This window comes from Pinus tabuliformis, chromosome 4_2, assembly GCF_031772625.1.
Source record: "Pinus tabuliformis cultivar Carrire ecotype Pingquan chromosome 4_2, CPIR1, whole genome shotgun sequence".
Lineage (NCBI taxonomy): Eukaryota > Viridiplantae > Streptophyta > Pinopsida > Pinales > Pinaceae > Pinus > Pinus tabuliformis.
Window position 1 is genome coordinate 538,817,438 of NC_142304.1, and position 144,179 is coordinate 538,961,616.

Here is a 144,179-nt window from a genome sequence, read left to right on the forward strand (position 1 = left end):
GATGATCTTATCCTGACTGGTAGTGATCCCAACCTTATAAACCATGTGAAGTCTAGCCTCAAAAGGAAATTTGAAATGACAGACTTAGGACACTTACACTATTTTCTCGGTCTTCAAGTCTTGCAATCCAAGGAGGGTATTTCCCTTTCCCAGTCCAAGTATGCTTGTGATATTCTACGTCATTTTCACATGGAAGACTGTAAGCCAGCCCCTTCTCCCTTTCAGTCTGGAGTCAAACTTTCAGTCTCTTGTACTTCTCCTGAAGTTGATGCTACCTTATACCGTCAACATGTAGGAAAACTCTTGTATTTAACCCATACTCGTCCTAACCTTTCCTTTGCTGTTGGCCTTGTTGCTCGTTTTATAAAAAACCCCCGTGAAAGTCATTGGAAAGCAGCTAAAAGAATACTTCGTTATGTTCGAGGTACAGTACAGTTTGGGATTCATTACAGTGCCAAAGCAGCTCCTCTATTAGTTGGTTTCAATGATTCTGATTGGGCTGGTGACCCTGATGATCGGAAGTCTACTACCGGTTATGTCTTCACTCTTGGTTCAGGACCTATTACATGGGCTTGTAAGAAACAGGCTGCCATTTCTCTTTCGTCAGCAGAAGCAGAGTATCGTGGTGCCGTGGAAGCTAGTAAGGAAGCCTTGTGGCTTCGTCAGATACTATCAGAGTTTGGCTTTGAGCAGCAGCATCCAACCACACTTTGGTGTGATAATCAAAGTGCCATTCAGCTATGCAAAGATCCAGTCCAGCATCAGCGCAGCAAACACATTGAACTACACATGCACTTCATCAGAAATCTCATTCATGACCATGTTCTTGAAGTGCAATATTGTTCAACAGATGATCAGGTTGCAGACATCTTCACAAAGGCTCTCACAGAGGCGAAGTTCACTAAACTTCGATATATGCTTGGAGTTCAGGAAGTTGTCACTAAGGGGGGATAGGCTCTAGTGCCTCCTTCCTTCTCCTATTGTGTCATATTTGTAAATCCTTCAATCCTATCCCAAGTTGTTCTTAAGGGGGGATGTTAGGATATTCCGACACATAGGAAATAGTTAAGTTCAACTTGGTCTAGTATAGAGTTAGGTATAGAGTTAGGTAAAGTGTGTTTCTTTACCATTGTACATTTTGTAACTTACAATCCGACGGTCACGATATGTAGTGATCCGACGGTTCACTCTCTCCTCGGTATTACCGACACTTGATCCGTGGCTTGACACCTGATTGGTCCATGAGTTCTATTTAAAGCGCATGGAGGGTCATTGTTCGGGTAATCCGTCTATGAGAGAAAGCTTATGTAAATTTTCATTATTTGATTAATAAATTGCCTGAAGTGGCCACGTTGGCTCAGGCCGTGGACTGTTTCCCTCTTTGAGGGTTTTAACCACGTCAAAAATACTGGTGTATTGATTTGAGATCTGGTTGTGAGCGGTGTCCTTTTGGTGTTCTTTCTGAGGAACTTACCCTGTAAATTCCTACAGAATAATGGCTAGAGAAGGTGGTGGCTTGCATTCATAAGAGGTTGGTGCCTCTTTCCAAGTATGTGCTTTCTATATTAAGGGGGTTGGTGCCTCTTGTGAGTGGGTCGTGTTATCACCTAGATTGAACCTCAGGCTGAAGGAAGGCAATGCCAGGGTAACCACAAACCACGCTTAACCAAGTAGCTAGCCCTACTAGGCCAAGAGAGGGATCTGTCCATGAGGATTCAGCCAAGATGACTAGATCAAGTAAAGGATATTAGGCTAGGTATAGTAGCACGAAAGTTTTGATTGGATTTTGAAGGGGTTTTGCCGGATCAGGAGGAGCTAGACAGTTTAGGTCTAGGGAACTAGGTCAGAATTGCAGGGTGTTCAATGGGGCAAGGTAGGCATAGGCTTTAGCACTCAAAAGCTTGATGGGGTGAGATGTTTTAGACTGGTGAGAAGATAAGAAGGGCATGTAAAAACCATGAATCCTTCCTAGATTGCATAAAACATGAAATGGTGAATGGTTTCCCAAGGCAGAGCACTGATGCAATGAATTTCACCTATCAACTTGAAAACATTAAACCAGAAGCAACGAAATGATTAAAGAATCATAAAAAACAAATTAACATATGATTATAGAAGAAGAAACTGTACTAAAACTCATACCACATGGATCGCATAAAAATAACTGCAATTCTTATTAATCTCGTGCCAAATTTCTTACAAAAGGTGTATAATGAAGGTTTGAGCATCCAGCTGAGTCCAACCCTTTACAATGAGAAATAAGAAGAAGATATAGACATGAATTCAACCTCCTCCCATCCTCAGGGGTCAAATCCCTAAGATGAGGATCTGATCTAACTAATACTGAACAAGAAACAGGAATATAGGCATTTCAACAACTTGCCTCTAAAAGTGAAAAACTAATTCATTTAAGCTCAAACTGACTTCTAAAGCAATGAATCTACCCTCTATTACTATTTATATATCATAATTGCATGCCATGTCATAATTTACAATGGTGAATCATCATCCATGAGAGAGAATCCAAGAACCTAGTCAAAAACTAGAAAAATAACCATCCTGAGCAAAATCTGCCCTATGCATAGCACCACTGGCCCAACGCGCATTGCCACTTTGAGGTCCCTTTTGGAGGCCTTCCTGGCATCCAAATTGATCCCATGATAGCTCATTGGAGAGGTATTCAAGTCTTCTTTCCAAAAATCCTAGAATTTCTACATTTGAAGCTCATTTGACCTCTCAAAATGTGATTCTCCCAAGACTTCTTCTGTGTGTCAAAAAAGTGGAAGAAAGGTCATTTTAAGTGTGTTTTTGGACCTTTTGGTGGACCAGTTCTACCCCAAAAAATTTGAAAATTTCTGGGGTGCATGTCCCCATATCTCTGAATCCAAAATGCAAACCATTTCTTCATTGGATGCCACTAGGAAAAGTGCAGCGTCGATGGCGCTGCCTGTCTAGGTAGTTTTCCTGTGTATAAAATTTCAAAATTTGGTAATTACAAAATTTCCTCCAAAGTTTCCCAAAATTGGTGAGAAGCACCATCATCAAGTGTCTTGATGAGCCAAGTAATCTTCAACAAGCATCCTAAGCCTATCCTCCTCCTTTTTCCCTTTCAAAGCCTGCCTTAGCCTAGTTTTCATTTTCTTGACCCTCATATTGCAAATATTGTTTCGGGTCCTGTAATGATAGGCCATGTGTCTGATCATTTGATTGTCTTTGTTGGCATTCTATAGCAGCTTCTCAAGGTGCAAGTTGACTCTCTCAAGCCAAGTCTATCTGTCATCTTCAATCTCTTTTTCAATGGGAGTCAAAGCGACTTGTGCCTCTTTGCCACTTTGTCGTTTCATCTTGAGAATTTCTAGCTCCATGAGGACTTGTTTGTCACTCGATTGCCTGTTTTCTTGCTCCAAATATGTGATAACATATTTGGCCCTCTCCAAATTGTCCATCAAAGCTTGTACTTGAGCTTCCCTTTCTTGTATGATGATGTCTTTGATGGTTTCTTCGTCCTGAGCCTTTAATTCAATGATTTCAACTCCATGATGAGTATAACCCTACTCCATCTCATCATGCTCAGTCAATTCAAAGTCCCTTTCCTCCTCATCATCAAGACTCTCCTTCGACATCTTGAGGGTATGGCTTCTTCTGGACAAAATGAGCCATCTTCTCAATATTCCTAAACAAGAAGGGAGATTTAACATCTGTTGGCATTATGATTCTAGTTTGGCTCTATGGTACAGGTGTTGTACTTGATGGCAACTCACTCAAGTCGCAAAATTCTGTTCAGGCTCTCAAAATGATGGAAAATAAGAGGTTCGCAGGTGCATCGTTCAAAAGGTGCGGACCCGCAGGTTCGCCGTCCAGGAAGTGCGGACATACCCGCATGTTATCCATTCATAAGGTGCGGTCCCCTAGTTCACTCACTCCAATGCAGAGAAGCATGCTCATGTGGGGTTTCTTATGTTTGGCCCTTGATATTTAGCCCGTCGTTCATGATCCTATGGTTTTGGCTCGTGGTTTAGGATCTAAATTATTTGAACCCCTATTTGGATCCCTTGTATTGGTTTTCGATGGTTTTGTCCCATGGTTTGAATAAGGGCTTGCCTATAAAAAGGAAAAGAGACCACTTGGCTACACACTCGTGAAATTTGAATATCTTAAGATCTGAAAGTTTGAGTGATTGGTTTTAAAAAGCTAGATCTAAAACAAGGAGAAAATTTAAGGCGAATCTATTGATAAGTCATGATCTCTCGGGCGCATGATCAGATCTGTGGATCTGACTGATTGTTGCACATTAGAGGATTGTTAATTTGGCCCTAATCAGAGGTTCGCAGGCGATCCACGGCGTGAGTGCGGGGGTACGCAGCGCAGGAGAAGGCATAGTGCGGGGGTACATAGCGCAGCAGAAGGCGCAGTGCGAGGTACGCAGCACAGGAGAAGGCGCAGTGCGGAGGTACGTAGGGAAACAGAAGAACAAGTCACGGAGGTACGCTGTGAGGTGGGCAGTTCAGGTGCGGATCTGAGTAGAGGTACGTAGGGCAGCAGAACGAGTGGTGCAGAGATACGCAGAGCAGTAGACCGACCGGGTGCGGATCTGCGCAGTTTAGACACAGAAGAGCTGCGGGTGTTCGCAGGCCACTATTGGTGAAGTTGCAGACCTATCTTGAAACATTTATTGGCTGTCTTTTATCTATTGCTGCAGAGTTTTGGGTTTAGATTTCTGGTATTACTTTTTTGTTTACAGCATTCTGAGAAGTTGGGTGATTCATTGGTTGATTGTATAAGGAGATTGGGTGATTTGCATGTACTTGATGATTATTTGATCTTCTTGGATCCAGTTTGAAAATTAATGAAACGTGGTCCCTAAAGAAGTAAAAGAGCAAAGGGGGTTGTAGCTCCCTTCCAGGAGAGACTGGAAAACGAGAGAGAGTTGTAGCTCTCTGCAGGTTGCAGCCTGCGTACTGGTAAAGGACTACACCAGTACAAAATCCTTGTAAAAGAAGTTTCTAATTGAAAGAAGATAGAGACATATTGCAGCAGGTGGTTTTCACCCACATTGGGTTTCCACCTTATATCTGGTGTTCTTTGGTGTGCTTATCTATTTTTCTTGTTCTTGTTCATTATTATATGACACTGACATACAAATTAATGATCAATATCTGAAGAATAAATTAAAGTATAAATCTGGAAGGCATATTGAAAAGAATTTGATAGTACTGATTCAGCCCCCCTGTTAGTATTATTTCCAACAATTGGTATCAGAGCAGGTTCTTCAGAAGAAGCTTGATCGCTTGAAGAAAGATCTTTTATCATGAGCAACTACGAGAGGGAAGCATCAATCAGGCCACCGATTTTTGATGGGACAAACTTCGTTTATTGGAAGGTAAGAGTTACTGCCTATCTTCAATCTCTTGGTACAGAAGTCTGGGATATCATAGATACAGGGTATACTTTTCCATCAGCAACTCCTAAAGATCCGGCTGAGAAGAAGAAATATGAAAAAAATGCAAAGGCGGTTAATACTCTATTAGGATGCCTATCTCAATTAGAATTTGTTAAGGTAATGCAGTTTAAATCCACAAAAGAGATATGGGACAAGATTGTTCTGAGCTATGAAGGAGATGATCAGGTAAAACGAGCAAAACTTCAAACCCTCAGAATTCAGTATGAAAATCTCAGGATGTATAATGATGAAAGTGTGGCTAACTATTTTCTTCGTGTAGATGAGATTGTTAATTGTATGAAAAATTTGGGTGAAGAAATAAAAGAGGCTGTTGTGGTTGAAAAAGTTCTAAGATCTTTGTCACCTAGGTTTGAATCTAAAGTTTCTGCAATAGAAGAAAAAGAGAATCTACAAAGCCTTAAAATGTCACAGCTGCACGGAATTCTAACTGCTTATGAAATGAGAAAAGGAGGTCCATCAGACAGGAGAGAAGCTGCCTTCAAGGCTTCAGGCAAAGGAGAGTACTATGAGTCAGGACACGTGTCAGAAGAAGAAGAAGAATCAAATTTTGTCAGAAATCTTCAGCGGGGTACTGGTCGTTTTCGAGGTAAGTTACCTTTCAAATGCTTTTCTTGTGGAAGAGTCGGTCACTATGCTACCAAATGTCCTCACAAGGATAAGATTGACAAAGGGAAGGAACCTATTAGACTACACTCATGAAGACAGTGATGGCCTATCAAATAGTGACGAAGATGAATGAGGTAATGATTATAAACTTTTAATGGCCTTTGAAGATGATGATTACATGGACGCTATAGATGTAGATGGTTTTTATGAAGAGATTTCTCGACTCAAAATATGTTTAGAAGAAAAAGATATGATCATTGATACTCTGCAATTCCAACTTGATGAAAAAGAAAAATCTCTTGAGAAGTTAGAATGTGAAATTGTTGGCCTTAGAAAAGAAATTGAGAAAACAAAGGCTCTTAATCTTAAATTTGTTAAAGGATCTGAAACTCTGGATGAGATTATCAATGTACAACGTTCTCCACTAATCAAGACAGGTTTGGGTTATAATGGAGAAACATCTCAAGCTTCCACCTCAAAGAGTTATCTTGATGCAGCAAGGAGGAATGAGCAAAAGCCCAATGGAGATCACTAAGTAAGGTAGGGACGAATTACATCAAGAACAAACAAAGACTACCAGGTAAACCAGGGGCAATCGATCTTAAGGGTGAACAAAAGCTACAACCAGCCACAGGTAAAAACTTCTCAATTTTCTTCAAGAATGGATGACAATAGAAATTACAATCATTTGGCTGGTAGATTTGATAATCACAGAAGTTTCTTCAATGGCCAATGTTTCTCTTGCCATAACTTCGGTCACAAAGCAGCTCAATGTGTTGCTTATAAGACAATCATGACTAGAGAAGCTCAAAAACAAAGAAGTATGACTGGGATTATGAAAAGGACCTATAACAACTTTTCTGCCCTTGAAAATGAAATTGAATGTTCTATTTGTAATAACTTCGGTCATGAAGATTCTGAATGCAGGAGCAGGTTTCGACAGACAAAGGAACAAGCCCCAAGCACTAGAACATGGAGAATAAAGGAACCACAAACAGAAAGATGTGGGATAGCATTTTATGCAAAAGGACAAGAAAATCTATGGTACATTGACAACGAATGTTCGAAGCATATGACATGTGATAAAGAAAAACTTGAATCATATACTGCTTTAGAAAAGGGAAAGAAAGTTTCTCTTGGAAATGATACCCCTGCAGCCATAAAAGGAAAAGGCATTGCTCAGTTGAAAGAAAAGGTCAAAGCTGGAAATGTTTTGTATGTTGATGGCTTGAAGCATAATCTACTAAGTGTTAGTCAGATGTGCGATCAAGGAACAAAGGTAATATTTCGATCAAATGGATGTAGTGTTCGTGATCTTAATACAGGAAAAACAATGATCAAAGGCAGAACAACTCCAAATAATCTATACATATTTTGAAGAAGGACAACAACAATGATATTTGAGCAAAGATGATGAACATTGGTTATGGCACCGGAGGTTGGGGCATCTAAGTTTTTCACAAATAAGGAAAGCATGCAAATACCAGGCAGTTCGTGGTCTTCCAGATATCAAAATTCCAGACAACACCATATGCAAATCATGTCAGTTTGGTAAGCAAACCAGAACTAACTTCCCTGAGAGGGAAGGATCAGCCAGCAGGCCTCTTGAACTAATCCATATAGATGTATGTGGTCCATTTAGGACAAGGTCACCTCGACGAGAAGAATACTTTATATTATTCATTGACGACTTCTCCAGGATGGTTTGGTTGGGACTTATGAAACACAAGGACGAAGCATTCGAAAAATTCAAATCTTTCAAAGTCTTGGCTAAAAACGAATCAGATCAAAAAATTAAGTGCCTCAGGTCCGACAGAGGTGGGGAGTTTACCTCAAATGAATTTTTCGATTTCTATGAAGAACATGGAATAAGAAGGGAATTCTCTACAACTAGGACTCCTCAGCAAAATGGAGTGGTGGAAAGGATGAACAGAACGCTCCAACAAATGGCTCGTGCTATGCTTGATGAGTCTGGGACTCCCGCAACCTTCTGGGGTGAAGCTGCTTTTGCTGTGGTTGTTATTCTCAACAAAACAAATGTCCGAGTGAACAACACTCAAACTCCTCATGAGCTCTGGTATGGTGAGACTCCTTCGGTAAAGCATTTCAAAATTTTTGGAAGCAAATGCTATATTAAGAATAATGATGAACAGCTTGGAAAACTTGAACCTAGAGTAGATGAAGGCATTCTCCTTGGTTATTCTCCCCATAGCAAAGCATATAAGTGTTACAATAAAAGACTTGGAAGAATTGTTGACAACATTGATGTAGTGGTTGATGAAAAAGGATACATTCCTAGGCAAGTAAATTATGAAAATATCGAAGAAGATGAAGACTACTCTCCAAATCAGATTGATGATGAAGAAGAACCTCAAGAGGCACCAGAGGAACAGATAAGGATAGAAGAGAAGACTCCATCCAGGTACGTTCAGAAGAATCATCCAGAATCTTAGATTTTGGGGCAGAAAGAGGCAGGTGTACAAACAAGAAGAACAATTGCAGAAGCCTCAAGCTATTTGGCATTACTCTCCTCCACTGAACCAAAAAATGTAAGAGAGGCATGCAAAAATGAATGTTGGGTCAAGGCAATGGATGAAGAACTTGAGCAGATCGAAAAGAACAACACTTGGGAGTTGGTTCCTAGACCAAAAGATAAGAATGTCATAGGGACAAAATGGATCTTCAAAAATAAGTTGAATGAAAATGGGGAAGTAATTAGAAACAAGGCCATACTTTTTTGTAAAGGGTATGCTCAACAAGAAGGAATAGAATTTGAAGAAACTTTTGCTCCTGTTGCTAGACTTGAGGCCATTCGAATGTTCCTTGCTCTCTCAAGCTTTCAGAAGTTCAAAGTATTTCAAATGGACGTAAAATCAGCCTTTCTGAATGGAGACTTAGAAGAAGAAGTGTACATTGAGCAACCAGATGGGTTCATCCTTGGGAATGATCCAAATCTTGTATGCAGACTAAAAAAGGCTCTCTATGGTCTTAAACAGGCTCCAAGGGCTTGGTACTACCGCTTGGACAAATATCTTCATCAACAAGGTTTTTCAAAGGGATCAGCAGATAGAAATCTTTATATAAACATTATAAATGACAAATTACTAATACTTGTTGTGTATGTAGATGATATTATCTTTGGCAGCAATGAAGAAGCTATGAGTCAAAGCTTTGCCTTGGTGATGCAGAAAGAATTCAAAATGTCTTTGCTTGGAGAACTGACTTATTTTCTTGGACTGCAAATCCAACAAAATGAAGGCGAGATCTTCTTGTCTCAAACCAAGTATCTCAAGCAGATTTTGAAGAAATATGGCATGGAAGATGCAAAACCAGTATGTACCCCCATGGTCACAGGATGTAGCCTCAGTGCAAATGATGAATCAACAGCAGTGCATCGACCAACCTACAGATCTATGATTGGAAGTCTTCTTTATTTGACAGGTACCCGACTAGACATCATGCATGCAGTGGGAATAGTTGGAAGATTTCAGGCAAATCCAAAGGAAACTCATCTTCAAGCAGTGAAGAGAATTTTCAAGTACCTTCAAGGAACTCAAAACTATGGTTTATGGTATCCTAGAGATACAGATCTCACACTTCAAGCTTATACAGATGCAGATTTGGCCAGAAGCGTGGATGATAGGAAGAGCACAAGTGGTGGTGCATTCTTTATGGGTTCCAGATTAGTATCTTGGTTCAACAAGAAATAGAGTTCGATTGCTTTATCTACAGCTGAAGCGGAATATGTGGCTGCTGCATCTTGCTGCACTCAACTCCTTTGGATGATGCAGACCTTGCAGGATTTTCAGATCACTTGTACTCCACCTATCTCCATCTTATGTGATAATACAAGTGCAATCAGCATTTCAAAGAACCCGGTCATGCATTCAATGACCAAGCATATACCGATCAAGTATCACTTTCTCAGGGAACAAGTGCTTGAACAAAAGGTCAAGTTGGAGTATGTTCCTTCTAAGGAACAAGTTGCTGATATACTCACCAAACCATTACCCAGGGAGACTTTTGAATACCTCAGACAAAAGCTGGGGGTTGTTGATGCATCATCCTGTTGTTGAATCTCATCTGTTTCAGAGATTGTTGGTTGTACGCATGTTTCATATGGGGTATACGTGTACATTTTCTGGGTTGCGGATTGGTTGAATATCGAATGGCACAGGTTCAAGGGGAGCATATAATGCATTGTTGGCATTATGGTAGAAGATCTTGGAGGAAGTACAGAAGAAGATCATGGATGCTGATCTGAATAGTGCTGCAATATGTCTCTATCTCTTTCATGGTCAATTATGGTGTTTGGTGGATTATGGTTCTTCTTGAAGAAATTTCTTTCCTTTTGCAGATCTGGTTTATAGTTAGGGGGAGCACGTTCTCAGAGGGAGCATAACCCTTTTCCCTTGATGTCAAAGGGGAAGAATGACGTTGAGGATCTTGAGGTTGCCATCAAGTCCAAAGGGGGAGATTTTTGGCATTATGATTCAGGTTTGGCTCTATGGTATAGATGTTGTACTTGATGGGAACTCACTCAAGTCGCAAAATTCTGTTCAGGCTCTCAAAATGATGGAAAATAAGAGGTTCGCACGTGCATCGTTCAAAAGATGCAGACCCGCAGGTTCGCTGTCTAGGAAGTGCGGACATACCCACAGGTTATCCGTTCATAAGGTGCGGTCCCCCAGTTCACTCACTCTAATGCAGAGAAGCGCGCTCACGTGGGGTTTCTTATGTTTGGCCCTTGGTATTTAGCCCGTCGTTCATGATCCTATGGTTTTGGCCCGTGGTTTAGGATTTAAATTATTTGAACCCCTATTTGGATCCCTTGTATTGGTTTTCGATGGTTTTGTCCCATGGTTTGAATAAGGGCTTGCCTATAAAAAGGAAAAGAGATCACTTGGCTACACACTCGTGAAATTTGAATATCTTAAGATCTGAAAGTTTGGGTGATTGGTTTTAAAAAGCTAGATCTAAATCAAGGAGAAAATTTAAGGCGAATCTATTGATAAGTCGTGATCTCTCGGGTGCATGATCAGATCTGTGGATCTGACTGATTGTTGCACATTGGAGGATTGTTAATTTGGCCCTAATCAGAGGTTCTCAAGCGATCCACGGTGTGAGTGCGGGGGTACGCAGCGCAGGAGAAGGCACAGTGCGGGGGTATGCAGTGCAGCAGAAGGCGCAGTGCGAGGTACGCAGCGCAGGAGAAGACACGGTGCAGAGGTACGCAGGGAAACAGAAGAACAAGTCGCGGAGGTACGCTGTCAGGCGGGCAGTTCAGGTGCGAATCTGAGTAGAGGTATGTAGAGCAGCAGAACGAGTGGTGTAGAGATACGCAGAGCAGTAGACCGGCCGGGTGCGGATCTGCGCAGTTTAGACAGAAGAGCTACGGGTATTCGCAGGCCACTATTGGTGAAGTTGCGGACCTATCTTGAAACATTTGTTGGCTGTCTTTTATCTATTGTTGCAGAGTTCTGGGTTTATATTTCTGGTATTACTTTTCTGTTTACAGCATTCTGAGAAGTTGGGTGATTCATTGGTTGATGGTATAAGGAGATTGGGTGATTTGCACGTACTTGATGATTATTTGATCTTCTTGGATCCAGTTTGAAAATTGATGAAACGTGGTCCCTAAAGAAGTAAAAGAGAAAAGGGGGTTGTAGCTCCCTTCCAGGAGAGACTGGAAAACAAGAGAGAGTTGTAGCTATCTGCAGGTTGCAGCCTGCGTACTGGTAAAGGACTGCACCAGTACAAAATCATTGTAAAAGAAGTTTCTAATTGAAAGAAGATAGAGACATATTGCAGCAGGTGGTTTTCACCCACATTGGTTTTCCACCTTATATCTGGTGTTCTTTGGTGTGCTTATCTATTTTTCTTGTTCTTGTTCATTATTATATGGCACTGACATACAAATTAATGATCAATATCTGAAGAATAAATTAAAGTATAAATCTGGAAGGCATATTGAAAAGAATTTGATAATACTGATTCACCCCCCCTCTCAGTATTATTTCCAACAACATCCTCACCCTGGTAAAATGCATGAGGATCCTGATGTGATAAGTGTATAGCCTGGAGCATCTTCCCTCACAAGTGAAGTACTTCATGATGATTTTCATCATGGGGACATATTTGGCTTCGAGAAATCTGAAAGGAAAAAGCCTCTTCACATCATTTCTGTACTGGGGTTTGATATAAGGCTCATAGTAGTGTTCATCTAGGTCCTAGGCCTTGTACCACTTCTCTCCTACTTTTGGAATCTGGGTGGCATCTGAAATGATGGAGGGTGAGACTGTAATTGCTACACCAGCAATAGTTACCTTGTTGCACTGAATATGGGCTACAAAAAGTTTAGTGAGCTCTGGGTGGTATTGAACTCTCTCTACCTGCTCACAGAACTCATAGTAGCCAAGATATCTGAAACATGTGACAGCCAACTGAGAGGCCTCCAATTCCCTAAGGTTTTATGGCTCTTCTCTGATAATCCTGCCTCCCTTGTGTGGTTTTCTCTGTTGCCTAGCTCTGTCTGCTGAGGTGTCACTACTTGTGTTTGCCTCCTCCTCATAGTCTTGGTCCTCTTGGTCCATGTTTGCAAGGTTGAGGTTGTATGAAGGGAATGAGTGAAAGTGTTTTTAGGAATGAGGGGATGGGAGATGAGCTTGTGGCTAGGAAATGAATGAAGGAGTAGGAAATGAGAGGGAGGGCTTGTTTTGAGAAATTTCCCTTGGGGAAGAGGGATAAAAGGGATGGGGAAATATGGAATAGGGATAAAGGGACAAAGGGATAAGGGATAGGGAAATAGGGATAGGGTTTAGAGTTGTAGTGAGTGATAGGAGGAACAATGATAGTTTAGGGTTTTAGGCATCACTAGGGAAATTTAGGGTTTCATATTTAACATGGAAAATGATGCTTAGGATGTTTTATTTGCAAACCAAAACTGAAGTGAGGGATGTCAACTTACTTGCAATGATGGAAAGAGGGAACAATTTGAGGTTTGTTGGAAGTTTTGAGGCTTTTCTAGCCTTCCTCCTCAATGCGCAGTGCCGATGCCTAGACACACAGCGCCACCCTAGAAGCGCAACGCCAATGTAAAATTGCACTGGGGAGATTTTCCAGATGTGCAGCGCCGGCCTCAACGTGCAATGCCAAGCATTCAATGTGCAATGCCAACCTGTCTGCCTCAGAAGCACAACGTCGCTTTGTACAAGCGCAACGCCAACCTTTCTTCACCCAAAAATCACTCAAGCTTGCCTCTTCTTCTCACTTTTTTGACTCCTTGCTTGTCAATGAGAATAATGAACTTGGAAATGAAATGTGGGAGCTTAAATAGGAGTATATTTTGATTTTTCATTTGAAAAACCCACTTTCTAATGTTTCTTGTCCTTCTTGAAAACTCTGTTTTAATGCCTTTTTCTTCTTTGTGTCTTTGCAGGTGGATAAATGCTCAACTTGAACTTATTTTTGTAGTGTTTCTTTATCTTGTAGCAAGGAGAGATGCTCTAGTGTAGTTGGGATCAGTTATTACATATAGTTACTTAAAATTACATATGAAATACAAATAAACTCAAAATTCTCTGTTTTCACCTCATAAAACATGTTTTTGAGGTGAAAATTACATTAGGTTAAAAGATAATTATTCAATGGCTATGACCTATAAGCCATCATGCTTGACTTATTCATCATCCTCATACCTTTCTGACCTTTTTTTATATGTTAAAATCAAGCTCTTGGCCTTGGAAATGAAACCTTAAGACCTAATGAAAACATGCCCTATGACCTAATGAAAGCATGATTGCAAATTGACCATGAAACCATAACTGAAGACAACCTGAAGAAGGGTCAGCAAGTATACTCTATGAGAGAAGAATTTAGATTTTCAGAAGAGAAGACAACCATCAGTGGATCAGTTTGGCATGACCTAATGGAATGATGCAAAATTTTCAATATGGGACCCCTAAAATGACAATGCAAAGAGAAAATTTTGATCCCTGATGGAAGTATGCAGATACTGACACTAACATTGGCCTTATTGGGGATGGCAACTCCTTGGAGGTGTCAAGAACACCATAGACCAAGTGCCTCATCCATTGGGCAATACGGTTAAAATAAAAAGTCAAAAATTACTCAATACAAACTGAAAACTGACTCACAACTAAACTGACTCTAAACTTTACTTAGAAACCAAATCAACCAAACTTGACACTAATCATTCAAACTTTATAGCCTTCACTTCAGGCCTCAAGCTCAGATGACAGTGTACTTGAAAACTTGTAAGTAAAATCAAACTGGTATATACAATGAAGGTGAAGTAGCTTCAGGGAACAACCTCAAAAGTAGTGCTTCAGGAGCCTACCATTCACTGGCCCTCCTGAACAATCCTAACCATCCATTTCCTTCAACAAAAATGCATTCTATCCCAAATAAGCTAAGATTTTATATGGTCCTTTCCATAAATGGTCAAACTTACCATGCTTTCCTTTTTCCTCATTCTTTGCATCCCACTGCAACACTACATCTTCCAGCGGAAATTTTTCTGCTTTAGTTTTGTGGTCATAAATCTTCTTTGTCTTCTCTTGCAACTGGAAAGTGTTTTGGGAAACCTCTTCCCTTGTTTGCTGAAGGTGAATCATTTGATTAATTTTGCGCTGAATATCATCCTCTTCGCTGCTAGCTTCCTGTAATAATCTCATGATTGGGACTGAAGTGATGTAGGAAATACTGTATCAGTACCATAAACCAACTCAAAAGGTGACATACCTATGGATTTCTTGCTACTCACTCTATTGGCCCACATGGCATTAACAAGCGTCCAATGCCAATTCTTCTTGTTTGCCTCCAACATTTTCTTGATAATGTTCACCAAGGATTTATTTGATGATTCGGCCAATCCATTGCCTTGTGGGTAGTATGCCATGGAATGACCCAATGCAATATTGTACTTATTGCAAAACTCAACCATCTTCTTGGACTTAAATGATGTTGCATTATCTGTTATAATCTTGTGAGGGCACCCAAAATAAGACAAGATATTAGATTCTAAAAATTGGATAATTATCGTGTTTGTGGCTTGCCTTGTTAGAATGGCCTCAATCCACTTGGTGAAGTAATTGGTAGCTGTCAAAATCCATTTGTGTTGTGTTGATGATGTAGGATGGATTTCCCCTATGAAATCAAGTCCCCGCTGCTGGAAAGGTGCATTTACTTCAACTGGCTTCAAAATAAGAGGAAGAAACTTCTGCTTTCCTTGAAAAACTTGGCATTCATGGCAGCCCATCATTGCCTTATACAATCTAAAATCAAAGTCGGCCAATAATATCCTTCTCTCAACACTTTGTTAGTTGTTGTTTTCCAAAGAAAATGACTGCCACAGTCACCTCTATGAAAATTATTCATTACCTGTTGAGCTTCATCTTCAACCAAACAATTAAGAAGAACTCCTCCTAGATCTTTCCAATAGAGAGCACTATTTAAAATGCAGAATTTTGCAGATGTGAGTTTAAGTGATCTACCTTTACTTCTTGACATTCCAAGAGGTGGCGAAAGATACCGAAGAACATAAACTATATCAGAATACCAAGGTGATTTGAGAAACATTTCTAATACCTGAATGAGTGAGCCACCATCATTGTCCTCTGACATCGCTGCAATAAGATTTATGTCTAGAGCATGCAGATTTGATTCAAACATCAGTTTTGCGAAGCCTTGTCCTTTGATCAGTTAGGTAGGCTTAATCTCAAAATCGTACTCCAACATTGCTACTATCCACTTACCTCTTCTTCCCTCCAGATCGGTTTGCATCAAAACATCCTTGACTGCTGCATTAGGAACATATGATATAATATGTGAATGTAGAATGTATACTCTGAAATATTTCAATGCTTTTATAAGATCTAGTGCTTGTTTTTCAATGATATTGTACCGCAGGGTAGCATCTTGAATAGTCCTACTAAAAAAAGCAATGGGTTTCTATACCTGATCTCTCTTTGGCATCAACACCACAACCATGGTGTGCTCGGATGCAAATGAAAAGATAATAAAATCATGAGTATAATCAGGACTAATCAAGACTGGGGCTGTGGTTAAAGAAAAATTTACCAAATTGAATGATTTCATGGCATCCTTGGTCCATTTCACAGTGTTGTCATCCTTCAACATATTAGTTATTTCATGTAAATGCTCAGTAAAATTTGGTATAAATCTGCATAAGAAATTCATCTTACCATTGAAAGCTTGAATCTCCTTTTTGTTGCGTGGGAGGTCTATATGCTGAATTTCCTCCAACCTTGAAGGATCAATGCGAATACCATCTTTAGAAATGATATGACCAAGGAGTTTACCCTCGTCCATGGCAAAAAGACTCTTCTTTAGGTTGAGAGAAATCTTGAACTTCCTACATTTCTGAAAGACAATCCTTAAGTGGTGCAAATGCTCATCATCAGAACCAGAAAATACCATCAAATCATCTAAATAAACTACTAAGAAAACATCCTTCTCATTAGAAAAAGCTATGTCCATCGCCCACTGAAAAGTGGCTCCGACATTCTTCAATCCAAATGGCATTTTGGTATATTGAAAAGTTCCCCAAGGTGTTGTGAAGGTAGTTTTGTCTTGGTCTTTTTCATGCACCAAGATCTGATTATAGCCTGAGTAACCATCAAGTAGTGACATTCGTGATGCTCCAACTACTCTTTGCAAAATATGGTCCATCTTAGGAAGTGGGTAATTATCTTTCAAGGATACCTTATGGAGGTTCTGGAAATCTATGCACAATCTTATTTCTCTGTCTTCTTTCATACCGGGACCAAATTTGAAATCTAATTAGAAAATCTAATTGGAACAATGATGCTAGCTTTAAACCAATCAAAAAATCTAATTGGAAATATGTTGGCACTTAGAATGAACCTCAAGGCTGAGAAGAGGCAATTCCGAGGTAACCACAGACCAAGCTTTTGATCTGGCATCTAGCCCTTCTAGACCAGAGAGGGCTCTCTCTTTTCCAAAAAAATGTGGCTGCAATAAGTGAATCTTAGGGTAGCTATGAAGTACAGGGATTTGATTGAAAGTTGAGGGTCGAAAACAATGAGAGAAGGGACCATTGGGCTATGGAATCGAGGCTAGTTTCTGCTGGCAAACTTGGGGCAAAATAAGTGCAATGTTCAGCCAGATAAAAGATGTAAATGAGAGAAGGAAAGAGGAGAAAGCCCGCTTCCCTACAGGCATCAATCAAGGGATGGATCTACAGTGGCAATGTTAGAAGAAAAAGAAACATCGGGTTACTCAATAGAGCATCTAACAGAGGATGGATTCTGCAAAGATAACCACTACATTTAACAACAAAATCATTGTGATAGGAGCATCTTGCATGGATGGATTCCTACCACTTCTCTTAGATAATGCTGTAACAAGAATTAGCAAAAAAAAAAAAAAAGTATGTAAGTGATTTTACAAGGAACACATGCTGGACATTAAACACTGTGATGGATCCCAAATCTAAGGGGCAGAAAATGCTCCATTTAAAAAAAAATATTCAGAAGAATCTTTACACCGTCCAAAGCAGCTTCCCTATGCTGCAAAAATTGAACCTTTCACACTCTAAAATTCATAAAATATATACAATTATCTCATCCATTTACTAAGGGAGTTGAGCTCAACCATCTCCCTAAAGATAGAAATAGTTACATTAAATTTGGACCGAATTTCTAAAAATAGGGGCTAAATATGAAATCGTATCTCTTGAACCATAACACCTGTTACAAAACGGAAAGAGGTTTTTGTAGATAAGCTCATGTTTGAGAAAAACCTCTCTCAAATTTTGGAAATTAATTTCCAGTTGCTCGGAATCTATGCCACAAAATAATCTCTAAAACAGGAAATCATTAAATATTTAAATCTATAAAAATAGGCTGTAAAGATCTAGTCAAATATTCCAATTCACGACACCTGTGAATAAACTGAAAGAGGTTTTTGTTATATGGATCATTTTTAACAAAAATGTCCTTGGGTTTCTCAAAATTACTTTCCATATGTTGTAAAATGGCACCGCACTACAATGACTAAAAGCTCATGTTTGAGAAAAACCTCTCTCAAATTTTGGAAATTAATTTCTAGATGCTCGGAATCTGTGCCACAAAATAATCTCTAAAATAGGGAATCATTAAATATTTAAATCTATAAAAATAGGCTGTAAAGAGCTAGTCAAATATTCCAATTCATGACACCTGTGAATAAACTGAAAGAGGTTTTTGTTATATGGCTCATTTTTGACAAAAATCTCCTTGGGTTTCTCAAAATTACTTTCCATATGTTGTAAAATGGCGCCACACTACAATGACTAAAACAATAAAACAAATGCAAAATTTGTTTAATGTAGGCTTCAAATATCATTGCATATCTCCCACATAGTAACACCTGTGCATGAACTGAAAGAGGTTTTTCTTTCTTGGTATGTGATTGAAAAAAACCTCTTTTACTTTTGTAAAATTAATGTCCACTACTTCAGAAACTAATTTTGTAGTGAACTTGTCCCTGTGTGCAGTGAATGACATCAAAACATACATAACGAAGTATCAATCATTTATTTCGATCATATATTCTGATCCGGGAGCTGGTTTTGGGAGTGTGATATACTGTTGGAAATATTTTTCTAAGATTCTTCTGATGAACATGCTTATGACATTTTTTCACTGAAGATCATGTGCAAAAAATCTCTGAAAACCAGACATAGTAAGAGCCCATTTTGATCCCTGGTGACAAGCTGCGAAGACTGGAACTAACATTGGCCTTATTGGGGATGGAAGCTCCTTGGAGGTGTCAAGAACACCATAGACCAAGTGCCTAGCTGATTGGGCCAATACGGTCAAAAACTTACAACCAAACTGAACATTGAAAATCACACACTGCAAACTGTAAACTAGATGCTGAAGGATGTTTGTCCAACAAGCTTATTACACACTTATCCTACACTAATCTATTGCAAAATCACTGAATCAAGTGATACTAAAGTGCCAAATCAACCAATCAAGCAATTGTTGTAATGATGCAGTTGTTTGATGGTGTTTGAACTAGAACATAATTGGAAATTCTACCAGCAATATATACACATAGTACCTCTGGCTTTGTAAAAGGAAATCTGGTTTTTCATTCAACTAAATAAAATATTCCATATATGCTTCTATAGGATCATAAAAACCAGATTCTATCTGTTGCCCCAACTCATTAACATATGCTCTAGTCTAGAGATTGTCACATGCTTGTTATAAATCAAAACATCCTTCAATCCAACCATCCAAGGGCAACCTTACCTTTTCTTCTTTGGGAGGAGGGAGAGTTTCTAAGAACTATTTATGATCTTGAAAATCATATGATTCAATTTGAACATCCAATAGTTCAATTTCATTTTCTAATCTTTCAGCAACTAAACCAAGAAAATAATTTTTACCTTCAGGTGTGAGTCAGCTGGATTTCAAACAACGAAATACTGATGTTGAGAAACTCTGATCAATCTGAAATTTTGCTAACTCATTCCTTAAAGTTAGTAATATTTCCCTAGATAAAGGATTTTCCACATACCCTGTCATTGGTGATTACCATCAATGCTTTGAAATCTGGATTCTTTGGCAGTGAAGTCGCTCTAAACTTTGAAGCTCAGGATCTTGAACAATGGAGTCACCAGGTGAATGATTTCAGCCTTCATATGTGTCTGACTGTTGTCCACCATCAGCAATCAGATCTGCAACTTGAACGATATTTCCCGGAGAAGATCTGTCACCTCGTACCCAACAATGGCGCCAATATGTTAGCAATTAGAAGGAACCTTAAGGCTAAGAAGAGGCAATTCTGAGGTAATCACAGACCAAGCTTTCGATCTGGCATTTAGCCTTGCCAGACTAGAGAGGGCTCTCTCTTTGCCAAAAAAATGTGGCTACAATAAGTGAGTCTTAGGCTAGCTATGAAGTATGGGGATTTGATTGAAAGTTGAGGGTTGTAAACAACAAGAGAAGGGACCATTGGGCTATGGAATCAAGGTTAGTTTCTGCTGGAAAACTTGGGGCAAAATAAGTGCAATGTTTAACCAAATAAAAGATGCAAATGAGAGAAGGAAAGTGGAGAAAGCCTATTTCCCTACAAGCATCAATCAAGGGATGGATCTACAGTGGCAGCGTTAGAAGAAAAAGAAACACCGGGTTACTCAATAGAGCATCTAACATAGGATGGATTCTGCAAAGATAATCACTACATTTAACAACAAAATCATTGTGATAGGAGCACCTTGCATGGATGGATTCCTACCACTTCTCTTAGATAATGCTGTAACAAGAATTAGCAAAAAAAAAACAAAGTATGTAAGTGATTTTACAAGGAACACATGTTGGACATTAAACACTGTGATGGATCCCAAATCTAAAGGGCAAAAAATGCTCCATTCCCTAAAGATAGAATTAGTGACATTAAATTTGGACCGAATTTCTGAAAGTAGGGGTCAAAGATGAACTCATATCTCTTGAAACATAACACCTCTTACAAACTGAAAGAGTTTTTTGTAGATAAGGTCATTTTTCAGAAAAACCGCTCTCAAATTTTGGAAATTCATTTTCAGTTGCTCAAAATCTGTGCCACAAAATAATCTCTAAAATAGGAAATCATTAAATATTTAAATCTGTAAAAATAGGCTATAAAGATCTAGTCAAATATTCCAATTCACGACACCTGTGAATAAAATGAAAGAGGTTTTTGTTATATGGCTTGTGGTTGACAAAAAAATCCTTTGGTTTCTCAAAATTACTTTCCATTTGTTGTAAAATGGCATCGCACTACAATGACTAAAATAGTAAAACAAATGCAAAATTTGTTTTGTTTTAATGTAGGCTTCAAATATCACTGCATATCTCCCACATAGTAACACCTGTGCATAAACGGAAGGAGGTTTTTGTTACTTGGTATGTGATTGACAAAAACCTCTTTCACTTTTGTAAAATTCATGTCCATTACTTTAGAAACTGATTTTTTAGTAAACTTGTCCCTGTGTGCAGCAAATGACCTCAAAACATGCATAACCAAGAATCAATCATTCATTTCGATCATATCTTTTGATCTGGGAGCTAGTTTTGGGAGTGTGATATACCATTCGAAATATTTTTCCAACATGCTTCTGATGAACATGCTTATGACATGTTTTTCACTGAATATCATGTGCAAAATCTCTCTAAAAATAAGACATAATAAGAGCCCATTTTGATGCCTGGTGATAGACTACGAAGACTGGAACTAACAGGTCCTACATAAAAATTGATGCAGTTAAGTAGGTGCTTAATTTAAATCATAATAAAAAATAGATTGGTGGTTTTTTCCCTTTGTGCTTCCAAGTAAAAATATCTATGTCAATATGTGTATGTTTCTCATGTGTTGGATTGTATGTACATGTGAATGCCTTATCTTTCTGATCATCTATATTGTGTATGAAAGCTCTCACATTTAATTGACCATAGTGGAAATAATTAAAGACTTAAACTGAAAATTGAAAGAAATTCACTATTATTGATTAACCCCCCCCTCAGTAATTCCTTATTCCAACAGTTTTGTGCTTTGATACTTATATTTTTTTTATAAACTAAATGATTTATTAGTTCCATACTTTTATTTCCTAAAGGAATTAAAAGAATTGGTTTTGTCATCTTTTATTGAGTTTAACATTAATAAGATGATGTCAATTAAGTTCAACTTATTTTTCCCTACCTCACCAGGGACTAGAGCACTCGTCTCGTAGTTAGAGTTCATTGCCTCTCAATTATTTTGTCATGTTTTTTAAATTTTAACCAACGTTTTGGGAAAATGTTGAATATTTCTATTTTCTCGTTAATTCAAAAATATTTTTCTAATTTTCAATTGGATGAGCGAGTTTTTATGGGAGATAATTTCCCTGGTGGAGGGTGATTTATTTTCGGTATTTTTCAGTTCCTGACAAATCATCTTAAAATCAAGAAAAAACTAATTTTCAGTGGCCATTTCGTTGGTGAGTATTACGAGAAAATTTGGCCTAAGAATATAGTCTACTTCTAACCCAATAGATTAGAGAATGATATATTCAAATTTGTGTGTGATTGTGAACAAGATCAAAGAGTCAAACCCCAATCCCTTCCTACACATACAAATACATTCAACACTTGTACATGATAATATGAAGAACAAAAGTTGAAACATAGTATCTTCACAGGTTGGTGGAGTATTTTGAGTCTAATGCAGAGGAAGCGTGATTACACTTGAATATCTCATTCCACCTACAATAAATAAATACCCTACGCACAACACCACCAAACAAGAAAACTATGCCCTGTCTACAGAGGCCCTATAAGCTTAAAATTAACTTATGAAAGAATAGAACATATTCAAAACATGGATATAGGAAAGGAACATGTATCTATTAATCCAAAATGAAAGTACATCAAATGTATACCTTTTAGCAAGTGGGACCTCCTTTCAAATCAACAACATGGCCTTCTCCTCTAGGTGTAATAATCTCAATCACATGAGCATAATATCTCAAGTACCTATCATGACCCTTTAGAATCACTGGTATAAAAGGGCTTAGAGGTTTTTGTCAGAGGATGAACCAGGACATTTTGGATGAAGAGAAGTTAGGAAGCTTATCTAATAATTCACCCAGGACAACTCGAATCCATGATCCTCTAATTTGATAACATAGGGAAAGAAATACTCTAGAAGCTCATCCATTATCGTTGGGATAGATTAGCGAAATGAAGGAGGTTTTTGCTAGAATAACAAGGGTTCCTAATGAAGACAAGATTCTTCACCTTGATCAGAATTCTATCCTAGCAACAGTGCATAAAAATAACTAAAAAAAGGGCCAAGCGCTAACAAAAAGGTCATCATTATGAACTATCATGAACATTGACTCTAAGGAGGAAACGATGAGTTCTATGATATTGAAATTTACACAATGCTTTGAGCAGGTCCTTAACGTAAATGGGGGAGTGGTGTTTCATCAGTGAATTCTCTAGCACCTACATTGATACTAACACTATTACATGTACTGCTAGTGCATTTTCCTCTTATTTCATTTTAAACTTTTTTATCATCTTAAAATTTTATATATGTAACTGTGTGGGAGAACAGGTGCATGGCATCATGAATTTGTGTGGAATGAAGGATGTGTAAGAGAGGTGGTATGTGTAGAGGTAAGGAAGTTTTGAGAAGCACCTCCACATCTACATGGGGATTGTACAAGAATATGTGAGTACATGCAATTTATTAACTTTAATCACTTCCCTGTTTTGTTTGATATATGCAAAGAAACTACATATAACAAGTTTGAAGGATATGGGGTGTTATCACTCAGAAATTTCTCAAGGTTAAAGAAAGATATTCCCGAGGTAACCACAAACCAACTTTTAGGCTTAGGCTCTAGCCAACCTAAGTCCAAAGAGGGCTCTCTCTATATGATTTAGCTTTCTTTGATGGGATCTTAGGCTAGTTATGAAAGTTTAGTGGGGTTTTGATTTCTATTGAAGATTGGGTGGTGGAATTCTTGGAGCAGATGGATAGAGCTAGGTCTTCAAGCCATTGGGATATGGAGTTAAAAAATGGATAGCATAACTCGACCAGATCATTAAAGGGAATGTTCACAGGGCAGGCTAGCAAAGAAAATTGAAAATCTTTAGGCTTAATGGGTGAAGTGATTCTAACCAGGGTGAAAGGGCACTTAAGAATCCTTGGATCAGGATCAAAATGAAGAACAGAGGGTGATCATGAGAAAAAGGCAATTAAGAATCCTTTTCTATGGATCAGAGGAGAAACTACAGAAGCTAATGAGCAGTTAAGAATTCCCTAGCTAAGATAGTTTAGGAGAAAACATTCAAAATGTAAAACAGTCAAGACAGAGTGCATTTAAGTAATTTCTAAAATATCATTCCTAGATATAAATTTATATTTTAGAGATGCAAATAAGATTATGTAAAAAACAAAAGACAACATTGAACATGAGAGAACACTTATTTGTATTTCGCTTTACACAAGAATCCTGTAAAATATCTGACCTTTATTCCTTGATCCAGCAAGCCAATATAGTCACTGATACAATAAAACTCTAATTTGAGAGAAACATTCTATAGAAATGTCTTGGAATCCACCCCAAAATACTTCAAATGAAGAAGTATTTATACAAATTCTAAACTGAAATATCTTGAAAAAATATCAAGATTGGTTTTACAAATATCTCAAACTGTTTTACATTAATAGAACTTAAATAAAGGACACTCAAAACTAATGAATCTATTTGGAACTATATTTATGGATTGAGGGTGACAAATAAGAGAAATTCAAATTTGATAGCAATTCTTAATTGATGATGAGGCATCCAAGTCACTAACTGCATCCTTTCTTTGTGCATTCTACCCCAACAATTCTGCAAAATTAGGGTCCATGGATACCCTTGTATATCTCAATCCGAGATAGATATGTAAAAAGTGAAAGAGGTTATTGTCAATAAGTATGTTTTTGAGATAATCCTCTCTCAGTCATCCAAAATTCATCTCTATCTGTTCAAAATATTCTCTGCAGAAGGATATCAAAAACAAGACTCTGCATTGTCTGAAAAATAGGCTGTGAAGACATGCCCTTATCTCACATTTGGTAATATCTGTGTAAAAAGTGAGATAGTTTTTTGTAGAGTAGCATTTTAGGAACACAAACCGCCTCCAGTTTCTCAAAATTCATCTTGGATTGGCCGAAATAGTTTCTGAAAAACTATGACTTAAACAGGAAATTTCTAAAGAATGTACCATTTCTGCTCTTATTTCATCTTTTAACCCTAAATTTCTTTTAATTGTTTTTCACTTTTACTTTGGATAAAATTCATTGTTACTGGTGAAAGTGTTTTCATCTCTGTTTTACCCTTGCTGCCTCCATGTTTACTTTTGTTGTTTACTTTTACCACTTTGTTTTTTCATCTATCTTCACTTTGACATGAATCGGTATGCTTTGTAATTGTCTTCCATGCTGTTTGTCTTCATGCTAGCTACTTTACCCGACTTGGTTTTCAATCTGATACTCTTTAACCTTGATACACTTTGACTATTATTTACTGTGTCCTTTAACCTTCACAGTATATTTTAGGTTTTTACTGTCTATTTCAACAGTAAATCATTTAATTCCATGTTTCCTCTTCTTGTCTTTTAACTGTATGTTTTATTTTTCATCTCTATTTGAATAGATTTGATAATAATCTCGGAGTAAACAGGTCTTATGACTAGTATTAAGATTGTTTATCCAATGTTGCGGTCTTTTGATCGCCTGTAAAATAAAACAAACTGTTAGGAAAACATTGGGTTGACAGGGAGGGTCATTAATGGCTTTATCGAGCTTTATAGGTCTATGGAGTGAGTCCAAAGTGCTTTCGGGAGGTAAACCATGCTTGAATTGGTTAGCAGAGGATTCAGGTCACGCAGAAGGGTTACACAGTGTTTTACTGCAAAAACAGGAAAAAATGAGCAAAACTGGGGTTTTCATGTTTAAACGGGTAAAGGTTTGATTTTTTTGAATTTTGGCACAAAGTGAACAGTAGACGGTTTTTTCATTTAGCGAGAGGGCAGTAAGTGATTTATTTCACACCACTTCTATGGGCTTGGTGGTATTCGGGAGGGGTTGCCTGATTCCATTCATTGAATGACATGTAGCATCGGGGACCAGGCGGAAAACCGCTTTTTCGGGTGGGTAAAGGGCTAACATCGGGCGCGGCCAATATGATTACAGGCTATTGGATGTGGGAGGGGGACGATCGATGATGATCGGGAGGTGAAGTTGCGTGGGGGTAAATGACGAGAATTAATGGGGGGCCTGGGGATTTAATTTCGGTGGTTTCAGGATTAGTTTAAGGACTAATCCAGGGTTAAGGGATCGGGCCAGTCTGTAATGAGGGATTAAGGACTGAGGGCAGGGTTTTAGTGTATTTAGTGGGATATGGGGTAGTAATATAGTTTATAAATAAATTAAGTGGTGGAGTTAATTTATATAAGGGAGTTAAATATATATAGGGAGATGGGTTTTTCAGGATTTTTATATATTTAATTAAAAAAATTAATATGGGGTGAGATGAGCGGAAGGGGTATTTGTACTTCGGTATGCAAAATCTTATGCGTGTTCCATGCACTTAGTACTTTAGGATAAATGTATTTGGTGGGTTTTTCACATAAAACATGTTTATAAAGGGGTTTTCCTAGGCAAGAGAACTTAACCTTAGGAAAGGAAGTTTCGTGAGGGGAATGAATGATTTATAAGGGAATTTAACACCTTTCCTCCTTAAGTCATCAAGCTGAGGGTCCGGTCCCACCAGAAGTCAGAGAAATGCTTTGAGCCTCTTTGACTTAAATAACTATAGGTATTAATATTTTTATTGTGAAAGGGAAGTTAGTGAGTGTCATAGGGGTTAAAATGAATGAGGGGATGTTAAATAAATCACATTGTGAACCATTGCCTTTTCTTTGTCCTCTACTTATGCATATTGGAAAGATTCATTTAAAACAATGACATAAATGCTTTTATGTAATCACATGATATTTCTGCAACCTTTCTACTACTTACCCACTTACTCATCCTACCATTTTTTCCACTTTATTTGGGTGCACCTAGGCTAGAAAACACTTATCCATTTTCTTTTGAAGCATGAAACTATCTAATTCTAATCTTATATCATACAAGGGCTTAGATTAAATTGATGAGATCCTTTTATTTACTCTACCTATTTAATGATCTGCCAAGATTAAACAGTTTGGTCAGATTTTATTCTCTAACTATCAACATGAAATTTAAAGCATGACATAATCAAGATTAAATAGTTTGATTACCATGGATTGGCACGAATAACAAGTTTCACACAATCATTATTATGCATAAAAGTAAATAGTAGTGGCATTTTGAATTGCACACTTTCATGGTCTTTTGTTTTTGGGGTTCATATTTTTCACTTTTTTGGACCTTTTCTTATTCCTTTTTGTCCTTTGATTTTTCTTTTACGATATACCCTCTTTTCATTTTTTGATTTTTCAATATGGAAAGAATTTGTAGAAAGCAAAGGTACGTACATATTACAGAGCTTAACCTTAGTCATTCAAAATTATGACTCCTTTTGGTATAGGAACCTAACAGTGGCTCCACTTGGGGATGGAATTTCCTTGTGAAATGTCAAGAACACCATCGACTAGTAGCCTGATCCATTGGGCTAATCCCACACATGTATATGCTCTGTTGTATAATATGCTCTGTTGTATAATATTTGTGACTAAAACTTTTGAACTGAAAATACACCATTTTCTGCAAACTGAAATATGTTCTAACAAAAAGTTGCTGCTGAAAACTGAATTTATTCAAACTGAAATCCTACCTACTTACTCTAATCATCTATCCAATTGCTGGTTAGGTAAAATGAAACAGCCAATGCAACCATCCAAGCATCATGTACATTGGTGAATTGTGTTGCTTGGGCTTGTTTTTTATTAAAATTGAGATTCTAAATCCAGTTGTAACCTTGTCAACTAATGAGAAGATAAGGAAATACTTGATTCCCTTTGTAGACTCTAAAAACTATACAAAAGGATCTTCCAAAATATATACACTATTGTTCAACCAATTTAAGAAACTGTACAATTGTTCTAGATGGCCTCCATGCCATGAAACTGAAATATCACTTTTATCTTTAACACCCTGCAAACTTTCAGATGAGCTTTGTGATGATATTTCTACTCATTGAAATGTTTGACTTATGAAACCTTTATCATTTTGATCCTGAATCTCATAGTCGGTTAATGGAGAAAAATTCTGATTTCATTCATTATCCAACACATCAGTTATGGGATCATGAAAAACTTGGAAGGATTGCTGCAACTTATTGCATATAGGTTTGAATGGAAATTCATAGGTATCTACAAGATGCTCATCCTTTTCTTTAGAGATTTTATACCACATTTCCTTTAAAAACTGAAATGATTCAAAACAAAGAGGCAAAGAAGCTTCACTTATTTCCAAATTTTCTGCACTTTCTTCTTCACTTTCATAGTTGATATAGATAAAATGATCATTGTTTTCAAGCTATTGAAACTGAATTTCCTTCTTCCCCAAACTAGCTTCTGATTGCTTTGTAAAGTTAGTTTGGATTTGAAGGACATAATTATCATCATACTGATCATATTTGGGCTAATCATCAAAATAAGTAATGTCATCAAACATACACATTATATCAGGAGATTTCTCCTCCACATATTGCTTTATGAATCTATCTTCTAATATATGGTAGTTGGAATTAGTAGGAATTTGTTCATGATTCTCAATCTCCTCTTGTTGTGGAATAAATGTGTCATGGTGATTTTGAACAAAAAATTCATCTTTCATGGCGATCTTCTGCATCCTTTCGTCTGTTTTCTTCATCAAAATGTTGAGTTTTTCCTCTGCAGTGTTTTTTCCTGTACTTCTTCTTTCAACTTTTCTCTTCTAATTTGCAGATTAACTTATACATCTACTACCATGTTTTTCATCTGTTCTAGTGTTGAGGGGTTTCTTTCTCTTAGTTGAAATTCTATCTCTGGATCAAATGCTCTTGGGTAATGAAAAAGAGTTGAATCAGGGGGAGGTCTTATATTTGATGGCATTGAATAATAGGCTTGATTAAATCTATCTGAAAATTGTTGTATTGTTTCATTTGGCTGTCTTTTTAACTGATTATATTCTTCTATGATTACAAGAAGATTGACTTTGATTATCCATCTATCAAGGAAAATTTTGACAAACTGTTGGAAATTTGAGATGCTTGCAATAGGTAAATTTTTGAACCAACTCTTTACTCTACTTTGCAAAGAAAGAGCAAAAAGCTTGATAATAACATCATCTTCATCAATTTCAAATAAGTCTAGATAATTCTCAAAACCTTGAATATGTTTTTGAGCAGTGATACCATTCTCTCCATCAAACCTAGGGAGATACTTGTAATAATTGTTAGGGAAAGCATGGAGTGTAGGAGGTAAGATGAGTGGCTTATATCTATCAGGAACTTTATAAGGTACAGGAATATGTACAAGGATTGTATGATTAGTCTTGATTGTTTGATGCTCCTCAATTGGAAAATGATCTTTATAAGAGTTAGAAGAATGCTGCTCAAATGTGTAAGGAGACTTTATATCTACAATTTTCAAAGGGAAATAATAAAAAATTAATCTAAAATCTTCTCTAAAATACAATATACATTGAAAAACTTTATTGATGAGAAAGAACATAATGTCTTGGATAACAATCCAAGTTAAAAGCCTGATCTTTTCATATTGTTCTTTCAGGTTCATTCCTCCAGTGGAGTCTTGATTTTGAAATTGATTTGGAGTCACCAGGTGGATGATTTTAACCTTTGTGTGTTTGATCACTATCCACCATCATAGATCAGATCTAAACTTGTAAAATATTTCTGAAGAAAATGTTAGTCTTCCCCAGTGTGGTCGCCACTATGTTATCACTCAGAAATTTCTCAAGGTTAAAGAAAGAGATTCCCGAGGTAACCACAAACCAACTTTTAGGCTTAGGCTCTAGCCAACCTAAGTCCAGAGAGGACTCTCTCTATATGATTTAGCTTTTTTTGATGGATATTAGGCTAGTTATGAAAGTTCAACGAGGTTTTGATTTGTGTTGAAGATTGGGTAGTGGAATTCTTGGAGCAGATGGATAGAGCTAGGTCTCCAAGCGATTGGGATATGGAGTCAACAAATGGATAGCATAACTGGACCATATCATTAAAGGGAATGTTCACAGGGCATGCTAGCAAAGAAAAATGAAAATCTTTAGGCCTAATGGGTGAAGTGATTCTAACCAGCGTAAAAGGGCACTTAAGAATCCTTGGACCGGGATCAGAATGAAGAACAGAGGGTGATCATGAACAAAGGGAAATTAAGAATCCTTTGCTATAGATTAGCAGAGAAACTACGGAAGCTAAGGAGTAGTTAAGAATTCCCTAGCTAAGATAGTTTAGGAGAAAACATTCATAATGTAAAACAGTCAAGACAGAGTGCATTTAAGTAATTTATGAAATATCATTCCTGGCTATACATTTAGATTTTAGAGATACAAATAAGATTATGGAAAAAACAAAAGACAACATTGAACATGAGAGAATGCTTATTTGTATATCTGTTTACACAATAATCCTGTAAAATATATGTCATTTATTCCTTGATCTAGCAAGCCAATCCAGTCATTGATACAATAGAACTCTGATTTGAGAGAAAAAGTTTATAGAAATGTCTTGGAATCCACCCCAAAATATTTCAATGAAGAAGTATTTATACAAATTCTAAACTGAAATATCTTGAAAAGAATATCAAGATTGGTTTTACAAATATCTCAAAATATTCTACATTAATAGAACTTAAATAAAGGACACTCAAAACTGATGAATCTATTTGGTACTATATTTATGGATTGAGGGTGAAAAAGAATATAAAGTCAAATTTGATAGAAATTCTTAATTGATGATGAGGCATCCAAGTCACTAACTGCATCATTTCTTTGTGCATTCTACCCCAACAATTCTACAAAATTAAGGTCCATTGATACCCTTGTATATCTCAATCTAAGATAGATATGTAAAAAGTGAAAGGTTTTATTGTACATAAGTATGTGTTTGAGATAAACCTATCTCAGTTTCCAAAAATTTATCTCCAACTGTTCACAATATTCTCTGCAAAAAGATGTCAAAAACAGGACTTTACACATTCCGAAAGATAGGCTGTGAAGACATGCACTTATCTCACTTTTGGTAATACCCGTGTAAAAAGTGAGATATGTTTTTGTATACTAGCCTTTTAAGAACACAAACCTCCTCCATTTTCTCAAAATTCATCTTGGATTGGCCGAAATAGGTTATCAAAAACTATGACTTAAACGGGAAATTTCTGAAGAATGTACCATTTCTGCTATGGTTTCATCTTTTAACCTTAAATTTCTCTTAACTGTTTTTCAATTTTACTTTGGATGAACTTCATTTTTGCTGGTGAAAGTTTTTTCATCTCTGTTTTACCCTTATTGCCTCCATGTTCACTTTTAATGTTTACTTTTACTGCTCTGTTTTTTCATTTATCTTCACTTTGACATGAATCTATATGCTTTGTAACTCTCTTCCCTGTTGTTTTTCTTCATGCTAGCTGCTTTACCTGACTTGGTCTTCAATATGATACTCTTTAACCCTGATACACTTTGACTATTCTTTACTGTGTCCTTTTACCTTCACTGTATATTTTAGGTTTTTACTATCTATTTCAATAGTAAATAATTTAATTCCATGTTTCCTCTGCTTGTCTTTTAACTGTATGTTTTATTTTCCATCTTTGTTTGAATAGATTTGATAACAATCTTGGAGTAAACAGGTCTTATGACTAGTATTAAGACTATTTATCCAAGGCTACAGTCTTTTGATCGCCTGTAAAATAAAACAAACTGTTAGGAAAACATTGGGTTGACAGGGAGGGTCATTAATGGCTTTATTGAGCTTTATAGCTCTATGGAGTGAGTCCAAAGTGCTTTCGGGAGGTAAACCATGCTTGAATTGGTTAGCAGAGGCTTCAGGTGGCGCAGAAGGGTTACACAGGGTTTTACTACACAAATAGGCGAAAACGAGCAAAATTGGGGTTTTCGTGTTTAAACGGGTAAAGGTTTGATTTTTTTGAATTTTGGAAAGTGAACAGTAGATGGTTTTGTCATTTAGCAAGAGGGCAGTAAGTGGTTTATTTTGCACTGCTTTTGTGGGCTTGGTGGTATTCGGGAGGGCTCGCTCAATTCCATTCAATGAATGACACGTAGCATCAGGGGCCGGGCGGAAAACCACTTTTTCGAGTGGGTAAAGGGCAAACATCAGGTGTGACCGATATGATTACGGGCCATTGGATGTGGGTGGGGGATGATCAATGGTGGTCGAGAGGTGAAGCTGCGCGGGGTAAATAATGGGAATTAATGGGGGGCCTAGGGATTTAATTGCGGTGGTTTCAGGATTAGTTTAAGGACTAATCCAGGGTTAGGGGATCGGGCCAGTCTGTAATGAGGGATTAGGGACTGAGGGCGGGGTTTTAATGTATTTAGTGGGATATGGGGTAGTAATATAGTTTATAAATAAACTAAGGGGTGGGGTTAATTTATATAAGGGAGTTAAACATATACAGGCAAATGGGTTTTTTATATATTTAATTAAAAAAATTAATATTGGGTGAGATGAGCAGAAGGGGTGTTTGTACTTAGGTATGCGAAATATTATGCGCATTCCATACACTTAGTACTTTAGGATAAATGTATTTGGTGGTTTTTGCACATAAAGCATGTTTATAAAGGATTTTCCTACGCAAGAGAACTTAACCTTAGGAAAAGAAGTTTTGTGAGGGGAATGAATGATTTATAAGGGAGTTTAACACCTTTTCTCCTTAAGCCATCAAGCCGAGGGTCAGGTCCCACCACAAGTCAAAGAAATTCTCTGAGCCTCTTTGACTTAAAGAACTTTAGGTATTAATATTTTTATTGTGAAAGGGAAGTTAGTGAGTGTCATAGGGGTTATAATGAATGAGGGGATGTTAAATAAATCGCATTGTGAACCATTTCCTTTGCTTTGTCCTCTACTTATGCATATTGGAAAGATTCATTTAAAACAATGACATAAGTGCTTTTATGTAATCACATGATATTTGTGCAACCTTTCTACTACTTACCCACTTACTCATCCCACCATTTTTTCTTCACTTTATTTGGGTGCACTTAGGCTAACAAACCCTTATCCATTTTATTTTAAAGCAGGAAGCTATCTAATTCCAACCTTATATCATCCAAGGGCTCAGATTAAACTGATGAGCTCTTTTTATTTACTCTACTTATCTAATGATTTTCCAAGATTAAAAAGTTTGGTTAGATTTTATTCTCTAACTATCAACATGAAATTTAAAGCATGGAATAATCAAGATTAAATAGTTTGATTACCATGGATAGTGGCATGAATAAAAGGCTGCACACAACCATTATTATGCATAAAAGTAAATAGTAGTGGCATTTTGACTTGCACACTTTCATGGTCTTTTTTTTTGGGGGTTCATATTTTTCACTTTTTTGGACCCTTTCTTATTCCTTTTTGTCCTTTGATTTTCCTTTTAGGACATACCCTCTTTTCATTTTTTGATTTTTCAATATGGAAAACATTTGTAGAAAGCAAAGGTATGTACATATTACAAGGCTTAACCTTAGCCATTCAAAATTATGTCTCCTATTGGTATAGGAACCTAACATGGGGTAAGCTTTAGAGTGACAATATTTTTAAAGGATGAAGTAATTGTGAGAATTGTTCAAGAGATGTTGAGAATGCAACTTATTTTTGAATGAAAGTTTTGAAAAGATATCAAATACTTTATGTATGAGGGTTATACCAAACCTAAAGGGTGGAATTTAAGCCCCTACATGAACTTGAGATCATTGTATGGAAAGAGAAGAATGATGGTGCTTTCATTTGTGATTTTCTGCATCTCCACATACATTTGTGAATTAAATACTTATAATGCAATATTGAAGAAGTGTCTTTTTTGTGTGGAAGAATAGTTGTGTGGAGAATGGAACATAAACATTTCTCAATGATGTTCCATCTCTTTTCATAAATGTCCACATAAATCTCTCTATACAACACTACATATTAATCAAATAATAAATAGTGTTTTTGGCTTATTAAATATTAGGACATGGAAAGTTTAAGGGTGGGATATTAATGGTGCATTAAGTGTGATTCCAAATTTGTGAATTATGTTCATGCCACTAAAATAAGGGTGGGCGATCAATTGTTCATGCTACGATGTCATAGTGAGCACATTTGATTTGATATCAGGATTCAAATGAGCTTTGGTGAAATTTCTTTGTGGGTGGATTTTAGTGCAGAGGAACAATGAAAGTTTCTTCTACACCTTTCCACTCCTTATAACTTTAAACGATTAAAAATATAACATCTTTCGAACTTCATAGAAAAAAGAACTACAAAAGTTTGGGGCATGAAATGTTTTGGTTATGTGTATATATTTGGTTTTCATTGCAGATTTGGTGATGCTCATTCCCTTGATCAATAATGTTGGGAAAGTTGTTTCCTTCTAATTTCATTTCTAGGTTAGAAAATTGCTACACTAGTCACTCATCTATCACTAGATTTTCAAAAGTGTAACATTGACTGCCTATCTATTGCTATGGTGTCTCAATGTCTCAATAATATTCCCATTTGGTACAATGGCTGGAATCACATGAATGCCAAAATATAGACTATTTCTTTTTGAACTTCATATTTTAATTCTTTTCAAAACTTTAGTTTCAGGTTCTATAGTCATCAATCTCAACATGCACATAAGCCTTAATAGGCATATGAACATAATTTAGGCATAGACATTCATTTGTTCAATTTCCTCAGTCTAGTGTCTCATCTAGTCACATTTATTTACCATTTTATTCCAATGATCTTCACCTTGCGTCCACTGTTGGTGTCCAGGTATGAACAATTTATTCACCTCTTTTTCCTACATTAATGTATCAATTCGAGTGTGTATTCTTTTCAAGGAAACACACAAAGTATATGCAGGGGTAGGGTTACAATCTGTCATCGACCAAGGGTTCATGATTACCAAATAAAAGCATTACTAAAACATAAATAGAAACTCAACTATAGAACTTAAAAAGGTATTCACAACGATCTAAAGAATCTGTAACAACAATCAAGAAATAAACACAACAATAAAAAATACACACATAACAAGGAAACACGTAGCACCTGATAAGAAGAGTGGGCCCAGCTCTCTAATTAGGGCTACGTTACTCACAACGAAAGATAGATCAACAAAAAGGGTTGTATTTTGTTAATCTGAACAATGTTGTTACAATACAATGCAGGGACTGACTAACGCCTGATATAGGAATGGCCCATCTTTTATACAATACAAAGGGGAATAACATCTCTCCCCAAAACCTAGCAACTATATGCCCAAAGATATACACCAGTTCAACACAGCACTAGCGCTGAGAGAGCAAGAATAGGAATGATCCAAAACGGGTTGAGAAAATATGTAAATTAGTTATGTTGTTTCGTCGTGGTAGATCAGTTGCTATGAATTGTAGAACTACTGCGATATGCCGTGTGGTCAACACCTGCGCTCCATAATCTGCGGTCATAATATGTTTTAGTGGTTCGTATAGGTAAAACCCTCATGACTCTACTTCATTAATTAAATATCCCAAGAGACAATAAAGGGGAATTACCTCATAGTTTTACATAGTAAATGTATGCGAATGAATACAAAAAGGGACGAAAAGAGGAGTGGAAATGCAAGGAAAAGATAGTCCAATTTGGTGCCCAACATCTCCCCCCAACTAGCCTTCTGCATGCCCTCGTGCAGATCTCTGTCTCCACAAGTCTGGATTGGATAGAATGTGTGCTTCATGAAGTCGGGCTAGATCGTATTCCTTGGCCATTTTTGTTCCTGGAACCTTAAACCCCTCTTAGAGAAGAAATTCCTTCCACCAATCATTTGGTACATTATATGCTAAGGTGTAGTTCTCTACTGGAAACCAAAGGACAGGGTTCTGAAATCGAATTCCCATCCACTGGACTCCACATGTTTGGATGCATGCCATGTATCTTGGCACTCAGCTGATTTCTCATGCAAAATTTGGTGCTCCAAACAGTTCTTTGTTCTGAACAGATGTGGGTGACATCATCCACCTTTTCTGACAACTATCCAGGGCCTTAGCTTGAAATGTGACCAATTGTTTGACACCGAGATCGATGCACCACTCTTGTGTCCCCAGCATCCTTTCCTTATTTCCCATAATTTCTAAAAATGTAGTGTGCTTATTGTACATAGTCACTGATCTCTCGGGTTCTCCTCTTACCATAAAAGGCTTCGTGGCCTGATTTGACTCGAACGTGTCAGAAGACTTCTGCCAGCTTATCTGATTGAAAGTGTAAGAGGTAAGGGCCCTTAAATGAATGTCCCCCGCATATGGAACCAGATTAAATTCTCTCTCAACACACAGGAGATACCCATGCATGTAAAGCTCACACATCAAATGCTGAGTTGGCACATCATGGGTTCTCAATATCCGGAGGAACTGTACACCGTCCTCAATCTCGTGACTAATTTTTTTCTGGATGCTTTCCAAATAGAAGAAAAGAAAACGTTCATGAAAAAAATTAATAACTGGAAGCGGGAGGGCGACATGCCATCACCTACTGTGCTAAATGAAGCATTTGCTCTTTGTCAGTTTTCAACACTGCCACTTGCCTTTCCAGCCGCTCCACCTTGAGTTGCTGCTTTGCATGCCTTAATCACATTATATCAATGCACTCCACATATTAAAAGATAGTGGTGGATGCTTGTTCACGAGCTCCAGTATTGTAGTAAGAATGCTGCAACTCCTGGGCTACCAACTTTACTTTTATCAACCCAGTAGTTCATAACAAACTTGGAAGCGTCGGTACTATATGCACAAGTACTAGTTCTCACTGCAGGTTGTCACTTGGTCAGCTGGCACGAGATCACTAGGAGCTCAAGACAAATTCTATAGATTTCAGAAGAAGCTCTATGTGTGATGAAAGGAAAGAAAGATTACTCTACAGATGCTATGCTAACTACAGAAAGGAGAAAGACTGGAATGTAAAGCAGAACCTAGTAAACCCTAATTAACAAGCTAATTCTACTTTTGCTAAAAACATTATAAAAACCATGAAAGGAATTCCATTATCTATTCAAGGAAGTAAACAACATCTAGCCATGCTATTTCTGGAAGTAAATAAGCAAAAAACAAATTTTTGGATTTTTATGGGTTTTTATGTGAATTTAACATGTATATAATTTATTGTGTGCGTGTGTGGCAGCAAACATGTGGCGTTAGAGGGTGTTTTTGGAGCTTGGGAGGACGTAAGATGGTGTGGATGGGTCCTAGGAGGTCTTAGGTGGCCTTCTAGAGGCTTTTCCCACACTCAGCCTTCAAAAGAAAGCCTACAGGAAAAACTACAGGAGGACACAGGAAAACTACAGGAGGAAAACAGGGAAACTATAGGAGGCCTACAGGAGGAGGCCGAGAGAAATTTTCACTGTTTTGAGGGTGTGAGAGTGGATGGAAGAGGTGTATGAAGGTTGGAATGAGGTGTTATGATGCCTAAGATCTACCATGAATCACTAGGAGAGAGAAAGATGATTGGGTTTTCTCAAGGAGAGAGGAAGAAGTTCTATGGAAAATGAAGGAAACTAGGGCAGAATTGAGGTGAGGTTTGGGAGACCTATAGGGCATGGATCAGATGGAGGGTGTGATTTCTGGTAAGCTGGCCTACTGCTGGAAGAGATCTGCTACATAGAAACTGACAATCAACCAAGAAAATCAGGCAACCAATGGAAGGAGTGCATACTAAGAAAAATAGAGTTTTGCATTAAAATGACCTAAACTAAGATGTATAGAAGGAAATTTTGGGAAATGCTGTAAGAAAGGAAAGCATGAAAAAGGACTATTGCAAATCAAGAAGTGAAAATGATAACTAAGATCTAAATCAAAGAAAAACTAGACTATCAACATACTAGAGAGCTGCTTGTACTCTGAGCTGAATGAAGGGGAATTCGAAGTGAGGAGCAATAAATGAGGGAGATTCCCTCCTATAAGTCCTCTCCTCTGTCTACTTTGAGTTCTTGCTGCAATTTGACCACTGGATCCTTAACTTTGACCTTGAAATCCATCAATAATTTGCATTAAATACATGTTAGACCACATGGCATAATAACTAACTCAACTCACCCTATAAACATAAATATAACCAGAAAATCATACAATAAGCTAAGAGAATGGTTTATTTCACTAGGTTAGGAGGTAAAATGAGCCCATATAATTACCCATTTATGAGGCTCATCATCACCCCCCTACTGGAAGTGTTGCTCATCCTCTTAGCAACCTAGTTAATCTCTTGGTCTTTCATGGCCCTAGTGGCCTCCCTAGCATTCCAGGCTTCTGATGTGGTCTCTTCATTTTCACCATAAAATCCTACCTTTCTATCTATGTCCTTCAATCGCTCCTCTTTTTCTTCTCTTCTGCCTTCCAACATGCCTAATATGAGTGGAGGACTCAGTTTTAGGCCAATCCAGTTGACCTTCAACCTTTGCATGGAGTGCTTGTACATTGGCAATCTTTTCAATGCCTCCCTCAGCCTCATGCGGGAATGGTATTCTCTAATCTACAAGCTGTGGGGTAGGGTGTTCCATATTCTCATGCATGTATGCACACAGTCATCCCCAGGTAGCCTAAGCATATCTTCAAAGTGTGCAATGGCTTGTTCCTAATTAGCTAAATATTTAGGGGCGATATGAGGGTCATTGGTAAGAAGGTTGTGTGTGTTGATGAGTGCCATAGGATCTGATGGCTTAGCTCTTATCATCAATGGTTCATTTTGCTCTTTTATTAACAATATTTTCATTTTTTGCTGCCCTCAATTCTTCATGGTTCATCCATGATGCCATGGCCATTAATTTCAGATCCCCTAGCTTGGAATTGGGGTCCCACACGTTTAGGTCTATGAAGGCCATGTTGTGTAGATAGAACTCTACCATATTTGCTTTGTCCTCGAAGGTGCTTTGGTCACACAAATCCATGAACTTCCTGTAGTCTTGGAAAGGCATTATGCCTCTTTGTGCCAAAGTTTTTATTTGGAATTGAAGCCATTGATCTCTCAGATAGAGGCCATAAGGTTTGGCTGGTGTTTTGCATTGTAATGCTTCTATGGATAAGCTGGCCATGTATGCCAAATGAGTCTCTTTTTCCTGCAGCTACCTCCTTAGTAATTCATTTTCATTCTCAAGGTGGCTTCTTGTAATGGCTTCTTTGTCTCTGAGAGCACTCAATTCTCTGCCCATTTCCTTGAGTTTTTCTTCCATGTGGCCAATATCCTAAACTCCTTTGGACTTGGCTATCTGCATCCACCTATGTGTTCTTACTCTCTCCTTTTACAATTCAAAAAATAGTGGAGTTGCAAATTTCTATGGGATTATCTTACCTCCCTCAAGTAGTCTATAATAGGAGTCAAGATTAGGTTGGGGGTTAGGTTCTTGTAGCTCTTGTGCTTCCTCTTTCACTTCTGGTTGTCCTCCTATCTTTTTCTCAAGTTTTTGTGTCTCCTGTAGTTTGGACAATGTCCCCTGTAGGACTGTTTTAGGGTCTTGTAGAATGGCCTTCCCCTTCCATGTAGTTGATCTTGTAGTCCTCCTTTCATAGGTTATGGGTGTCTTGGAAGGAGATTCTTTCACCTGGGTAGATGGTGAATCTTCAATGTTAATGGGAGTTTTTGATGAGGGCTAAGGTTTTCCTATTTTAATTCTGGTACTTTTCCTTTCCCTAAAATACATGGAGGTTTTTCTTTTCCTCTTCTGATTTTGCTTGATTGGTGTGCCTAGGGCAGTGAAGGCAACTGCTGCTTCTCTTTCCAAAGTTTCAGGGGACTCTTCTCTTTGCTTTGCCCTCTCTACCTCCTTTTCTTCCTCTTCTGTCTCTTTTTCCTCCTCCTGCTCTGTCTCTTTTTCTACCTCCTGATCTGTCTCTTCAACTCTTCCCTCCTCTATTCCTTTTCTTTCTTCCTTCCTCTCTTACTCTGCTATGTCACCATTGGCTTCATCTTCTCCTCCTTGCTATTCTCCCTCCTCACTGACAGCAGGACTGACATCATAGGTTAATGCCTTGATGTCATCCTCAGATGTCATATTTCTGAAAACTTCCCATGCTATAGAGATTGTAAGGGTATGGAGTGCTTCCTCTACTAGGATTTTGATTAGGCCATGGTGAGCTAGCTGCTATGAATTTCCGTCTTGTACCTTGGTGCTGGAGTATCCATGCCATATCTCAATTCTTGGAGGATTCTGAAATGATATCCATAAATAATGTTGTACCTCCCCTCACAATAAATGTATTTGATTACTTGGAAGCTAACCTCATCCCAAGGATATGGTATACTAGCCCTCCTAATTCCATTTTTTTCTTCAACAAGGGTTTCATTATCTTGGAAAAATTTCTTCTTGGCAGCCTGGCCAATTGGTTTCTCATCTTTACTCCAAGGCAACCCAAGAGGAAGGGTAGTGACCCTACTGATGAATTCAAGGGTTATTTCAATGGAGAGGCCTCTACTGGTTACAATAGCATGATTTATTGTGTGAGGGACCAGAGAGAGAAAATTCATGGACAATTTCATCATCAAACCCTCTAAACTTCTCCAAGAAATTCATCCAGTTTGCCTTTGTAAATATTTACACCACTTGAAGATGTGCATGGAGTCTAGTGGAGTTAGTGGGCTCTTTTCTCAGAAACTACCCTATCATATTGCCTGTACTCTGTTATAGACATTTTTGTGCCCTACAACTCCAAGCATGAAATGTCCATAAACCAAGGGCTCCTAATTCCCTAAAAGTGTTGTTCTAACCCCTAAAGGAACAAGGTCAACAGATTACAGCTTCTCCCAGAAGTTCTCCATGAAAAACTACTCAAAATTGGTCAAAACAAGATCATTGCAGCTGCTCCACTGGCTAGGTGCATTGCATCTCACCCAAATGCACTGTGAGGGTGCGTTGCATTTCAAAACTCCCTTCTGTGGGGTGCGATGGGCGAGAAATGACAAATGGTAGTGTCATTCCGCGAGGTGGAGAGGCAATGGAAGCTTCCAGAATCTTCTCCTGTGACACTTGCCTCACTGAATTCGACCAAGGATGAGTAAGAGGCCCTCAGTCTCCAAGTGGAAGCAAGAACTGACAGAGAGAAGACACTAATCAAATCACAAGCTGACTCATCCTCCTTACAGATATCTATATATGGATCCCTCATCCCAGAGATCCAGAGGCTGGAATTTTGCATATTGTAAGGAATTGCTGTTGGTTTCTAGAGACAAACATCAGATTGTTGGGTGATCTATGCTTTGTTTGAGGTGAAGAGGGGCTTCTTTGCTGGGAGGTTGATGCTGGGTCAGAACCACTGGTTGTAACTCCTCCTGGATCTTTTCTTGTTTATCAATGAAAGCTATTTGAGTTCTCCTCCATGCTTTTGTATCATTGATGCTTGTTACATTTGTATGGTCAATTTAAATCTGATCCTAAGTTGTTTATGAATATAGATCCATGTCTTTGTATAGTGCTATGCTTCTGTGATCTTGCAGGTACTTTGTGAAGCTGGGCATGCTAGGAAGCAGGTAGCTGGAGACTATCAAAGAAGAGAGGGATCAGATCAAAGGATTAGTGCAAGACACAGGTTGGTTCTTTCTATTCCTCTCTATCTATAATTCATAAAGGAAATACAAAAGTAGCTTTTCTCTGTTTGTTTCTAAGGTAGCTGTCACACCTTAGTGGGATAGAGCAGTTCTAAATAGACACTTTTCCCTGTAACAAAATGGCGACTCCGCTGGGGAGATAATTAGTTTGTTTGTTTATCATTCTTTGTTGTTTGTTTCATAAACTTATAAGTAGCATTCGAACTGCATTTGCCATAACAAATGCAAAGTAGATAACTGCTGCTTCAATCCATTCACTGGATCTGTTTATGATTTAAACAGCTGATTCACAAACTATCTGATTGCCCTTGTGATAGCTCTTAGATCCTCCTTAGATCTACCCCTGATTGTTGCATTACTGATTGCTTTTTACTCGGCCAAAAACCAAGGACTAAACTGCAAACTGTGACCCGGAACCCGGACAGTCTCGTTTCTGGCCCAGCGCAAGTACTGTTCAGAGATTCTGAATTTCAGCACACTTCCCGAAGGGACAACCTGCGCTGCATTTCAGATTCTCTGTGTTACAGGTGCGCTGATCAGACTAGCTCTGTGCAGCTGTGGTTCCTGTGCTTCATTCTTTCCAATTCTATCCCTGAATTTTGCTGCCTATGATCAGTATATGTCTGTTTGAAACCTCTTTTCCTTGCTATTATTCTGCCTCCTTTGTACAAAAGAACTGTAGATGTTTTTGTGTGTTTGTTGAGTCGTTTACAGTTTTCCTTTGCAAAAGTAGCATAGTCGTACTGTTGTCCTTTGATTTGAATCTGTCGCAAGTGTCGATTTCGATCATAGGAGAAAGTTTGATTGTTGTTGATGGTCGATTATCCTGTTACTATTGCCTTTGGTCTGAATTTGTAATTTTCTAGTGTCAAGAACGAGTGTTCATTTCAAAATCGTAAGGTGTCGTAATCATCTCTGTTTTTGATTTCGAAAAAGAGCTTGTTTATATTTGTCGCTTGAAAAGAAATTCAGATTTGTACATCAACTTTCTTTTTAGCATCAATACTAAGAAAGTCGAAAACAAATACATGCATGTGCATTTGCATATAGACAGTTTGTTTGGCTTGATTTAGGAAAGTGCATTTACAGTGTGCTCTTTGCTCTTTGTGAAAAGATTCTGTCTTTCTTTTCCCTAGTAGCTAGGATTTTCATTGCACAAAAGAGATAAAAAGTTTGTTTATCATCTTTAGATTTCATTTTAGGAATTACATCTACATCTCGTGGTGAACCCGAAAGGAAAACTTCATAAACAAGATCAACTTAAAATAAATTCAATGAATCTAACAACGCTTATGAACTTAACACACAACATTTAGAGGTCTAGGCTAGAGACGTATTCCGGCGTCGTAAAGCCTGGTAACTGTTGTCCTCACTGATGGTTGGGTGATTCCTCCACTTTGAGACGATAAGTGCCAGTACGAACTCATGCTCCCACGTACCATCGAGTATATTTTGGGAGACCCCTATAGGCTTAAATCCTTTATCCATAGGAAGCCGTGTCTGCCACCCTATCGATCGTAATGCACTGAACACAGCATTCGGGAAGATTGACTGCCGTACCGTAAAAAGTATTCTACAGTTTTGTGATTGGTTTGGTACTCCCTCTACCTAGATCTCCAGAGCAGTCCCTTTTGTTCCTTTTCAGACTCCTTAATGGAAAAGGTCCATCTGAGCACTTGTCACTTCAGGCTCATTAAAAATCGAAGGCGACTAGAGTCATCTTTTGTTTTTTCTCGACTCTTAAAAACTAAAAAAACAAGTTGTGTCAAAGCGTCTAAAAATTTATTTTAAATAGAATATTCATTACCCCTTTCCTACGTTGACCTTGGGTTGAGAAAATGGAGTCCACCAACCAAGGAATTCCCCTTGGAGGAAATCCTAGTCCCTTCTCCTCTTGGGGAGATGTTTGTGCACCCCATATGGCCACATTGTCCCTTCCAGGACTGACAATTGGTTTGCCTGTATGGCTCTTCTCAACCTCTGTCGTTCAGAACACCACTATTCCTGAACAATCGAATCAGCAATTAGACGAGTCCAGAGTTACCCACCAACCTTCTACTTCCTCTAATTCTTCCTCTCCTCCTTCCTCTTCGCTTGATGGGGCTAGTAAAGCCAAAAGTCAAGTTCCTAAGGAGAAGAAGGAAAAGAAGAAGAAAGAGAAGAAGAAGAAGGAGCCAAAAGCGAATGGGGGAAAACAAGTGTCGTCTAATGAAAATCCACACACTGCACCGACCAGGCCTAAATCGCCATGCGTCATTTGCAAAGGAGACCACTTTCACAGAGATTGTCCTTGCATCCCTCGGATCTTAAGGGACTGGTCTCCTCGTTTGCACAACCCAGTGTCGTCAACCTCTGATGATCATGTTGAAAACACACCGTCAACTAGTGAAAGTGAAGCCCCAGGACAAAAAGGAAAATATAGATTTCCTTGTAAACTGTGCGAAGGCGATCATGCTATCCACCGTTGTCCCTTCTTAGACGAAGCTAAAAGAGTTTTGGATGATCGTCCGATTTCACCGTTACGACTTCCTCCTAGATATAAAAACTCTTGCCGAGTCCGTCACTAGTTGAAAATCTGGCTGACCCGCTCAGGTGGTCGGCCGAAGCATCTGTCATTGAAGATGAACCATCTGAATCCATACCAGACGAAAGTCAAAAGGTCAAGGTGGCAGTTGACCCGGTCTTGCCTTTAGAGGTTCCATCTTCAGATGATACAATCACTGAAGAGAACAAGGATGACACCGTCCAAATTCTTTTCATAAGCACAAACTCCAATGAACATGGGGGCAATTTATCCATTCCTTTACCGCAGGAAGGAAGTTCGTCAGAGTCGTACCCGGCTGTCTATTCGGTCCCACCTCTAAGCAACCTAGTTGTCTCCTTCGACTGGAATCAACTAGGCAGACCCTGTTTACCAGCTAGTGTACCATTCTGAATTATTGTTCAAATATATAGAATGGTTATAGCTGGTACCATCATAGATGAGGGGGCTTCTGTGAGTATCCTTTCCTCAACTGCTTGGAAAGCGCTTGGTTCACCACCACTTTTGCCTGAGATGAGAAATCTAACAGGCTTTGATAAAGGAACCAGTCGACTGTTAGGGATCCTTCCCGATGTGCCCATAACATTGAGAGGGAAAATCATTCACATGAATGTAATGGTAGTTCAAGGACCCCTGGATTACATTCTACTCCTTGGACGAGACTATATTTATTGCATGGGAGCAATTGTCTCCTCACTCTTTAGAGTAATGTGTTTTCTGCACGAAGGAAGAATGATCAAGCTCGTGGACCAGCTTTCATTTCCTGGATCATACAGAGAAAATAGTCATATACCATCCCTGAATGGTCTTTTCACGCAAGAAATGTCTCAATCTCCAGTCCGTCCTCCCGATGAGCGTGAGTGATTCGGAGGGACATGACTAAAACCCAGGGGGCATGCAGCCTGGCCTGCTTTGGCAGGAAAACTTCGGGTATAGGGTAGGTTTCCACGAGAGAATATGACCTCCGTACTCCCGTCCGTGATTGGAAGGGGGAGTTGGACTGGAACAAGATTCTCTTGTCAAAGTTATCTGAGTTGGAGAGCACCGCCGCTCACCTTTATTTATCTCGGTAGACATCGCCGAAGAAGTGTTTTGTTTGCGCTGTGAATAGAACAATCTTTGGGTAACCTGTAAGAGGTAGGCCTCTCTCGGTAAAACAAATGTTTTAACGGACTAAAGAAGGGGTAACCTTGAAACTCTGTTTTATACCTGGGGGCATGCAAACCTTTTGGAATGCAAGCGAAGAGCGACTATTTATTTTTTAAAATTTTTAGGACCTCTAACCCTTTAAACTCATAGGATTGGTTGTTTCCTAACTTGCATAAAGAAAGGATGTGGGGAAAATCTCTAAAAGTTGTCGTTTTTATATGAGACATTCTTATCACAAGACTGGATTAATCGAGCAGTTTTAGCACATAGTTCAAGCTCGTTAAAAAATAAACATAAGACATGAGCAAATGTTTCCACCCGCGTTTAAGCTCATTAAAAAATGAACTATTCCCCGGTAAATAACCATCGTGAATGTAGTACTTCAGCCATTAAAGCCTTGGTCATGTTTGCACCGTCACCTCCACTTTTCATTGGCCGATCATTCACCTCCATTTGATTGTTTACCCATTTTGAGGAACAGTTGCGAAGAGTGATTTCACTAGCCATCCTTGTGACACTGCCGTGATTGGAAAATTCCAAACCTTACCTGGAATCAGCTGCTACCCGTTTTATCACTCGTTCCTCAAAAGACGAGTCTCCTTTAAGCTCTTTTCAACTGACTCGTAAAATATCAAAATATTGCCGAGCCATTGGCCTCTCCAGCTCGTTAAAGGGACAGGAAGTGCTATCCCTCCTCTAGATTTTAATCTTTTTGGACCTGAGGGATTATTACACAAAAAGATCGAGCGCTTGTTTTGTTTGGCTCGTTAAAACTATCAAAAATTAATCCCTTCTGTATTGTTTTATATTTTTTTGGACTTAAGGGATTAGATGACGAAAAAGGAATTTTGGAGTTACCTTTACGTTCCTTTTCAGACTCTCTAAAATTGAAAAGGACCGAGTTATCTTTGTCGTTAAACTCGTTAAAAAGATTAATAGCGACAAACTTGTCTTTAGACGAGAACGAGTTTCACTATCGCTAGGCTCGTTAAAACATAGCGATGGGTTTGCCCGAAGGGCAAATTATAGAACAAGCATATGTTATCCTCCTCAAGCTTGACAAAAATAAAGAGGTACTGGTCAACAATGACTGGGGAAAAATTGGGAAGAAAACTCAAAGAAACTTTGTTGGTAGCAAGTCGCTCTTGAACATGACACTTCCACTCCGTGTCCGAGTCGGGTTGGGTTGTTTCATTCACCAGTCACATCACCATGGTCACGCCATACCATCCACATTTGGGGTTAATGCTACCAATCCATCACATCAGTGTCGCCGATATGTTCAAGAGAAGTCATCCAGAGGAGTCACCTGTGTCTCACCCACTACCATACATTATACTCCATTCTTTCATGACCACCACCTTGAACCTTATATCACCAGATCGTTTTCACCTCCATCAAAATCATTTACCTCTGTTCCGTGTCATTGATGTGGGATTCATTAAGGCCCTCCTGTGACGGATCACTTCTTGTCAACATCAGCTCATTATCCAAGAAGTTGATCTAGGAACACCCCATTCAGTACTTTGAAGCTTGCATGCCTCAATGGTAAGTTTCTCACTTCCTACGACAGGTTTACATCAATGGCCTTCGACCGAAAGATTTTCCGTGGTGTTCGACACCAAGTCCTTTATTCACACCACGCGAATTTTACTGCAGTACCTTGAGGGTCATTATCATTATCGGTGATTCCTCTCGCGCTTGTTAACAGTTTACGTCATTGACTAGTAATCAAGCGATGTCTTTCCATGTTCGACTTCAAAACATTTCTCACATGGATCGACTTGTACTTCGAGTGAAGATCGGACGAGATTGAAGACCCCGGATCTAGTTTCATCCACCCGGGCTGCGATATATATTCAGGGAAATAAAGATATTAAATGTACAACATTGCAGCACAGATAATCATCCTACCAAAATGATGATGGCTCTATCAGAATCATCAGTCTACTCTCAGACGGTTGTCTGTCCTATGTACATGAAAATGAATTTATAAAGCTGAGCATGGGAATGCCCACCTCAGCTAGATCATGAAAATATTATGAAGATAATGTATTGTATTGTATCTTATTACAAGTCTCCTCCCAGCATTGAAAGAACTTCGGATCCTCATAATAAAGCATTTCACCTGACACCAAAAGGTTAACGGCCTCATACTTTAGGGGGCAACTGTTATAGACATTTTTGTGCCCTACAACTCCAAGCATGAAATGTCCATAAACCAAGGGCTCCTAAGTCCCTGAAAGTGTTGTTCTAACCCCTAAAGGAACAAGGTCAACAGATTACAGCTTCTCCCAGAAGTTCTCCATGAAAAACTACTCAAAATTGATCAAAACAGGATCATTGCAACTGCTCCACTGGCTAGGTGCATTGCATCTCACTCAAATGCACTGTGAGGGTGCATTGCATTTCAAAACTCCCTTCTGTGGGGTGTGATGGGCGAGAAATGACAAATGGCAGTGTCATTCCGTGAGGTGGAGAGGCAATGGAAGCTTCCAGAATCTTCTCCTGTGACAGTTGCCTCACTGAATTTGACCAAGGATGAGTAAGAGGCCCTCAGTCTCCAAGTGGAAGCAAGAACTGACAGAGAGAAGACACTAATCAAATCACAAGATGACTCATCCTCCTTACAGATATCTATATATGGATCCCTCATCCTAGAGATCCAGAGGCTGGAATTTTGCATATTGTAAGGAATTGCTGTTGGTTTCTAGAGACAAACATCAGATTGTTGGGTGATCTATGCTTTGTTTGAGGTGAAGAGGGGCTTCTTTGCTAGGAGGTTGATGCTGGGTCGGAACCACTGGTTGTAACTCCTTCTGGATCTTTTCTTGTTTATCAATAAAAGCTATTTGAGTTCTCCTCCATGCTTTTGTATCATTGATGCTTGTTACATTTGTATGGTCAATTTAAATCTGATCCTAAGTTGTTTATGAATATAGATCCATGTCTTTGTATAGTGCTATGCTTCTGTGATCTTGTAGGTACTTTGTGAAGCTGGGCATGCTAGGAAGCAGGTAGCTGGAGACTATCAAATAAGAGAGGGATCGGATCAAAGGATTAGCGCAAGACACAGGTTGGTTCTTTCTATTCCTCTATATCTATAATTCATAAAGGAAATACAAAAGTAGCTTTTCTCTGTTTGTTTCTAAGGTAGCTGTCACACCTTAGTGGGATAGAGCAGTTCTAAATAGACACTTTTCCCTGTAACATACTCCTTTTGACAAACCAGACATGGAGGTGGAGACAAAGAATTTTGAGTGAAATAGGAAAATAGAGGGGAGTTTTTTTTTTAAATACAAATTTTTTTTTAATGTTTTTCTATCCTCTCAAAGACTCATTTAATCTTCAATTTTAACCTAACTCTCTCATATTTTTATATTCAAAAAAGGGCATTCATGAACCCTACCTCTTCAGATTGAAATTTGTGCGAAAAATTTCGTTTCCTTCCTTCAAAATGGCTCACTACCCCTCTTATAGAAGTCCGCTGTCCCTCCTATAGATTTCCTGTAGGTGCTCCTATAGAAAATTCCGAGAGAAAAAATATGGAGGAAATTGATGGAGGATGATGGATACGAGGCTGTGGGGGCACAAGAAGATTGTTGTGTGGCTGAGTTACAAGGAGAAACTGAAGAAAAGGTGGTGAGAATGCGCGGGGAGGAGTGCTCACTACGTTTTATGGCTGTTTTCGGTTATGAGTACTAAGCTGGCAAGGTGTACGTTGACCAGATTAGGACTGTTGGTCCCCACCTACTTGATCATCATGAACCCCCTCGTAATCATTACCTCATCACTGCATCGAAGTTAACTCTTCCTCCCACTACCTATCCTTCCCATGTTTTGCTTGAGTTGACTGTGCACACGTGTGGGTGGTATCTCGGTTAAGATGAGTCAACTAAATGAAGGTGGCCAAGTTAACTAGCCACCTTTCCCTCTTTCGATTTCAACAATCTTTTTGCCTTCGTATGATTCCTAATTACAAAAATGCAGATAAAGGAGTGACTTAGCTACTTACCTATAATCCAAGTATTTGCTGCCATCGACTGTGAGGTGTTGTGGCTTTCTCTGCTGAATGCCTTCATTTTCCTTCATGCATGATGTCTCTGCTTGTTGATGGGTTGTTTTGTTTGTTTTAGGTTCTTCTTTTGCTGGAGTTGAGCTGCATGTGCCTTTTCAACCTTTAGATGTCTTGTCCCTTGTTGCTGGTATTGGACTTCTATAGGATCAGCTGCTACAGGAATTCCTACGGGAGCTCCTGTAGCTGTTTCTCCCCTTGAAACTCCAACTATTTCCCTGTGCTTGGAGCTTGAGAATGATGCTAGAGGTGGAGAAAAATGATGGAGGGATAGTAAGTAAGCTTCAAGTAAAGTTAATGGTGTCCTTTCCTCTTTTTTGTTTTTTTCCAAAACTGAAAAACTATTTTTCTGTGTTTTTTTCTTGGAAAGGAAAAAAATGATAATGATGCTTAGAGTGTGATGCAGGCTTGGAAATGATGGCAAGGAGGTTTGAATATGGTAAGAGGGATTATAGGTTCCTCATGAAGTTTTTCTTGTCCCTCAAACTACCTCCTGTAGACACTTTTGGCTCTCTGTAATTCCTACAGGAGCCTCCTGTAGTAAACACAGTTTTGGAAGAAGAGGTACAGTGGGGTGAAAGAGATGCCCAAAATGATGGAGGAAGGTGTGGAGAAGGTGAGATGGATGCCAGTATGAATGTCAGGGTCCCCTTGGCACCTTCTCCTACTCCCTGTAGTCCTCTTGCAAACCTGTAATGCAATAAAAATTCATTTTTCCTCCTCCTTTTTTTTTTTTGAAAACATCTAGGGTGCCTCAGAGAGGTTTTCACCTTTATTGCCTAACCTGGGTGCCTTCAAGGGAGGTTTTCACCCAAGGATCTTATTTTTTCCCCTTTTTCTTGACATCACCGGGCCACCTCAGAAGAGGTTTTCAACCCAATGATGGGACTCAAGCGCCTCATGGAGGTTTTCACTCGAGTCCTTATTTTTTCTTTTACTTTTTTCTTCAGTGAGTGGGTGAAGTGGAAGCTAAGACATGCTCCACTACCATCACTGTTTTATTCAAATCTTCAATAAAATCTTGCTTGGAGAGGGGTTTCTTGTAGACTTTCAACCTATGTTCATTGACAAGAATTGGGATGGCTTCATCATCAATGGTTCTGATCAAAACTGAACCATAGTCATTGTATTTCTCCACAGTGTAGGGTCCCAGCCATCTTGTCCTCAACTTTCCTTTGAAATCTTTGTATCTTGAATCATAGAGTAGTGTCCAATCTCCCTCTTGGAATTTCTTCTCCCTGATATTTATGTCATTCCATATCTTTCTCTGAAGCTGAAATACCTCTGTATCGAGAACGGCTTGCAATATATATTCATCCAATCCATTGAACTGAAGTAATCTCTCCTTTTGTGCATGATTGAGGTCTAGGTCCAGCTGAACTACCAACCTTAGGGTATTGAATTCAAACTCTATTGACAGTAAAGCCTTCTTCCCATAGACCAGTTCATAGGATGTGAACCCAGTGGTGGTCTTCCATGTTGTGTTGTAGGCCTAAGTGGCCTCAACTAATCTATCCACCCAGTATTTTCTACTGCTACTCACTACTTTGGTTAGGATCCCTTCCAATGCTTTGTCAGTGACCTCCACTTGCCCATTGGCTTGTGGATGGTAAGGGGTGGAAGTCTTGTGCTTGATCTTATGATGTGTGAGCAGGTCTTCAATCAGGTTGGAAGTGAACTAATTCCCTTGGTCTGTGACCAACTCTCTGGGATACCCAAACTTGTAGAATATGTTTTCCCTCAAAAACTCAGCTACTTTTTCGTCTGTCGCTGCTCTAATTGCTTTTGTCTCTGCCCACTTTGTCAAGTAGTCGGTGCACACAATGATGTACTGCTTCTGCTTTGAAGGGGGGTTGATAGGCCCCACAAAGTCCATGCCCCACTTCTCAAATGGCTCAAAGGTCACTTGAGGTTGCATGGGCATTTCATCCTTTGGAGTGGGTTTCCCCATCCTCTGACACCGATCACACTGGCTCGTGTATCTCCTCACATCATAATGAAGAGTGGGCCAGTAGTAGCTTGCTTGCAATATCTTGAAGGTGGTTCTTTTTGCTACAAAATGACCTCCACAAGGCCTGTCATGACAGGTCAGGAGGATGTCAAAGACTTCCTCCTCCCTGACACATCTTCTCAAGATCTGATCTGGGCCAAGTTTGAAGAGATTGCCTCCAATCCAGGTGAAAGGGGCACTTTTCCTTACTATCTTGCTCTTCTATTTTGAGGATAGGTGTGGTGGGAACTGTGCTAAAACCAAGTATTTTGCTATATCAGCAAACCATGGAGAGAGTACTGATATAGAAAATAAGTGTTCATCTGGCATTTGGTCATCCACCATTCCTTCTTCACCTGCAGGAAAATTTACTCTAGACAAAAAGTCAACAACAACATTCTCTTTACCAGGCTTATCAATAATGGTCAGATCAAACTGTTGCAGTAAAAGCAACCATCTAATAATGCGAGCATTTACATCTGGTTTGTTCATTAAATATCTAATTGCAGCATGATCAGTTTGTACAAAGGTTTTATAGCCTATGATATAACGTTTGAATTTGTTTAAGGAATGCATGACAGCTAGGAGTTCCTTCTCGATCATTGTATAGTTTAACTTTGCCTTTGAAAAGTTTTTATTTATAAAGTATATGGCATAAGGTAACTTTTCATAAATTTGTCCTAAGTTTGCTCCTGTTGCTTTGTTCGAGGCATCTATGTGAAAGTGAAAGGGTAGGGCCCAGTTTGGGCCTCTGAGAATTGGGGCAGTCACTAGATTTCTCTTCAAGGTATCTAGGGCTTCTTGACAATTTTTCGACTATACGAACTCAACATCTTTGCCTAGGAGGCCAAATAAAGGGGAGGCTAACTTGCTCAAGTCTTTAATGAATCTCCTGTAATATCCAGCTAAGCCTAGGAAGCTTTTGACATCTCTCACCTTTTGAGGAGGTGGGACCCTTTGGATGATGGCAATTTTGTTGGGGTCCACCTGCAGTGCTTGTTGAGATATTGCATGACCTAGCACGCTCCCTTCAGTCATAAAAAATTCACATTTTCCTAGACTAAGCGACAGGTTCTTCTCAATACACTTATCTAGAACTTTTCGTAGGTTAGATAAAGCTTCCTGAAAGTTAAAGCCATAAGGAGTAAAATCATCCATGTATATTTCTACTGCATCATGAACCAGTTCAGAAAATATACTGAATACCGCTCTTTAGAAAGTGGCTAGAGCATTGCACAAACCAAAAGGAAGGACCCAATATGCAAAGGTACCCCAAGGACAAGTGAAAGTGTTCTTATCTTGGTCTTCCAAGCTGATTTGAATCTGATTGTACCCACTAAACCCATCTAGGAAGGAGAAAAACTTTTTCCCTGCCAGACCGTCTAACACTTGATCTATGACAGGTAAAGGAAAATGGTCCTTGTCAGTGGCTTTGTTCATTTCCCGATAGTCGACACAGATTATCCACTTACCATTTTTCTTTGGCACTAGCACCAAGGGAGAGACCCATTCATTGTCAAAGATGGGATATATGAATCCTACATCAAGCAATTTCTGCAGTTCTTCCTTAACAATATCTTTAAGTGTTGGGTTCATACTCCTTCGAGGCTGCCTGACTGGCTTGCAATCTTCCTTGATGTATAGATGATGAGTACATACTGAAAGGTGCACTTCCTTCATCTCCTTATAACTCCAGGCGAAGGCATCTAGATGTTTTCTTAGTATGTTGCATAGCTCCTCCTAGGAAATAGATAGGGATGGATGGATTTTCAATGTTCTTTCTGGGCCGAACTCTATATTTTTAAGATGGAGAGAAGTGGGATCGGCCACACAGAGATTAGTTGAGGGGTTGTTCTAGATTTCTCTTACTATGTCTTCTAATGGTGATACACTGGGAGGTGGATTCTGAATCAAATTTTCAATCATATCATCCTCATCTTGCAGGTTTCCCCCCATGGCGATTTCTAATGTACAAAGTGATGTAGAATAAACTTCATCCTCATCCTCCTCCTCCAACCAGAGAGGTAGAGCATGTTCTAGCAAGGGTTTGGCAGGAGGATATATGGTTAACTGCTTGGACATGTGCCCATTGTTTATGGTCATCTTCCTAGCTCGGCAGTTGATGTAGGCATCGGTTGTAGCCAACCAGGGTATTCCTAGAATGACATGATACCTAGTGAGCTTTGCCTTTGGCCAAAGAACTAAGAAATTAGCAGGGTACTCCCAAGAATCAATGGATACCATCACATCTTCCACAATCCCCTCAGGGGTCACTATGGAGCGGTCTGCTAGCTGCAGCACTATCGTGGTCTTCCTCAAGGAGCCCTGGAGGTTAAGTTTGAGCATTGTATCCTTTGTCATCACATTAATGGCAGCTCCCATATCAATCAAGGTATGTGGGACCATTGTGCCATTGATGTGGACATCAAGTACTGGGCTTCCAGGGTCCAGATACTTTGGATAAATTATCTGCCCCAACGTCAGGTCGGACAATTGTCATATAACATTGATGGTTGGGGAATTTCTCTTGCGCCTTCCTGGATGCCTAAAGAACTTCTCTTTTATCAACCTATTGTATATAAGCACATCTTTTATGGCTTGGAGAAGTGGTATCTTCACACATAAATGTTTCGATTCTCCCAGGAGCTCAATCTCTTCTGGGGTAGGCTGGATTGTCATGGATAGTCTCTCAAGAAAGGGTGGATTTTCTTTAGGTTCACTTTCCTTGTTATCTTCCTCAACCTCCTTGGGTGGAGACTGGCTATCTGGGAGAACTTTCCTGGATCACAAGTTAATTTCTTGAATCTCCACAACATAAGTTGGGCATGATGGTTCCCCACTATACACTTGTTGAGCCTATCTATTGTTCGAGTTCGGATTTGGCTGGGTAGACATTTCGGGTTGCCTTGATGGAACATAAGGTAACGATTGTGGTTGGGCAGGTGGTGGAGGTAGAAGAGCAAGAAGAGAGTTGTATTGGGGCCTCCACCCCTGATGAGATGCATTCCACTGAGGTTGTGACTGAGCATAGGATTGAAATGAATGGGTGGCTGGTTGGGCATGATATTGAGATGCGAAGGACCAAGGAGGAGGCGTGGACCAGGAAGGATGGGCAAGGGGACCCCAAGAAGGTATGGAGGTGACTTGTTTGGGGTTGTAGTATGCCTGAGATGTCCCTTGCATCCCCTGCTGGTATGGTCTAGGTCCATGTGGCCTCCTTTGGTTTATGTAATAGATCTATTCAGTGACTCCTTCAGCCCCTTGGTATACAATTTTAAGTCTGGGCAAGGAAGGGCACTTATCTGTAGAATGATCTTCTTCACAGACTAAAAAAAACTCTATAGAGATCAATGGGCATTCATTCCTAGGATGCCTTTTGGTACATCTAGGGCAAAAAATGGCCAAATCCCTCTCTGCTTCCTCTTGTTTTCTTTTGATATGTAAGGTATCCATTTGCATGGAAAGAGTCTAAAACATCTCACTCTTGAAGTCTTCCAACATGTCTCCAATTTCACCTTTTTATGGATGAATTGGAAGAATAGGTACTGGCTATGGGTTGACTCCCCCTACCTTTCTTTCTAGCTGCCCTAGAATGGTTTCTAAAAATAGTCTTTATGTCCTCATAGGATAGTTGGTAGATGTCTCCCCCGGCCAATAGATGGAGGATGTCTAAAAGGTCTTCCCAAATTCCCTGGAGCAAGACCAACTTCAAAGACTCAGGGTCAAGTGTACACCTGGCCCTTTTGTAACTAAGTTGGAACCTCTCTTCATAGTCTTCTAGGGACTCATCACTTCCTATGGTCATTTGGAAGATTTCTTCTTTAGTATTTTATACTTATTTTTAAAGGCCTGCTGCATCTGAGCCTAAGTTGTGATGCTATTGCCAAGTAATCCCATGAACCAGCCCAATGATGCATCCTTGAGAGTAGAAGGGAACAGTCTCAACTTTTTCTCATCTTTTGCATAGTCATAAGTTCGACAGATGACAACAAACTCGAACAAGAAGGTGTTAGTATCTTCTGTAGGTAGACCATGGAAGTGAGGTAGGTCTAAAGGAATTATATTCTTCATTTTGGTGTCCCCATTGGTTTCTGAATGGGGAAGGTACCCTCTATTCTCTCTCTATTTCCCCTAGAATTTCTGTTTTCAGCCATTAGCTCCAGAGGAATGTTTTCTTCTTCTTCTAATTCCCCTATAGGTTATTCAAATATGTTTGGTTTTTCACCTAAGGGTTCTTCTTGATTGCAGCCACCGAAGAAGAGAGAAGGTTGGCTGTGTGAAGTAATGGGGGTGTTGGGCAAAAATTTTCCTAAGTTATCTCTATTACTATGAGGCATGAAAGGAAATATTTTTGGTTGGTTTTATGTTTATTTTTCCCCACACAGAAAGCACCTGCAAAAACTAAAATTGTTAACTGAACAAAACAAATTGCAACTAACTGAATGAAGATTTTCAGAATTGAAAAGGAAAGCAAGGAAATGCATAACTGAAAGGAAAGAAATGACTAGTCTACTTTTGCCAAAATAAACTATTAGCATAATGTTGCAATAGGAAATAGAAGAAAGCAGTAATCACAGAATAATCTAACGCTTCCTCGGAAACGACGCCAAAAAGTGGTGAGTGCCAGTATTGCAGCAAGAATGCTGCAATTTCCAGGCTGCCAACTTTATTTTTATCAACCCAGTAGTTCGTAACAAACTTGGAAGCGTCGGTGCTATATGCATAAGTACTAGTTCTCATTGCAGGTTGTCACTTGGTCAGTGGGCGCGAGATCACTAGGAGCTCAAGCCAACTTCTATAGATTTTAGAAGAAGCTCTATGTGTGATGAAAGGAAAGAAATATTACTCTACAAATGCTATGCTAACTACAGAAAGGAGAAATACTGGAATGTAAAGCAGAACCTAGTAAACCTTAATTAACAAGCTAATTCTACTTTTGCCAAAAACATTATGAAAACCATGAAAGGAACGCCATTACCTACTCAAGGAAGTAAACAACATATAACCATGCTATTTCTGGAAGTAAATAAGTAGAAAACATATTTTTAGATTTTTATGGGTTTTTATGTGAATTTAACATGTATCTAATTTATTGTGTGTGAGTGTGGTAGCGAACAGGTGGTGTTAGAGGGTGGTTTTGGAGCTTTAGAGGATGTAGGATGGTGTGGATGGGTCCTAGGAGGTCTTAGGTGGCCTTCTAGAGGATTTTCCCACACTCAGCCTTCAAAAGAAAGCCTACAAGAAAAACTACAGGAGGACACAGGAAAACTACAGGAGGAAAACAGGGAAACTACAAGAGGCCTACAGGAGGAGGCCGAGAGAAATTTTCGCTATTTTGAGGGTGTGAGAGTGGGTGTAAAAGGTGGATGAAGGTTTGAATGAGGTGTTAGGGTGCCTAAGATCTACCATGAATCACCAGGAGAGAGAAAGCTAATTGGGTTTGCTCAAGGAGAGAGGAAGAAGTTCTATGGAAAATGAAGGAAACTAGGGCAGAATTGAGGTGAGGTTTGGGAGACCTATAGGGCATGGATCAGATGGAGGGTGTGATTTTTGGTAAGCTGGCCTACTGTTGGAAGAGATCTGCTACATAGAAACTGACAGTCAACCAAGAAAATCAAGCAACCAATGGAAGGAGTGCATACTAAGAAAAATAGAGTTTTGCATTAAAATGACCTAAACTAAGATGTATAGAAGGAAATGCTGGGAAATGCTGTAAGAAAGGAAAACATGCAAAAGGAATATTGCAAATCAGGAAGTGAACATGATAAATAAGATCTAAATCAAAGAGAAACCAGACTATCAACCTACTAGAGAGCTGCAAACACTAGAAGTCCTAGGAATGAGGAAAATCTGTGCTTTTGATGCAACAAGAGAGTATTTGCCTCAAATCATGGTCCCAGAGGGAGGAAGAGAGGCCAATGCACAGTTGCTAGCCTTTTGAATCTTCTCTGATCACTACTTAACCTACTACAAAAAAGCATAAATGGAAGAAAACTACTAAATCATCAAAAGCAACCTATTCTTAACCATAAGAGGAATATACCTAACAGCAAACTAATCTATAAACTGAAGTAAAGCATACAAATACAAGTAAATAGAAGCTTGGATACTTGGATTGGGCCCTAACCCAAGAGCTTCAGCCCTCTGAGGTAACTCAATGCTAGCTCAAAAATTGTTCCATCTTCATTATCAAAAAATAACAAGATTACATAAAACTATTATAAAATAGTAAGCTCGAAATTTAAGCAGAGTTTACAAAAGAAAAAAAAAGTCAACCCTAGTGAGGCCCTAGGCCTCTCTACTTATACATCTGAAGCTACCAACAACTTCCTTAAAATCAGGGAGGCCTGGCTCCCAAAAATTGAGATAACTAACAATCATCTTCCACTTGCTCGACTGCCTTCTATTGCATGATTTGGCTGCTTGTACTCCGAGCTAAATGAAGGGGAATTCAAAGTGAGGATCAATAAATGAGGGGAATTCACTCCTATAAGTCCTCTCCTCTATATACTTCGAGTTTTTGCTACAGTTTGACCACTAGATCCTTGACTTTGATATCGAAATCCATCAATAATCTGCATTAAATACATGTTAGACCACATGGCATGATAACTAACTCAACTCACCCTGTAAGCATAAATATAAGCAGAAAAGCATACAATAAGCTAAGAGAATGGTTGATTTGACTAGGTTAAGAGGTAAAATGAGCCCACATAATTACCCATTTATGAGGCTCATCATTCATTCTTGGGCTCTCTTCACTTCGTTCTGATATCGCACCACGATGGATTTCCAAGTTTGTACTTCAGCCGTCAAAGAAAACTCACGGCCTTCAAACAAATACTCGATAGGGTTTGTCTGAGTGGCAACAGAGGTTGTTTCCACTTCATCTACCTGTGTCTCTGCTTCGGCCATTGTGGCTTTGGGCTTCTTATCCCGCCGCTTATATTTCTTCACCTGTTTCTTCAACCGGTGCACCTGCCTTCTCAGCCTCTTGACCTCTGTTTTGAGCTGCATTGTTTCTTTGAATTGCAGCCGATATTTCTGCTTAATAGGAAGCCTCCATTGCTCACACAACTCTATCCATTCTTGTTTGACCACCACCTCATCTGGTACTGCAGCCGGTTCGACAAGTGGTGGTTTACTTGAGGGAGTATCCACAAGGTTAATCGACGAGGCTGCTTTGCTTGGTATCTCTTCTTGGGGAGCAACCACTTCCTTATTTTCTCCTGCCTCGTCTTGCTATGAAGGTATCTCAATAGGTGGCGGGCTCACTTGATGGATGTCCATCGGTGGTTTAGCCAAAATTTCCCTTCCAGGTTCCCCCTTTTCAAAAACACCTACCTCTTCCTCCATTCTAGGTTCTTGGGAAAGGTCTTTGTGGAGGTCTGTGCCCAACAAACATTTGGTAGCTGGTTCCTTATTCGACCCATCAAACTTCAAAATTGGCAGAATGGAAACATCCTCCTCTACGTGTCAGGAATAGTGAGACACCCTCGCCCCTTTTGGAATGGAGAAGTAAGAGGAAAATTGAAAGAATTTTCCTACCTAATCTATCTCGGTCCTAGTTGTGGCCTCAGGCTCTTTCCCTCTCTCTGTAGTGTCTCTGCTCTGGGTTGAAACCCCTGCCTATGAAGTCCACTATTCTAAGGTTGATGCTAGTTCTTATGGAGCAGCGTCAGTCTGAGCATCTAATTCCTCTGTAATCTCCAGGGTCGGACAAGTTGATGGTGGTTCTTGTGTAACACCACCTTCTTTATCCAATAGTTCTTAAATAGACGATGCTAGCACTAGTTCTTCTAGCATGGCATTGATAAAAATGGATTCTTGCATCATCACATCAATTCCATCCATTATACCCATAGCCTCTCCTTTTGTTGGCCCCACAGTTCTTTTAGCTTCGGGCCCCTCTCATCCCAGTTCATCTTCCTCCATTGGTTCTACAGTCAAGGGTGGTTTTTGTGGGACACCCCCAGCCACAATATTAACGAATTCCTCCACCTCAGCCTGATGTGGTCCCTCTTTGCTTATTACATTGTTGCTGATTTGCTCCACTGGCTCCATGGTCGAGGCTAGTTCTTGAGAGACAACCTCGGTCGTGCTGTTGGTGACCCTTTCTATATCGGCCCCTTGCTACAACACTTCTTCTTCCATTGGTTCTACGGTTGAGGCTGGTCTTTGTGGAGCAGCCTCAACTATCCTTTTTGGTTCACGCTCCTGGTTCTATTCCAGCCCTTTGGGTTCCATCTCCATCTCCTCTGGTTCTTGATCTATGTATTCATCCTCTGCTCTGGTTCCTTCCTCCATCGCTTTCGTCTCTTCTTCTCTAGTGGCTCTAGTAGCTGCTATCTCTTCCTCTATAGAATCTTGGAATGTTTCCCACGGGATTTGAAGTCAACTGATTGCATGCATGACTAATATCCGGACCAACCCATGGTTGGTAATGACTGCCGCCACTTGTCGCAAATGCCAAGTAGAGTGCGCCATCAGCTGGAGACTTTTTAATAGGAAGAAATGAATATTCAATGAGAAGGCTTCCGACTGTTGGAACCGGAGGTGAGCCAACAACCTGAAATGATATTTAAACACAGTGGTATACCTCCCCTCACATGTTATGTATCTCATTACAAAACCTACTACCTCACCCCATGGGTGTGGTAATGAATTTCAGTCATACCCCTGGCCTTTCTGAACAACATTTTCTCTGGCTTGCAAGAATGCTTTGGGGAACTCCAGGAGGGCGCTTCTTCGTGAAAACCATTTTTTCCCCTGCTGGGGTAGCCCATTGACCTCTACAATGGTTTCTTCTATAACATGGATTTCTATCCCCCGGACCCGAGATCTCCCTTCCTCTAAATTGAGTGCAAATTCAATCACAATCGCCTTGTTAAACCCCTACAACCTGTCGAAATCGATGTTCTGCCCTGCATTTTCAAAAACCTGCCATACTTCTTGATTGTTTCAGACCATTTTCGTGTCCTCCGACTCATGTCGCATAGCCAACCCACCCATCACTGTAGGAACTGGATCAACACGATGGATACAGTCAGTTGGTAGGGGGAGAGTAACAGCAACCCAACTGATGATGGCAATAATGATAGCATGGTGGCCGTGGGGTAAAAGAATCATAATAATGCCTGGTACACCTCAAAAAACACAACAAATAATGGCAGGGTATGGAAGTACAGGTGAATGATTATGGTGATTGAATACAACACACTGGGGAAATGACAGGTAAAGTTTTTGGTGTACAATTTCAAATTCCAATGCGTATGAATCATGATTACAAAATTGCACAATTTTTGGTTTCTGTATGCATTGGATTTGGTAATGATGTGATATGATTACGATTTTAGGTACGCCATTGTTTATTTGTGACGAGACCCCCCGACTTAAATGCGGCTGTCCACGGCACATACTAGTCTCTTCATTGGAATATTTTAATTAAATCCATGACAGTCAATGAAGGCATACCTGGCGACCTACCTGGCAGTGGCGTAACAACAAAAATAACCGGTGGAGTAACGAAAATGGCGGAGTAACAACGCTGACGGAGTAACAACAATGGCAGAGTAACAACAACTACGAAGTAACAACACCGACAGAGTAACAACATCGACGGAGTAACATCAATGGTAGAGTAACAACAACGACGGAGTAACAACACCGATTGAGTAACACCAACAGCGGAGTAACAACATTGATGGAGTAACAACAAAGGCAAAGTAACAACACCAGCGGAGTAACAACAATGGCGGAGTAACAACACCGACAGAGTAACAACAACAAAACAGTAACAACACCGATGGAGTAACAACAACGGCGGAGTAACAACGCTGGCGAAGTAATAGCAATGGTGGAGTAACAACATTGATGGAGTAACAATAATGGCTTAGTAACAACATCGGTGAAGTAACAACAACGACAGAGTAACAACACCTATGGAGTAACAACCACGGTGGAATAACAGCACCGGCGGAGTAACAACAATGGCAGAGTAACAACACCGATGGAGTAACAACAACGGTGGAGTAACAACAATGACTATTACTTGAAAAATTTCTCAGTTTCTCCTTGTCATAATTCGGTTCTTATTCCTGCAAAAAGACAAACAAGTAAGTAGTAACAACATATATATATATATATATATATATATATATATATATATATATATATATATATCTATATATATATATATATATATAGATATATATATATATATATATATATATATATCTATATCTATATATATATATATATATAATAGAAGGCAGAGGGAGTATTCTCTACACCAACAACCATCAAACCTAGATGTATGAGAAAGATGTTGGATGAAGGCATATTTAAAAGTTGGACGGTGGTATAACTTCAGACGGTGTCCATTCACTAGGAAGGAAGTACGATTTTCATCTACTGTAACCAATCTGACTGTTCCATTGTCGAATACAACGTCCACTTCATAGGGTCCCATCCAACGAGTGTGAAGCTTTCCTTTAAAATCTTTGAATCGAGAGTCATAGAGTAATGCCCAGTCTCTTGTATGAAACACCTTATTCTTGATAAATTTATCATGCCATTTCGTTCTCTACTGTTGGATAGCAGTGGTTCTCTGGATAGCTACTAAACGAATTTTGTCTAACTCATTGAGTTGTTCCAACTGGTGTTTTTGGGCCTCTGATAAGTCTAATCCTACTTCCAAAGCTGTTTTAAGTGTATTGATCTTGAATTCTACTGGAAATAAGGGGATTTCCCATAGACTAGCTCAAATGGTGAAAACCTAATTGTATTCCACCATGTCATCCTATACGCCCAAAGAGCTTCTGGAAGTTTCTGTGACCAATCTCGGCAATGAATTGCTACAGTTTTTGTCAAGATATTTTCCAATACCTTGTTTGTGCTTTCTACCTGTCCATTTGCTTGGGGATGGTAAGGAGTTATCATTTTGTATTTAATCCCATATTTCTGCATAAGCCTCTCTATCATGTGGGATGTGAACTGTGCTCCTCCATCTGAAACAATTTCTCTCGAGGTACCATATTGGGCAAAAATCTCTTCAAAAAGGAAATCTGCTAGCACTTGTTTTGTTGCTTTTGCAACCACTCTGGCTTCCACCCACTTAGTCACATAATTAGCACAGACCAGGATGTGAACCTTCTGGTGGGAAGGTGGGTTGATAGGTCCAACGAAATCGATGGCCCACTTCTCAAAAGGTTCAAGGACTATCTAGGGCTGTAATGGCATTTCAACTGATTTCCTAGGTTGTCCCATCCATTGACAACCATCACTTCTTCGGACATAATCTCTAGCATCACGAAAGATAGAAGGCCATTAGTATCCCATTTGCAGCACCTTATGGCCTATTCTTTTATTTTCAAAATGTCGTCCAAAAGGTCCACCATGGGCAGCCTTCAATATATCATAGATATCATCCTTTGATACACAACACCGAATCTATTGATCAACCCCTGTATGAAAGAGGTATCCTGCCATCCATGAATATCGAGTATTATGATGAATAATTATCCATTGATCCTTATATGACAAATGACAAGGTACCTTCCCTATAGTAAGATAGTTAGCAATATCTGCATACTACGGAGTGTTAGTGAAAATTGCAAAGAGATATTCATCTGGAAAGCTATCTTCGATAGATGTACCTTCGACATTATTTTCTAACCTAGACAGAAAATCAGCAACCGCATTGTCCTTCCCTAGTTTATATACTATGGTAATGTCAAATTCTTGAAGTAGCAAAGGAAATCTTGTAATACGACCAGGAGTAATGGGTTTATTCATCAGATACCTGATGGTTGTATGATCAATGTGTACAAAGGTGGGGTAACCAGTGATTTAGTGCCAGAGCTTGTTGATGGCGTAGATGACAGCAAGGAATTATTTTTCAGTCACTGTGTAGTTTAACTCAGCAGGAGCCAAGTTCTTACTAACATAGTAAACTGCATATGGTACCTTATCCACTTTATGCCCCAAAACTGCCCCAACTGTTGTCTGGGAAGCATCAACATGAATATGGAATGGTAATGCTCAATCTGGCCCTCTTAGGATCGGAACACTACAGACCAATTCCTTGATCTTCACAAAGGCTGCATCACAATCATCTGCCCACACAAAGTCTGCATCTTTTGTCAATAATTGAAAAAGAGAGTGTGTTGTTTTAGCAAAATTTTCTATAAAGCACCTGCAATAACCAGCACAACCGATAAAGCTACGTACCTGAGTGGCTATTTTGGGTATTAGAAAATGTTGTATTACCTTTATCTTAACTCGATCTATCCAGATTCTTGTAGCCGAAAGCAAGTGTCCCAGGACTATTCCTTCGTTCATCATCATATGGCATTTTTCTGTACTTAAAGAGACATGCATCTGCTTACATCTTTGAAGAAATTTTTCTAACTTCCCCAATGTTTGTTTGAATGAATCTCCATATGCCATGAAATCGTCCACATAAATCTCGACACTATCATCCATCAAATCAGAGAAAATCCCTAAAATTACCCTCTGGAATGTTGCAGGTGCATTACAGAGACCAAATGGGAGGACTCTGTATGCGAACGTTCCCCAAGGGCATGTAAATGTGCTCTTATCCTGATCTTTAGGAGCTATCTGGATCTGGTTGTACCCGCTAAATCCATCCAACAAGGAAAAAAACTTCTTCCTAGCTAATGTATCCAAGACTTGGTCAATGAATGGTAACGAAAAATGGTCTTTCTGAGTTTCCTTATTTAATTCTCTGTAGTCCACACATATTCGCCATTTACCATTTTTCTTAGGGACTAGTACCAATGGAGAAACCCATTGGCTATCTGAAATGGGGTAGATAAATCCCACATCCAATAGCTTTTGGAGCTCTTCTTTAACAATGTTTTTTAGAGTAGGGTTCATTCTTCTCTGGGGTTGCCTCACAGGACAACAATCCTCCTTAATGTATATGTGATGGGTGCATAGATTAGTAGGAATCCCCTTCATACTTGAGTAGTCCCAAGCAAAGGCTTCTTTGTGTTTTTGAAGAACATCCAAGAGTTGTTTCTTCTGGGACTCCAACAGATCTAGATTGAAATTTAGGGAATTTCCTGGTTCTATTTCCACAGAAATACTATCATGGGGCACAATTGTAGGCAGCTCATCAAATCTATCTACTGTTTCAATACTTTCTTAAGTCTCATAGCTCAAGATGGACTCCAGGATTTGCTGATTTAAATCTGAAACAGAACAGGGATCACTGATAAAGGTAGTAATTGTGTCATCTTCCATTTCGGTTTTCAGCTGGAGGGCCTGTCCAATAGTAAGAACTGTTCTTAACTCCTCATTTTCTGATTCAGACTCTTTCTTGTATAAAGATTTCTTGCGGACTTTTGATTTTGCTAATGGGTTAGGTTCTTTGAGAGGATATAATACTATATTCTTAGTATTTTTTCCATTTGAAATAATCATATGTCGAGACCGACACCCAATATAAGCATTTGTGGTTGCCAGCCAGGGTCTTCCTAGAATCAGGGGATGGCCTCCAGCTGGAGACTACATTTGGAGTACTAGGAAGTCCACAGGGTAGTGCCATGAATCGACCAAAATTGTGATATCTTCTAACTTCCCTACTAGTTTCACTGTAGATTGATCTACCAGTTCTCACACTGTAGGTGTGTGTTTCAAGTTACGAAGATCTAATGCACGCATAGTTTCAACAATGTTGACATTTATGGTAGCACCCATATCTACTAGTACATTTGGAATTTCTACCCCATTAAATTGCACAATTAAAATTGGGTTCCCGGGATTCCCATACTTTACAGTCATGGACCTTCCTATCATCAAATCTGATAACTTCCCCATTACATGAATGGTGAGTGGGTCTCTTGATTTCTTTCTAGGCTTCTTAGCACAATATTCCCTAAGAGTTTTTGCATATATAGGAACATCCCTCATAGCTTGCAACAGGGGAATCTTGACAAATAAATTTTGTAACTCCCCTAACAGGTCAAACTCAACTTGAGGGGTTGGTTTACTCAAAGCCAACCTTTCTGGATAGGGCGGTTCAGCTTGGTGTTTTTGAGTAACTGGCGGTTGAGGAGGTGTATGATTTTTGTTGACTTGGTTTGGTTCCTCTTCAACCATTTCTGGTTCCTTTTCCTCACTATCAATTTGTTCAATGATAACTTGTGAGGGTTGAGCATCTACTATCCACCCAGATCATAAATTCATCTCATAGAATTCTGTGGCAGAGATGCTATATGAAGGTAGGTTGAGGGTGTCAGCTTGCTGAGCCCCTTTATTGTTAGGATTCGGATTGGGTTGGATGGGAAGTTGGGGACGAATAGGTTGATTACCAGGAGGCACATTAGAGGGTAACTGAAGTTGCTGTTGTGGCATTGACTGGGGAAATTGACTAGGAGGAGAAGGTCCCTGCCAGTTCGGAGCCCATGAGGAACTCGAACTAGCTTGAGGAGCCCACTGCTGCCAAGGTGGGAACTGGTATTGGGGCCACATGGGCAGATAAGGCATGGACTGGGGACCCATATTAAAATTTATAAAATATTGAGATGGATCCGAAAACATACCTTGATTTCCCATTGACGGCCGAGGTTGCCATGGATTTTTAGGTCCCATAAAGTACAACTGCTCCATCTCTTCGCCTGTCCCTTGAAAAACTGCTTTTAGTCCTGGCAAGGATGGGCATGAACTTGTCACATGATTTAACTCACAGATTGCACACTCCTCTACAGAGTTTAATGGACATTCCCTCTATGGGTGTTTCTTCCTACATGTTGGGCAAAATACAACCATAGTTCTTTCCAATTCTAGTTGTTTCTACTTTACCTACAACGTGTCTATTTGTTAAGACAAGGTACTCAGGATATTAGTCCTCAGGCTATCAAACACATTCCCAATTTCTACTTTTGTAACACCTCCACCAGATACTTTTGTTGATCGAATCCCTTGTTTATTCCTTGCAACTCCCCTTGAGCACTGGATGCACAAGTCGCAGATGGTGTCAAAGTTCTCCTTTGACATATATCCCTTTCCAACTATGTTTAACAATTCCAAAGAGTCCTCTCGAAAGGCCCGGAGAAGGATAATTTTCAAAATTTCCTTATCCAGGTTAGTGTGACCTAATCTCTGCAATGTGTATTTAAAGCGTTCCACATAGTCTTCCATATTTTCATCGCCTTTCTGTGTAAATTTGAAAAGTTATTCTTTAATATCCCTTGATTTACATTAGTCCTAGTACATCTCCAAGAAAGAAGTTCTCATCTCCTCCCATGTGGTGATAGACCTTCCCCGAAGACCCATAAACCATCGCAGGGCTGTCCATTTTAGTGTAGCAAGGAATATTTTCAATTTTTGAGCATCCGTTATATAATCATATCCTCGACACATAATGTCAAATTCAAACAAAAAAATGCCGGGGACTTCTGAAGTCATCCCATGGAAATTGGGTAAAGTTGTTAAAGGAATGGGCTTTGTTGGTGCACCAGTCCCAAGATCCCCAATTGGGAAGTCAATAGTAGAGGTTGTAGGTGCCATGAATATCCTCCAATACTCACTGGGGATTTAAACAGGCTCCACCAAAAGGGCTTTTCTCATAGGGATTTGAGTTGTCTTAACAACGCTCCTTCTATCCTTTGGTGATAGAAGTGTCTCTACAATTTCTTCCTCCCTGTCACAGTGGCTTGACCCTTCAGATCTCCTCTCTAGAACTTCTTCCTCCCTACTAGGATGGACCGTCTCCTTGGATTCTTTACTTGAAACTTCTTCTTCTTCTGTTACGAGCAATGGTATCCATTTATCAAGTGTATTGTTGCTTATCTCTTCGGCTGCTGGAAGGGCCTGTTGTGTTGAATCAACAGGGGCTGTTGTGGGCAGAACTAGTTGATCTATAGATTTTCCCTCAGATCTTGTCCGTGCACCTGGCCTCACGACTGCGCGAGAAGACACCTCTGATTCAGCTTTTGCAATGATTTGCTGGATATAAGTATTCATTCCCAAATCCTATCCTCCCTTCTTCGGGGCTCTCCCTCTACCACTTTTATTTGGTTCTCTGTTCATACAAGTTGGTGTGACGAAAGATGTTGCTATCAAACCACAATGCTCAAGGCCTCGTGTAGGGTGTCAAAATACCATTCCATCCCCAAGACAAGAGATCACATTGAAAAGAGAACAATTAATGGAAAAAGAAAAGAAGACAGGAACCTAGGGTTCAGGACTTGGAGCAAGGCGTCAAAGGAATCCTCCCTCCCCGGGACAAGAAACATAATCAAGAAAAATAACACACACACACAAGAAAACCTAACACTTCACAACCTGAAATAGTGCGTCAGAGGACCCCTCCCTCCCCAGGGCGAGAGATTAGGTTTCTCAAAACCAAAACAACAAAAATGCTAGGGAAATCTAAGCTCAGGGCCTGGAGTAAGGCGTCAAAGGATTCCTGCCTCCCCAGGGTAGGAGATCGGCCCTAATAAAATAGGAAAACAATAAAAGCATAAAGCAAATGAAATACCTATGCTCAGGGCCTGGAGCAGAGTGGGAAATATTGTTCTCTCCCCAAGACGAGAGATTGACCCTCTGGTTGATACAAACTGTGCCTTGCACCTTGTTAGCCTCCCCGACAACGGTGCCAAAATGTTGGTATCCAGGTATGAACAATTTATTCACCCTTTTTTCCTACATTAATGTACCAATCCAGGTGCGTATTCTTTTCAAGGAAACACGCAAGGTATATGCAAGGGCAAGGTTACAATATGTCATCGACCAAGGGTTCGTGATTACCAAATCAAAGAATTGCTGAAACAAAAATAGAAACCCAATTGTAGAACTTAAAAAGGTATTCACAACGATCTAAATAATCTGTAACAGCAATCAAGAAATAAACACAGTAATAAACAATACACACATAACAAGGAAACACACAACACCTTATTATAAGAGCAGACCCAGTTCTCTAATAAGGGCTAAATTACCCACAACGAAAGATAGATCAGAAAAAGGGGTTGCAATTTATTAATCTGAACAACTCTGTTACTGTTATGAAACCAACTCAAGAAAAGATAGAAAAGATAGATCAACGCCTTAGAATTCAGCCTCTTCGAGGGGGAAACCTCCTTTACATTACATAAATGAACAATTATTGGATGATACAAATGACAAAACGTCCTTTCTATATATAGGAGTCTAAGGAGTCACAATATAATCCAGCCGACCTAACAATAATAATATAAAGCCACAAAAATAACAATAGAGGGATTCTATGGGGCACAGAAATAACAATATGGGGGTAATAGGGGCACAACAATATAAATAAGGGGTATAACTACAATAGTAATGGGGTAATCACTAGTATTATAGGGACCCAACATGCCCCTCTCCTTCAAAAAAGTGTTGTCCTCAACGCTTGAGTAGTTCTGGATACTTCTGCATAAAATTCTCATCCTCCCATGTGGAATCTTCAGCGGATAAGTTCTTCCACTTGATAAGATACTCTGAAATTGATCGATTTCGTAGCTGTCGAGTTCTTGTTTATGTGACTGCTTCTGGTTCCAATATAATTTTTCCTTCCTCATCAAGTTCTGGCAATATTGTTTGAATTGGGAGCTTGTTGCCTATAACCTTCTTTAAACATGAAACATGGAAAACTGGGTGCAATCGAGAAGCTGCAGGAAGCTCCAATTTGTATGCCATAGTACCAATCTTTTGCAACACCTTGTATGGACCATAATACTTTGGTGATAATTTATTATCCTTCTTAGCTTGCTTTAGGGACATTTGCTTATATGGTTGTAGCCGTAGGAATACCCAATCACCTACATCAAAACTTCTTTCACTGCGATGTTGATCTGCCTGTTGTTTCATTCTATTTTGTGCCAACACGAGGTTATCCTTTAAGAGTTGGAGGACTTGTTGTTGATGTTCGATGTGATGTTCCACTGCTTGAACCTTAGAATTTTCTCTTAAATATGATGTGATGGATGGTGGTTGATACCCATAAAGTGCCATAAATGGGGTCATTTTTGTTGCTGTATGGAAGGAAGTGTTATACCACCATTCAGCCAGAGGCAACCATTTGACCCATTGTGTTTGTTTATCAGATACAAAGCAATGAAGATATCCTTCCAAACATTTGTTTACTATCTCAATTTGCCCATCAGATTGAGGATGATAAGATGAGCTATGAGCTAACTGAGTACCAAGACAAGAAAATAAATCTGTCCAAAAATTTCCAGTGAAAATGGGATCTCTGTCACTTACAATAATCTTTGGGTTTCCATGTAGCTTTTGAACTGTTTCCATAAATGCAGTAGAAACTGTACTGGCTTTAAATGGATGTGATAATGCACAAAAGTGTGCATACTTGGTAAGTCTGTCAACTACCACCATGATGACACTCTTTCCCTCAGACTTGGGTAAACCTGTGATAAAATCCATTGAAACCTCCTCCCAACGTTGGCTTGGAATGGATAAAGGTTGTAATAGACCCGGTGTCTTAATTGTTTCAACTTTATTTTGTTGGAAAACCAAACATTCCACCACAAACTTTTGAATATCTGATTTAAGGCCATCCCAAAAAAATTCCTTCTTAACCCTGTGGTAAGTTTTTAAAAATCTTGAGTGCCCTCCTAAGGGAGAAGTGTGCAATTCCATAAGAATCTTTTGTTTTAGCTGGGAATTCTTACAGAGGTATAAGCGATCTTTGTACCATAACGAATCATTTTTCCAGCTAAATGTATCAGAGGTACTGGAATCTTGTTGTAGCTTTCGAATAAGTGCCCACACTTCTTCGTCATTCTTCCATTCCTCCCTTGCTTCGTTTATCCAATCTGGTTGGATAATAGAAATGGCACACAACAATGCTTCCACATCCTCATCCTTTCTTGAGAGTGCATCTGCCACCACATTTTGCTTCCCTTTTTTGTAGATGATTTCAAAGTCATAACCCAACATCTTTGTGACCCACTTTTGTTGCTCTTTAGAGGATAATCTTTGTTCTAAAAAGTATTTAAGGCTATCATGATCCGTTTTTACCTTGAAGTGTCTTCCCATTAGGTAGGGTCGCCATTTCTTAAGTGCATGGAGTATTGCCAACATTTCCTTCTCATAAATAGCTTTGCTTAAAAACTTTCCCTTGATTGGACGACTTTCAAAAGCAATGGGTTTTTCATCTTGCATTAGAAAAACACCAATTCCATTTCCTGAAGCATCACATTCCACAATAAAGGTTTTTGTGAAGTCCGGTGTAGCTAAGACCGGTGCTTGGCACATTGCCTCTTTAAGATGTTCAAAGGCCTTTGTTGCTTCCGGAGTCCATGAAAATGAATCTTTCTTCAATAATGTTGTTAGAGGTGCTGCTATTCTCCCATAATTCTTAACAAACTTGCGATAATACCCTGTCAACCCAAGAAATCCTCGCAGATGCTTTATGGATGTGGGGATTTTCCATTCCTTAATGGCTTTAATTTTGCTAGGGTCTACCTTAACTCCTTCATGAGATACAATATGACCCAAATATTCCACCTCCTGGACTCCAAAGAAACATTTGGATCTTTTTGCATATAATTGTTTCTCCTCCAATAGTTGTAGCACCCTGTCAACATGTTCAACATGATCCTTCCAAGACTTGCTATAGATTAGTATATCATCAAAAAATACTAACACAAATTTTCTAAGGAATGGTTTGAAAATTGAATTCATCAAACCTTGAAATGTTGAAGGTGCATTGGTAAGGCCAAAAGGCATGACCAAAAATTCATAATGACCCTCATGAGTTCTAAATGCCATTTTTGGAATGTCTTCAATCTTCATAATGATTTGATGATATCCCGAACGAAGATCCAACTTGGTGAAGTAAATTGATCCATGCAATTCATCCAGTAATTCATCAATGACAGGAATGGGGAACTTATCTTTAATAGTGAGCTTGTTGAGCTCCCTATAATCCGGACACATACGCCATGATCCATCCTTCTTTTGCACCAATAATACTGGAGCTGAGAAAGAACTTTGACTCAGTTGAATTATACCAGCCTCTAGCATTTCTGCAACCATACGTTCAATTTCACTTTTTTGGACATAGGGATATCTGTACGGCCTGATGTTTGGAGGAACACTTCCTGGAATCAGATGAATAGCATGATCATGATCACGCATAGGTGGGGGACCTTTGGGAGTCTCAAATACCTTGGAATGATTTTCCAGGACTTTTTGGAGATCTGGAGAAATAGATGATTCCAATGTGGAAACATCTAGCGAACATAATTGTGCAATTACACCTCTTTGCTCCTTTTTTAGAATCTTTGTCATGCCATTAGAGCTGATTATCTTTCCTGGTTTGTTAACTTTCGGTATGTTCTATGCTAGAGCAATTTATTTAAATTTTCACAGTTAGCAATCACATCAGCATTATGATAAACTACAGATAGAACATAAATATAAAACGCAGAAGACAAGCCAAGACAAGAGGACACAAGATATGGCGCGAGCCAGGGACAAACCCCACAATGTGTGGGGAAACCCTTTGATCAAATCTTCTTTTATCTTCAAAATTCAGCAGAGAGAGAGAGAGAGTACATTTGCAACAGAAGTCAACACTTTGACTTTATCTAGATCTAAGCATAGATCATCTCCTATAACGATGAGATCAGTTGAAGACATTTTGCTTCAACTGATACCTATCATCACGCTGCATCTCGTCCTTATATTGCCCCATGTTGTTGTCCAGGTCCATGATCTTTCTCAGACTAATGTGCATCATTATCATGCTGCTGCCCCTACTAATGTATCATACTACTGCCCATGCACATGATCTCATAGTGCTGCCCACCATGCTGTTGCCTCTGCCTTCTAGTTGCTTCATCATGCTGCAACAATGCATCATCATGCTACTCATGATCTCATACATCACGATGTCCATGATCTACATCACACTGCCCATACATCATTGTGTCATCTAATTGGCAAACAAAATGAGAAATCTGGGCCACTTCAATGAAATGCAAAATTGTTTTATCTTCTAGGCTACATGTGAATACAATATTGTCTCCTATTGAAAGCTTGCTACTAACTCTGTGATTTGGAAACTTGTTATGGGACTTGTTTTATCTCTGGTATTGTGGTCAAGGAGGAATAGTAAGCTACTACAGTGACATATTTTGACGATGTTGGACAAGTGATATCTTCGGCCTGTTCAAGTGCTTCCACAATATCATTTCTTGGCTCCTTGCACAATGATACATTTCGCCTCTTGTAGGGTGATAACACAGTGATACACTCGACCTTTTTCTTAACAGTAAAGAGACTGTTCTTGACAAAGCTATTACAACAGTAACATCCAGCCTACACAGTACTATTGACATATTTGGCAGTGGATAGATAGATACAACAATAGATATATGTGACAGTCACCTTGAAAGTTACCTTGCAGTCTTTGCTATATGATGAGTTGCCTCTACGAAAAGTTCTGGGCATAAGAAATAAGTGCCTTATGAAACAGCGTATCATGTTGAACTGTGTGTATGACTCTTCATAACTGTATAAACCCTTTATTAACAGTGTGTTAATAAGTCTTTATCAAAACTGCGGCTCACCTTAGTTATGTGGCACCCTTGCACTTAACTGCGGCCTTTCCTTTCCATCACTGCGGCTTTCTACGGCTTGATTGTGGCTCTCTCCATATCACAGCAGCTGTGGTTATCCTTGGCTTCTTATGTCACTATGGCTACCATGTGGACAGCGGCTAAGTGCTCCAGCTGTGCGTGTATAGACTACGTTCCACATATGATTGCGGCTCTTCATAGCTGCGTTGCTTTTGACATGCGTTCTTCTGCGTATACATGACATCGTTGAGTTTCCACAACCGTTATACTGTGTATACATAACAGCGTTGACCATGGCTGCATTATTCTGCGTATACATGACATCGTATGAATGTTTCCGTCATTTCACATAGGGTCTTACTACGGCTTCATAAACTGTGTATAAAAGTTTCCATGGACAGCGTATAAGGTCCAGCGTATAAGGTTTGTTTTCATCCTCATAAGCCTGCGGCTGGCTAGGGCATTACAACAATTAGGGCATCAAAGCAGTTAGGGCACCATAGGCCAGCGTAATCCATAGTGTATCTCCTTCTCCAAAAACCCAAGACGTGGAGAGGAGATCACTTGAAGTGAGTTGCCAAATGACTTCAAATCCTCTTCTATTTATACTAACTTGTAGGGGTTGAATAGACACATCGGTTGGGCTTCTAGAGCCTACATAAGTGCTGGTCGGCTTGATAATAATTACATAAACAAAATAAATTCATATCTCCATAAATACTTATCGGAATCGGATGATCTTTGGATCAATCCTACACCTCTCGACGAGAGGGATCCAATAAAAATATCAGCTGCCATAAATAAGCTGACCCACATGGAGTTTGGCCCTAGTTGCCAATTTAACACTCCCTCTCAACTAGGGAGAACTCCATCCACTGATCCATATGTACGACTGTACTATCTCTGCCATTAGTGCCTTGCACTACTCTGCCTAGCTCTGCTGGCTCTACTCAGCTCTGCTGGCTTTGCTCTACTCTGCTCAGCTCTGCTGGCTTGGCTCTGCTCTGCTCAGCGCTGCTGGCTCTGCTGGCTCTGCTCTGCTCAGCTCTACTCCGCTGAACTATGAAGAAGAAGAATTGATCGAGAATGAGTCATATCATTCTCCACTGACCTGAAGTCAGTCTCAGAGTGCATACCACTAGTCCCAGACCAGTCTCAACTGACCCGAAATCAGCTTCATAGTAAGTACCACCAGTATCGCAGTCTCAGAGAGTGTACCACTGATCCCAGACCAGTCTCAACCGACCCGAAGTCAGTGTCATAGTATGTACCACTCTCACTGGTCCCAGACCAGTACTGCACTGACACGAAGTCAGTCTCGGAGTATGTACCACTGGTCCCAGACCAGTCTCAGCTGACCCGAAGTCAACGTCATAGCATGTACAACTCCTACCACTGGTCCCAGACCAGTATCATTGATCCCAGATCAATGGAGGACATCCTAGCGTAGGGAGTACGGTAGATACAACGACGCGTCCATCGGTACTACTATGGTCCCTAACTTCATTTCCCTGCTCATTGATCAGATGAGAGGTACTTCCCATGAGTCCCAGACTGCATGGGTAGGATGCCTTGACAGGAGAACTTAATCAATCCTGTCCTCACAGGAGAACACATCAATCCTGCTACAATCGCCATGGAGAACACATCAATCCAGGCTGCCATGGAGAACACATCAATCCAGGCCTCACAGGAGAACACATCAATCCAGGCTGCCATGGAGAATACATCAATCCAGGCCTCACAGGAGAACACATCAATCCTGCTACAATCGCCATGGAGAACACATCAATCCTGCTACAATCACCATGGAGAACACATCAATCCAGGCCTCACAGGAGAACTAATCATCCCGCTACACAAGAGAGCGAATCATATTTTCCCACAAGAGAGTGAATCATCTTGTCCCACAAGAGAGCGAATCATCTTGTTTCAGTGCGCACCACCAGGGGAGGGTGAGTCACCCTGTGGTCGTATGTTGCTCCAATAGAACTGTAAGCCCCCCAAAGCTCCTAGAGCTCAATGTATGCAGCATGCAGGACCCTTTTACAAAGGTCTCTCGATGACTCCAAGTCGTTCGGGAAAATCACAAATTTGATCTTTCCTCAGGGCTTTGTCCTGTACATCATCTCAGTGTGATGGAGCCTCCTTGATCATCGACTTACCATATCCCAGATAAGGTAGTATTTGATGTCTATCTGCTGGAGAAATTGTCGAATATGAGATTCCTCAATAATTGAATCCCACCTCTAGTTGTCACAGAGAATCACAGTGGTATTCATCATGTGTACAAACAGCTCACTGAAGAGTTTCAACAACCAGACTGCCTCACAGAAGGCCATGCTATTAGCAATGTATTCTGCTCAGAGTCACCGACTTCTGCTTCCTGCTCATCCAGGATATTGAGGCAGATTCCAAAGAGAAACAACACTGGGAAGTGCTCTAGTGATCCTCCATACTGCCTGCCCACTCATCATTCGAATAATCATGTGGTTTCATATTTCCGGCAGTGTATCTCAATTCATGAGAGATTGTGCCCTAAAGATATCTTAGAAGATTCTTGGCACCAATCTAGTGAGGCTCAACCAAATATGAGATCACCATGCTAACTGCAACACAGATGTCCGGACGGAGGTTCTCCAAGAACATCAACGCAAATGAGTTTATGAAACTTAGAGGCATTTCCCAAATCTGGTCCGACATCATTACCATATAACTTCTGAAAGTTAAGATCCTTGAGGCAGTCACAAGCTTGCATCTTATCTTCCCACATTCAGAATCCAACTCCCTCTGTCTCCTATAAATGAGAGGGTCTGCACCTATCATACATAGGTGCCGATACGAAAGGTTTATCATCCACAACCTTCGAGTAATGGTTTGGATCGGTTTCACTCCTAGTGAATCTCAGCTGCATTAGACAGCTATCAATCCTCTCATATTATGCCTGAGGTGTTTTTCTTCAAGCTATAGAGGGCTTTCTTCCACCTGTATACATGAGATTCCTTGATCATGATTCTCAAACTCCTCGGGTTGTTCCAAACCTGTGAACCTGCTGCATGAGGGGAATGGTACCCTTATAATATTTTCCTTTGGTACATTTCAGACACGTACCTTCATGCTTCCTTTTGAATTCAGGCATCCTAGTCACCATTTGACTCACAGACCTCTAGAGTTGAGTCAATGGACATGGTCCCCAGTGGACTTCCTACAACTTGATACAACCCTGAACTCAAAAACATCTTTAAAAGATCTATTTTCAAACACGTACCTTTCCATCAATAAGTGCCACCCTGCAACCTTTGACTTCCATTTCCGAGATGGACATCAGGTTCGATCATGTACATAAAAGAGATTTTGGGGTTCCTTGCTTTCGTGGAAGAGTCGACCATTTCCTTGATGACCTGCATTATCAGTCATTCTTTTGATAATTGAAGATGTCCCAGGAATGATTGTTATCTTCATCAAGAGATGTGTCTCATCCATTCGGACACTCCTTGGCATAACGGCCGAACTTATTTCAACAAGGCATCGGCCTTTCCTTCCACCCTTAGATCCGAACTTCCCAATGAAGTGATCTTAAGATGGACCATCATAATCTTCCGCTGCGCCATTCTGATAACATTCTCTGCTTTGAATTCACCCTAGGTGAATTATGAGGAACCCATTGATCCTTCTGTCTTGTCCCAACTGTCTTCGGTGATTGCTCTTTCACTCTTGCTTGGGCATTGTCTTCACCTCAGCTCTGATACCATGTTAACTTTCGGTATGTTCTATGCTAGAGCAATTTATTTAAATTTTCACAGTTAGCAATCACATCAGCATTATGATAAACTACAGATAGAACATAAATATAAAACGCAGAAGACAAGCCAAGACAAGAGGACACAAGATATGGCACGAACCAGGGACAAGCCCCACAATGTGTGGGGAAACCCTTTGATCAAATCTTCTTTTATCTTCAAAATTCAGCAGAGAGAGAGAGAGAGTACATTTGCAACAGAAGTCAACACTTTGACTTTATCTAGATCTAAGCATAGATCATCTCCTATAACGATGAGATCAGTTGAAGACATTCTGCTTCAACTGATACCTATCATCGCGCTGCATCTCGTCCTTATATTGCCCCATGCTGCTGTCCAGGTCCATGATCTTTCTCAGACTAATGTGCATCATTATCATGCTGCTGCCCCTGCTAATGTATCATACTACTGCCCATGCACATGATCTCATAGTGCTGCCCACCATGCTGTTGCCTCTGCCTTCTAGTTGCTTCATCATGCTGCAACAATGCATCATCATGCTGCTCATGATCTCATACATCACGATGTCCATGATCTACATCACACTGCCCATACATCATTGTGTCATCTAATTGGAAAACACAATGAGAAATCTGGGCCACTTCAATGAAATGCAAAATTGTTTTATCTTCTAGGCTACATGTGAATACAATATTGTCTCCTATTGAAAGCTTGCTACTAACTCTGTGATTTGGAAACTTGTTATGGGACTTGTTTTATCTCTGGTATTGTGGTCAAGGAGGAATAGTAAGCTACTACAGTGACATATTTCGACGCTATTGGACAAGTGATATCTTCGGCCTGTTCAAGTGCTTCCACAATATCATTTCTTGGCTCCTTGCACAATGATACATTTCGCCTCTTGTAGGGTGATAACACAGTGATACACTCGACCTTTTTCTTAACAGTAAAGAGACTGTTCTTGACAAAGCTATTACAACAGTAACATCCAGCCTACACAGTACTATTGACATATTTGGCAGTGGATAGATAGATACAACAATAGATATATGTGACAGTCACCTTGAAAGTTACCTTGCAGTCTTTGCTATATGATGAGTTGCCTCTACGAAAAGTTCTGGGCATAAGAAATAAGTGCCTTATGAAACAGCGTATCATGTTGAACTGCGTGTATGACTCTTCATAACTATATAAACCCTTTATTAACAGCGTGTTAATAAGTCTTTATCAAAATTGCGACTCACCTTAGTTAAGTGGCACCCTTGCACTTAACTGTGGCCTTTCCTTTCCATCATTGTGGCTTTCTGCGACTTGATTGTGGCTCTCTCCATATCACAGCAGCTGTGGTTACCCTTTATGACAACGGCTTCTTATATCACTATGGCTACCATGTGGATAGCAGCTAAGTGCTCCAGCTGTGCGTGTATAGACTACGTTCCACATATGACTGCGGCTCTTCGTAGCTGCGTTGCTTTTGACATGCGTTCTTCTACGTATACATGACATCGTTGAGTTTCCACGACCGTTATACTGCGTATACATAACAGCGTTGACCATGGCTGCATTATTCTGCGTATACATGACATCGTATGAATGTTTCCGTCATTTCACATAGGGTCTTACTACGGCTTCATAAACTGTGTATAAAAGTTTCCATGGACAGCGTATAAGGTTTGTTTTCATCCTCATAAGCCTGCGGCTGGCTAGGGCATTACAGCAATTAGGGCATCAAAGCAGTTAGGGCACCATAGGCCAGCGTAATCCATAGTGTATCTCCTTCTCCAAAAACCCAAGACGTGGAGAGGAGATCACTTGAAGTGAGTTTCCAAATGACTTCAAATCCTCTTCTATTTATACTAACTTGTAGGGGTTGAATAGACACGTCGGTTGGGCTTCTAGAGCCTACATAAGTGCTGGTCGGCTTGATAATAATTACATAAACAAAATAAATTCATATCTCCATAAATACTTATCGGAATCGGATGATCTTTGGATCAATCCTACACCTCTCGACGAGAGGGATCCAATAAAAATATCAGCTGCCATAAATAAGCTGACCCACGTGGAGTTTGGCCCTAGTTGCCAATTTAACATGGTTTCCCTGCAATACCCCTTAATTCAACTTCCTTTCCTTCCGTAGAAAATTTGATGAAAAGTTCTTGAAAATTAAAAGCTATTGTACCCAAGGATTGTAGCCATTGGACTCCTAGTACAACATCAGCACCTCCCATTGGAATGGAAAGCTTTGGGCTAGTCAATACATATTCTCCCATGGATAGCTTGATATTATGGCACTTTCCCGAGCAATTTATTGTTCCTCCATTTGCAATCATCACTTGACACTCTGGTGCTGGATATAGGAAGAAATTCAATTCTTTTGCTACCCTACAATGAATAAAATTGTGGGTGCTTCCTGAATCAATCAACACTATCACCTTTTTCTTCTTGATTTGTCCTTCTATCTTGATGGTTTGAGGAGTGGTAATTCCCACCAATGCATTACAAGATATGGTCAGATTTATTTGTTCTTCATCTAGGATTTGTTCCTGGAGTATATCCTCTTCTTTTGACCTTTCTTGCTCCTTTTCTTCTTCCTCTTCACAATCTATGTAGAATAATTTCTTCTCAACACACTTATGACCTTTTGTGTATTTGCTATCACAATTGTAACAAAGACCTTTTGCTCTTTTTTCTTCCAATTGTTGTGGTGTCAACCTTGTAGGTTGTGGAAGACTAGGGGCAACAACACTTCCGTCTTTATAGTTGTGAATGGTATGCTTCCTAGTTGCCATAATTTTGCTTTCCATTTTTCTTGCTAACCTGAATGCCTTCTCTAATGAATCAGGTTCCCAAAGGTGAACATCATGTTGGATATTATCCTTTAAAGACCTTATGAACACATCAATCCTATGCTCCTTTGGAATATCTTTTACCCTTATGTTCAATTTTTGGAACTCCTCAATGTGCTCCATTATTAAACCCTTTTGTTTGAGACTTATCAATTGGCAAAAAAAAGTGTTGCTTTTTGTATCCTCATAATGTGCTATCAATTATTCCGTAAAAATTGCCCAAGTGATAAATTGTTTATGAGAACAAAGACATTGATACCATACAAACTGATTTGGTTCCAAATATACAGTTGCCATACGTATCTTTTGTGCGTTTTGCACATTATTGAGATCGAAGAATTGCTCCATCTGTAATATCCATGTGGCAGGATCCTTGCCATCAAACTTTCTCATATCGATTTTTGGAATATGGTGATTCTTAGATCCAACATTAGCGTCTATGGAATCATGATTAACATTTCTTTTGTTCTCATCATGAGTTTCCTTTACTACCTTTTCACCATTAGTAAGTATTTCTTGTAGAAAATTTGTCAAATCTGTCTTCAAATCTGCCATGCCTGTCTTCAAATTTTTGTTCAAATCTATCTTCAAATTGCCCATCTTAGCTTCCATGCCATTCATCTTATCTTCCACGCCATTTATCTTATCTTCTGTTAACTTTTGTGAGCGTGACATTTGTTGCACTTGTTCTTGTAATTTTGATATATCATGTAGCATTTATTCCTCTTCTTCATGAGTCATGCTAGAGCTTTCAGGTTCCTTACTAGGTGTTTGAATTTTCTTTCCTCGGGGCATCAGTTACCGATAATAATTCTCTACTATTCCCTTTGAATTCCTTCAAAATAAATTTTCAAACCAAGCTTAAGCAAAAATTTTAAAAAAATCTACACACCTTTTTGTAGGAGCTTGATATTGCCTCTGATGTATCTCTGTACTTCCCAATCATCCAGTTCTGAATTTGTGACCTGTAGTAGCTCTCTGTGTCCTCTTTCCAATTCCACCAATCTGATCCAAATTGGATTCTCCAAGAAAGAGTTATGCACAATCTCCCAAGATGACCTGATTATAGACCTTTCCAGAAGATCAAACTTGTATGAAGTGCCACGTGTACAATTTTCGATATTTGGTTCTGAAAAAGATATACAAGAAACTAAAGTCCGTCCTCTCTCTGTAACTTCTTATGAAATTTTAATCTGATTCCCAGAGAGAAAGTTATGACGATTTTCCCCAGGTCACCTATTTTGGATGTAATTCAGGAGTCTACAAAAAGACCAACTTCCTCAGATCATATCTCCGTACATATAATGCAAAAAGCTCTGAAATTTGGACCCAAGGTTCAACGTGATTTCTTCTCAAATGGGTTGTTTTTGCAACTTCTGAAACAACACAAAAAAAAAGTTATAGCGAAAATTCCACGATGACCTGTTTGGAGCAGCGAAACCCTAGAATCCAAAGCTCCGATACCAAATGTTATGAAACCAGCTCAAGAAAAGATAGAAAAGATATATCAACGCCTTAGAATTTAGCCTCTTCAAGGGGGCAACCTCCTTTACATTACATAAATTAACAATTATTGGATGATACAAATGACAAAACCTCCTTTTTATATATAGGAGTCTAAGGAGTCACAATATAATCCAGCCGACCTAACAATAATAATATAAAGCCACAAAAATAACAATAGAGGGATTCTATGGGGCACAAAAATAACAATATGGGGGTAATAGGGGCACAACAATATAAATAAGGGGTATAACTACAATAGTAATGGGGTAATCACTAGTATTATAGGGACCCAACAGTTACAATACAATGCATGGTCTGACTAACCCGTGATACAGGAATTAGTCATCTTTTATATAGTACAAAGGGGAATAACATCTCTCCCCAAAACCTGGCAACTATATGCCCAAAGATATACATTAGTTCAACACCACACTAGTGCTAAGAGAGCAAGAATAGGAATGATCCAAAAAGGGTTGAGAACAACTGCAAATCAATTATGATGCTTCGTCATGGTCGATCAGCTGCCTTGAATTGTGGAACTACTGTGATATGTCGTGCGGTCAACACCCGCACTCCACAATCTGTGGTCATAACATTTTTTAGTGGTTCACATAGGTAAAACCCTAATGAATTTACTTCATTAATTAAATATCCCAAGAGACAATAAAGGGGAATTACCTCATAGTTTTACATAGTAAATGTATGCAAATGAATAGAAAAAGGGATGAAAAGAGGAGTGGAAATGCAAGGAAAAGATAGGCCAATTTGGTGCCCAACATCCACCATAGCATAAAGGATTTCATGACGTAAAAGACAAGGATGACATAAGAAAAGCTTAATTGCAATCTTTTTGCATTTTCATTTAAATAGTTAGATGTATTTGATTGTTAGCTCTAAACGATTATTGTCAGCTTTGTTTTGATTTCATAATAAAATACTTACTGAAAATAATTATCGTTATTAACAAGAAACATTGATACATTTTTGCAGAGTGAAAAAGTGTGAAGGGATATTTTTTAAGCCCCTCACCACTCTCTCATTTCTTCGTCCCACCTCCACACTTTGCATAATGTATCAACTTTATGGATATTTGATCATCGTCTTCCATACCATCCATTTCTCTGAAAATGGGTCCAATCTCATTTACGTTTAGCACCCCACTCCCCCGCCTACATAAGGGGTCTACAATTGTGTCATTTCTAGCATCATTGACCAGAGCATAAGCATAACAATGCCAGTCTGAGTTCAGAGCACTCACTAATGGAATTGTTACTATTAAAAGGAACTACAAATCTTCAATAATGAAAATAATAAAAGATGTCTCTACTCTCGTTTCCCTTTGCTAGGGGGTTCCAGGGCTTATTGAAGTTTGGGGCATGTAATTTTCAGTTTGGTACAATGTCCAATTCTCAAAGCCATTTTTGGTGGCTCTGAGTTCGAAGGTGTCGAAGAATCACAATGAAATATTTTTTTTGCATCTTTGTACTATACATAACTTTAAATGATTAAAACATATAATATCTTTCAAACTTTATAGTAAAAATAAGTACACAAATTTGGGGCATGAAAAGTTTGGGTTACGTATAGATCAAGTGAAAAATAAGGGCAAACAAATGCATGTGAGAAAGAAGTGTTTTTCGGGAGAATAGGTACATGAAACAAACAACATAAAATTTCATATTGAGCACATTTTATTTGATATCAGGATTCAAATGAGCTCTGGAGAAATTTCTTTGTGGGTGGCTTTTAGTGTGTAGGAACAATGAAAATTTCTTCTAAACCTTTGGACTCCTTATAACTTTAAATGATTAAACATATAACATCTTTCGAACTTTATAGAAAAAGGAACTACAAAAGTTTGGGGCATGAAAAGTTTTGGTTATGTGTATATATTTGTTTTTCGTTGCAGATTTGGTGATGCTCATTCCCTTGATCAATACTAATGGGAAAGTTGTTTCCTTCTAATTTCGTTTACAAGTTAGAAAATTGTTACACCAGTCGCTCATCTATCACTAGGTTTTCAGAAGTGCAACATTGATTGCATATCTATTGCTATGGTGTCTCAATGTCTCAATAATATTCCCATTTGGTACAATGGCTGGAATCACATGAATGCCAAAATGCAGACTATTTCTTTTTCAACGTCATATTTAAATTCTTTTCAAAACTTTAGTTTCAAGTTCTACCGTCATCAATCTCAACATGCACATAAACCTTAATAGGCATATGAACATAATTTAGGCATACACATTCATTTGTTCAATTTCCTCAGTCTGGCGTCTCCTCTAGTCACATTTATTTACCATTTTATTCCAATGATCTTCACCTTGCGTCCACCATAGAACAAAGGATTTCACGACGTAAAAGACAAGGATGACATAAGAAAAGCTTAATTGCAATCTTTTTGCATTTTCATTTAAATAGTTAGATGTATTTGATCGTTAGCTATAAATGATTATTGTCAGTTTTGTTTTGATTTCATAATAAAATACTTAATAAAAATAATTATCATTATCAACAGGAAACATTGATACATTTTTCTAGAGTGAAAAAGTGTGAAGGGATATTTTTTAAGCCCCTCACCACTCTCTCGTTTCTTCGTCCACACCTCCACACTTTTCATAATGTATCAACTTTATGGGTATTTGATCATCATCTTACATACCCCCTCGCCTACATAAGGGGTCTGCAATTGTGTCATTTCTAGCATCATTGACCAGAGCATAAGCATAATAATGTCAGTCTTAGTGTCAGAGCACTCACTAATGGAATTGTTGCTAGTAAAAATAACTACAAATATTTAATAATGAAAATAATAAAATATGTCTCTACTCTCGTTTCCCTTCGCTAGGCGGTTTCAGGGCTTATTGAAGTTTGGGGCATGTAATTTTCGGTTTGGTACAATGTCCAATTCTCAAAGCCATGTTTGGTGGCTCTGAGTTTGAAGGTGCCGAAGAATCACAATGAAATATTTTTTTTGCATCTCCACACTCTACATAAATTTAAATGATTAAAACATATAACATCTTTCAAAATTTATGTAAAAATAAGTACAAATTTTTGGGGCATGAAAAGTTTGGGTTACATATAGATCAGGTGCAAAATAAGGGCAAACAAATGCATGTGAGAAAGAAGTGTTTTTTCTGGAGAATAGGTACATGAAACAAACAACATAAAATTTCATAGTGAGCACATTTTATTTGATATCAGCATTCAAATGAGCTCTGGTGAAATTTCTTTGTGGGTGGCTTTTAGTGTGGAGGAACAACGAAAGTTTCTTCTACACCTTTGCACTCCTTATAACTTTAAACGATTAAGCATATAACATATTTCGAATTTTATAGTAAAAAGACCTACAAAAGTTTGGGGCATGAAAAGTTTTGGTTATGTGTATATATTTGGTTTTCATTGCAAATTTGGTGATGCTCATTCCCTTGATCAATACTGATGGGAAAGTTGTTTCCTTATATTTTTGTTTCTAGGTTAGAAAATTGTTACACTAGTCGCTCATCTATCACTAGATTTTCAAAAGTGCAACATTGGCTACCTATCTATTGCTATGGTGTCTCAATGTCTCAATAACAATCCCATATCACATGAATGCCAAAATATAGACTATTCCCTTTTCGACTTCATATTTTAGTTCTTTTCAAAACTTTAGTTTCAAGTTCTACAATCATCAATCTCAACATGCACATAAACCTTAATAGGCATATGAACATAATTTAGGCATACACATTCATTTGTTCAAATTCCTCAGTCTGGCGTCTCATCTAGTCACTTTTATTTACCATTTTATTGCAATGATATTCACCCTACATCCACCATAGAACAAAGGATTTCACGACGTAAAAGACAAGGATGACATAAGAAAATCTTAATTGCAATCTTTTTGCATTTTCATTCAAATAGTTAGATGTATTTGATCGTTAGCTCTAAATGATTATTGTCGGTTTTGTTTTGATTTTGATAATAAAATACTTACTGAAAATATTTATCATTATCGACAGGAAACATTGATACATTTTTGCAGAGTGAAAAAGTGTGAAGGGATATTTTTTAATCCCTTCACCACTCTCTCATTTCTTTGTCCACACCTCCACATTTTGCATAATGTATCAACTTTATGGATCTTTGATCATCGTATTCCATACCCCCCACCTACGTAAATAGTTTGTAATTGTGTAATTTCTAGCATCATTGACCATAGCATAAGCATAACAATGTGAGTCTGAGTGTTAGAGCACTCACTAATGGAATTGTTACTAATAAAAAGAACTACAAATCTTCAATAATGAAAATAATAAAAGATGTCTCTACTATTGTTTCCCTTCGCTAGGGGGTTCCATGGCTTATTGAAGTTTGCGCATGTAATTTTCGGTTTGGTACAATGTCCAATTCTCAAAGCCATGTTTGGTGGCTCTGAGTTCAAAGGTGCCGAAGAATCACAATGAAATATTTTTTTTGCATCTTTGTACTCTACATAACTTTAAATGATTAAAACATATAACATCTTTCAAACTTTATAGTAAAAATAAGTACAAAATTTTGGGGCATGAAAAGTTTGGGTTACGTATATATCAGGTGAAAAATAAGGGCAAACAAATACATGTGAGGAAGAAGTGTTTTTCAGGAGAATAGGTACATGAAACAAACAACATAAAATTTCATAGTGACCTCATTTTATTTTATATAAGGATTCAAATGAGCTCTGGCGAAATTTATTTTTTGGTGGCTTTTAGTGTTGAGGAACAATGAAAGTTTTTTCTACACCTTTGCACTCCTTATAACTTTAAATGATTAAACATATAACATCTTTCGCACTTTATAGTAAAAAGAGCTAAAAAAGTTTGGGGCATGAAAAGTTTTGGCTATGTGTATATATTTGGTTTTCGTTGCAGATTTGGTGATGCTCATTCCCTTGATCAATACTGATGGGAAAGTTGTTTCCTTCTAATTTCGTTTCTAGGTTAGAAAATTGTTACACTAGTCACTCATCTGTCACTAGATTTTCAAAAGTGAAACATTGACTGCCTATCTATTGCTATGGCGTCTCAATGTTTCAATTATATTCCCATTTGGTACCATGGTTGGAATCACATGAATGCCAAAATATAGACTATTTCTTTTTCAACTTCATCTTTTAATTCTTTTCAAAACTTTAATTTCAAGTTCTACAGTCATCAATCTCAGCATGCACATAAACCTTAATAGGCATATGAACATAATTTAGGCATACACATTCATTTGTTCAATTTCCTTAGTCTGGCATCTCATCTAGTCACATTTATTTACCATTTTATTCCAATGATCTTCACCCTGCGTCCACCATAGAACAAAGGATTTCACGACGTAAAAGACAAGGATGACATAAGAAAAGCTTAATTGCAATCTTTTTGCGTTTAAATAGTTAGATGTATTTGATCGTTAGCTCTAAACGATTATTGTTGGCTTTGTTTTGATTTCATAATAAAATACTTACTAAAAATAATTATCGTTATCGACAGGAAACATTGATACATTTTTCCAGAGTGAAAAAGTGTGAAGGGATATTTTTTAAGCCCCTCACCACTCTCTCGTTTCTTCGTCCACACCTCCACACTTTTCATAATGTATCAACTTTTCTTCGTCCCGCCTACATAAGGGGTCTGCAATTGTGTCATTTCTAGCATCATTGACCAGAGCATAAGCATAACAATGCTAGTCTTAGTGTCAGAGCACTCACTAATGGAATTGTTGCTAGTAAAAAGAACTACAAATCTTTAATAATGAAAATAATAAAATATGTCTCTACTCTCATTTCCCTTCGCTAGGCAGTTCCAGGGCTTATTGAAGTTTGGGGCATGTAATTTTAGGTTTGGTACAATGTCCAATTCTCAAAGCCATGTTTGGTGGCTCTGAGTTTGAAGGTGCCGAAGAATCACAATGAAATATTTGTTTTGTATCTCCATACTCCACATAACTTTAAATGATTAAAACATATAACATCTTTCAAACTTTATTGTAAAAATAAGTACAAATTTTTGGGGCATGAAAAGTTTGGGTTATGTATAGATCAGGTGCAAAATAAGGGCAAACAAATGCATGTGAGAAAGAAGTGTTTTTTTCGGGAGAATAGATACATGAAACAAAAAACATAAAATTTCATAGTGAGCACATTTTATTTGATATTAGGATTCAAATGAGCTCTGGTGAAATTTCTTTGTGGGTGGCTTTTAGTGTGGGGGGACAATGAAAGTTTCTTCTACACCTTTGCACTCGTTATAACTTTAAATGATTAAACATATAACATCTTTCAAAATTTATAGAAAAAAGAACTACAAAAGTTAGAGAATGCTACACGTGTTACTGAAGTCTTTTATTTCATAGAAACTGTTCATTTGTGCACAAATAATTTTGATTCAAGAACAAGAACAATTATGCAACCAGTGAAAAAGATTCCTCTAAATCCCAAGGCATTTAGATGGATATTCAAGCTATCGAAACCTAATAAAAGCTTAAATTTATCAGAAGTAGATAGTTTCCTAAAGTCACATGTAGGTGAGGCTAACATTATAGGATAATTCATTTCCCCGACTTCACAGGTTCCTTCTGATCTTTCTGTCCTTGAAATTTCTTTATTTAAACAACCATTTATAGTCTTGTTTTGGTTTTGTGCTCACATGATGGGTCAAGAAACTGTAACGAATGTTCCAAAATGAATTCTCTATATGCTTTATCACTCATAAAAAAAAATAAAAAAATTCTAAATTCAAATGGGTTGATATCATTTCCAATGAATTAGCTTTTTAGTTAGTCAAATTTTCCAAGAGAAATAGATTCTTCATGATGGTGTATCTGATAACAACACTCGTTTCCAACAATGTCTTTCATAGCTTTCCCTATAATCCTAAATTCAATGTCAACCAAGAACTAATTAAATTTTGGTATCCCATATTGTGGAAGCACAAAGCTTCTTTAAATTATTTTCTAGTTCAAGATGTTTTTGTAAAGCAAGTCAATTACATGATAACTAGACAAGATCCCCGACAAATATCTATACAATCCCAAGTTTTCCAATGGGGAAAATATATGCATGAAGAGAAATAAATTAATATCTTAATTCAAATTTATGTGTTTGAAGTTAAGATATTGTTTCTGCCAAAACTTGTTATAGATAGGTATTTTGTTGTTGAAGTTTGCAGGCAATATTGTAGTAACTTATTATATTTGAAAGAAAAAATAAAATAAAATTGATTTATTTATTGTTTATTATTGGAGAAATCATAGTGAAGAACATGTCTCATGTTGCAGATCCTGTAGAGACTTAGATTATTGTAACTTAAGTGAAGTTGAAACTATTAAATCCTTTGATACACAAGTTCTATTTAGCGTACACCTAGAAACTATTAGGTACAGGAAATTGTTTCCATGAGTTAGAGAGAAAAGTGAGGAGAGTCAAAATGCACCTAAAAAAAATCAATGGAAGGTAATAGATACTAAATAAATTTTGGAATCATCAAGAATCAACACAAAAGGTAAATACCAAGGAAGATGCACAAATTGTGTACAACAATTTATACCTTCCACAATTGATACTGGTTTGAGTTCATTTTTGAGTCAAGAAAAGAGAAAATGTACAACAAGTGAAAATTTGGTTCACAGTGGGCTATTAGGTGGCAAAGATGATGAAGAGCCTTCCCATACATTCACTCCAAAAATAATGCATATGACCGAATCAACCAAATCTAGAAGTGCCATCAAAATAGGAAGCATTGAACAAGCTATGGATGAAAAAGTTGAAAGCATTGTACCACCTGATTGGGTTAGTGATTTTTTAGTAGAAAATAAGATAATAATGGAGAAAACTGTTGAATAAGTCACTACTTTCAATTATTGTACCGTCACATTGCAAAATGCAAACTATGATAGGGGCGATAAAAAATTGAAAATTAAAAAAGTAAATGTTTGTAACAAAAAGGTTATTGATCAAGCATAAACGTTGATCAGTTTGAGGTTGGAACCACAGGGCTCATAAAATCACATCAAGATAATAGTGATGTACTTGCACAATTTTTTAGCCAACAAGAAGCAAAAAACCTGAGACTGAAAGCAAGAATAAAAGAGCTAGAAAATGCTCTAAATTTGGGTCCTCTTTTATGAATACACTGGAAATACAAGCACCACCATTCGAAATTTCTACCTTCGAGACATCACATAGATTTGATAAACCATTTAATCTCCTTAATGTGGTGAAAACATATATTATCAGTAATATATTTGAAATATTGAAAATTATTGAACATGCATGGAAAGAAGCTTCTGATTTGTGATATTTAGTACAAAGAACTAAGTCATTTGTTGAGTACATTGAATGTGATCTCGATAGATATATGCATTTCATAAATAATGACTTACGTGTGTTTAGTCAGAAGCTTGATTTACATGCTAATCTAGAGAGGAAAAGGAAAGGATTGTTGGATTCTAATTCAATGAAGAAAATCAAAGATGCTTGGTATTAGAGAATCAAAATACTAGAGAACATTATTTCTAAATGTGAAAATATAGAGTATAAGAGATGACTTCTATGTCAAGGCCGTGTACGAGATCTAAAAGGTACACACATCACATGTTACTCTAGATTAATTTCGAGACACATGATGATAGTTGAATTGGATAAGCTAAAATAGTCAAAGTCAATAGAATTTGATATTATAATTGATTTACCAGGGAGAAAATTAGAAAATGGCTAATTACTTTTGTTAATGTTAATGAACAAAACTATGCTTTTGTTGTGCAATTGCAAGAAAAATCTAATGAAATTGAGAAGGATATATTCAATCAAGGTGTCAAATAGGGGATTACATTCACTCTATGAAAAATTACATTGAGGAAAATCTAAATAAATTACTTGAAGAAATCGTGAATCCGTAAAATAGTTGAAATTCAAACAATCATGATTTCTTCTTTCACATATTGTGAGTGTTCTTAGATCTTGGAACATTCATTCTCCTATTTTTTAATGATTAATTATTCAGGTTTGTTAGATATGTTATCATGAATTGAGCCAATTGTTGCATGTAATTTCTTTATTTTTCTTCTAGGTACTTTTTTCATATTGCAGTCCAAGAGAGCTCAATCCCACTCCCCATTGGTACACATGCATTTATTTTTGCGATTAAGTATAAATATTTTTATAAGTGCTTTAGGAATCAAACATTATTCTCTGCACCAAAAACGTTTGAAGTGGTTTAATATCTAAATGTAAGTTAAGTTACATAATTCCTTCCATTTGCACATGCCTTCATTTTTCTAGATAGCTTTGTTTCAGAGTTAAATTATCATTTATTATGTGTATTTAATTTATTATAGAACAATTGTTTCTGTTTTTTGAAAAGAAGGGGAAGAAATTTAACGAGAGAAAATGTGAGAACTCCATATTAATATGTCATTGAGCTCGCATATTAGAAAACTCTCGTTAACGATATAAGCAAACTCTAGGAAAAAAATATTGATCATCATAAATCAAGAGTTGTGATGATTGTATTCAATTCTGGTTGCAATTCCGATTACTCTATTCCGATTTTCAATATGTTTATAAGTTTTGTTAAAATCCCTAAGAAATGTTTTGCATGATATCTTTTATAGGTTTGAACTAAGTGGCCTTATATAAACACATTAATTGAACACGAGTTTTGGAGGATCTAATTTGATCTTTTATACTATATCCAATGTTTTGTAATTGAACAGAATGGAGATGAATTATGAGGTAATGGTTTGAAAAACATCTTGTATAGGCATAAATTCTCTAACATTGTCCAAAAGCATTAATTTAACATAAGTTTTGGAGCATATTCTTTGCACTTTTATATTATATATAATGTTATGTAATTGATGATGAAGAAAATGAACATTCAATACTAGTTTAGGATCTCATATATTTGTTCCATTTGTAGTATTAATTTTAATCGTGGATATGATGATTGGAATTTGAATCTGGATACAATTCTGGTTATTGTAATTGTGTTTGTTATTGCTGAAGACTTATCAAACAAAAAGGTTGATTACTCTATCCTAATTCTAAGACTGTTCACCAATTTTGTGGAGAATTCTGAGATAATGTTTTACATAAATTTTTGAGGATATGCTTTGAGATTTTATATTATATCTAATGTTCTTTTATTGATCATAAAGAAAATGAATGTTCAACAACAGTTTTGGCTGTCAAAAATATGTTACATCTTCATCGTTTATTTTAATCACAGCTATCATAATTATCATTTGAATTAGGGTACAATTCGTGTTACTGTAGTTATTTTGGTTATTGTTGAAGACTTTTCCAGCACAAAAACTAATTATTCTTTTCTAATTCTATTTTTTTTAATCAATTTTGTGATGTGCTCTAACATAATTTTTTTGCATAATTTTTTGAGGATATGCTTTGTTCTTTTACCTATGTACATTGTTTAATTTCACAAAAATTTTAGCCACAACATGAATTTCTTTGGCATAGTAATTGGCTCAGCACATTCTTATGCACCTTATATTTTTCTTTTAGCTACAAATATTTAGTTTTTCATGTTCGCACACATTTTGATCCCCATAGAATTCTTCGATACATCTATTTTCTGCAAAGTAGTTATGGCGTATATGCACACATTTCTCACTTCCAGACACATTATGCCCTTCGCAAGTTTGTTTCACACATTCTGATCCGTATAACACTTTTACAAAACTTAATAATAAATTGATCATCTCCATATTGGTTCTAGCTTCTACAAGTCTATTAAACTTACATTTTTCCCTTCGCATATGCAATATGCATTACTAATAGATATGTTTTAGCTCACACACATCTTGGTTTGAATATCTTTAATTCATATATGCCTTAGCTTCACACATGTGTTATTTCATATATCACTTAGTTGACAAATGATTGTAATAATATTTTCATCTTGTAATCAGTAGGAGACTCTAGGAAGTTCGTTCAATAATCAAAGACATTTGTCTAAAATATTTACTTGAATTACATAAAAGACATTGGCACACATTTTACTAAGCTGGATCTTGGGGGAAGGCCCCCAAGATCTAAAATATTGAAATGGATCTTGTGGGGGAGGCCCCCAAGATTTGAAGAATTGCAATGTTAGAAAGAAAATGACAGAACAAACTGTAAATAAAACCACAAAGAAACTTTTTATTAAACTGATAATAACTATAAAGGCTACATTGTGGCGGACCATCTGTCCTTTTACAAAATGCGACTTGTTACTTATAGTATTTTTCAGTTATAATGCCACGGGTCAATTCCATGGGTGAATGAATACCATGGGTGGATGTCACAATACCATGGATAAATTCCATAGGTGGATGAATACCATGGGTTGATGCCATTTTCCATTCGGATCATTTACCCTCCCCACAAACTTTAACTCATGGATGTGTTATCATTTTGTAGATATTTTTGCGCAGATCCCTTACTTTAACAATGTTAGTGCTAGTAATATTTTTTCAAGCAAAGGAACTTACAACATAGGTCCATAGACATTAACAAATGATCAACACTATTATTGTTCATATTCTTTATATGTAAGTGTAATTGGAAATCTAAATATAGTTATCCGTAGACATTTTTTTCTCCACACACTTGTTGCAATCTATATTCCATGTTTCTTTGTCCATGTTTCTATCTGAGTAGTTAGAGTAGTATAGAGAGAAGCTAACCTCCAATTCCCTTCCACACAAGTGGATTTGAAAATGATTCTAATCCATGTGAGTACGTGGGGAAAGCCATAATTAATTTTTTTAAAATTAGGTGTGGAGCCCTGTGCACTACACTCAATATCTGTCACTACAGGTTCCCGCACTAGTCAATAAACAATCCATTGAAAAACTTTAAAGTAGGGAAAGTTCTATCATTTTGATTATTGAAACCTTGTATTTATATATTTTAGTTTTTAAAATTTGAGAAATTTTATATATTTAAACCCTTTGTTTTAATTACCTTAAATTTGTTATGCAGAGTGCAAAAATGTACACAAATATTTCATTATGCTTCTTTCATACTCCGCACAATGAAAGATTATTCTACACCTTTGCACTATACACAATGAAAGCTAAACACTAATTATTTCTATATACATCAAAATCTAATGTACGCCAAATTATTATTTTATATAGCTACACTTCAAATTAGTAATTCAATGAACATTCATTCACACCAAGCGAATTACCACACTAATTTTTTATATTGTAATATACTTAGAAAATTGCAAATAATTTGTATTATACATATTTTAATCGTACAAAATATGTGTTTTATTTTTTAATGTGAAAGATCAGATTTTTTTAGTGTGCGGACTAATGAAGGTGCTAAAAACAGTTAAGTGCGAGAACCTTTACGTCATTCCTTTCGCATCTCTGCACGCATTTCCCCTTCACACAAATTGACATTGTACAACATTTCTTCTATACATATCCATTGCATATTTTATTTTCTTGGGTTAGTAATATGTATTTCATTTCGTTATTTTCATAAACATGGATCAATGTTAGCAAAGTGGTCTACTTTTTCTCTCTTTTTCTATGCATGTCCCTAAGGCATCAATTTTCACGATATTTTGGCACAGCAAAATGTCACATAAAATTAACCACTATTTGGTTGTATGCATTAAGATATATTAAAAATTAATTAAGGCTTAGTTATATGACTACAAAAAGCTAGATTGGCCATAAATGTAAATGTACTTCTTAAATGTATATAGAGATAATACAAGGGATGTGATAGTGCAAGTAGTACTTAATCAACAAATAATCAGGACATCATTAAAGTGCTTAAAAAAATTATATTGATTGTTATCGTCAAATAGAACATGCCAACATCGACATAGTGGTGGATACTAGCTCAACCATCAAGTCATTCCATGGTAGAGCTAACTAACCTCGTCTCCACATGATATTTCTTTGTGGTTATATTGACATCCTATACGCTGACTGTCATGATGACAAATAATTCATATTTATTTTAGTTCATAAATTTCCACCACTTAATACATGTATATTGATGATATTGAAGCAGTAGAAAAGTGCAAAGTAAATTAACGAAATGGTTTTCAAATTTCAAGGTTTATTTCCACTACTTCCTGTAAACGCGAGCTTTGGGATTTTGAATTGCTATTTATTTATAGTGTCTTGTGTAACATATTTCACATGAAAAATAGTAACAATTGGTGATTATATAACATACCGATAAATCCATAGTTAAACAACATTGAGAACATTATTGGTTGAGTGAGCCTTTTTAATTACAAAGAGGAAATGACTAGCAAAGGAAGAAAAGAAGCTATTTGCAATGATACGATTAACTCAATCGCTCTTATCCATGGGATCTTTCTGTGGTCGACCACATATATGGAGGATGTGAACTCACCAATGGAGGAGAAGAGTAGAAATAATATTTGGAGTAGATAATTGACGAATGTGGCATGTGTTCAAGAAGTCTTTGATTTCAGACAAATCACTTATTTATACAAAAATAATTTTAATTCAAGAACAAGAACAATTATGCTAGTAGAAAATAAGTGCTTAATATTATCCAAAGTAGATATTTTCCTAAATTCAGAACCAAGTGGGGTTAACATTATTCGAAAATTCATTTCCCTGACTTCTTAAGTTCCTTCCCATATTTCTCTCCTAAATATTTCCTTATTTACACAATTAAATAGGGAATTGTGTTGGCTCTTTACCCATCTGGTGGGCTAAGGAAATACATCGAATGTTAAAAAATCCATTCTCTTTTTTCTTTATCACTCATAAAAATATATTGTATATTTGATTGAGCTAATCTGATTTCCAATGAATTAGATTTTTAGTTAGTTAATTTGTCCAACAACAATAAATTATTTATGATGCCATGTCTTTGATGACTTATCCTATTAACCTAAATTGAATCCCAATGAAGATCCAATCAATTCTTGTATCCCATAACGTCGAAGTATAAATTTTCTTTAAATGTTTGTCTAATACAATAATTCATTGTAAAGAAGATCATTTACATGATAACTGGAAAAGAGCCACATCAGATATTTATGCAAGGCCAATCTTTATGTTGAAGCCTCAAAATTCGCTGTGACAACATGGGGGATAACCACCTGGCCTGGACCTTGAAAGAAGCACCTTTTCCGTTTGGTATAGTGGCTCCGACTGGGGATAATGGGACCAATTTCCCAGAGAGGATTGATTTGATAATGTTGATGGGATGACATAGGATGTAACAGGAAATGGTTCAGCTAAGTGTAATCTGATCTAACTACTAAACACATTCATATATCTTAATCTAACATTATCTAACTAAAATATACATGAGAATAAAATAAGATATTAAATCTGCAATGATGTCTTACAACAATTGGTAATAAAGATCATTCAAATACCAAAAGAAATGAAATCATTTAATGATAATTGTTTTGGATAAATAGTTAGACAAAACAATTGAAAGAAATATATCACATATAAAAATCGTTCATGTAGTCAAAACGGATTCAGATCTAACATCATACAAAAGTGTAATAATGCAGAACTATAATTCTAACATTTCATACATAAAACAATTGAGAGAAGAAGTATTGTTTAATACATAAATAAAACCTAATGATATGATAAAAGTATCGTATATGATAAGTATTGCTCATGTGCTTTAGCAATATTGACCCAGTTTCATTCAATCCAACACATTCTAAGAGTACAAAAGTGCATGTCAGTAAAGCATGCTATATTTTTAAAGAAAAATAGATCCTGCTCCATTCATTTTATCAAAACCTTCTCAAAAGTATAGAAGTGTAATGTATTGAAAAGTGTTTTTGATAAAAAAAATTGGACCCCTCTCTAAATTCATGAGAGGGGTTTGAATACTAAAATACTTGCCTCAAAATAGATTATTAAAAAAATAGTTGAGGAGGTTTCAAACAACCTTCCTTAGAACAAGCAAAAATAAAACAAAAAATAAAATTAAACTAGTGAATAACTCCTCTGAACTTGAACTAAGTTAATCTATTAACTTGATCTCTGAGGTCACAAATATCAATCATTGGCTTGAGCTGAGGTGGTTGGCTGATTGTAGATTTCAACTGCCTAAGAAATATGGCATCTGTCAATGCTGGCACCATATTTTGTGTAGAGGTTGTTAAACATTGCAAAGTCATCCACTGGCTGTGTGGTTTTACTATAAACTGCGAGTATGTTTCCCAATTACCTCTTCCTTTTCCTACGCTACCTATTTCCATTGCTGTTATAGTTGTTTGACATTTGGTAGAAACCCTGGTACACACTCCTTAACAAGGTTGACCCCATGGAGGTTTTCGTTTACAGCTTCTATTATGCTGCTTGTTGCTCCAACTGCTATCATTGTCACCCTTTTTGCCTGTTTCAACTGAGAATTCCAATTCGTACACAGAATATCTTTGTGGGACTCTTCCAATTTTGGTAGGTCAACCTTTCTTCCATCCTCCGATTCTTGCCAAGTGATAAATTCAAAAACATTTTTGTGGATTTCTTCATACTCAAATATCCTATCAATTACTTGGTTCATTAATTTATCACTGGTCTCGCAGTATATTTGTGAGATTTTTTCACAAAATATTTCTTCTTGCTGCATTAATATGGAATTGAGGTTGACTACATCTTTGATGAATTCGTCAATTTGCGAGTTGTCTCTGAAATTTATCCATCATGGCTTACATTTGCGAATCCTTTTCTAATAAGTTGGCCTAATGTTGTACCCTAATCTTCTCGAATTCCCTTTGGAGCTAGGCTACTTGTAATTCTTCTTGCTGATTAGTTTTTTCTTGTGCTAATTGTTGTTCAAGCAGCAAAATTTTCTATTCCTTTTCCTTCAGCAGCATTCAAACTTTCATCGCCTTATCGATGGTTATTGTGGCATAAGATCCTATGAACTACGATAGCTTTATGAGATTCTCTAATGGGTCGACAGGCATGTCCTTCCACACAACATCCATTCGTAATTTTCTAGAGGCGTAACAATAGTAGTGTCCAGTTTCCTTTTCTTCCTTTGTCTTTTAAATACAACCTTATGAGGAGGACTGTAGAATATATCTAATGGATGTATCTCCTCAATTCTTAGGAAAATTTCAGAGGTAGGAATAACAGGAATAATCTCAATATCTTGAGTACCTATAGCTCCTTCCCCTATTGTTTTTGGATTTTCTTTATGCTGGGTTTCCAGTTCAGATGTTTTCTCCAAATTTGTGTCTGTATGGAGCTTCTTATTGAATTTCTCCCATTCTTGCTCCAGGTCAATGGCTGGAGCTTTACCTGACTGAGTTGAAGTAGAAGCAACCTTTGCCTCCTTCTTTGCCAAGGCATGTTTGGCCATTTCCTCTATACTCCCAGTTGTGTCTTTCTGAGATTCTTTATTTGTGTTTCCTCCTCCTTTTTGAGATTGTCTTTTTGAGTGCTCTGACTCATGAGTCAACTTTTCTTGGGTTTCTTCTTCAGAATTTTCTTTGGAACTTCCCGCCAAGCTTACTCTAGGAGTTGGCTCTCTTATTGGTTCAATTTGCAATAGGTCTAATGGGACCTTTAACAGTCTCTTATTCCTGTATACATGGAAAGCATTAATATATTATGTGGTCAACTGTAATGATGCCATATGTAGAACTTGTGAAAATGTTTCTGCTTGTTGGAAGAGGTCATTAAAGGCATCCTCTTCATGGGTGAACTATTTGACTTTTACCATAATAGTAAATTCCTTAGCAACGTGATTTAGGTCGTATTGCCTTCCTGGAATTGTAGCCAATTTCAGAGACATAATAATCTCTGCTTCCTTTACTACATGTCCATAAGCGTGTAGTGTTAAAGAACCACATTGTAATGGGAATGTTGGCCAAATGGATTTCTTCTATTCTTTCAGTCCTCTGGTTAAACTACCTTCCCCTGCTTTCTGGTAGGCTATTTATCTAGCCAATAGTTTGTTGGAGACATAATATGAGAGGACATGTAGAGAAGAAATGCTCCCAAAAACTCTAATCTAGGTGAATGTCTCTTCCTTGAACCATTTGACTACTAGCAAGATATCTACTTCGGCCTCTTAGAAAACCTAGGGGTTGTTCTATCAAAAATTTCTTTATGAATAGGCTACATAACACCTTGACAGATCATATAAAAATGGGGGTGGAATTGAGATTCCCACAAAATTTTATGGTATATATGGATGGGAAGCGATTTATGTACAATCCACTTCCATCCCATATTTGGAAACTAAGAACAAAAGAAAATTACATCCATAACAAAAGCCCTCATAAATAAAGGGGGGGAAATCTTTGAAGAAACACTTCTCTTCTTTCTATATTGCATAATGGCCCTTGCTAAATTGTCTGATAAAATCTAACCCCAGTTCATAATTGTTGCATTAACCACTACATCTATTAACGGGAGCCACTCGATAGAATATTTGGTGCTATCAGGTCTACCGAATAACCTACACATCATTGTTGCTATGAAACTATGACGGGGAGAGATGGATGTTATTAAGTACATACTAGTTTTATCCCATTTGAGTTTGCCTCTGCTTGATCTCTAGGTTTGTGTAATGTCCAATGGTTCCTCATTCTCTTTGGTGAAAATGCTCAAGGAACTCTTTGTTATAGAGATTTTGAGGCTCTGGTAGTTGGTACATTAGGCGTAGATTGTCTGGTGAGAAAGACCCCATGACCTATTGCCTTTTATTCTTGAAAGTTCTGTCTAAGATGTCTACCTCATTAATTACCCATTTTACCATATTCGTGTATGGTATTATCTTTGGTCTCGCAGCTATTCGATGTAAGAATGAACATACTATCTCAAAATAGGAGGCATCAGATGACTCTTGAGCATCAATCGTGGCATTTTTTACCAGTGGCCTGGGCTTCTCTTCTTCTAACAGGTTATGCATGACTTCCCATGTTGCGGTTCCTCCATCCTTGCTTCATGTGGTATTGGATAGAAGCGGTACCATGTCTGATTTCTCAGATGTAGATGCCTTTCCCTTCTTCGCCATTCTTTCTAACGATGTTTTTTGTGGAGGTTTCCTGAAATGGAGCAATGGAAGTTATCATATAAACACAAAGCAAGAATGACAATGAGAATTAAATGATACAGTTAACTTGGAAAGGTGACAATAAAGGAGCTTTTATTCAAAATGCAGATGAAAAAATATCAAATCATGTCGAGCCAGTCTTAACATAAATACCATTAAACTTATTAAATATTTACTAAGATATTTTATTATTTCCTTTATTACTCATTTAAACTACCACATCACAAATGGGAAGGGGAAGAATTTAAGGTGGCGAGTTTAAAGTGCGAAATGATGATTATGTGATTGCGATAAGATTATCGCAATACCACAAATCGCACTATCACATTTTCGGTTGTACGCTCTTTCGTAGTTGTTTATAATTCTACGAGATGTGAGGTGAGTGGCATACTTTTCATTGTTTAGAGCATACTCCAGCTAAATGAATAATTATTGTGTAAAGTGCCTTTTTCACTAAGCGTCACACTTAACTTATAGTTTAAAACATTTGTTTTTATCAGGTCCAGGTTCTATCACACTTCAGAAACTCTTGCAGTTCACAAGATTGGCTTTTAAGTAAAGTGTCATGATGCGATAAGTATTGGCTTTCTCTACCACAATATCACAGTTCGCATATTACAACAGGCTTTATGAGTTGTGTCTTTTGTGAAAGCCGATATGTGATTGCGATAGGCGCTTCATTTTACAAGAAATGCCTTAAGTCTTAGCTTTAAATGGAAAGTTTAATGATATCCTAAGTTTATTACGGTGATCCCTTCCATCACAATTCGCAGATCCTAGTTATTGATTAACCTTTGACACACTTGGTCCAATGATATGTGATAAAAGCGAGAATTGCTAGTCTTAAAGGGATTTGACTTGATACCTTAATTTATTTCTAAAAATTTAAAAAGAAAGTGCTTAAGTGCTAAGTTTTTCTTGGAGGATTTTTTATAAAGGGTCCCCATTTATTAATAGAATATTAACTATTAAATCAATAAATGGGGGGGTTGTTGAACAACACAACACTTTTCTACGGGGAAAAGTGATGCATTAAGATAGTCAATATAATATGGTTATTCCAAATTATGTATTTAAAGGTACGCCACTGCTGTAACAAAAAATTGCTCTAAATATATATTTTATCATTGAAGTCCATAGGCAATACTGTAATTGGCTAGTTATATTTGAACAAAAAAAACAATACTTGATGCCTTTTTCATTTATTGCTCAACAAGTCACTATGAAGAATGTGGTTTATTTTGTAGAGCTTGAAAATTATTTGGATACTTTTAACTTAAGAGAATTTGAAGCTGATCAAGGCTTTGATCTAGAGGGCTTATTTACGATACACCTAGGTATTGTAAAATATAGAAACTTGTTTACAAGATTTATAAAGGAAAGTGAAGAGACTTAGAGTTCTCCAACTAAAAATCAAGAACTGATAATGAATACTGAAATAATTTCTAAAGAAGCTAGCATTAATAAGGAACCAAAATATAATCTAAGAGGTGTAAATCCTACACAAAAATCTCCAATATCCACACCCAATACTAGTGCGACTTCATCCTCCAATAAAAGGAAGAGAAATACTACTACAATAGGAAAACTATCTCTTAGTGACCTATTAGATGGTGGAGATGACACATATCCTCCTTGGATATTCACTCCAAGGAGATCACATTTGGTTTAGAGAAAGCATTGAACAAACTCTAAACGTGGAAGTTGAGAGCACCGTACCACCTAATTGGGTTAGTTCTTGTGTAGAAGAAAATCAGAAAATAATGGAGCAAATTGCAAAAGAAGTCATTATTTTTAATGGGCACCCTATCACATTGAAGAATGCAAATTATGACAAGGGAAGTAAAAAATTGAGAATTGAAAAAGTAAAATTTCATAATAAAAAGGTTATTTATCAAGAACAAATGGATATTGATGTGTCTAGAATTGGAGCCATGAAGCTCATGATATTTCATCAATCTACTAGTGAGGCAATTGGACATTTTATTGGTGAACATGAAACAAAGAACCTGAGCTTGAAAAGAAAAAGAAAAAAGAGAGAGAATAAAAGAGCTAGAAGACACTTTAAATGCATATAAATTTGGGTCCTTTATTAATGACTCCATTGGCAATATGGGAACCACCATTGTGAATAAAAACCCAAGCTACATTGCATAGATCTACTAAAGTTGTCAATATCCTTAATGCAATGAAATCATACATCATCAATAAAATATTTCAAAGATTGAAAACTATTGATCCTTCATGGAAAGTAGCTTTCAATTTACTATGTTTGACACATCAAATTTAGTCATTTCTCAATTTGGTTAAGAGTAATCTTAATCTAGAGAAGAAAATTGTTGACAATGAGTGACTTAATTTTAATTAGAGGCTTGAATTACTCTCTTTCCTAGAGAAAGAAAACAAAGGACTCCCAGATGCTAATAGATTGAAGCAAGTAGAAGCTATATGCTCTAACAGAATCACGAAACTAGAGAATATCATTTCTAAATACACCTAGGTATTGTAAAATATAGAAAATTGTTTACAATAGTTATAGAGGAAACTCAAGAGACTTAGAGTGATCGAACTAAAAATCAAGAACTTATAATGGATATTGAAATAATTTCTAAAGAAGCTAGCATTAATAGGGAACCAAAATATAAGCTAAGAGGTGTAAATCTTACACAACAATCTCCAATATCCACACCCAATACTAGTGCGACTTCATCCTCCAATAAAAGGAAGAGAAATACTACTACAATAGGAAAAATATATCTTAGTGACCTATTAGATGGCAGAGATGACACATATCCTCCTTGGAGATTCACTCCAACGAGATCACATACGGTTCAGATAGCCAAATCCAAAAGTCCCTCCCGAAAGAGAAAGCATTGAATAAATTATAAATGTGGAAGTTGTGAGCACCATACCACCTAATTGGGTTAGTTCTTGTGTAGTAGAAAATCATAAAATTATGGAGAAAATTGCAGAAGAAGTCATTATTTTTAATGGGCACCCTATCACATTGAAGAATGCAAATTATGACAAGGGAAGTAAAAAATTGAGAACTGAAAAAGTAAAAGTTTATAATAAAAAGGTTATTTATCAAGAACAAATGGATATTGATGTGTCTAGAATTGGAGCCATGATGCTCATGATATTTCATCAATCTACTGGTGAGGAAATTGCACATTTTATTGGTGAACATGAAAGAAAGAACCTGAGCCTTAAAAAAATAAAATAAAATAAATGAATATAAATAAATATAAACAAATAAATAAATAAATAAAAATAAAAATAAAAAAGGGAATAAAAGAGCTAGAAGACACTTTAAAAACATCTAAATTTGGGTCCTTTATTACTGACTCCATTAGCAATATTGGAACCACCATTGTGAATAAAAACCCATGCTACATTGCATATATCTACCAATGTTGTCAATATCCTTAGTGCAATGAAATCATATATCATCAATAACATATTTCAAAGATTGAAAACTATTGATCCTTCATGGAAAGTAGCTTTCAATTTACTATGTTTGACACATGAAATTTAGTCATTTCTCAATTTGGTTAAGAGTAATATTAAGCTAGAGAAGAAATTTTTTGACAATGAGTGACTTAATTTTAATTAGAGGCTTGAATTACTCTCTTTTCTAGAGAAAAAAAACAAAGGACTCCTCGATGTTAATCGATTGAAGCAAGTAGAAGCTATATGCTCTAACAGAATCACGAAACTAGAGAATATCATTTCTAAATACACCTAGGTATTGTAAAATATAGAAACTTGTTTACAAGAGTTATAGAGGAAAGTGAAGAGACTTAGAGTGCTCCAACTAAAAATCAAGAACTGATAATGGATACCGAAATAATTTCTAAATAAGCTAGCGTTAATAGGGAACCAAAATATAAGCTAAGAGGTGTAAATCCTACACAACAATCTCCAATATCCACACCCAATACTAGTGCGACTTCATCCTCCAATAAAAGGAAGAGAAATACTACTACAATAGGAAAACTATCTCTTAGTGACCTATTAGATGGAAGAGATGATACATATCCTCCTTGGAGATTCACTCCAATGAGATCTCATACGGTTCAGATAGCCAAATCCAAAAGTCCCTCCCAAAAGAGAAAGCATTGAACAAATTTTAAACGTGGAAGTTGTGAGCACCGTACCACCTAATTGGGTTAGTTCTTGTGTAGCAGAAAATCATAAAATTATGGAGAAAATTGCAGAAGAAGTCATTATTTTTAATGGGCACCCTATCACATTGAAGAATGCAAATTATGAAAAGGGGAGTAAAAAATTGAGAACTAAAAAGGTAAAAGTTTATCATAAAAAGGTTATTTATCAAGAATAAATGGATATTTATGTGTCTAGAATTGGAGCCATGAGGCTCATGATATTTCATCAATCTACTGGTGAGGCAATTGCACATTTTATTGGTGAACATGAAACAAAGAACCTGAGCCTGAAAAAAAAGGGAGAGAATAAAAGATCTAGAAGACACTTTAAATGCATCTAAATTTGGGTCCTTTATTAATGACTCCATTGGCAATATGGGAACCACCATTGTGAATAAAAACCCATGCTATATCGCATATATCTACTAAATTTGTCAATATCCTTAATGCAATGAAATCATATGTCATCAATAACATATTTAAAATATTGAAAACTATTGATCCTTCATGGAAAGTAGCTTTCAATTTACTATGTTTGACACATCAAATTTAGTCATTTCTCAATTTGGTTAAGAGTAATCTTAATCTAGAGAAGAAATTTGTTGACAATGAGTGACTTAATTTTAATTAGAGGCTTGAATTACTCTCTTTTCTAGAGAAAGAAAACAAATGACTCCCATATGCTAATCGATTGAAGCAAATAGAAGCTACATGCTCTAACAGAATCACGAAACTAGAGAATATCATTTCTGAATGTGAAAGCATATACATTAGAAGAGCTGATACCTTTCTCAAGGAAGTAAAGATTGTTCAGGACCTAAATGGTCCATGCATCATACACAATTATGAATTAATTTCAAGAGACACACTAATAGCTGAAGTAGACAAGCTAAAATAATCAAAGGAAATGGAGTTTGATGACATAATTGATTTTGCTGCAGAATAATTAGAAAATGGATAATTACTTTTGTTAGTATCAATGAACATAAGTCTATCTTGGCTGCACAATTGCAAGAAGAGGCTAGAAAATTTGGAAAGAGATATTCAATGAAAATGTCAAAATGGAGATTACAATCGCTCCTATCAAATATTTCATTAAAACTATGGTGGACAAATTTCTTGAAGAAATCATGAACTTAATAGAAAGCTAATGGATAGACAATCAAAGTGTACGCTTTAACATACTGTGATTTCTCTCAAATCCCTTAACAGTCATTTTTCTATTCAGTAATATTAAATTATTTAACTTTGTTGGTTGAGTTATCATGACCTAAGCTAATTCCTATATACAATTTCTTGTTTTTCCTTATAGATGCATTTTTCATATTATGGTTCATGGGATCTCAATCCCAGTCCCCATTAGGAAAAATGCACTTACATTTATAATTAAATATCATGATTTTCAATTTTTGTTTGTTTGGTTCTAACTCTATTCACTAATTTTGTGAAGAATCTTGACATAATGTTTTGAATATGATCATATATATATCTAAACTATAGCTATGGTGATTGGAATTTCAATCTACATACAATTATTGTTACTGTAACTGTATTTCTTACTTTATCAATACTTCTCAAGCACAAAGAATGATTATTGTGTTCTGATTCTGAGTCTATTCCAATTTTGTGATAATGTTTTGTATAAGTTTTCGAATATATGCTTTGAGACTTTGTATTATATCTAATGTTATGTTACTAATTAAATGAAAATGTACATTTGACAGCGTTTTTGGATCTTAGACATACATCTCTTGAGAATATAATGCTAACATGATAAATATGTTATGTGTTTTAATCTCTTGAAGTTCAAAAGGTGTTGTATGTTCAGTATTGTGTTAATTTCATTGTGTGAGTATGAAAGTGTGAGGGAAGCTTTCATTCTGCTTCCTCCGCACTCCTGCACTCTGCACAATCAAATCCACCTCTATTGTACATGATGCTAATTTGAAATATTGTGTGTCAACGTTTCTATTGTCAAGTTAATTTGTACTTTGGTCAAGCTTGAAATTCATATATTTGAAATTGGGTTTTTTATTTAAAAAATGTAGATGATTTTTCTCGCATATATTATTATTATATTAATACATTCAATCCTCACGGGGGCTTCAATCAATGAACCTATGACATAGCATGTGTGTTCATAGCATATTAAATAATATTCTTAATTTGACGACATATTGGAAAATACCTCTAAAAATCACTTTATTTAACCCCCTACAATTACAAACCCAATACACCTTCCCAATTTAAAAAAACCATACTTTCATTAAATGTTGTAGGTATCCATTTTTTCATTAACATTTTTTATATCTCTTTATATTTTTTCATTAACTTTGAACTCCATTTTTTATACACAACATATAAAAACCCTTTACCCCTTAATATATGCTCAATATATTATGTCATTTTTTTCCTAAATATATATACTCTAATATGAACACACATGGTATAGTATTTCTCTCCTAGTGAAGCTGTTGTGTCAATCCTAGGCCTATCTAGTTCTTTGCAAATATTTCCCATGAATCAATATCATAATTGTTTTTCGACTTTTAGAAACATTAGGAATGTATTCTCTAAGAAAATCATTTCCTCAACTTTGCAACAGATAAAGCATTTCCTTTATATAAAATACTTGTGCCATGGTGTTGTTTCTTTGACAAACACCCTCCAAAATTTTTCCTACACTCAATTCTTGGTCAGTTGATGCTTTTGACCTCCCTTCTTGGATTGGAAGTGTCAAATTCATTTGTTCACACATTCTTAGTTTATAACAAGTGCATGAGCGTATCATTTTATGCAAGATTGAACAAGCATAGAACAGTCCATCAAGATTGTGCTTGTACGATGTCCAATCCATGTAGACATTCAATGCAGACTGACATCAACAGCTTCTCACTTCTAGCTGCATTTATACTTCTATTTAAGTGAGTTGTGAAAAAAATTTCATTACGCACCTTTGTTTTCGCAAGTGTCATTTTCATGTTTATGGTTGTCACTTTCACTTTCAATCCCTTTAATTAGTGTCTTTTTCATGTTATCTTCACCCTAGAATGTGTTGTTTTCACCATTGTTCTCATATTACAAGCTTCGCTCACACTTTTATTTTCATATAGAAAGTGTCTTCTTTTGGCATGTGAATTATAACTTATTCTGTAAATTGGAGTTTTTGTGTGTTTCAAGGGAAATATTTGTGATAGTGAATCATTATTATCATATAGACATGTCATGTTCTCATTTCCAATGTTTCACATATTGTCACAAAAGTGTTGTAATTATCATCACAAAGTGTGTCTTTAGTGGTGCAGTTGGAATGGGTGTTGCAATGTTGTTGCGTTGAGGAAAGTATGTTGTTCATGTTTTTTGAGTGTCCCGTGTTGTGTCATCAAGTAAGCTAAGTGTGTGATCATGTTCAATTCTTTATTTTATTCAACTTCCTCTTGCTAATCCAACACTTAATTAATATTGAAAAACTCTTGACCAAGCCACTCCAGCCCCCCTAAACTACACACTGCGAGGTCTCAGTCCTTAAGCAGTAACCTTGTCTCTTGGCACTCCACAATTCACGGTCTTTGCCTCTTAGAACTGCACATTTCATAACCTCAGTGCTCAAGCCCAAACCCTAAGTCCCAGAACTGAACAATCTATCTCTTTAGCTAAGTCATCACTGTGCATTATACATTTGCAGTCCTCAAGCCTTAGTCTTGAGCTCATGAACTACACAATTGTGTAATCACCTCGACTCCTATCCTTATTGTATTGTGCATTTCATAATTTCAATGCTAAATCCCTAGCCTTGGCCTCTAAAACCGCACAATCATGTCCTCCATCCAGGCTTGAACTATGCATTATGCAGTCTTAGACCTCAAGCCTAGCCCTTGAGCTCCTGACTATGCAATCACTTGGCCTCCTCTACCTTCCAGAACTATGTAGTTGGTTGAAACAATGCAAAACCCCTCAATGATATGGATTTGATCATTATATTTTTTTTTAACCATCTTGATGCATTCAGAGTGGAAAAAGTGGAGGAATCATCTCATGGGAGTGTTTTTACCGGCGGGACTCAGTTTGGTGAAACATGATTTGAAACCTTTTGGGAGCATTTTGAGGCATCAAATGATGTTTTTTGGGGGTAAAACATTGTTTCTCTGGTGTAGCACAATTTCATATTGTTCTACACATAGAGATATTTCCAACAGCACAAGAAGCATGTCAATAAGATTTTATATGCAAAATTTATGCCACTTAGAAGTTGACCTTCCTGTTTTCACACCTATAGTTCGGGAGGATGCCATGTCAGCCCCCATTATTCATGGAAAATGGGCTTTCCACATGATTATGACGTAAAATAATCTAGAAGAGTGTATATTGTAACTCTAGTTAAGAATTGATGTAGTCAATATTAACTACTAGTAGGTTATTGAGCTATGTTATAACTGGGCCACTTGGAGGAAGATGCATTTCATTATTTCGAGAACATTTTGTTCCATAGTTAAGAAAATATAGCCAAGAGATATAGGAGGTAAAGAGAAAAGAGAGTATTTTTGCAATGTAGCATCCCACGAGCCATAAACATTACTTCTTTGTACCTACAGCCATATTTACAAACAGAGAAAGAGAGCGAAGAGGCCTCACCTTATAGATAGGTTTTCTCCTAAAAGGGTTTCCCAAAGAGCATATTTTGTGTCTTATGTGTGAGTGTGATATTATTTTATCATTCTCTACTTTTTTGCATAGTTTCCATTCACATGCTTGCACTAATTACAATAAAATCTAAAGATCTAGGAAATAAATAAAACTGTAATAATGTAGAATCTCAAAAATTTTAAATATAATATTATAAATCTGTTGTGATGAATAGTCTAGTGGAATATCCACAGAAGTTTATGGATCATCCAACCCCCTTGAACTATGCACTGCATAGTCTCAATCCTCAAACAACAACCTTGTTTCTTGGCACTACGCAAAGTGTAGTCTCTGCTTCCCAGAAATGCACACTTTGCAACCTCAGTGCCCAAGACCAGCCCCTGAGTCCAAGAACTACACAATATTTCTCCCCAACCAAGCCGTAAATGTACATTGTGCATTCTCAATCCTCAAGCCTTAGTCTTAAGATCCTGAGCTACACAACTACACAATCACCTGGCCTCATATCCCCTCCAGTACTGTATATTTCGTAATTTGAGTGCTCAAGCCCAGGCCTTAACCTTCAAAACTACGCAATCATGCCCTCCAGCTAGACCTGAACTATGCATTACGTAATATCAGACCTCAAGCCCAGCCCTTGAGCTCTTGTGCTGTGCAACTTCACAGACACCTAGCCTCCTCTTCTTTCCAAAACTATGCATTTGGTTGAAATAGTGAAAAAACCATCAACATGGCTCACTAACTCCCAAGACTACGCAATATGCTTGCCCAATCCAGCTTGAACTACACATTACATAGTATTTGGAGTTAGTGAGCCAATTTGAGGGTTTTTGCACTTTTTTAGCCAACTCCAAAGTTCTGGAAGGAAGAGGAGGCAAGGTGACTGCAGAGTTGCATAGTTCAAGAGCTCAAGGGTTGGGCTTGAGGTCTGATACTACACAATGCATAGTTCAGGTCTAGATGGAGGACATGACTACACAGTCACAGAGCCTCTAACTCAGCTTGCCACCCAAATCTGACCTAGTAAGTGGATCATCATACAACATTTGATTCTAGGGGTTTATCAGACTTATATCATCTCGTGATGATTGGATTCCAGATGCAGGTACTCTATCATGTTATGGCAAGATGATGAAGAAGGAGATGGAGAAGGATGACATGATAGAAGACACATGAGGAGCTGAGGTAATATGATCATTAGGAAAGAAGACGAAGGAACAATAGACTATAAGAAAATATGGAAGATCGATACCACATTGAATACTCCTTATCTTGAAGTCATAAGTAGGAGGAAGAAGAAGAACATGCCCCATCTTTTCAAGAAGAAACAAAGAAAGAAGAAACAAAACGTGACTTGACATTTCCATGTCATCATGCAGTCCATGTTATCAGTGTCATTTCATGTCATGTCATGAGCCATAATGTGCCACATTGTTCATGATTATGTAATTCTATATTGGAAAATGTAATGTGAAGTGGAAGTCCAAGAGTCATCTTTGTAATGTGAAGAGTCATGTAGGAAGTCGAAAAGTCATGAGAAGTCATACAATCATGAGGGTAGTCCAAGAGTCATAAGGGAGGTGAAGGATCACCATATTCATTATATATACACCCTCATTGTACATAGAAAGGAATTTTCACCTTGGCTTCTCCCATAAGACATTAGAGAGAATGATAATACTTTTGGGGAGCAAGTTGTGGCTCCAATGCTCCATTATTGGAGCTAGTGATGCTCGTTGTATTCATGTGTCTTGGGGATTTTACTTAATACTTGAAGCCTAATGGCCGACATGTTTTCCTACATGGATTGTGAATATTTATAAGACTTTTAAGTGAATATTTATGATTCATGTTTGATTTCACCTGTATTAAAGTAGTTGAACTATTTCGGTTATTTTAGTGATTATATAATTAAAGACATGTTGCAATGGTTATAACAATTGTCGCATCTATGTGGTCTATATTGCTTGATGTTAGGTGATCCTCTTTTGATTATGTGTGCTTCAACTAGTGTGGTGCTACTACCTCTCTCTTAGAGGCTCACCTTTCCTCCCCTTGTAGTAGAAGGACCTTGATACACCTGCAACCGAACATTCTCCAGGCACACTTACTTGCTTTTCGTAAAGGGTCATACACGCTTCTTTCTCTCTTTCTTACTGCTAAATCCATGCAATATATATAAGAATATATTGAAACTAGGCCAATATTCCGGATGGGGCTCATATTCCAAACTGTGTGAGGTATAATGGGACTTCACATCAAGGAGACCCCCTTTGCTGATGGATTTCCAGCACCATCAAAAAATGGCCCTAGAAGGAGGGCCATATGACAAGTTGTGCCCATTGAGTCTGTTTTGAACCTCTTATCTAAAATGGCTCTGTTGGGTTGTGTTATATTATTTCCACGACTAGCCCATGTAGTTAACTGGGGGTCAGAAGAGGGGCGGATCCCCCCGTTTGTTGTATAGCGGGGGTTCACAAGGGGTTTGAGGGGTGCAGCTAACCCCACTCTATGGGGTTCAGGGCAGCGTCCCAGAAAATTTTGGTTTTGGACCCTATGTTAGGGTAGGTGGAACCACCTATGGTTTTGTGCACGATTTTCACACATGTTTTTGGACACGATGGTTTTCGGTCCATGGTTTTGGACGTGATAGTTTTAATTCCATGGTTTTAGACATGATGGTTTTTGATCCATGGTTTTGGACACGATGGTTTTCTGTCCATGGTATTGGATGCTTCAGCATGTATAAATATCTATTGTAACATTGAAAGGAACATAATGAAAAATCAAGTTGGTAGTCCTGGTTTTGGGATCCACGGGAAAATCTCTATGTATATGTTTTTTTATGTGTTATGCTCTCGTATTTTTTATTTTCTATGTTTTAGAATTCGTATGCAGGTAATTTCTGTACAGGGCTAAAACCTACATTTCGTATCAAAGCCAAGTTTTGGCTTCAAGGGGACACCTTTGTTGCTGAGGGGTTTCACTCAGGCCTGTGGTAGACCCTGTTTAGTGGGAGATCTGTGAGATCAATTCTGTTGGTGAAAGAAGTTGGCGAGTAGTGGAAAGATAGAGATCGAGAAATTTAATGGTCAAAGTTTTGAGTTGTGGAAACTCACAATGGAGGATCTGTTGGCGGTAAAGATCAATGGATCACGGTAGATTCGGGTACTAAACCAATGGGAGTGTCCGAGGAAGCATGGAAGAAGTTGGATCAGAAGGAAAAGAGCACAATACGATTGTGTGTCTCAGATTCAGTATTGCTAAATGTATCAGGGGAAGCTACGATGAAGGCTTTGTGGGACAAGTTATGGATTTTGTACCAATCTAAGTCTCTAGTGAATAAACTATTCCTAAGGAAAAAGCTGTATAACCTGAGGATGAAAGATGGAGACTCGGTGACAGAACATCTAAACGCATTTAATACTGTGGTAAGTTAGTCATTATCTATTGATATTAAAATTTCAGATGAAGATAAGTGCATCAATTTGTTGTGTTCTCTACCAGATTCGTGGGATAGTCTGGTTATTGCAATAGGCAGTAATGCAACTGCCTTGAAGTTTGATGAAATAGTCTCATCCTCGCTAACGGAGGAGATGAGATGGAAAAATACAGAGAGCCAGAATGGTGATGCCTTGTCTGTATGAGGACATCCTAGAATAGAAACAAAAATAAATCATCGAGTGGGAGATCTAAATCTCTAGGAAAACCTGTAAAGGTGGTGTGCTGGAAATGCAGAAAGGAAGGGCACTACAAAAGGGACTGTAAATCTAAAGCTCCTAATAAATGAAAGGGACCTGATGATGCTCCTTCTGTAGAGGCGAAAACCACCTCAGATGAAAGTGGGGATGTGTACTTGGCTTCTTCAAGTACACATGTAGATCACGAGGCATGGTTGATTGACTCAGGTGCATCCTTTCACTTCACTCCCCATAGAGACTAGTTTTGCGAGTATGAGAAATATGATGGTGGTGATGTCTTCTTGGGGGATGACAGGAAGGCTAGAATCATTGGTCGTGGAAAAGTAAAGTTGAAGTTGCAAGGTGGAAGGGTTAGAACACTTCCGGGTGTTCTGCATATTCCCGCATTAGCCAAAAATTTGATTTATATAAGCAAGCTGGATGATGTAGGTGTAAAAATAGTGTTCGAGAAGGATACTTGCAAAATGGTTTGGGGAGCACTAGTATTGATGCGGGGAGTTTGGATTGGAACTCTGTACAAGCTGAAAGGTAGCACTGTTATTGATGGGTACAATAGTTCCATGGTTCCTAAAAGTGGACCAGAAAATATAGTGGTCTCTGGAGAGAAGACCATGTTGTGGCATCAAAGGCTTGGAAATATTGGAGAGAAGGGCCTTCGAATACTTCATGGTAAAGGTATGGTAGAAGGTATGAGTAATAGCTCTCTAGATTTTTATTTCTGTGAAAATTATGTATATGGGAAGCAGAATCGAGTGAGTTTCCCCTCTGGTAGTAAGAGGGCAAAACAAATATTAGAGCTTGTGCACAGTGATGTGTTTGGACCTGTGAAAGTTCCATCACTGGGTAAGTCTATGTACTAGGTATCATTTATACATGACTTCTCAAGGAATACATGGATATATTTCCTTAATAAGAAATCTAAAGTCTTTGACAGGTTTAAAGAATTTAAGGCTCTCGTGGAAAATAAGACAGAGAAGAAGATAAAGGTGCTGAGGACAAATAATGGTGGAGAGTTTTGCAACAAGGAATTTGAAGGATTCTGTAAGAAGTGTGGTATAGCATGGCATAAGACTACTCCATATACACCTCAGCAAAATGGAGTTGTAGAAAGAATGAACAAGACGTTGATGGAAAGGGAAAGAAGCATGCTTAGTGGTGTTGGGTCAGGATAGGAATTCTGGGCAGAGGCGATGGATACTGCATGTTACCTGGTCAACAGGTCATCTTCATCAGCGTTGGAGGATAAGACTCCACAAGAGGTATGGACTAGTAAGAAATCCTCTCTTTCACATCTAAGAGTATTTGGATGTGATGCATATGTACATGTTCCAAAGGAGAAACGAACCAAGTTGGATAGTAAATCTAAAAAGTGCATCTTTATTGGGCATAAGGATGGTTTAAAGGGTTATAAGCTTTGCAACCCAGTATCAAGGAAGGTTGTGTACAGTCGAAATGTGGTGTTTAGAGAGGTAAAAGATGATATTAAACATGAAGTCAAACCAAAGGAACCTGAGAAGATAGATTTTGAGCTTAAGGAGGAAGAATCAGACTCTACAATAGAGGAGGAATTAGAAGGTGAAGAGCCAAAAACTCCAGTGTGTGAGAAGATCAGTTCGAGAAAGAAGGCAGCCAGAAAGGTATAGTCCATCTACTTTTTGTTCAAAATTTTCTTTATCTATTACTGATGATGATCCCAGAACTGTGAAGGAAGCAATAGATTCAGAGGATGGAAAACTCTGGAAAGAGGCCATGGTTGATGAAATGGCATCTTTGCACAAAAATGAGACATGGGATCTGGTGGAGTTGCCTCCTGGAAGGAAACCCATTGGCAACAAATGGGTGTTCAAGAAGAAGACAAATGCAGAAGGAAAGGTGGAGAAATGCAAAGCTCAGTTGGTAACAAAAGTTATTCCCAGGTGCCGGGAATTGATTTTGGTGATATTTTTTCTCCTGTTGCCAAGGTAGCTTCTATTAGACTATTGTTATCTATTGCTGCTACTTTTGATTATGAGGTAGAACATATGGATGTGAAGACAACATTTCTTCACGGGGATCTGGAAGAGGAGATCTACATGAAGCAACCTGAAGGCTTTGTGGTGAAGGTAAGAAAGAACTAGTATGCAAGTTAAAGAAGTCTCTGTATGGGTTAAAACAGTCACCAAGGATGTGGTATCAGAAATTTTATACATTTATACAAGGACTTGGCTTCACCAGAAGCAAAGAAGATCACTATGTGTATTTTAAATTAATTGGTGAATGTGTTATTTATCTGGTCTTGTATGTGGATGATATGTTGCTGGTTGGAAATGACAAAGAAATTATCAAGGATTTGAAGACCCAATTGTCCTCCAAAATCGACATGAAAGATCTTGGTGCTGCAAACTATATTTTGGGCATGGAAATTAAAAGAGATCAAGCAACGAGGAAGCTTTGTTTAAACCAGAGGAAGTATGTCGAGACAATACTACAGAGGTTTAATATGCAGGATAGTAAATCGTTGAAGGTTCCTATTCCTGTAGGTGTGAGGTTATCTGCTGAACAATGTCCAAAGACACAAGAAGAGGAAGAGGACATGTCCTGTGTTTCATATGCAAGTGCAGTCGGTAGCGTGATGTATGCAATGGTATGCACTAGACCAGACATTGCACATGCAGTGGGAGTATTGAGCAGGTTTATGTCAAAACCAGGGAAAGAGCACTGGACAATAGTGAAGAAGGTTTTCAGGTATTTGCGTGGCACTAGTGATTATGATTTGTGCTACCAAGGAAGACCAGGATTGGATAGAGTATTGGATATTCATGGATTTTTTGATGCTGACTGGGCTGGATATCTGGATCAGAGAAGATCTACAAGTGGGTATGTGTTTAACCTATTTGGAGGTGTAGCCAGTTGGTTGAGTAAAAAACAATCTGTAGTGGCACTATCAATTACAGAGGCAGAATACATGGTAGCCACTCATGCAAGCAAGGAAGCAGTTTGGTTACAGAGGTTGTGTTCAAGTATGGGGTTAGTACAGGGAGCTATAAGGATAGACTGTGATAGCCAAAGTGCAATTTTCTTGGCAAAGAACCCTGCATATCATTCAAAGACAAAGCACATTGATGTTTAGTATCACTTTGTGAGGGATATAATAGAAGAAAAAAAGGTGTTGCTGGTAAAGGTGGACACTTTGAAGAATACTGCAGATGCATTGACAAAATCTGTGAGCTCTAAGAACTTCTCTTGGTGTAGAGAAACAATGGGCTTTGCAGGGCTTGATAAATGACTAAGCTCTCTTGTGGCCCCCTGTGGAAAGAAAACAACAAGTGGGAGAATGTTGGGTTGTTTTATATTATTTCCATGACTAGCACACGTAGTTAACCGGGGGTTAGAAGGGGGGCGGAGCTCCCCGTTTGTTGCATAGGGGGGTCACAAGGGGTTTGAGGGGTGCATCTATCCCCACTCTATGGGGTCCAGGGAAATGCCCTGGAAAATTTTGGTTTTGGACCCTATGTTAGGTTGGGTGGACCCACCTATGGTTCTGTGCATGATTTTCGCACATGTTTTTCGACGCGATGGTCTTGGTACATGGTTTTCGGTCCATGGTTTTGGACGTGATGGTTTTCAGTCCATGGTTTTGGACACGATGGTTTTCGGTCCATGATATTGGATGCTTCAGCATGTATCAATATGTATTGTAACATTGAAAGGAACATAATGAAAAATCAAGCTAGTAGTCCTGGTTTTGGGATCCAGGGAAAGATCTCTGTGTATATGTGTTTTTATGTGTTATGCTCTCGCACTATTTATTTTCTATGTTTTAGAATTCGTATGCAGGTAATTTCTATACAGGGTTAAAACCTACAGGCTCATCCTTAAATCATACTCCTAGGCTTCATTTAACATTTTATAGGTATGATTAATGAGATATTTATAAAAGAATCAATCAAATTAGAATGGAGCCTAATGAATTAGTTGAGGATTTATCAAATCATTTCCTTCACCTTTTTTATCAATTTCTCGAAGAAGATATGGATTGAGATTTCTTGAAACAAAAGTTTGAGTGTTTGGTTCACATCTCTCTGCATGGTTGTTGGGTGTCGGTTTTTACCTATTTTCTGCACATTCTTTCCCCTATTTTGACCTTTCTGTCCTCTAAGCCTATGCCCTTATACGACCAAACTCTACGTTTTCTTACCTTTTTAATCCATTTTACTGTCACGTTACTTTGTTGTATTTTACCGAATAATACGAGGCTTTATTCCTTTTTGTGGCTCACTGGGAGAGCATTGAAGGAGTATTTTGGGAAGTTCATCTTTTTCAGGTATTGGCTCGCGCAAATGAATCTATGAAGCAGACAGGCAGCAAGGATTAAATGCAGGAAAGCGTACAACGGTTTGTTGTTACACCCTGAGTGTTGTTACAAACCGCTGCTATATACTAGGTGTTGTTACAACTTGCTGCTGTTACAGATTGTTGTTACACACTGGATGTTGTTACAGGTTGTTGTTACACATCAGATGTTGTTACACCTCGCATGGATCCACCGTCACATCAACAGTGCTGTTGTCAGTTATGCCGCATCATCCCGAACCACCATTTGCTCAATGTTGTTGCACCTAAGCTGGAAATGTGGGTACTATTCCACATAATAGTTGTCAGCAGTAGGATTGTTTATTTTTGAAGAAAAAAGACTCAAGAAGTTGAAACTGATGTATATTTATTTAGTAATAAGTTGTAACTTCTTTATTTTTTATCAACATGAGAATCTCTCCTTCTTTATTTTTTATCAGCATGAGAATCGAGAGATTCTCATGACTGATTTGCTTTCTAATTTTTGGGTTGTAATAATTATAAAGCATTAGACTTCTTATGTATTAGCAGAGGGCATATCAAAGAGTATTGTTACTCTATTCCTGTAATCCTGAACTTATTCAATATCAATCGGCACGGTGATGTTGTTACATTCCAACTAATTCATTAATCACTTTTTGTTTTCTTCCGGCACCCTGCTGAGAAGGAAGGGCCCTTATCTTTGGCAGGGATTGCAGTGATTAGGTAGTTTAAATTTTAGTTTAGTTGATTGATTTATGGTTTCTCTCTGTTTCTATACAAATCGTGGATTGCATTCATTGTTGTTTATATTTATCTTATGCTCTTGCACATAGTTAAACAACAAAGTAGTAGTAACCATATGGAATATATGTTAGTTCTTGTGTGGCGCACCTTTACTTCAATATATGCGAGTTATGATTTAATTATGTAGATTGTTTTTGTATCTACACGCATGGTTTGATTCAACAATTTAGATCAGTGACATCTTTTACAGCTTTTCTGCACTTTCTTATGCTTGGCTGGAGTGTATCGGCATAGATAATGTGAACTCCATTGAAATAGCAAGACCTACCCTGGGTTGACAATTAATGTTGTAGTCTGAGTCAATTAAGGTTGATTAAAACAACACTACAATTTGGCGTCATTGCCGGGGATGGAAATTTGATGATACAATCAGCCAAGTTTTTTGTTTGATATAGAGTGCTCTTAGTCCATAGTTGTTGGATGGTAAGACGAGAGGTAAGAACCCGCACATCGCTCTAACATACCTGGGCAGGCTCACCATTGTGATCACTAGGACACTTAGGAAATTTGATGCTTTGATTAGTGTGTCTTCAGCTCTTCGGTCATTGGGTAGTAAGACGAGAAGTAAGAACCTGTGCATCGATCTAACATACCTAGGCGGGCTCACCACTGTCGAAGAGTGAGGCACTTCGACTGTGATTTAATACACATAAGGGTCCATGTGTGCATTTGTAGGACTTATAGAGAAACTGAAATCACCCCCACTCTAATAAGTCACGGGAATGACGGGTCGTAAAAAGGAAACGAAGGGTGAAGATTTGGGAAGGAAGACATTTATCCAAGAATTAATCTCCAAGGCAGAAAAGGAATAGTCCATCTCTCAAAGGAATGCAAGGAAAATAGGGTTGCAGAAGGCTGTTACTCCCATAGCAAAAGTAGAAACCTCCAATCCCTCCATCTCGGGACTATATTGTTCTAAGGCTAACACTCATACCCCCAAGATCAAGGATTTGATTTATGAGAAATAAGGGGAAGTTAGTAGCCAGAATTTGAGGATCGAGGGTCAAGGGGAAACTGAGGGGGAACATTGGACACCTGAGGTGGAAAAGCACCTATTGATTTATCAATATCCGGATACAGGTAGTGAGGTGAAACGGCCAACCCCAGTGGTATCTGAAGCTTTAATCACGCCTATAGGGCCGTCACAAACACAACTCGAAGAACGTCTGCTACGGGAAGGGTTAGAAGAATTCATCATGAGAGACAACAATTATAGCAATGCTAGAACATGCACCACTACCACCACCTTTGAGTTCCCAATCGGGAATATTAGAGGTGAAGCTCCTATGAAAAACATTCCTCTATCATCCTTACCATCCTTTCAGGGGATGATTGTGGAAGATCCAGATACATTTCTATTAGAGTTTGATGTCGTATGTAGAAGTTATGATTATACAGCAGATGCTGAGAAGCTAAAGCTATTTCCTGCTATTTTAAAAGGAGCATCCTTGAGATGGTTCAAGGGATTAGGTCCCGCTTCCATTCGACGTGGAATGATATGAAGGATACGTTCTTGTCAAAGTACCAGGACTATTGTAGGACCAGGGACTTAAGGGAAGAGATATTTAGAATGACATAGAAGGAGGAAGAAAACCTAGAAGATTATTTGGAACAGTTCCACTATAATCTGTAGAGGTCTAAACATAGTGATATAGACCCAGAAATCTTGAAGAATATATTCATCAGAGGAATGAGGGATGACTCCCTTGACACCCTAAACCTATTAGGAAAACGGGATATTCACAGGAGCCATTCGCTGAAATTATAAAGCTCTGCCTACGATGCTCTCGAGGATCGTCTAAGGAAGAAGTACAATTTGAGATGCTTCTATTCGCATACAAAAATCTGCAGGCAGAGGAGTAACTAGAGTGAAGATCAGAAATTTGTTCGAAAATTTCAAGGCTGATATCCCTAGTACTCTCTCGGCCCAAATAACAACAACATAGATTAAAAATACACAAGCAGAAGCTAATACACCCCTAGCTGTGTTCCGTCCGACTTGTCGAAAGAAACATCCTCACAGGGAATGCGAATTCAATAGCATCATCCTGTGTAACATCTATGAGCTGGAGCATTCGATAGAGAAGTGTTTGAAGCTTCCTAGACTAAAGGGAGTACTCAGAGAATCAAGCGAGGAGGTGCAATCCTCTTACTTCATCACACCAAGGATGCCATGACAACCGCAACCTCCAAGTATGTATCAAGACTTTTCCTCTTTCAATTCATGGGACAATGTATATAATAATCAACCATATCCATGGCAATATTCTGCGCTTTCTTCAGCTCAATTCCCTTCACCCTGGAACCAATGGTCTCCATCTCCTCCTATTCAATATCCTCAATCCCAACCATACCTTTAGAACCAGAATTGGAGAGGAAATGCCTAGAATTCAGCTCTTCCTGCACCACCTATGCAGAAACAGCTGCAGTTACCTCCTTTGAAAGCCCCTACTCCTCCACCACCTATGCGACCCTAAATACCTATGCAACCTAACCCAAACTCAAAAAATAAAGTAGCTCAGGGCATGGAGGCTCCTACAACCTTACAGATCTACTTTATTACCCCCATGGAACTTAACGAAATACAATTATGATTGGGCATGGTAATTAAGCCTAGTAACTTCACTATCATTACAGAGGAGGACTGTGAACCATCCAAAGGAGAAGCTGGGGGCTCTGAGGTGGCTACTTCATCTATAACAACTAATACAGAGGAAGTTGTTACATCTGTAATAACTGACCCGTGAAGAATTGTTACATCTGTAACAACTAATTTGGGGAAGGCTGATACACCTGTAACAAAAGATTCAATTGTTGTTATGCAGGACCCCCCATACCCTTAGAGACTAGCCGAACCTAGGATGACTTCATAGCCTGAATCTAATTTCCTTAGGGAGTTGCAAAATTTGTATGTACGAATTCCTTTGCTGCAAGCCCTTAAAGAAGTACCCATCTATGCCAAGACAGTGAGAGATTTGTGCATCAAGAAGCCTGGGAGGAAGCCTAAAGACCCTACCACCATACATGTGATGGGAAAGTTATCCAAATTAATGTCTGCTCAGCCTCTCCTTACTAAGTACCATGATCTAGGAAATCCCATAGTCACCGTCTACATTAATGATCAGCCCATAGCCAATGCATTGATTGATCTTGGGGCTGCCATTAATGTAATGAGGAAAGATCTCATTATCGCTCTTGGGCTACCGGGACTCAAACACACTCCTACTATGTTGGAATTGGCAGACAGGTCCCATGTTAAACCCGAGGGAATGTTAGAAGATGTAGTGATTACAATAGCTTCCTCGAGATACCTGACTGATTTCCTTATCCTACAACCCAAATTCAATTTGGGGGGGGGGCATCCTTTGATCTTAGCAAGACCTTGGCTGGCCACTATAGACACATTCATAGGTTGCAAGATGGGATCCATGGGGATCTCAAATGTCCAGGAAACCTAGAACCATAATCTTTATCCCCCAAAACCAAATGTGGATGTGCACGACCCTTGGTGGGATGAGTTTGAGTGTGAGTCAAATCTTTCCCTACCACTCCTCACTCTGGGGAAAACCCGGTATTTTAAAGATGAGACAGAATATGATGTTATTAATGGTTTTATTAGTAATTTACTTTTTGTTTCTTCTGTTAACAATGAAAACGAGGAGGAAGAGGTGGAAGATATATATTTTTAACAAATGAAAACTACTCCAAATACTGCTAGCAACCCAATAGAGATTGAATCTCGAATTTTTTTAATGTTAATCCCAATTTGATTGCTAAACATAATCAATGGGTGTTACAGTTGTTACAGAAATATAAAAAGGAATTTGCATGGGATTATATGGATATGAAAGTGATCCACGCTAACCTATGCACTCACTCTATTCATTTGAAGGATGCCTGCAAACCAATCAGATAGCCATAGTGCCGCATGAATCCTACACTAAAGGAAGTGGTGAAAGAAGAACTACAAAAACTCCTGAGTGATAATTTTGATTATCCAATATCTAACAGTCAGTGGGCGTCACCACTTGTCATCGTTCCTAAAAAGAATTCAAGTGGAGAGTCTGTGTTGGTTATAGAGAACTCAACAAGGCCACTCAAAAGTACCATTTTCCATTACCATTTATGGATCAGGTCCTTGATACTCTCTCTGGAAAGAAATAATTTTCATTTTTGGATGGATTTAGTGGCTACAAGTAGATACAGATTGCCCCGGAAGACCAGGATAAAATGACCTTTACCTGTTCTTGGGGAACCTACGCATACAAAGTGCTACCTTTTGGGCTCTATAATGCACCACCAGCCTTTCAAAGGAAGATACTGGGAATTTTTTCTGACTTATTGAATGACTATCTAGAGATCTTCATGGACAATTTCACACCCTATGGAGATGCTTTTGAAACAACATTAGTCAATCTGGAAAAAGTGCTAGAGTCGTGTGTACAGACTAATGTTGCCTTGAGCACTCAGAAATGTCATATGATGATGACTGAAGGGATCGTGATGGGAAATTACATTTTTGTTGATGGAATCAAGGTAGACCCTTCAAAAATAAAGGTAATTCTAAGAATTCCAACCCTCGAAATGCGAAAAGAGGTATGTTGTTTCTCAGTGAATCCAGTGTATTACAGAAGATTTATAGAAAAAATTTCAAAAATTGCATCGCCATTATTTTCCTTGCTCATGAAGGATGTTGATTTCTTGTGGACAGGGAAGTGTGAGCAGACCTTCTTAAAGCTGAAATGTTGTGTATCAGCAACTCTGATCTTGTGAGGACCTAATTGGGAACTGTTGTTTCACATAGCTATGGATGAATTGAATATTGTTGTAGGTGTTGTTTTGGGCCAATTGGAGGATAAGAAACCTTACGCTATTTACTACATAAGTAAAAATATAACTCCAGCTAAGCTCAACTACACAGTGACCAAGAAGGAGTTCTTAGTAGTTGTGCATGCCATCAATAAATTCTGGCATTACATCACCGGATATCAAGTATTTATACACACTGACCACTCTGCCATTAATTTTTTAATGAATAAGCCAATTACAAATGGTAGGATTACACACTGGTTATTGTTGTTACAAGAATTTGATATCACTATTGTAGATAAGCCTGGAAAAGACAATGTAGTAGCTGACTTTCTTTCTAGGCTAACTATTGATGATAGTTGCACTCCTACTTAAGATGCTTTCCATGATGAATATCTTTTTGCTATTTCTATTTAGTCACCTTGGTATGCAGATATAGCCAATTATCTTGCTGTAGGGAAGTTTCCCTAGTATTTATCCTCCAAGGAGAAAAAGAAAAGCATACAACAAAGTGCTACATATACCTGGATAGATGGGAACCTCTATCACACTGGACCTGATTTCCAGATCAGACGTTGTGTTAGAGAGGACGAGGTCTTTGATATCCTCAAAGCCTACCATGAGGAACCTTGCAGAGGACACTTCGTAGACAAACGGACAGGATACAAAGTCCTTTCAATAGGATACTACTAGCCGACAATATTTCAGGATGCCAAGAAGTTTGTGAAGGGTTGTGACAGTTGTCAAAGGATGGGCCAACCACTGCAATCAGATGAGATGCCATTACAACCCCAGATCATCATAGAACCTTTTGAGAAGTGGGCTCTAGATTTTGTAGGACCGATCAATCCTTCATTTAAACATAGATCAAACATCTTGGTATGTACTGACTATGTCACGAAATGGGTTGAGGCGAAGGCACTAACCTGAGCCACGGAGCAAACTGTCTTAGACTTTTTGTTTGAATACATCTTCATCTGGTTTGGCATACCCAGAGAGATAGTCACAGACGAAGGACCATAATTCACATCTCATAATATCCGAGAGTTGGTTGAAAAATACAAAATCCATCACAGAATCACAACGCCTTACCATCCATAGGCGAATGGCCAGGTAGAAAGTACTAATAAAGTCATTGAGGGAATCCTTACTAAGACTGTGGCTAGTCATCGGAGAAATTGGGCTGACAAACTTGTAGAAGTGTTATGGGCATATAGGACTACATGGAGGAACACCACTGCATTCTCACCATATGAACTTGTGTATTGGAAGAACCATTTATTCCCCATTGAATTTGAAATTAAAACACTAAGGACAACATTGCAGGTCAATTTGGATTTGGCTACAACACAAAGGTAGAGATTGAACCAGCTTAATGAATTGGAGGAGAAATGGTTGGCTGCTATCTAGCAAATAGAGATTATCCAGCAGCATAGAGCTAAGTCGCACAACAAATTTATAAAGAAGAAGCAGTTCCAGGAAGGAGATTGGGCTCTCTTATACGACTCAAGGTTTAAAGAATTCAAGGGTAAGCTCTGCACTATATGTCTAGGCCCTTATGAGGTAGATGCAGTCTTTGACAATGGGACTGTAAATTTGGTAACCATTGACAATGCAAGGACATAATTACTTGCAAATAGGCACCATCTTTGGTTGTATCACAAACCTACCTCGAAGGATTCATTTGTCAACATTTTCACAAATTTAGATCCACAGATTATGGGAACGGGGGAAAGCCCCCCTATGCTGAAATTTTTTTAATTTTTCCAATAAGTGTAGTAGCTAAAAACCACTTGATGGCGGCTGTTACACTGTCCAAAAATAGTAATAAAAACAACAACAACAACAACAACAACAACAATAATAAAAATAATCTGGCTATGAATACCTTTCTCAAGCGTAGACAAACACTTTTGTAGTAGTTGAAAACCACCTAGTGGTGGCTGTTACACTCTCTGTAACATCATTTGTTATTCCAAAGTATATCATGCGATAAGTGTTGTTACACTATATTTTGTTCTTTATCTTTTTGAAGATATTAAATTAATATACATCATTCATCTTGGCTGTTACACCTATAACAACTGACACTTTTCAGGAATAAAACGAGATATTCTATTTTTATAAATAGCAAAAACATCATCGTGAGCCTTGTCATCAGATTTAAGTTCACACGTCTCGCTACCTGAGGATGATTCAACATCATGCCACCCATTACTTCATTCCATGTCACCCAGGTATGTCATCAAAAAGGTAATAATGAATTCATTTTATTTTGTAATTATGGCAACTTAACATGACTATTGACAGCTAAGGATGGCTATCATAATTAAGCTGGGGGGGGAACAAATCACATCGCAACATGACCGTCACATGATTTGTAATTATTTGAAAAATCCAGCAATTAAGGCATGTGACCCAGTAGTTATCGTTATTTAATGTCGAATCATACCAAAAAGGGTAAGGGCACCATTGACGAGACCTCCCCATGACTCACCATTAAGGAAAAATTCATTAAGCAATACAAACTATGCGTGCCAAATCTTAATCCAAAATCTTCACGTGCGCCACCCTCCCACCCTACCATTTACCCCTACTGGAAGCATTGAATCCCCACTCAAAGTGTTCAAAGATTAGGAAGGTAGCAGTACAGGCTGAAATAGTTATAGTGTGTGCTAGAGGGAAGGATTACCATGTGAAACAACACTGAATTGCATAGGCAAAGGGAGGAGCAACAATACTCCATAAGCCAAGGTCCACAAAAGCCCTGGAAGGTTGCCCTGAAGCATGCCAAGTTTTCAAAGATGTAGGCTGGTTCGAATTCTTCCAGAGATTAGAAGGATCAAACAATGGTGTGGCCATGGAATTTGCAAAGAACCTGGAAAGAAACCAGACGGAAGTCAGAGGATTGAAATTGGAGATCGTGGAAGAATTTATCGCTAGAGTAACGGGATTTCTAGCAGAAGGGAAGAGATGGTTTACTAGGAAGGTTAATGACCCCTCTATAAAAGGGGATTTTCTTCAGGAAAGCGAATTGTTGGTTAAGAAAGGCAGGGGAATTGATAGGCTATCACTCCCCCATCCATGGGAGGATGTTTCTCTCCTCCTCATTAAGTACATTACTTGTGAGGGAAGGGCAACAGTTGTGTTTAATTACGATTTCCCATTGCTGAACCATCTTTGCCATCAGCAGCTGATCAACCTTCCTTATTTATTGCTAGGCAATATTAGGGACATGGTTGCGGCTGTGAAAATGGCTGCACATCCAGAAACGTGTGTTACGAACCATGGCCTCATTAAACTCATTGTGCTAGATGCCTTGAGCTGATAGGGGAAGAATTGGGAAGAATTCATGCGAAAAAGGCCCAGGACCACTTGCAAAAGGCAAATAGAGATGGTTGGGGAAACTCCAAAAGTGACAAAAGAGAAACCCCAGTCCTTCACGGTGAGGGTCAGCAAGAAGTTGATTGATAAACCGATTGGTGACAGAAAGTGGAATTAGAGAATAAGGGTTAGCAGGTGCCCAAAGTCCACATCCATGTCGAGAAAGGATGAAGAAGCAGTTGAGCAGAAGGACGAGGAGCAAGCTTAGCCAAAAAAACCTCCTTCACCTGGTAAGAGCGAAACCTAGTCTTTGCTGTCAAAAATTGACATTTTAGAAAAAGAAATTAAAGAATTGAGGGAATAGCTAGCAGTAGGAAAGGCAGAGCCAAGAGCCCCAGGGCTGGATACTTTGGCAGAGGCCATGGACAGGGCCAGAAGGGGAGAAATCCCGGGCACTCTGTGCATAGCCTGTGCTGAGAAGTTGGTGGAAGCCGGATTTAAAGTCTATGCAGCAGACACTACCTCGAGGGGATTCAAACTAAAAACTGGGAAGCTGTTAGACCAGAACCTTTTGAGGACATTGCTAATACACAAGAACCAGCAACCGAGATAGAACAATCCACAGGGAGTGGTCAAGCAATGGATACATAGGAACCCTTGGCTGATACTGTTGTTTCACCAGGAACAACAATGGAGGAGGAAATCAACCAAGAGGAGGAAGAGAAAGATAATATCCATGAGCCGATGGTCACTGTTGTTGTTACACAAGAACGAGCAATAGAGACTGAAGCTAGTTTGAAGGAAAATGATGAACAAAAGCTTGTGGATATTACTACTACCACACAAGAACCAATAGTAAAAATGGAAGCTGACTAGGAAAATAAAGAAACTGTGATAAAACCCACTGATGAAGCTATTGTTACACAAGAACCAACAGTCGAGGTGGGGCAGTTTCACCCCTAGGAGGTTGCTACACCTTTAATTGATGATGCATGTGGGGGAATGTCGGGTCCTGTTGAAGGATGGCATTCTGAGAAATTGTTGATATTGGCAGAGCTGCAAAAATGGAAGCAGTTGGCACTCTCTCTATAGGAGGTAGTGATTCCACTCAAGACGCACAAGAGAATAATAGACTCCTTGAGAGAAAAAATGGTTAAAAGAAGAGTGGGAAAGAGAAGAGGAGGCATGAAGGCATAAATAAATTATGAAGAAAAAGGATGAACAACTGCATCAGCTGCATTGGGAGGTCTCCTACCTGGAGTTTGATAAGACCAAACTCCATGACCTTTCTCTAAACCTACTAGCATGCAGGCAACCATCCTCGTCATACCCTGTGTTCCTGTGGGAACGTTATTACTTATTCCATTTAAGGTAAGTTTGTGAGAATAGGTCCTATATGGGTTCTTTAACCCCCACTTTCTTGGAAATTTTTTGTTCTTGTGATTTTGATGATCAGAATTTGTTGTGCGAGCTGTTCTTGCACAATATGATGTGCAAACGTGTGAGCACAAGGATGATGGCAAGTGTCATTTCTTTCATGGGAGACTTGCAGGTGCGGGCATTACTCTCATTTATGAGGAATCAGATTGAGTGGCAACTGGCCAAGAAAACAATAGAGACCAATGAGGAAAATATAGCATTGTGGGTCAGGGCTCAACCAGGAATGACTTATGAACTCTGGCGAGAGTTCAGTCAGTTCTTGAGCAATCTGGAAATCAGTGATCAATCGGCCATTTACAGAAGGAGAATCGTGTGGGTCTACCTTAACTTGTTTGAAAACATGAAGAGCCAAGTCCTAGTCAGATGTCTCAAGTGCATTGAGGCTTGTAGTGAGGAATTGTAGGAAGGATACCCCTTTGAGTACAAGAACTTTGTGGCTACTGTTAGATGGGTGCCAGAATATGCTCAGATTGTGTTGACACTGGGGACATTCTGGATTGGCCTCAAGTTCAAATTCCCTTTGATCTAGTTGCCACTAGAGGAATATCAACCCGATTATCGGTTATCTGATTATGAAGAGGAATCTTGGGCACATGAGTTAATGGTTGATCAAGGATTCAGAGCTTCGGGCGATGATACTGCTGGTGCCTACAATTTCGTAGATTTCCACCCAAGGCATAGTAGAAGGAACTGAGATTCTGCATGGGGACATGCAGTTGCTTCAATTGGGGGGAGATGTTGAGTTTGGGTTTTTACCTATTTTCTGCACATTCTTTCCCCTGTTTTGACCTTTTTGTCCTCCAAGCTTGTGCCCTTATATGACCAAGCTCTCTGTTTTCTTACCTTTTTAATCCATTTTACTGTCATGTTACTTTGCTATATTTTATCAAATAGTACGAGGCTTTATTCCTTTTTGTGACTAACTAGGAGAGCATTGAAGGAGTATTTTTGGAAGTTCATCTTTTTTAGGTGTTGGCTCATGTGAATGAAGCTATGAAGCAGACAAGAAGCAAGGATTAACTATAGGAAAGGGTAGAACGGTTAGCTGTTACACCCTGAGTGTTGTTACAGACCGCTGCTATATACTAGGTGTTGTTACAGGTTGCTGTTGTTACAGATTGTTGTTACACATTAGATGATGTTACAGGTTGTTGTTACACATCGGATGCTTTGATACCTCACGTGGATCCACCATCACATCAACAATGCTATCGTCAGTTATGTCGCATCATCCCAAACCAACATTTGCCCAATAGCAGATGACATATAGAAGAGTACCGTCACTCTATTCCTATAATATTGAACTTATTCAATATCAATTGGAACGGTGATGTTGTTACTTTCCAATTGATTCATTAATCAATTTTTGTGTTCTTCCTGTGCCCTACTTCAGAGGAAGGGCCCTCTTCTTTGGTAGGGATTGCAGTGATTAGGTAGTGTACATTTCAGTTTAGTTTATTGATTTATGGTTTCTCGTTGTTGCTGTACAAATCGTGGATTGTATTTGTTGTTGTTTCTATTTATCTTATGTTGTTGCACACAGTTAAACAATAGAGTAATAGTAACCAGCTGGAATAGATGTTAGTTCTTGTGTGGCGCACCTTTACTTCAATAGCTGCGCGTTGTGATTTAATTCTGTAGAGTGTTTTTGTATCTACACACATGGTTTGATTCAACAATTTAGATTAGCGACATCTTTTATAGCTTATTTGCACTTTCTTATGCTTGGCTGGAGTGTGTCAGCATAGACAATGCGAACTCCATTGAAAAAGCAAGACCTACCCTGGGTTGACAATTAATGTTGCAATCTGATTCAATTAACATTGATTAAAACAACACTACAATGGTGAATCTAAACCTCCTGACGTTTCTACTTCCCCAACTCTTTTAAATCATGAGACCTCTAATTTCAAAGGAGGAATCTACAATTCCTTTTGTTCCTTATCCTCCTCCCATTTTAGTGCCAATGTGGGTGCCTCCTTGTGATCATAATAAAGTTGGGAGATCTACTAATCAAATTCCTAATCCATTTCTTATTCTTCTTCTACTTTTCATGACTCATATTCAATGAAGAAAATCCAAAAATGGCTCATGAAGCCCATGGTGAAGACTAACTCCTCCATTCTGCAAGATGATGTTATTATTCATAACTATAATCTCCAATGTGATCTGGATTCTTTTTATCCTCTATCATCTACATGCCATGACTCTTTGTACCATCATCAACCCAGTCAACCAGCTCCACCAACTATTTTTTCACACTCTCTTGATTTTCAAGTTGCTGGTTCAAATTTTGATCAGATACAAGGCAGTCACATTACATAGGTAGAGAAGTAGGAAGGTGAATATTCCTTTTATAATTAATCTCTTTCTCAAAATCCTCCATGTGAAGATGATGCGCTTCCATTCTTGGATGATTTTCAATATGCTAATATCGATAGTGAATCAAATGCAATCAGTTCTTTCAATTAATTTGTAGCCTTGGTAAAAAATCATTCCAATGGTGATGACTCTGTTGATGTATGTGATAAAAAATGCCTAGATGCATCATCTGATCTTTCAGTTTCTCCTAAAGACTTAAATTTAGATCTAGAATCTAATTCGGTCAAATAAGATGTTCTTATCAAAACTTCCTCTTCATATCACTATCCCTTGTGCTCTATCATTTGCGATGCATCTACTTGCGATGAAGATACTCCATTCTCTTCAATTTCTTCATCTGATGAGTTAACTTCTCAATTGACACAAGGTGGTGAGATTATCCATGATGAAAATGAAAACAATCAAATCATTGAGTACTCTTTCCATCCCTCATCATCTCTTCTCTTTCATGAAGACAATTCTCCAAACTAGATTTCTCATGAAATTTCTCTCATTCATGCATCTTGAGATTTGCATTCAGATGAATCTTTCAACTTGAGTAATCTGGTTGTTGAAGTTGAAAAATATGGTCAAGCTAGTGACAAAGATGGCTTCCATCTGATGAGTAGTGGTCTTATTGAAATCAGTGGTGGAAGTTATCCTCACACAATGCATGATCTGGATCAATGTTCATGATGTGATTTTACAATCCTTGAAAGTTTTGGGACTTGTCAGGAAGTCAAGGCACGTCAACTTCTATTGATGTATATCTCAGGATCTCGCAACTCTGGTAATCCCGCCAAACTAATTCATATTTGGTTTCTCTCGCACAATCCTTCTCGTTGCATGGTTTCACTTTATGTAAATTTATTTTTGAAGGATATTTGGTATTCCGAATGTAATTTTTCAAATTTTCAAGATTTCACTTTTGATTGGATTCATGAATATTCTTCAGTTGATTCATCTTTATGAAAATATCTTGCATCAAACTCATGCTTGGAATGTTCATCTCTCTTAAAGTCATGCAACTATGAAGTTGATCAACTCAAATATCATCTTTGGACGAAGGAGTCACATCTATCATATTGATTTCATGATAAGAGGCTCTTGTTTTTCCTTATGAATATCATATCACAAATCTTGTTCTTCATAGCACCTGAAATCCTGTTGAGTGCGAAATGAATACATGAGTTATTGTGCGAATCAAATTATTCTCCATTCACTACATCCTAACTGGTTGTTGTGCTGCCATCCCTTTAAAATTCTTTTGATGGTTATGAAGCGTGTATAGTTTGTCACGAGTTATAGGAAAATCATTTTTCATATTTGGCTTGAGAGGAATATGGTTCGATTGTTCAAAGCATTCATAGATCTATTCAAATTGATTCATCTTCATTAACTACTAACTGGTAATCTGATGCTTTAATAATTCCATCTGATGATAATTTTAATTGTCATTAGTTTTATCATTTTCCCACCAATATATTTGATGAAATTTGTTTCAAATTGATTAATATTTATGGTTTATCTCACCATTCAGATACTTGTCAAGAAGCTGAGGCACTTCAGCCTTCATTGATGGTTATGTCAGGTCCTCACTATCTTGACAAGCCTTCTGAATATGATCAGATCTATTTTCCCTCAAAATATTCTCATCCTGATCTCATGCTTTTAATTAAAGGTTCATTATTTTAAAGTTTGCAGGGTTTTCAATAGGATTGTTTCAAAATTCATGATCCAATCTTTGAATGGTTGGATCAATCTTACCTGGAAATCTCCATCGCGAATAACAGGTTTCGACCTTTTATCATGCTTGCTAAGTAGGATGACACAGAAGAAGGTGCATTCACAAGAGTGCTTCAAGGTTTGTCTGATTATGGCTTTTAATGAAAAGGTAAGAATGTGAATTGGATAAAAGTAGTGGTTGTGACACATATTTTTTCCCACAGGAAATACCTTCCTTTTGTTGTGCAAGTTCTTCAAGCTCTCATATTTTCTCTTTCACATTACTTTATATATATTTTAATCGATCGTATATTTCTCATTGCAGGTCGGGAACAACTATGGTGGCTTCATTGGAAATTTCATTATACGTGACCCTAACCTTCTAGCTGTTAGTTTAGGAATAATATTAGTTGCATTCTAGTTTCCCCCTCTCTTGCACTCATTATGCACTTGTTCTCTTTAGTCTTTCTTGTATTTTCTTACTTCTTTCTTCCATCATGTTTGGTTTAGCCTCCTTTGTTTGTGATTTGGTTTCACTTCCTTGTTGTGTCGTGTCTTTTCCTTTTTGTTCTGTTGATAAGACTTTGCATGAAGGGTGTACTATCTAGCCTTGAAATAACAATGTGGAAAAATAGAGAAGGACTTTATGACACTTCAACATTTCACTAACTCTCCATCCTTCTTCCTTCTCTTGATTACACCATTTGGCTGATGATGTTCTGATGGAAAATATGATCCTTTCATTAGGAATTTCAAATCATCATCTCCACGTCTATTCTAGAAACCTCATTCCTACACTTGGTCTTTATGTTTCAGTGTTTTCAGGATGATCCAATCAAGTAGAGAAGGACAAGGGGAAAGTTTAACTGAGCAAACCAATATGTGGGGTCTTATATATGCTTCTCTGAAAGGACAACCTCTCCTTCTCTCAATAATTCAGGATCCCTCTTTCGCCCATGAAATAAATAAGTGTCCATGCATAGTCCTATATAAATAAATAAATAAACAAATAAAGGCAAAATAAGAGAAAGGCTTCTTGCACAGAGAGGTGGAGCAAGTAACTCCGTCAAGGTATTGTCTAGGCTCGCTGGCAGCCAGAAATGTTTGTGTTCTTGAGGTGACTCCATCAGGGTAGTGTCTAGGCCTGTTGACAGTGGAGCAATACTAGGGATGAAAAATTACACTTTGAAAATCTAAAGCTTGCGAAATTCATTACCCTTTCTTGATTTAAAACATTGTGTGATCACTAACCTTATGTTTGTGTTTAACTAAGTAAAGGAATGAAAGGGACTATGTTTAAGCATGGGATAAATGGGGAAGCCGTGGTAGTCTTAATGATGAATCATTACTCCTATAAGAATTATACCCTGCATGAAAGAATTGACGAAGGCAACGAAGATGGAGTTATATAATTGAGTCGCAAAGTGTTATCGCTGCGACAAATACTCTCCAAAAATTTTCCAACACTCAAATTTTGGAGCCTACTGTGGATCTTTCAATCAGTCATTCTCTATTCACTTCTTGGTCAATTGATGCTTTTGAGCTCCGTTCTTGGATTGGAAGTGTCGAAGTCACTTGCTCACACATGCTTAGTCTGTAACAGGTGCATGAGCGCATTATTTTATGCAATATTGAACAAGCAAAGAATGTTCCATCAAGACTCTGCCTGTGTAATGTCCAATCTATGTCGACAATCAATGCGCGCTAACATCAACAGTTTCTCAATTATAGCTGCATTTGTACTTCTATTTCGGTGAGTTTTTCAAATGTTGCTTCCTTCACCTTTATTTTTACGGGGGTCATTTTAATGTTTTCGGTTGTTTCTTCCACTTTCTTTCCCTTTAATTAATTTCATTTTCATGTTATCTTCGCACTGGCATGTGTTGTTTTCACCATCATTCTCATATTGCAAGTGTCGTTCACACTTTTATTTTCATATAGCAAGTGTCGTCTTTTGGTGTGTGAATTGTTGCTTATCGTGTAAAGTGGAGTTTTGGTTTGTTTCAAGGAGAAATATTTGTGATAATGAGTTGTTATTATCATGTAGACATTTTTCACACTCATTTTTAAAGTTTCATATATTTTTTCAGAAGCATTGTCATTATCATTTCAAACTGTATCTTTAGTGTCGCATTTGGAATGGGTTGTCACAATGTTACTGCATTGAGGAAAGTATGCTTTTCATGTGTTCTAAGTGTTCCATGTTGTCTTTTCAGGTCAACTAAGTGTGTGCTGATGTTCAAGACTTTATTTTATTCAACTTCCTCTCATTAATCCAACACTTAGTCAAAAATGGAAAAACTCCTAACCAGGCCACTCAACCTCATATAGTCCCCCTGAACTACACACTTCCTAGTCTAAGCCCTCAAGAAGTAACCTTATCTCTTGGCACTACTCAATGTGTAGTCTTTTTCTCCCATAACATCACATTTTGCAACCTCAGTGCTCAATCCCATCCCCTAAGTCCCAAAATTATGCAATATTTCTCTCCATCCAAGCCAACATCGCGCATTGTGTCATCTCAGTCCTCAAGCCTCAGTATTGAGCTCCTAAACTATGCAACTCTGTAATCACTTGGCCTCTTGTCCTTCTAGTACTATGCATTTCACAATTTCAGTGCTGAAGCATAGGCTATGGCTTCAAAAACTACGTAATCATTCCCTCCATCTAAACCTAAACTATGCATTGCATAATCACATACCTCAAGCCTAGCCCTTGAGCACTTGGGTTGTGCAACTTTGTAGTCACCTGGACTTCTCTACCTTCCATAACTACGTAGTTGGCTGAAATAATGCAAAACCCCTCAGTCTGGTTCAATGACTTGAAAACCTGTGTAATATTCTTTCCCAATCTAGCCTAAACTGTGCATTGCATAGTCTTAAGGCTCAATATTCACTCTTGAATGCTTGAGCTTTGCAACTGCATAGTCACTGAGCCTCTCCCTCAACCTATCACTCGGTTCTGACTTAGTTAGTGGATCATCATGCAACATCTCAAACTAGGGGCTTATCAGACTAATATCGTCTTGTCATTAGTGGATTGCAGATTCAAGTACTCTATCATGCTATGGAAAGATGATGAATAATGGGATGGAGAAGGAGGACATGCTAGAAGACACCTAAGAACCAAGGATATAAGATGATCATCACATAAGAAGATAAAGGAACACTAGACTATAACATAATATGGAAGATTAAGACCACATTGAAGACCCATTATCTTCAATTCATAAGGAGGAGGAAGAAGAAGAACATGCACCATATTTTCAAGACAACAGAAAGACAGAAGCACCAAAATGTGACTTCGCATTGCCATTTCATCATGCAGTCTATGTCATCAGTGTCATGTCATGTCGCGTCATGAGCCATCATGTGCCACATAATTCATGATTATGTAATTCTATATTGGAAAATGTAATGTGAAGTGGAAGTCTAGGAGTCATCGATGTAATGTGAAGAATCATGTAGGAAGTCGAAAAGTCATGAGAAGTCAAATAGTCATGAGGGTAGTCCAAGAGTCATAAGGGAGGTGAAGGATCACCCCATTCATTATATATACACCCTCATTATACATTCAAAGGAATTTTCACCTTGGGTTCGCTGATAAGGCATTCGGGAGACAAAGTTAGTACTTTTTGGGAGCAATTCGTGGCTCAAATAATAGACTATTGGAGCTAGTGATGATCACCATATTCATGTATCTTGGGACTTTTACTTAATACTTGAATCCTGATCGATGACACATTTTCATTTTTGGATTTTGAATATTTGAAATTTTGTTCTATGAATATTTATGATTCATGTTTTCTTTCATATGTACTAAAGTAGTTTAACTATTTTGGTTATTATAGTCCTTATCTAATTGAAGAAGTATTGTAATGGTTATAAAAATTATCACATCTATGTGGACTATTCTGCTTGATGTTAGGCGATTCTCTTTTGCTTGTGTGTGGTTCTACTAGTGTGGTACTACTACCGCTCTCTTAGAGGCTCACCTTTCCTCCCCCTGCAATAGAAGAACCTTGATACACCTACAACTGAACATTCACTAGGCACACTTGTTTTCCGCAAAGCAACATACATGCTTCTCTCTCTCTTGCTGATAGCTAAAGTGAAGGCAAATCTATAGGAATATATTAAAATTGGGCTGATATTCTAGATGGGGCTCCTATTCGAAACTGTGTGAGGTTTTATTGGGACTTCACATCGAGGAGAACCCTTTGGTTAACATATTTCCATCACTGTCAACACATGGATTAACACAATCTCTGATAATTTTCTGAATATTTTGTTTCCAAAAAGGAATATACATTTACTAAAATAGATATAATGAATTTGGCAATTATTGGTGGTTCTTTAGTTTAGTGATCGAAAAATCTAGTAAATGATGTTATGGAATAAATGATAGACCAATCACTTGATATAGTAATAGTGGCATTGGGATAACTAGAGTATAGTTCATAGTAGACTAATACTTGTTCTTGTGAGATATTCACAGCTAAAAGATGACCTACAAAGAAATTGCATAAACAAAGCCCTAAATATATATTGAAAAGAATCCATAGTTTATATTCCATGTCAATATTTACATATATTTGTCTTATAACTTTGGTCAGGGTTATATAAAATATATTTCAGAAGAAATACAAAATATATTCCCTTGAAATGACGAAGTGTAGAGTGAAATTTCTTTGAGCATCTTGCACATTTGTGCACTTTCACACCTTCACACTTTGTATAATGAAATCTTTGTTCGTATCTCAAAGTGAAATAGATTTATTAATTTTATCGTTCCCAATATGTAGCTGCTTGGTATATAATATTACTAAGTGTTTGGTTTGTGCCAATTCTATGTTTACAAGATAGAGTTTATATGTTTTAATCTATTATTTTTCAAGAAATTGTCATTTCAAAAAACAACTAACAGTCAAACAATCATGGTTTGTGCTTTCATGTATTGAAAGTGTTCCAAAATCTTGGAACAATTATTTTCGTATTTAATAGTGTTTAATTACTTAGGCTTCTTGAATACGTCATCATAAAAGTTTTGTAAATAAAATTTATTAAAAAAATATACTTAAAGAAAGAAATTCTCACAGAGATGCATACCGCGGAAATGTGGATGAAGCTTTCATTATATGGAACACATAGAAAGCTTTCACTATGCCAAGTCCATAGGTGTAGGGGAAGATTTCATTGTGTGTATTTTGGGTGTATGGAGGAAGATTTCATTGTGAAGAATGTGCATATGCAAATCAACCTTTCATTGTAGATGCACAAATGCAAAGGTTCCGAATAAATCAATATATAATATTTCACTTTGGGAAAACTGCATATCTCAAAGTTTAGCTTTCTTGTGTCGAAAGAAGAGTTTCATAGATAACTTTCATTGTAGAATATGTGCAGATGCAAAGAACGCTTCCATTTTGTAGAGGAAGATTTTATTGCGAGTATGAATTTTTCACTATGCAAAGTCTAGGCATGCACTATTATTGTAGCATATACCCAAATGAAAAGAAAGCTCTCACTGTGTGGAGGAGAATTTCGTTGCAGTTATGAACATTTCATTGTGTGGAACGTGAAAATACACAATTGCAGAGATGTGGAGGAAACTAATATATAATAGCGGCTCAATATTTGCTTGATACGAATTTCTAGGCTCCACACAATGTATCAATATGCACTTCTATACTTCGCATAATAATATGAAAATCTTAATATTGCCAAGTGTTCAAATTGTTATCTTATGCTTTACATTAAATGAAGCTAGAACTAGAATTTAACTCATGTTCCTGGAGAATTTATATGGCTACTTCTAATATTGCGTATGAAGATAATGTTGGAAATGCTCTTTGAAAGCATGGTGGTTCACATCCCATACCATTGCTTTCTTGTAGTTTGTTTTCTTTTATAATGGTTGCGAAAATGACAATTTCCTTTATAACTTTAGAGATTTATATTTTTATACACATATTCTCTTGGTGGATTATTTAAATGCTGAAGAAACATGAAAACTCTCAATGTTCAAAGTGAAAATATGTGAAATAAACTTTCATTGTGTAGAGATGCATGAATGTGGAAGTGTGGAAGGAGCTGATGGATAATATTGTTGAATGTTTCACTCACCTCCATTTAATCTAGCTGCTTAATATCAATTTCTAGGATGCACTTGCTTTGCACAATATCTCTATCGTATCTAAAAGTTCAACTTTCATTTTTTCAAATTTGGAGCTATGGAGATTTTATTTTTTGGAGGAATATTTCATTGTGGGCATGAAATTTTCATTATGAAAAGTGTTGACATGCATAAGTGCGGAGGTGCAAAATAAATTGATATATAATATCACTCAGTATTTTCTCAATAAGAATTTCTAGGCTCCACACAATGTATGAATCCACACCTCCACACACATTCCCCTCCACACAAATTTATGATTCCTAACCCTTATTTCGGAGGTATGAAAATTATAGATGAATATTTTTGTTATTTTTGCTACACACCCATTCTCCCACAATACAACACTTCCTCACATGCATTTAAAAAAACCCTTCATTTAATAATCAATAATAAGTACCAAGAATGTTCCATGAATATGAAATGCACATAGTATTTGAAAGCCGTGAATACCAATATTGTCTCTTTCTACTTATATTCCATTATAATTCTAACATGGATTGTTGGTTGGCCACATGTGTAGAGATACAGAGGAAGCTTCAGCACTTCGGAGTAACCACATATCTCCTATTTCAACTTTCATTATACTAAATGTAGAGATATGAAAAAATATTTCATTGTGTAGAGTGTGGATGTGTGAAAGAAGCTTTGATTGTGTAGAGGTAGATTTCATTATGGACACGAAGTTTTCATTACGGAGTATAGAGGTGCGAAAGAAAGTGATATATAATATTTCTCAGTATTTTCTCAATATGAATTTCCAGGCTTCGCAAAATATATGAATATGCACCTCTACACTTCGTATAATGTATCAATGTTAGCGCTGGAAAGAGATAATATATAAATATTAATATTTTTTTTAACTCTAAACATATTGTTGGGCAGTCACATGTGCGGTATGCAGAGGTACAAAGGGGCCCTTCATTTTGTGAAGTGTGGAGGTGTAGAGGAAAGAATACCAACAAATGGCAGAAATGATTGCTGAAACAAAGCATTCTCAAGTAATGACAAAACACAGACCCTACATTGTCTTAATCAATTAATTAGTAGTAGAGGGAGGGACTATGTTGTGTTATAGCTATTAGTCTTTTTTAATTGGCCTGGTTAATCTTGATGGTCAAAGCAAAGTTAATAGTGACAAAGAGCATGATGAAAAAATTGATGCTTCATGTCTTTAAGGATTCTCATTTGTAAAATATTTAAATTTATGTTAATGTAAAATTTATATGTTAATAGAAATATTGTATGTTAATTTGTCAAAACTTTTTTTACATTAATATTTGATTTTATATGAAGGTAATACTAGTGCAACCATATAAATTAAATGGCTGGTAAATATAGATAGGAATTAATCCATGATAAGCATCAAAATATTTACTTTAAAGTACTTCTCACGTTGCCCAGATTTAAAAAAAATCACCAAAATGAACTAAATTATAACTTTATTTCAAATTAATATTGTTATAAATGATAATAAAAAAATTGATATATGATTAAACAATATGCTTAACCATGGATATTCATCCCCAATTTTCTATGGATATTCTTAACATGTGAATAGCTTTCTTTTTTCTACAGTACTATGGTTCAATACCATGGCTTATTAATACCACATACCCAATATGACGTGTTGATATGACATTTTCCTTAACTAATTAATTTGAGATAAATTAATTAGAAGAGCATAACTAACTTGGACTTAAATTGTAACCCTTGATTTGTGTATACTACTATGAATATTCTAACGTATTCTATGGGAGTTAAATCTCCACCATCCACCTAATAATGACTGATAATTAAATTAAAATTATGGAAGGCTTATTATAAAATAAACATGCCTATTGACATAATAATATTGAGTTGAAGCCCACGGGGCATAGAATATATGGTGATGGGGTATACTGCTAAGTCACTCTGTGATGTGAACATCATTGGTTCGAAACTCTGTGGGCAAAAATCTAGTCATGTTAAGGCTTGGTGTGGCCTACACTGGGTACAATCCCTTGGTGATTTTGATAGCTAAGATGCCCCTGAGTTGCAGTTTCTCAAGCCATAGGTCAAGTCTAAAGTAAAAACTAGACAACTTGACAAACAAACAAAAAAATAAGATTGAGTTGAGGTTATTGTGTTATAAAATCTTTGAAATTAGATAATTCATTATAAAATTCAATTTCCTCTTAAATAGAAATGATGCTTATTTTATTTTATTATTAATTCACACATCATATTGAAATGATTAATTTAAATTTTTGAAAAAATAATAATATGAAGGGGGATAGGAGTATATCATTACCTTTGATCATGAAAGATTAAACAACTAATACTCACAAATCAAATGCTAACAATAATTTTACACTAATCTTATTTTGAATTTTTCTATTATGACTTTTGTGTGAGCTTTGTGATGCCTAGCATTGATTGTACCTTTCACAACTTCCTTCACCTACTTTGACCTCCTTTGCCTCATTCATAATCCTCTACATAAACTTTTGTTCACTTTCAATTACCTCCTTCACAATCTTCCACATAGCCTTTGTTATTCTTGCCATGACTTCCTTTTGCATAACTTTTGGATCTTCTAGTGGATTCCTGAAAATAGGGTCATTAGTCCCTAAAGTTATGTATCTAGGGTCATAATCTGTATGTTAATAAAAAGTATGAATTTCGAGAAAAATGAGAACTTGGGCATTAAAAAGAAATGAAACACAAATGACATTGAAATTAAAGGTAAGGAAGTGGCGTTCCACTTTGTTTTGGTAAACTGGACATAATTTCCATATGTTTGTGCTAAGGCCATTATTTGTTTATATACACAAGACATATTTATCTCATTTGGTATAAATGGAAATAGTTTTTGAACACATATCTCAATAAAACAATGTTTTAATGGTCTCTAGTTACCTATTATTTTTATAGGTGGATTATTTCCTTTGATTTTATAAATAATATTTTCTTATATTCATCTACAAGACTAGAAGGCCTATAGTTTTGTGGGATATAATGGAAAAAATAGATAATGATATACCTTTGCATATTTCAAATATAGTAGCGATAATAGTGTATACAAACCTTTGTCTTACATTTTTGCAGGATTCAATGGAAGAAATAACTAATGATATGCCATTGTGTATCTCAAATTAGGTAGCCATAATAACATATACATAAAACACTTTTATTAAGTTTGAATCGTCAAAGATATTAGTTTCCAATTCAACAAACAATAGCCAATTCCTTTTAGTAACAAAAATATAAGAAAAGAGAGTAAACATAGAATGGAAGAATCACCATATGATCATTTACAAAGTGCTCAAATTTGTAGGAAACCAACTCAATGAAACTTTTCACTTTGATGTCGCAATACCCTAAAGTTTATTTCTATTACTATTTTCTAGGACACTTCACATGAATGTTAGAGTAGTCAAGGAACCTCGTGGTAGTGATGAATTTGCACCTATTCTTCTTCACATTAATTCCATTTAAATCTTAAAAAAAAAAATGAAAAAAAATGAAACCCTTGGTAGTTTTTAGGGCATAATACTACTATCTATGTTTTTCACTACTTCAAACATGGAAATAAGTAGAATAACTAGTCATAAAGGATAAAATTTTGATACATTTCAGAGACAAAGAGAATCAACTCAATTAACTAGGGAATTCTACTACAAAAGAGATGCAAAGTTTAATGGAACTTGGAATCTTGTGTCAATAGAATAATAACGCTAAACTCATTACCGTAACACAATGGAAATGGAAAACATGATAACCCTTTCTTTGTTACAAATGTTGGAGCAACAATGAATTATTCATGTACTTCTCTTAAGCACAAAAATCAACACATGATGTTTCCCTTGAAAAATGGAAGCACGCAAACCCTATGTTCTATGTTATTTCCATCTCCTCCTTTATGTTTTCTTGGTTCAAGGGTTTTTGGCACATACAGGATGCACATGAATGATGCATATAATGCCCCCACATGCACAACATTATTACATGCATGGACAAGCATGGGAAAGATAGTTATAATGTCACCACATGTTCTTCAAATGCTAAACTATAATTCTTGGAATGTGTTTTTTCTATGACAAACATCGTCCAAAAAATTTCTTACATTTAAATTTTGAGTTCTACTTATGATCTCATGATCAATCACCTCAAGTTTTCCACCTTCACTTCATGGTTTCTTGATGTTTTTCTGAGTGATCAAGTGCTCTTCTAAAAATATAAGTGTCAAATCCACTTGCTTACGTATGCTTAGCCTTTTGATGCATTCTTAAGCGTACCCTCTTCTAGCAAGCTCAGTATTAAATTTTTACCTTTGAATACAGATATTGTAAAATCCTTGGAAGTAGTTCTTATTCAATCCATAAATATAATGGTTGCATAATGCCCAGTGACAGTAAATGCGCAACTCACGATGATAGTCACTGTGCAAACCTTGTTGACAGTGACTACGCAATTCATAAAGACAGTTATTGTGAAATTATTGTTGACATTTGGTACAAAATATTAGTTGATAGTGAGCATGCAATCTTGTGAATCTATTATTCTCTCACCCTTACTTGCAATTGTATTGTCATTCCATTGATTTTTCTCAACTATCATTGTTGCACACCTTCACTTTCACAAATGTCACTTTCACTTTTGTGACTATAAATTTTTCTTGCTTTCACTTTAACAAGTGTTTCTTTTGAATTTTATTTTCTCTATCATGTGTTGCTTTAACTTTCTTTAGATTTTGCAAGTGTTTTTTTCACCTTTTCTCATGGTCGCAAGTGTCGCTTTTAATTGTTTTCACACTTGCATGTGTCACACTTTAGCACACTAATGGAGGTAGTTCTAGTGCACTCTTTTGCATTATATATATATATATATATATATATATATATATATATATATATATATATATATATATATATATATATATATATATATATATATATCATAAGAATGTGTGCTATACACTCATTTGTATATTAGCAGACCTTTTGGTTGCAGTCAACACTCCTATTCTAACTTGTATTCTAAGTGTTGCAAACTTACGTTTCAACTATTGCAGTTAGAAATACACGTTGATTTGTTGTCGTTTTAAGGTATGCAAGTGGATTTTGAATATTGTGTATTCTCTTAGCTTTTTTTGATGTTATCTAAGTGTGAGGTCACTGTCAAGGCTTCTTTTCATGTCATGTTCTCTCTTATCTAACTGATCCCACACTTAGTCATTTTTGGAGCATTCACTTTCTTTGCAACTTGCTAACTCTCTCTTGGAACTATGCACTACGTAGTTTTAAGTCACATACTACCACCCTTGCCTCCTAGAAAAACACACAATGTAGTCATTTCCTCTAAGTACTGCGCATTTCACAATTACAATGCTCAATCTCTACCTCCTATCCCTTAAAACTAAATAAAAATTATCCCAGTTAGTCTTCCATTTCACACTCCACAGTCTCAATCAATATTAAAGATTCACTACCTCATTGACCTACGTAATTTGGCAATCACTTGGATGAATCTTCCCTAAATTGTGCAATGAACAATCACAATGAGAAATCCTACCTCATTATTTCATTGTCTCCATCAATTGTGTAGTTTTTTCTTCGAGTACCACAACCATTATGCATTTCTCAGTCATAGTTATTATATTTTCATCACTACCTCCTAGAACTATGCAATCCCTAAGCCTCCTCCTTAGTCCTACACTCTGTTAGACTAGGATATTTTTGGGCAAATGTTTTGTTGTCATGAGTTAATTTCATCTTTAGGTACGATCTCTTGATGACACGATGATGCTCAAGGAGGAAGCCAAGGAGGTCATGCAAGAACACACTTGTGAAGTATAAGAGATAAAAATACTATCAAGCAAGAAGATGAAAGGACACTAGGTCACAATAGAAGATTGAAGATAAAAATCACAAGGAAGACTCCACATCATCCAATATCTAAGAGGATGAGATGAAACACATGCAAGGCGTATCATGAAGATACAAGGAAGGTCACTAAGGAGAGGCTACAAGAGAGAATTTTTTAAGAAGAAGAAAAAGAAAGAACCATAAAAAATGACTTGAAAAAATCCTAGACCGTGACAGAATGGTGGCATCTCATGTTGAATTGGAAGGTTCTAATGTTGATCCAAACCCTTTGGAGGGTAAATATAAATAACAAGAAAATATCCATCATGAAGAAGATACAAAGATAGAAACTAGGAGAAAGGCTTGGCCCAAACACATCACAATGAAGTTTTGTGTCATTAATACCAATTCATGGCTTGTCCAAGTGTAATCACAAAGTCATATGTGTCAATGTATCTTCCCACATCATTTGTGGATGTAATTATCATATTTTCAAAATTGAGAAAATGTAAAATGTGGAAGACCAAGGGTACCACATGGAATGTGAAAAGTCACTAGAAGGGTCTAGATTCATTAGAAGCTCAAAGGTCACATAGGAATTTGAAATGTCACATGGGAGGTCAAGAGTTGTGAGGGAGGTCAAGAGTCACCTCATTTATTATAAATAGACCCTCATAGCTCAAGAGAAGGGACTTTGGTCTTTGGAATTTTCACCTTTGTTGGCATTATGGCTAAAGTGTTGTCCTTGATGGCAACCCATTCAGGTGATAGATCACAGTACTTCAAGTCAGCAGCGGAGATTGATGATCAGCCATCAAATATTGAAGAAAATAAGGGGTACGCAGGTACACCTTACATAAGATGCGTACACGCAGGTCGGTGTTACATAAAGTGCGTGCATACCCGCAGTTATCCCGTTCAGGAGGTGCGTACCCCCAGTGCACACATTTCAAGGCAGAGAAAAGCACACGTGGGGTTTCTTATGTTTAGCCTTTGGTATTTAGCCAACGGTTTTGTGTTATTATGGTGTCGGCCCGTGGTATTGATCCATGATTTAAGGAAGAGCTTTCCTATATAAAGCAAAGGAGATCATTTGGCTTGAGTATGTTTTGGGTTGAATATCTTATGAGGGCTAGATCTGAAATATTATGATCTCTTGGGAGTATGTCTAGATCTAAATAAGGCGAATCTACTGATGGATTGAGATCTATTCGGCGCATGTTCAGATCTGTAGATCTGACTGTCTGGGTTATTTCTGAAGTCTTGAAATCATCTATGCCCGAAGGTACACAGGTACAGTGAAAGAAAAGTGCGTACATACGCAGGAACGAAGCGTTTCGGGTGCGTACATACGCAGGCGCAGAAGGGTTGCAGGTGCGGACATACGCAGGCACAGAAGGGTTGCAGGTGCGTACATACACAGGCACAGAAGGGTTGCAGGTGCGTACATATGCAGGCACAAAAGGGTTGCAGGTGCGGAGGTCCGCAGGCAGTTCAATGGATACAGTGCACATGTAAGCAGGCGAGCAATTGAGCAGGGTACGTACGTAAGCAGGCGAGCAGTTGAGCAGGGTGCATACGTAAGCAGGCGAGAAATTGAGCAGGGTGCTTACGTAAGCAGGCGAGCAGTTGAGCAGGGTGCTTACTTCTCTTAAAATCTTTGTTTATCATTGTTGTGTTCTGGGTTTGGTCCTATTATTGTTGATCTGGTTACTACAGTTGACTGGGTGATTCTCTTATACTTGATGATCATTTGATGCATATGGATCCAGTTTGAAAATTTATGAAAAGTGGTCCTTGTAAGAAAAGAAGTAGGGGGTTGTAGCTCCCTTCCAGGAGAGACTGGAAAACGAGAGAGAGAGTTGTAGCTCTCTGCAGGTTGCAGCCTGCGTACTGGTAAATGACTGCACCAGTACATAACCATTGTAAAA